We start from the raw sequence: 139,494 nt of genomic DNA, 5'->3' as shown, positions 1-139,494 counted from the left end.
TATGGGGTGCAGGGGTATTTAAGGGTTAAGGGGTACAGGGGTATTTTTAGGGTTCAGGGGTAGGTTTGCGTTTTGGGGTACAGGGGTATTTTTAGGGTTCAGGGGTAGGTTTCCGTTTTGGGGTACAGGGGTATTTTTAGGGTTCAGGGGTTGTTTTGTGTTTTGGGGTACAGGGGTATTTTTAGGGTTCAGGGGTAGGTTTGCGCTTTGGGGTACAGGGGTATTTTTACGGTTCAGGGGTTGTTTTGGGTTTTGGGGTACAGGGGTATTTTTAGGGTTCAGGGGTTGTTTTGGGTTTTGGGGTACAGGGGTATTTTTAGGGTTCAGGGGTTGTTTTGGGTTTTGGGGTACAGGGGTATTTTTAGGATTCAGGGGTTGTTTTGGGTTTTGGAGTACAGGGGTATTTTTAGGGTTCAGAGGTTGTTTGGGGTTTTGGGGTACAGGGGTATTTTTAGGGTTCAGGGGTTGTTTTGGGTTTTGAGGTACAGGGGTATTTTTAGGGTTCAGGGGATGTTTTTGGTTTTGGGGTACAGGGGTATTTTTAGAGTTCAGGGGTTGTTTTGGGTTTTGGGGTACAGGGGTATTTTTAGGGTTCAGAAGTTGTTTTGGGTTTTGGGGTACAGGGGTAGTTTTAGGGTTCAGGGGTTGTTTTGGGTTTTGGGGTACAGGGGTATTTTTAGGGTTCAGGGGTAGGTTTGGGGTTTGGGGTACAGGGGTATTTTTAGAGTTCAGGGGTTGTTTTGGGTTTTGGGGTACAGGGGTATTTTTAGGGTTCAGGGGTTGTTTTGGGTTTTGGGGTACATGGGTATTTTTAGGGTTCAGGGGTTTATTTGGGTTTTGGGGTACAGGGGTATTTTTAGGGTTCAGGGGTAGGTTTGGGTTTTGGGGTACAGGGGTATTTTTAGGGTTCAGGGATTGTTTTGGGTTTTGGGGTACAGGGGTATTTTTAGGGTTCAGGGATTGTTTTGGGTTTTGGGGTACAGGGGTATTTTTGGGGTTAAGGGGTTGTTTTGGGTTTTGGGGTACAGGGGTACTTTTAGGGTTTAGGGGTTGTTTTGTGTTTTGGGGTACCGGGGTATTTTTAGGGTTCAGGGGTATGTTTGGATTTTGGGGTACAGGGGTATTTTTAGGGTCAGGATGGGTTAGTGTTTAAGGGTGCTGGGGTATTTAAAGGGACCAGGGTGGAATTAGTTTTTAGGGTTTATATATATATATATATATATATATATATATATATATATATATATATATATATATATATATATATATATATATATTACCTACTGGCGGTCGCCAGTAGGTAGTTATAGTTAGGATAATTTTCAATGTTAAATCTCAACATTCTATTTTGAATAACTTTGGCGCCGGTTGACGAATCTGCCTGAAATTTTCAGGAAAATGGTCTCATGGCGGTCCGGTCCTTCCCTGAAAGTTTGGGGGGGATTCGTCAAGCGGGGGCCGAGATAAAAGGGGGGTCCCAAAACGCGTTTTCCCCATGTTAATTTCCATAGGGCGGTCGATTTCACTTTTAGCCCGAACGGCTGAATGGATTTCCACCAAACTTGGCAAAATTGTAGGGACTGGTAGCCCGATGTGCCTTTGCTATGTCTCAAGATATGTGCTCCAGTGGATTTTGAGTAATTTAGGTTCAAAAAAATATATATATCTATAGCCGCGCTCCCGTGCGCGCACGGGAGTGCGCTCCAGGCGCGACACGCGACTTGCGCGCAGGAAGCTGATTGGATCTCAGTTGTCTGTAAACATTCTAAACAGTGCGGAGCGGCCGCCATCTTGTGTCTCGGTAAAATCGAGACACAAGGAGTTTGAAAAAAAAAGGGGCAAATGACCATAAGGGGGAAGAGTAGACCCCCTCTGACCCCCTAGGTTTGATGTAGGGACTAAAATAGGGTCCTGCAGGGCATTAAAATTTTTTTTTCGTTTTGCGCGGGGATAGCCGCGCTCCCGTGCGCGCACGGGAGTGCGCTCCAGGCGCGACACGCGACTTGCGCGCAGGAAGCTGATTGGATCATAAGGGGGAAGAGTAGACCCCCTCTGACCCCCTAAATCCAGGACTATATTTATGAAGGCCTTGCGCTGTTAGTTTTGCGCTTCCTGTGCGTCAATTTTTGTGACGCACCAGCGGTGTAAAAAAATGCGCATTGTTATGCAATATTTAAAAAGTGACGCATCTATCTAGATGCGTCACTTTTTAAATATAGTGCAACGAGGTACATTTTATTACACTGCTGGTGTTATGCGTCACTTTTCTGTGCGCACTCCTTATGACGTTCCAGATGTGTCATATTTAATGTATGACGAATCATGTTGCAGATACAATATGGCGCAGAGTTTTAAAAAGTGACCCATGTACCTAGATGCGTCACTTTTTAAAAATAGCGTCAGGTATAATGTATGCAGAGGGGGTGTTCTCTCGCAAAAAGCTTTGTAATAGCGACGCAGTGAAATCTTTGAGATTTCACTGCGTCAGTTTTAGGATGCTGTTGCGTCAAAATCTTGTGTCTGCTTTACAGCAGGTGTTAGACTGAGGCAAGACCTTTCATATGCTGCTTTCCCCATTTGAAAGGACACATTACTGGAGTTGCGTCACTTTTGTGACGCACTCCAGCAATGCGTTACTTGGAATGTCATAAGGAGTGCGCACAGAAAAGTGACGCATTGCACCAGTAGTGTAAAAAAATGTGTTGCGTTGCGTTATATTTAAAAAGTGAGGTATCTAGGTAGATGGGTCACTTTTTAAAATCAAGCGCCACATTATATCTGCGTGAGGTATAATGCATGCAGAGGGGGTGTTCCCCCACAAAAAGCTTTGTAATAGCGACGCAGTGAAATGTTTGAGATTTCACTGCGTCACTTTTAGGATGCTGTTGCATCCTTTAAATATAGTGCAACGAGGCACATTTTATTACACTGCTGGTGTGATGCGTCACTTTTCTGTACACAGTCCTTATGACATTCCAGATGTGTCATATTTAATGTATGACGAATCATATTGCAAGGAGTTACAGATACGTCAGTATTTCTGACATATGAGTAAACATAAAAGTGATGCGAGGCCGGCGCAAAATTTTGACGCAATAGCATCCTAAAAGTGACGCAGGGAAATCTCATAGATTTCAGTACGTTGTTATTACCAAGCTTTTTGCGAGGGATTGCCCCCTCTGCATACATTATACCTGATGCAGATACAATATGGCGCAGAGTTTTAAAAAGTGACCCATGTACCTACATGCGTCACTTTTTAAAAAATAGTGTCAGGTATAATGCATGCAGAGGGGGTGTTCCTTGCAAAAAGCTTGGTAATAATGACGCAGTGCGTCACTTTTAGGATGCAGTTGCGCCAAAATCTTGCGCCTGCTTCACAGCAAACCTTTCACATGGTGCTTTTTCCATGTGAAAGGACACATTACTGGAGTTGCGTCACTTTTGTGACGCACTCCTGCAATGCGTTACTTTTGTGTTTAGAGATATGTCAGAAATACTGACATATCTGTAACTCTTTGCGAATTGATTAGTCATATATTAAATATGACATATGTGGAATGTCATAAGGAGTGCGTCCAGATAAGTGACGCATCGCTATTTTCACGTAGCGATGCGTCACTTTTCAGAAATGAGGCCTCCAGTTTATTCACTGTGTCATAAATTTCTTTTCTAACACTCACCTTCTTTCAGTCCTCCTACTTCACTTCCTTTCACCTCTCATACCTTTCTGTTCTTTCTTACTCATTCTCCTTTCAATTATCTATGCACTATATTTCACTTACTCTTCATTTTTTAAGATTATAGCTCTTTGATGAGAATTGGAGGTAGTTCTGAAAAGAACTTTTGGTTTTCTTCTTTTAACTGAAGAGGAACAAAAACAGGGAATAGAAACTGCTCAACAGGAGCAAAAAGAAAAGAAAAAAATTAGGGGTGGGAAGGGCAGTGATGGTTCTCTAATGCCCGAACCATGAGCAGGACACTTTGCTCCCCATAGGTGAGGAGTTGATTGCAGTATCTGCATCTGACGACCCCATGGTTGAATGCAGGTTGGATGTTTGCTACCTGCCCCTGAGATTGATCTCTTCCGGAAGAAGTTGCTCCTCCTGTAGATGTAGAGGCCCCATCTCTAGGAACCTCCTGTGCCAGAGCCCTGACACTTTCCCGGGCAAAATTCTGGGGGTGCCTGGTCTCCACATGTCGGATCATCGTAAAGTTCCCAAAAGAGTACTTTTTTTGGGGGTTACCCCGTGACAGGACCTTTTTGCAGATCCTGCACTCTACTTTTGGTGCATTCACCTTCTTCTGGTCTGCTGGGAATTTAAAGAATTTCCAAATGAAATGTCCCTTCACCTTTGGGGTAGGTGGCTCTTCATCAATGAAGTCATCTTCACTGCTGGATGATCTGGCAGCCATGATGAATCCAGGAATATGGAGCAGCAAAAAATGCAGGTCTTTCAGTCACAAAAGTGAAAGAAGAAGTGAAGGAAATGGGTGGGGATTTCATTCATTGTAACAAAAAACTGTTAGCAACCAATGAAAAGTGTTATTTTAGGGTCACATGACCTGACGCGCTTACGATGCGCGCTCGGGTGCACTTCCGGGTGCGTTTACGCAGCGCGATCGTAGGCGCTTCCGGGGCGCACACGTGGCGCGATCGTAGGCGCTTTTGCGTGCGTATAGGCGCCGCGCACGTATGCGCTTCCGAGGGCACGTACGTTGCGCGCCGAAGTGACGTCATCAATCTTTAATAGAAATGCATAATCATTTTCCATATTAAAAAAAACAAATTTTATTTGTATGGTACGAAATGTTTTGCATTATTATTAACTTTTCATTCATATTTTTTTTTCACGAACGACAGTTGCGCTCTGGGTGCGCTTTCAGATGAGCGCACGGAGAAGCTTACAGGAGAGCTTAGCTGAAAGCTTCCCCGTGCGCGCACCCAGAGCGCAAAAAAAAAAAATTATAAAAAAAATGAATACTTAAAAAAAACAGCAAATTGTAAAAAAAAAAAAGGTTAGAAACTCGATATACAAAGGAATTAGCATTTAAAAAACCTATGAAATACACTGAAAAAACCATAGGTTTCACACCAGTTATAGTTAGGAATTAGCATTTAAAAAACCTTTGAAATTCACTGAAAAAACCATAGGTTTCACACCAGTTATAGTTAGGAATTAGCATTTAAAAAACCTATTAAATTCACTGAAAAAACCATAGGTTTCACACCAGTTATAGTTAGCTGGAAATTTTACTGATATAAAACCATTGAAATTCCCACGTTATAGTTAGTCGGACTCACTATAACTTGCGCGTGCAATGCACTGCTGATGACGTCACATATTACATCACTCATGACATGGTCAGTGACATCACTCATGACATCACTGATGACACCATCCTTGTGACATAGTGACAGACCTCCTCTCAGTGTAAAGTAACCCTTGAGACACATATTCAAAAATAGAAACTGAAATTTTTAAAAAATGGACATACCTATATCAGTTACAACAAGCAATTCTGTACTTCCACTATCTATATACTCATCCACTCATTCACCAACAGTTCTATATAGTCACTCATACATATACTCACTCATCATATGAAGAGATACACCTATACATTCTGTTACACACCGACATTCATCCAAAAGTTACTCACACACATATTCACACGTGCAAATAAACTATTGAACAACCATTTATTTGAAAATAGAGTTATACACACACTTCCACCTTACTTCTATTGAAAATTACACATATTTATTCTCTTAAACAATCACTTATAGAAACACATACTTATTTAAACAGGAAATCTTACAATCTCTTACTCTCACATATACTCAGTTATATACATCAATATTCATATATACTAGATTAAAACATATGTAGTTACTGATAAAGACACTAGTGAGACAGTCATTCACTCACTAACAAACACATATAGACACTCATCCACCCATACAGTCCTGTACATATGCTGTCTTCAAAACACATACAAACAAAGAGTCAGTCACTCATGCATCTATGTGCTAAGTAATACCTCCACCAAACCATATAGACACTCATACTAATACTAATAAAAATATCAAATAACCCATATACATACGCATGTAGCTACTTATCAACACATGTAGCCACTTATACACAAAGTGAAACACTAATATATGTATTTAAATATTTAAACATAACTCACTAATATTTATTTTTCAGAAAGACACATATTCACTGGATGGTGTCATCAGTGATGTCATGAGTGATGTCACTGACCATGTCATGAGTGATGTAATATGTGACGTCATCAGCAGTGCATTGCACGCGCAAGTTATAGTGAGTCCGACTAACTATAACGTGGGAATTTCAATGGTTTTATATCAGTAAAATTTCCAGCTAACTATAACTGGTGTGAAACCTATGGTTTTTTCAGTGAATTTAATAGGTTTTTTAAATGCTAATTCCTAACTATAACTGGTGTGAAACCTATGGTTTTTTCAGTGAATTTCAAAGGTTTTTTAAATGCTAATTCCTAACTATAACTGGTGTGAAACCTATGGTTTTTTCAGTGTATATATATATGTGTGTGTGTATTATTAATATAGTTCTCTAAATATAATGTAATTTTAAAGACTTAATTATTAATTTTATTTAAAATATATATATATATGTGTCTATACATATATATATTCACAGAAAAAACCATAGGTTATAGACCATATATAGTTAGGAATTTGCATTTACAAAACCTTGAAAATTCACTGAAAAAACCATAGGTTATAGACCATATATAGTTAGGGATTAGCATTTAAAAAACCTTATTTTATTTGCACAAAACCATTGAAATTCCATATATAGTTAGTTGCACTAACTATATATCGCGGACCCGCAATCCACTGCTAATGATGTCACATATTACATCATTCATGACATGGTCAGTGACATCACTGATGACATCACTGATGACATCTCAAATGACATCACTGATGACATCACTGATGACATCTCAAATGACATCACTGATGACATCACTGACATCTCATTTGACATTACTGATTACATCACTGATGATATCATTTATGTGATAATACATCTTCAGACTCTAATATAACCTTTGATACACTCAGTGTAAACAGGCACTCACAGACTGTCACACATCCATGGAGTTACTCACACACCTATTCAGTCATGCAAAGAATCAATCACATCTCCATTTCCTTAACTATACAGTTATACACACCTTACTTATTCAAACATATACTAACACATATTTACTCTCTTATACAATCCTTGATACAAGTTCACAATGATTCATACAGCCACTCTCACATTCACTGACTCTTATGTTCAGTTATTTATACATGTCAACTCTCACATGGAGTGTGTTTTACATATGTACTTACTTTGACATGTAGAACTGAGATATCCATTCACTCACCAACATACTCATGCACACAGTCAACTGTCCATACAGCTGTTTCTACATGCACTTTTGAACCCATACACCTAGGGAATCAACCGCTCACACATCTATGCACAGAGTTATACACCTCCCAGCCAACCACACACACACTCAGTCTCCCATACAAATACTTGGGCAACCATTCAATAACCCATATAGTTACTGATATAGCTACTGATTTAAACATGCAGCAGTTTACAGAAGAACATAAATATTGATTGCCAAATTAAGACACTTTAATCACTAACCCATGCACTCAGTGAGACACATTTAATCATTCTCTCATACAGTCAGTCATGCACCTACTAAATCCTTCATCCAGACACTTATACATCCACTCATTCTTCAATATGTAAGACATATTTTAACTTTACAGAAACATACAGTCACTGGGTGTTGTCATCAGTGATGTCATCAGTGATGTCATTTGAGATGTCATCAGTGATGTCATCAGTGATGTCACTGACCATGTCATGAATGATGTAATATGTGACATCATTAGCAGTGGATTGCGGGTCCGCGATATATAGTTAGTGCAACTAACTATATATGGAATTTCAATGGTTTTGTGCAAATAAAATAAGGTTTTTTAAATGCTAATCCCTAACTATATATGGTCTATAACCTATGGTTTTTTCAGTGAATTTTCAAGGTTTTGTAAATGCAAATTCCTAACTATATATGGTCTATAACCTATGGTTTTTTCTGTGAATTTCATTGGTTTTTTAAAAGCTAATATCTATAGCTGTAAAATATATTCTTTATTAAGTGACGTATCACGTAGCCCGTGAGACGCCTCATGATGCATCGCATAACCGTGACGTATCGTCTCTGCAGCGCAAACCAAACCCAAAACGTAAGCGCGCCAGAACACGCTTAAAGATATATATATATTTTTTTAACCTTAATTAGACAAAATCCACACGTGCACATATCACAAACGTTCAAAAAACACAACATGTCGAACTCCCGTTACGCTGCCGGTTAGCTGCCCGGTTAACGTACCAGGAAGCACCTTTACCGCGAAAAATCGCACATTTTTTTTTTCACCCCCCAGGGAACTTTAATAGCCCCCTCATCAATCCTAGGGGTTCAGGAGGGGTCTGCCTTACCCCTTTCATTCATTTACACCTTTTTTTTTTCCACCTCTTGTCTCTCGATCCCACAGAGAGACAAGATGGCGGCCGCTCCAGACTGTTTACAATGATAACAGCCTATCAGCTTCTCCTCAGACTCCCGTTACACTGCCGATTAGCTTCCCGGTAGCTGCCCGGTTACCTGCCCAGTTCGCGTACCAAGACGCGTCTCTACGGCGAAAAAATCGGATTTTTTTTTTGGGCCCGGCGTGGCTCTATAATATCCCCCTCATCAATCCTAGGGGGTCAGAAGGGGTCTACCTTGCCCCCTTTCCTTCATTTCCCCCTTTGTTTTGGCCTCCTCTTGTCTCTCGATCCTACCGAGAGACAAGATGGCGGCCGCTCCGGACTGTTTAGAATGTTGACAGACACCGGAGAGCCAATCAGCTTCGCTTCGCAAAGTTCCGATACGCGAAAAGTTCGCGAACCGGAGCGCTGCCCGGAGCGCTGTTACAGATATATATCTTGTTTTAAACGTTAATTTCTCAAAATCCACTGAAGCACATATATTGAGACCTAGCAAAGGCACATCGGGCTAACAGTCCCTACAATTTTGCCAAGTTTCGTGCAAATCCATTCAGCCGTTCGAGCTAAAAGTGAGTCCAACCGCCCTATGGAAAACTCAATGCAAAAAACGCGTTTTGGGACCCCCCTTTTTTCTCAGCCCCCCCTTGACGAAACCCCACCAAATTTTCAGGGGCTACTCAGAAACAAAATGTGCCAATTTCAGCCGATTCCGTCCACAAACGCCAAAGTTATTAGGCATAGAATTTTCAAAAGTTCCATAGAGAAAAAATCCTAACTATATATACCTACTGGCTATCGCCAGTAGGTAATATATATATATATATATATATATTCACTGAAAAAACCATAGGTTTTACACACGTTATAGTTAGGAAGTAGCATTTGAAAAACCTATGAAATTCACTGAAAAAACCATAGGTTTGACACCAGTTATAGTTAGCTGGAAATTTTACTGACATAAAACCAATGAAATTCCACGTTATAGTTAGTTGGACTCACTATAACTTGCGCGTGTAATGCACTGCTGATGACATCACATATTACATTACTTATGACATGGTCAGTGACGTCACTAATGAGATCACTGATGATACCATCCTTGTGACAGAGAGACTAACCTACTTGCACTCTAAAGTAACCCTTAAAACACATTTTGAAAAAAAAAACTAACATATAAAAAAAAGTGGACATACCTATACCAGTTATAACAACCAATTCAGTAATTCCAACATTTATATACACATCCAATAATTCAATATCAGTTCTATATAGTCACTCGTATATATACTCACTAATTATATATAGTGATACAGCTATACATCCTGTTATATACCGACAGACATCCAAAAGTAAATCACACACATATTCACACTTGCAAATAAAGTAATAAACATCCATTTATTTACATAGACAGATATACACACAGTAGCACCTTACTTCTAAGTAAACTTACACTTACTTACTCTTTTAAACAATCACTTATAGCAACAGATACTTATTTAAAAAGGAACTCTTTCAATCTCTCACTGTCACATATACTCACTTATATATATCAATACTTACATAAACTAGATTAAAACATATATCGTTACTGATAAACACACTAGTGAGGCAGGCATTCACTCACTAACACACACATATACACACTCAGCCATCCATACAGTCCTCCACATCCATTAAGACAGTTATTTAAACATTTATTTTTACATCGACCTCTACATATACATATATAAAACATATTTATTTTTTAAAAAGACAGACATTCACTAGATGGTGTTATCAGTGATCTCATAAGTGATGTAATATGTGATGTCATCAGCAGTGCATTACAAGCGCAAGTTATAGTGAGTCCAACTAACTATAACGTGGAATTTCATTGGTTTTATGTCAGTAAAATTTCCAGCTAACTATAACTGGTGTCAAACCTATGGTTTTTTCAGTGAATTTCATAGGTTTTTCAAATGCTACTTCCTAACTATAACGTGTGTAAAACCTATGGTTTTTTCAGTGAATTTCATAGTTTTTTTGAATGCTAGTTCCTAAGTATGTAATCACGTTCGTAACTAGATAGTGTCACCGCCTACACGTCCTGAGAAGCGCATGTAAAGTCATGTGACTTGAAAAGAAGACTTCCAATTGGTTCTTAGTAGTTTCTGTTCTGCAATTTACACGAAGCACTCCACCCACTTTCCTCATAATCTTTTCTACTCTCAAGAGACAACAACGTCGAGCATCTTCCGGAAGACTTTGCTGAAATGGCTGCCCTTCCACATTCATCTTCCGAATCTGAAGGAAATGAGCAACCACCGTTAAGAAGAAAAAAGAAATCTTTCATTTGGCAATTTTTTACTTATCCTGAAGATCAAAAGAAAGTGAATGCGCCAAAAGTAACCTGCATGATATGCAATTCAGAGCTCTCAAGGGGAAATCCAAATAAACAATATTCCTTTTCTATACACACCATGCAGCGGCATGTTAAACAAAGCCATCCTGAGCATTATGCAAAAGCATCGACAAGAGCCCTGGCCACGCTATTACCATCAGAGGTGGCCAGCACATCTTCTGGTGGAGGACCTGTATCTCCATCGAGTGCTGAGATGGACTTGAGACCATATCTTGCGAAGGTACACATGAAATGCAACCAGTGTGGAGAAATTCTTTTGTATGGAGAGCAGAGCCTCGTTCTTATTAAACTCAAAATTGAAAGTCACAAATGCCCAAGAAAAGATACATTTCTTCACTTCATTTTCAAACTATTACATACTGAAAAATGTAGTAGCAACTTTAAGAAATCGAAAGCATCATAACATTTCTTTCCCCCCAAAAAAAAAAAAAAAAGTTCTTTTCAGAACTAACTCTTTCTAGCAAAACGTGCTCCAAGAGCATATTATGAGATATTTTTTTGCCGCTTTATTTTAGTGCGAGACCGGGTGCGCGCACCCTCCTATCGCGTACAGGACCTCACACTTGCATGTGAAGTCATGTGACTTCTAAACAACACTTCTAATTGGTTCTTGGTAGTTTCTATTCTGGAATTTACACGCAGCACTCCACCCACTTCCATCACTTTCTTTTCTACTCTCAAGAGAGAACAACGTCGAACATCTTCCCGAAGACTTCGGTACAATGGCTACCGTTCCGCATTCATCTTCCGAATCTGAAGGAAATGAGCGACCACCTATGACAAGAAGAACGGAGGCCACGCTATTACCATCAGAACTAATCAGCACATCCTCCCGTGGACGACCTGTATCTCCATCGAGTGCTGAGATGGACTTGAGACCATATCTGGCGAATGTACACATGAAATGCACGAACTGTGGAGAACTTCTTGTATACGGAGAGCAAAGCTTTACTCTAATTAAACAAATAATTGAGAGTCATAAATGCTCCAAGAAAAGTTAAATTTCTTCACTTTATTTGGATAGTATGACATACTGAAAAATGTCGTAGCAACTTTAAGAAATCAAAAGCATCAAAACACTTGTTTCCAAAAAAAAAAAAAAAAAAAGTTCTTTTCAGAACTAACTCTTTCCACCAAAACATGCTCCAAGAGCATATTATAAGATGTTTTTTCGCCGGTTTATTTTAGTGCGAGACCGGGTGCGCGCACCCTCCTATCGCGTACAGGACCTGACACTTCCATGTGAAGTCATGTGACTTCTAAACAACACTTCTAATTGGTTCTTGGTAGTTTCTATTCTGGAATTTACACGCAGCACTCCACCCACTTCCATCACTTTCTTTTCTACTCTCAAGAGACAACAACGTCGAACATCTTCCCGAAGACTTCGGTACAATGGCTACCGTTCCGCATTCATCTTCCGAATCTGATGAAAATGAGCGACCACCTTTGACAAGAAAAACGGAGGCCACGCTATTACCATCAGAAGTAATCAGCACATCTTCTGGTGGACGACCTGTATCTCCATCGAGTGCTGAAATGGACTTGAAACCATGTCTGGCGAAGGTGCACATAAAATGCAACAACTGTGAAGAACTTCTTGTATACGGAGAGCAAAGCTTTACTCTAATTAAACACAAAATTGAGAGGTATAAATGCTCAAAGAAAAGTTAAATTTCTTCACTTTATTTGGATAGTATAACATACTGAAAAATGTCGTACCAACTTTAAGAAATCAAAAGCATCATAACACTTGTTTCCAAAAAAAAAAAAGTTCTTTTCAGAACTAACTCTTTGTACCAAAACAAGCTTCAAGAGCATAATAGCTGATATTTTCTCGCCGCTTTCTTTTAGTGCGCGACCGGGTGCGCGCTCCCACCTATCGCGTACAGGCGTCGAGACAAGCATGTGCAGTCATGTGACTTTAAAACAACACTTCCAATTGGTTCTTACTAGTTTCTATTCTGCAATTTACACGGAACACTCCACCCACTTCCCTAGAAAACTAGTTTATCGGAAAACTTTTAAAGCCTCCTCTTATGAAATATTCGACATCAATCACATAGCAGAGTACTAAATAGCACTATATACACTCTGTCCCTTAATTATAAGAGACTTATTGCTATGTAAAAGCAACTTTTGTTATCACGCGATAATGTGAAATGCTGAGCCTGTTACACAATTTGCTTTCACATATATGTTACTATTCTCCTTCGAGCACTAACACCGTAGAAAATACCACCAATAGCGGTGATATTTTTTACACCGACAACGGGCGATTTATATCGCTTTGACCCTTACAATTATAAAGTTTTATTTCCTAAGTCTCTGATCTCCAAGTGTGCAACGTAGCTCCCCTGTGTGTCGTAATAAGGTCCATAAACAAAAACTACAGGGCCAGCATTATAAACATGCACAGAACCACAAAACGACAAGAGCCACCATGTTGATATATATCCTTAATATAATAAACCTCTGAGAATAAATACATATTTCCGTGGCACCCCATAACACAAATGTGGCGTCCTCTGACTCTGCTCCATTACCAAACACCGTAACTCCCCGCCCCCCTCACTTTTCACTAAACTCCGCACTCCACCCCACCCGGACCCCCTATTACAAACCCCCAACCTACCCTCCCTGCCCAAACCCACCATGAACCTCAAACCGCCCCTAGAAAAGTTATAAGACACAGGATTACTAAAACTCAAAGAATACGCAACAGGCAGATAATGTAAATAGTACATAAAGGCACATATTTTTTCCATAATACTATTTAAAAACATGTTCTATTTTTTATAAATCTATCATGCATCTGACCCTCTAGAACTGCTTTCAAAACGTGAACTATAAACCTCTACTTTTCATTTTCAAACCATACACTTTCATCTGACCCTCTACAACTGCTTTCAAAACGTGAACTATAAACCTCTACTTTTCATTTTCAAACCATACACTTTCATCTGACCCTCTACAACTGCTTTCAAAACGTGAACTATAAACCTCTACTTTTCATTTTCAAACCATACACTTTCAATTACATTATTTTTTTTCCACAATTCATGTAATGTTACACACCTTTTCTAAAATACACCAGTCCCTATCATTTATAAGGATTTATTTTCAGTCTTCATCAGTGACACTTTCTTAACATATAATAGAAATCACTATAACTTTTTAAACGACAATGCTAAAGCGGTAAAAATAACCCTTCATTTGCTTTCCTTTAAGAATGCAGACTATGTACCCCACGCATGCGTTTCTTCATCTTTATATTTGGCAGCGAATAACGACCTTGAATCGTAAGACATGAACAAGACCGCCATTGTCACATTTAAAACTGAACGTTGCATCTGCTCACACACATATCTTTCACTAAGCTAACATTCACAGAAAACAGCATTCATGAAAAAAAAAATTGACCTTGCTTTACAACTCCCTCAAATCACTCCCTTATTTTTTAACGCATCCTCCACTTCAACACAGGCTACTTTTTTGATAACTACTAAGCAATATATAAGTGACTAGACTCCTAGAAAATTTATCAAGTCATTCTGCTCCTCTACACTGCATAGCAGGCGACCTAATTCTGTGGAGTTGCTATACAACCAGCGGTGCTGCGCCGTTTCCTTTACCATCTTGGGAAATTCAAAATGGATGTCCCTCCTGCCTTCGCAAACGAGCCGGGCCACTTAGAACTATTTCGACAGAGAATGCTTCTGTACTACGGCACCTTACCACTCTCAACTTTGAATACTTCATATCGATTATCATTTCGATATTCGTATTTCACCTGTGTGCAGCCTGTATTTCATTGCCTGAGCTGTGATTTCACGTGGGCCCTGGATTTATGTCTCTGCAATTTGGTACCTCCTGAACCGAATTACAATCACCTCATGAATCCGTTACTTGATCATGAACAGCTTTGTTACAACTGAGGGTTTATGGCCTTTGCAGCGATACAAGGAGTTCTGGGTCATTGGAATATATTCGCAGCGGCGCAAGATTTCCTAACAGAGAGCTACATCAAAAACCCACCGAGCTGCCCTATGATGGTAAAAGACGCTCCAATAATGACAGATCATGAATGCTCCTTTCATCTTCTCAATTGGATGGCTGACATGTTTTCAGATGATAACAGTGATTTCATGTTAGAGGCACTTGCTGCATACTTTGCCTACACAATGGACGGTTAACTCTTTCCTAACAGCGAGCTACATCGAAAACCCACCGACCTGTCCTCTGATGGTAAAAGAGGCTCCGATTATAACAGATCATCAGTACTGCTTTACTCTTTTCCATTGGATAGCTGACATACTTTCAAATGATAAAACTGATTTCCTGTTACAAGCAGAATCTACCTATTTTGCCTGAACAATGCTTCAATAACTCTTATACACGCCATTGACGTCCTCATTTCCTTTTGGTTTTCTATACGTTCACGTTCTTTTCCATATTTTCTTTTGAAGAACAGACCTATTTGCTTTACTAACAATGGACATTATAATTTCGTGTTGTTTGACAGCTGGTTCATAAAGTAATTATGTATAACCACTTGCATTTTCATATATCGTTCCTAAACTGAAAGGCCAGAGACCTTCTTCCATTTATTAAAATATAATATACTTCCTTATAAGAGTGTACAATGTTTTTTTCCAACTATATTCATTTTTCTTCAACTATAGCGTTTGTATTCCATGTACTACTGACAATACCAATTACTGTGTTTTTTGCAATATCTGTACTCATATTACATAATGATTTGCCTTTAAAACAGTACATTTCTAAATAAACATTTCCAATATTCACGGTTTCTCTTTTAATCCATAATCTCAACTGAAATGATTTCATTTTGAAAAACTATTCATGGGTTCCACATAACCTTAACTGTAGACACTGAAGACCTTATTTATAAAGACCTTCCGCCGCCGGGCCTCATTTTTTAAAATGGGAAAAAGTAACGCACCGGTGGCGCAAGGCCTTCATAAATAAAATCCTGAATGTTTTCTTTTCTTGAGCTCACTTACTGATACTAGAACCTCCAAGCCAATTACGGCCCGTGAACTCTTTCTTAGTAGGTCGCGCACCGTAAAGACAGTTATACCACTGTTAACATTTTTTTTTTTACTGTTACTAAGCACCGACACAGTTCCGCTTTACTCAGAGTTAATCACTGCTCCCACGCTTCTACAGACCAGACGCTATGTCGTATTTCTCTCCTTATCACCCTTTCATCTCCACAATAACAAACAGTTCTCCGCCTGCCACCAGAGAACAGACTCAGATGCAGAGACACCAAAGAGTAAACCCATCACCAACTGCCATCTCCGGCTGTTTCCATGGTTACACCTCATTCTGCACCTTGCTGAAGGCACAGGTCAAAAGTTCATGTCTTAACGTTCTACAACAAACTAAGAACACTATTTTCCCTCCAGAAACTCCTGCCAATACACAGCTCTGTTACATGTCTTGTTTTTTCACACCCAATAGTACTTTTCGTTTAACATAAACATTAACATGGTACGTACTGTTCAATCTCCGCTTGTTACAATCAACTAATAATTTTTATTTTTTAAACCACACCCAGCCTCTTCCTTTTTCTTTATTTAGAATTTCAACTTCTAACTACCATTCCACTTCCAGAACCGATCGGAGGACGACTACAAATCCCTTGAAAATGAAGGTCTGGATAATAGGACACAGTTATATTCACTGGAGTGAAAAATATGCAGTAAGCAGACGAATTTGCAATCTCGGCTTACCAAATGTACACATAACATGGATTGCCAAAAGAGGATTAAAATGTCACCAATTGATTCCATTGGTGAAAACTTTTATGCATCTCCCAGAACCAGACCTTATAATTGTGCACTGTGGTGGGAATGATCTAGGCACAATCACTGGGGTAGGTCTGGAAATGCTTCTAAAAGACACCTTTCGACAATTGATGACACTTTTTCCTCGATCTGCCTTGGTATATTCCAATATATGCCAAAGACAGAAATGGAATTGGTCCAATCAACATTGTGCACAATTTGAGAAAGCAAGGAGACATGTAAATAAATCTGTTTCTGCGTTCCTCAGAGATTATAGCATGGGTTCTATTTACCACAACAACTTGCGATACCACATGCAAGACGTCTATAGGAGAGACGGTGTTCATTTCACAAATGAGGGAAACAGAATCTTCCTCTGCAACATCAGGCTCTGCATCGGTACTTACTTATAAATGCAGAAAACACTCAATTAACACAAGGGCTCTTTTCAGAGCCACCTTATATCTAAGCACTTAAACTTCTGATTTATCTCCATTTTCACACTCTTGTGAATAGGTGTGCGCGACCGGATGCGCGCACCCCGTTATTTTTTTCCCGAAAAAAAATATATCTTTTTGCGCTCAAGGGCCTTACTGCACACCCCGAGAAAACCTACGCAGCAAGACAATCTCTACCTTCTCCCCTTTCCATGTTTCAACGCTTTGAAATGAACAATATATTTACTCGCAGTGACAAAATGGCAGACAAAACTTCCTGATTTCCTTCGAATCGTACGTTAACAGACGTCACGCAGCAAAAAAAAATTCCGCTCACGCGCAGCCGCTTGGGTGCGCGCACGTGTGCGCGCCTATAGATATATAATTGACTTTAACTTTAATTTTCTCAACAACTACTGAACGGATTTACACCATTCCAAAAAAAGCGTAATCTGCGAACAAGACTCTACAGTTTTAGCAAATTTCTTATAAATCCATTCAGCTGTTCGACCTGTAGCCGAGTCTAAAGTTCCTATGGAAAATAACATGGAGAAAACACGTTTTGGGACCCCCCTTATATCTCAGCCCCCACTTGACCAATCCCCCAGGGAAGGAGCGCAGCGGACCGAGCCATCTTCTTTGAGAAATTCGCAAAGACTCATCCACCAGGGCCAAAATTATTCCAAATAGAATGTTGAGGATTTCCTATGGAAACTAGGTCCTAACTATAACTACCTACTGGCGACCGCCAGTAGGTAATATATATATATATATATATATATTCACTGAAAAAACCATAGGTTTGACACATGTTATAGTTAGCTGGAAATTTTACTGACATAAAACCAATGAAATTCCACGTTATAGTTAGTTGGAATCACTATAACTTGCGCGTGCAATGCACTGCTGATGACGTCACATATTACATCACTCATGACATGGTCAGTGACATCACTCAAAGTGGTAGGACATACCCAACAGTTTGGGGATAAATCTGAATTAAACCTGGAGAGTGATATTGGGGATAAAAATAAGAAAGAGTCTGAGTTATGCTCGAATTACATTAGTTGTGATATATGCGCGTCCAAATGGTGTTCCATGTTTGAACATAAAGCGTATGTTGTAGCTCAGATTCCTACAACAGCTCAATTTTACTTTTAGGGCAGTTACGTGTGGGAAAGTGTTAGTATTTATAAACATGAGAGGTTCTAATAAAAGGAGAAATGGTTATAGGTTCAATCAGAAGATCTTGAGGAGGAACTGGAAAGCTAGATAATATAGAAAGTTGATCCATTAGATTTGTTCGTAAAGATTCGTATTTCAATAAGGAAGAGCAGGGTAAGTCAAATGTTGACTGGACTTCTTGTAAAGAAGGACTGCGAGAATCCTGTATTAGTTGTTTAACCTGAAAGGTCCCTTTGGTGTCCCATGTTTTCCAAAAAATGGTGCGGCTCTAAATTTTAATATACTTATTATGCCAAAGAGGGGAATACAAAAATAGCTGTAAAGGACTATGAGATTTACACTTAATAGAATGGAAAGTGGAGATAAGTTTAGAAATAGTTGGGTCATTAAGAGAACGAGGGGGATGAGTAAAGCCGGCTAAAATGGAAAAAGGGAAAGGAGAAATCAACGATTCCTCCAGTCTATACCATACAGTAGTATAAGTCCCCCCAAAGTAGATAGATAAGGTAACATTTGGTGGAGTAGAAAGGAGGAGTGATACTGTCGAAAGTTGGGAAAATGAACACCACCTCTATCTTTGGGAGCAGAAAGAAGCGCAAGAGAAATGCGAGCTTTCTTACCATTCCAGAGGAATTTACTCATACTTCCATTGAGGGTTTTAAAAAATGTCAATGGAATTTTAACCGGTAACATGGATAAGTAAAAGTTGATAACAGGGAGCATCATCATCCTAATTGAATCCAATCTACCGCACCATGACAAAAAAGGGGGGACCTTTATCAGACATATTATTAGATAAAACCTCATCCAAATTGACCTGAATCGTTTTTGTAAGTGAAGAAGAAAATGTAATTCCTAAACAAGTAATAGTGGTGGTGTTACATTTAAAATCAATACCTTCAAACATGATTTTTAAGCAAATTTATTTTAAGGGAAGAACTTCAGAATTGGAAACATTTAATTTATAGCCAGATAGACTCGCAGACAAGAAGCTCGGTAAAGGGGGGCATCGAAAGAAGAAGATTCAGAAACAAGATAACATAATATCATCTGCATATGCAGTAAAATTATTTTCAACAGATTTATGTCTAAAGCTTCAGAAAGTTTTGGAATGCCGCAGAGAATAGAGAAAGGGTTCAAGAGAGAGTATAAACATTAATGGGGAAAGAGGACATCCTTGACAGGTGCCTCTTTGTAGAGGAAAATAAGAAGATTGGGAACCATTAACGAAAACTGAGGTGGAATGTGAGGAGTATAATAGTTTTATATGGGATAAAATAGAAGGACCAAAACCATGCCATTTAAGAGAGCACATCATAAAGAGTCAATGAACGCGGTCAAAAGCCTTTTAGGCATCCAATGCTATGGCCGCTGTAGGAGAAGAGGACTTAGAGGCAAGATGAATGATATTTAGGAAAGTTCTGGAGTTATCAGTAATATTCCTTCCCTTTACAAACCCTGTTTGTTCAGAACTAATTAAATCGGGAAGGACCTGATTTATACGAAGGGCCAATTCCTTAGCAAAGAGCTTGCAATCAAGATTAATCAAATATATAGGATGATAATTGGAACACCTAGAAGGGTCTTTATATTTTTTTGGAATAAGACAAATAATAGCCTCAAGAGAAGAGCCTCGGACCTCACCTTTAAGGAGAAAATATTGGAAAACAGATAAGAGATGAGGCAAAAGAACAGAAGAAAAGCAAGAATAGATCTTGGCAGTGTGACCATCAGAACCAGGGGCCTTGTCTTTAGGTAACAAAAACAAAGCAGTTTTAATCTCTAAGAGAGATATGTCTTTCTCTAACAAGTTAAACAAGCATTGGCATAGCCAATAGGTCTCGCTTTTGGGACCTTATGTGTTTATTTTGAAGTTTTGGCCATGTTGTTGAGTATTGTGGCTGATGTGTTTTATGTAGAAAAGTACTAATAAAACGTGTTATATGTGGTACTTAGTGGTATTATGTGGAGTGTGTTGATGTTGCATAGAGTATAGTGTAATTATGTGGTGTATAATTATGTGGTACTGAGTATTGTTATGTGTAGTTTATGTATATTGCAATTAGTGTAGTTATAAATGTGTGGTGTGTTATTTTGTGTCACTGAGTGATATTATGTGGCTTGTATTAATGTTGTATTGAGTTGAGTGTAAATATGTGGTATGTGATTATGTATTATTGAGTGGTATTATGAGGGGTGTATGTTGCTTTTAGTAGAGTGTAATTATGTGGTATGACACTATGTGGCAGTGAGTGGTATTATTTGGAGTGTATGTTGCATTGAGTGCAGTATAATTATGGAGCATATAATTATGTGGCACTAAGTTGTATTATGCGGAGTGATTTTGTGTTGTATTGAGGAGAGTGTAATTATGTGGAGTGTAATTACGTGGTACTGATTTGATTTACGTGTAGTGAATTTATGATGCTTTGAGTAGAGTGTAATTATGTTGCATGTAATTCTGTGTTAGTAAGTGGTATTATGTGGAGTGCATGTTGCATTTAGTAGAGTGTAATTATGTGGTTTTATTATATGGTTTTGAGTGTTGTTATGTGTAGTGTATTTATATTATTATGGTATTGAGTGGTATTATGTGGGGTGCATGTTGCATTTAGTAGCGTGTAATTATGTGGTTTTGAGTGTTGATGTGTGGAGTGCATTTATATTGTATTGAGTAGAGTGAAATTATGTGGCGTATTAATACGTGGCACTGAGTGATATTATGTGGTTTGTATTGACGTTGTATTGAGTATGGTCTAATTATGTATTATGTAATTATGAGGCACTGAGTGGTATTATGTGGGGTATGTGTTAGATTTAGTATAATGTAATTATGTGTTATGTAAATATGTGGCATGTAATTATGTAGTTTTGCGTGGTATTATGTGGGGTGTGCATTGCATTTAGTAGGGTGTAATGATGTTGTGTAGTTACGTGGTTAATTTGCAATATATAAGGAGATTTGGGGTGGAACATTGAAGGCTTGCACTGACCTTTACAGTCCCTTGTATCCTGATGACTGGTGATGGCGTGGTTGTTGTCCCTTTTTGGCTGCTTACACTTTCCACTCCCTCAACTTCATGGATCTTGTATTATCTCTGATGCAATTGGCTGTACATTCATTAGCCCTGCTCAAAGTTCACACCTGTCTGTTTGCATTATAACCCTTAACCTAGTGAGGTTTCCGTTTGCGGATCACACATGATATTTCCTGCCCTAGAAGGCTAATGCTGGTGTTCTTTTTTGGGCAGAGTACTACTCAGATGGCTGTGTGACAGTGGATACATCCTGCCTTGTACTTTTCCCATAGTTTCTATGATGGCAGGAAGTAATTTTCTCCTCCAGACGTCATCTTTTCAAGGTGAAATGCATGTCACTCCCCAAGCACTCCCAAAGTGGCCGGTCTACTAACACATAAGTATCAAATGTATTATAAAAGTACACATCACATGGAGCTAAATTGCAAATTTGGCGTTGCACGGACTGTCTTCGGGGTTATGGATTGGGGCATCTGTGGCTTGAATATATGCCAATTTCACTTTTATGTTTGAACTTGTATGCAAACACCCATTATCAATTGAAAATAAACTGCTCAGTTTTTATACATATCTTAATCCAGGTTTTATGCTGGTCTGTAAATGCTTGCAATTTCTGTCAGTTCAGCAAGCTAGCCTGCTTTGCATAGAATCACACAGATAGTTAACAAGTGAAAACAAGCGTTCCAAGGGACAGCGCTTTGTTTCCAGCTTTATTCTGCACAAACCAATTGTATCACTTTACATTTGCACCGTTTACACTAAACATGTTCATGTTAATTGTTTAGGCAAGGTAGATAATGTAGTTTGTCCAGAATCACAGGATGTTGAGCTAATTCTGCGACTATAACCAAGCTCCCTAGTTGGCATCTCTGGCTGTAACGCCACACCCCTCTCTCCTGGGAATATTACGGAGAAGAGATGTGCTGATGCATTGTGTGAGGAGAGGGGCGGGGGTTGGGGTGGGCTAGGGGAGCCGTAGGCCTTAGGAGAGATGGTGTCCTAGGTGGGTAGGTTAGTGCCTTTTGGCAGTGCATGGCGCTGGGGGGTGTTGGGCACGGATGGGAGCAGCGAGGGGGCATGCAGAAGGCCCATGTGTGGTTTGGAATCGGGCGTAGGGCCGCATGGTGGTTGTGCAGAGTGGGGGCAAGGCTCGGATCTGCCTATGTTGGATCAGGGGAGTAGAGTTTGGGTTTTGAAGTTGCTCAACAGCACGGAGGTGGCACACATGGGGGTGCATACAGGCTTGGGACGGCAGTCTGTCATTCTGTGCAGACCCGAGCACGGTGGCTCCTTGATGCCGGAGGTGCAGATGAATCACTTTCGGCTTGCAATGTACAGGTTACAAATAGGGTGCCACGGTAATTCAACTACAGGATGCCGCAGTAATACAACTGGGGCTGGGTATAATGCTGTGGTTTTGCTGTGTCTTTGACACCTGGATACCTGTGGCACTGCAGGGTAGGATGCAGCGCAAGGAGTGATGCGGGGGAGGCGGGAGGGGGTTTGCGCAGAGGGCTGGAGAGCGGACGGTCTCTGGGGGGGTGGAAGGGTGGCGCGATGCTACGGCTCTTACCTGAGGGGGGATAGGATTTATGGAGCCGCTGGTGTCCTTTGATGTTAGTTATATAGCTGTATGATGCTCCAATCTGATTTCTACAAATGTCATCAACTATTAAAAAAACAAAGCAATTACGCTTACCAATGTAGTCGCAGCTTCCCCGCATTCTAGACTGAACTTCAACTGTGTGAGGCACAGTGCTTCAACGAACCACGACTATTCCCATGACGTGCTGGCTTTAATTCTCAAAGGACGTACGCGACCCGGAAGTAGTGTGGTAATCCGTCCTTAAAGGCAGAATGTTCATAAACTTGCAAACGAAAACGTGAGAAAGTAAAACAAATGAAACAAGCATTGGCTGTGTGTGAAGGGGGAGGGGGAGAAGCCGGAGTTGTGTGCACGCTCGGCCAATGTTTACAAAAACAAGCTTGTGTGCAGGCACGCACGAGGGGGGTGCGGCCAAAGCGAGTAACGTTTCCCTTGCGGGAGCGTTCGACCAAATGACGCTGCACACTCCCGCAAGGAAATCGCCAAAACTTGCACACGCTGCATTGAAAGCAATGCAACACGTGCACGTTTTTGCCTGGAAAGCTGCGTCGATGTCAAGAGGTCTCTTTCCTATGCAGCGCGCATGTGTGCTGCGTGGGCTAGACCTAAAAATGAATCCAAATCAGCATCTGAAGGAGAAGACTCAGGAGTATAAAGAGTCTTGTATAAGTCTGTGAAGCACTGCAATATTTCTTCATCCTTAAGACCAGGAATATCGTAATCATCAATTATTTTTACTATTCTAGATTTTTGCGATTTAACATTTAAGTAATTTGCCAGTAATTTACCAGCACGATTGCAGCCACCATAACATTTAGACTTAACTTTTAACAAAGTCTCTGGGGCTTCTTCCGTAGATTTCTTATTGAAATAAGTTCATTAGATCCTGTAGCCTACTAGTTAAATCCAATTTCTCTTTCTTACTCCTATGTAGAGTATAAGCCAATGTTTCCCCCTTACCCCTGCCTTAAATGCGTCCCAAACCATACCTGTAGCTGCCGTACCTCTATTTACCTCCCAGAATTGTCTAATCCATGCCTTCATTCTGCTGACATAGTCAGGTTCTTTGAGTAACCTCCTTTCGAATGTCCAATTATATTCTTTGTGACTGGCGCTGCAATTCTGGGAGATAGACAACACCAGTGGGTTGTGGTCTGAGAAGATCCGAGGTAACGTTTCTATTTTCACTTCTGGTACTAAGGGACTAGAAACTAAGAAATAATCCAGCCTGGCTATACTTTTGTGGGGAGCAGAGTAGAAAGTACTACCTGTCCCCACAGGATTATATGCCAACCAAACATCTACCAGTGCATTATTATTCATTAAATTGGCAATAGCCCTTCTTGTTCTTTTCTTGTGATCTCCCTTCATCCCCCCTCCCGTCATACCCAACCCTGATAAACCATTGATATTAAGATCTCCACAAAAGATTACTGGTTCTGGCCATAATGCCAATTCGGTGTCTAAAAAATCAAATAAGTCAGGTTCGTCTTCATTAGAGCCATAAACAGAAACAATTGTATATCTGCCTCCAGTTGTTTCTCCTTCTACCATTACCCATCTACCTTCAGCGTCTTCCTTCTTTCTCTTTACTAGCATAAATCCTTTTTTTGCAAGTATAGCAACTCCTTTTGATTTAACATCTTGCTGTGTGTGTGCTAAAACTTCATACCCTAACTGGTCCATGAGATATTTATCTTTTCCTCTTACATGTGTCTCCTGAAGACATATAACATCCAGTTTTAATAATCTACAGATGGCCGCTACTTTCTGCCTTTTCCCGCCATCATTCAAACCACAAATGTTAATGGTAGCAAGTCTTATTGCCATCTGATTTTGAAATAAAGCCCGCAATCACTTTCCTCTAGATTTTTTATTGCCACCTGTTTGTGCCTACATATCTTCTTACTTTGTGCTGTACATACCCTTAATTCCTCACCACCACCTTCCCAACCCCCCCCTCCCTCCACCCCCCTTTCCCCCCTCCCCTTGCTAACCCCCCCCTGTTACAGGCAAATAGGTCAATCTTGACCTATGTGTGGCTGCTCTCTACTGTAGTGTCGCCTCCTTCTCCCACCCAAGTTACTCGCATTAACATACTCAATACTCTTAGTATCTTCGTATGCATCTTATGCTGGTTCTGATTCCCTACTCTTCCTGCCTTTCTGAGTCGCTGTAATCTCTGCGAGATATTCACCTGCCTTTATTTCCGAAAAAAAACATTCTGGTGCGTCCCCCTGTGATAACTTTTAGCTTAGATGGATACATCAAGTATGCTTCAGAACCCTGGCGTTGGAAAGGGGTGATAAGCTGCCTGAGTTTCCATCTCCTTTCCACAGTCGTATGACAAAAGTCAGGCCTAGTAAAAAAATGTAATTCCTTCAGCTGACTTTTTCCTATCTGGTCTCGCAGACTCCATAATTTCCTGCCTAGCCAAGAAATTCCCCAAAAAAACTAACATTGCCCTGGGTAGGCCGTTCTGATTATTGCCTCTTCCTCCTTTCTGCGTCAATGGGAATCTATGCGCTCTCTGTACTTCAAGTTCCTACGGCCACTGCGCCTCTGGGTATGCGTCTTTTAGTAATTTAATCATAAACCCCCTTGGGTCCTTCCCTTCCAGTCCTTCCTCTAGGCCCAAAAAGCGTAGGTTGTTCAGCCTTTGGCGATTTTCGAAATCTTCCAGCTTCCACTGTAAGTCCTCGATCACCTTTCCTTGCTCTGTTCTTACATTCTGCCAGTCTGTGACTTCATCCTCCAGTCTTCCAGTTCTCTCTTCGACTTGTTCCACCCTGCCTTCCACCTCCATATATTTCCTATTCATTTTCCTAATGCTCGCTTGTATTTTCTTAGTATCTTGTCTCGCTCTTCTGCTTTCTAAGCGAGCCTCTAGGTGCATTTGTTTCAACATGGAGAACATTCCATCCAAAGTCGCTTGGGGTGGAATATCAGTTGCGTCTTGAGAAGCATTTAGGGGGTAATTCTCAGGTGCGTCACCCAAGTCTTGTTCCTGATACATTTTGGCGGTGCTACCATAGTCCCAGAGCAGCTTCCTATTTGTGCTTGACGCTGCTCTGTCTATATCTCTTTCTCGCCTTATCATAGTTCTTCTTCTTTTCTTTTGTGTTTCCTTGCTTCTATGTTCACTAGCGAGGGATCCTTCTGACTCGGTTCCTGATGAAAGATTTGTGGTAGTGCCCTCCTCCTCTGACCCCAACAGAGAAGAGTTTGAGCCCTCAGTCACTGAGTAAAATTTTTCTACCTCCGGGGAACGTACTCTCCTTCCTTTAGCTCCCTTTGTTGTGCGGCTCTCTAAGCTTTTCATACTTCCCCAATTCGACTGTGCCATAACATTCTTATCAACAGGCGTGGGTGCCACATTTACTTCCATCAGCGCTTCAAGCATTAGAGCATTATTATTGTTCACCGGTGCAACCGACTCCTTCAGCTGCCCATCGCTAAGCTTACCGATACTGTTCGTTGTCTCTGTATCAGCATCTCCGTCTCTGTTCACGTCCTCGCCAGCCTTTGCAGCAATCTCTTCTCTCTGCGCGGCTCCCGCTTGAGGCGTACACGTCTGCAGCCCCGGTTGCCTAGCAACCGCCGTGCTTGCGTCCTCGCGGTCGGCGAGAACAGTTTCCGCGTTTGCCTTCGTGTTTGGCTCTGAGGTGCATCCAGTGACCACAATTGAAGGCTGGCTTCTCCCCGCAAATGCCTCCGTGACAGTGGACTGCCGCAGATCTCTGCTCGAGGCAGGTACAGTGTTCGTATGTTTTGGCGCTCCGCTATCCGACTGCGAGCGCTTCTGTTGTTGTGCCGCTTGTAATGCTGCTTTAGACTCGGCCTTAGAATCGGCCTTTTCCTTTTCTTTAGTAGATTTCTCTCCTTTCTTAGCTTGCATCTTTTGGGCAGTATTGCTTGGTATATTGGCTGCTGTGGCTCGCTTGCTCAGCGTGGATTTGGGGATTGCGCCAGTACGTTGCGACATCCTTAAAACTGTAGTGATACCATGAGCGAGCGCTTTTTTAAAATGTTCACCATAATAGAGTCTCAGGGTTGTAATCACCTTCTGCAATACCTTGATACCAGTAGCTCCTTTAGTGCCTTCTTTAATGCAGGAAACTCCTCGGAAACTCAGCATACTTTACTCATACATCCAGCCTCATAGTCCATGGGTCCAGGAGAAGGAGTAAGTGCGACTGCTCTCTACAGCAGCATAGCGGCCATCTTGCCTCAAGCCCCTCCGGGTTTATTCAGTCGGTCATGAACCAAGAACCTCTTGAGCAGATCTTATTAGAAATAGAGTTGAAAAAGGCAGAGACTGGTGAAAGATTGGCTAACAAAGCAGCGAGTAATTACTTAGCAAAAAAGGAAAAATGCTACGAATTTAATGAGAGGGTTGGACATATGTTAGCAGTCCATACTAGGCAAGACCTGGCAGCCGGGGAAATCAAAGAAATTAAGAATAAAGGGGGGAATATTGTAACTAAGGTGGAAGATGTGAGGGAGGTGTTTAGGGAGTTCTACTCAGAACTATATGATCAAGACTTGAGAATTGGGGACGAGGAGATAGAGGATTACTTGGCTGGCATCCCTCACAAAGAATTGATTTTGGAGGATAAAGAGGCTATGGAGCTACCACTAACACTGGGTGAAATACATAATGCGGTAATGAAACTTCCCTCAGGGAAGGCCGCAGGCCCCGACCAAATACCGGCGGCATTTCATAGGACTTTCTGGGACACTTTGGGGATTGATATGTTAGAAATTTTAAGGCATGCACAGATGGGGGAAAACATACCACAATCATGGGCTGGAGCAAGTATTATAGTTATTCTGAAAAAGAACAAATCGCATCTGGATCCTGGCTCATATAGGCCAATCACGCTCATGAACGCGGATGCAAAAATATACTCCAAGGCCCTTTCACATAGGCTTAGCAGGGTAATTGAGGGGCTGGTATACACAACACAGCACGGCTTTATTCCGGGTAAAGGGACTACGGAACATACAAGGAGGATGGTTACCATTCTGGACGCTGCGGGTGCTGCAGGAGATCCTGCCTCGGCTATCTTTTTGGATGCAGAGAAGGCCTTTGACAGGGTCTCCTGGAGCTATCTGTGGAAATTTTTGGAATGGTTTGGGATAGGTACAGGCTATATAAATGCCATAAAAGCGTTATATTTAGATCCAACAGCTAAAGTGAGGATAAACAGAGGATATACAGAGGGCATACGTATAAAGCGGGGCACAAGACAGGGTTGCCCGGCCTCACCATTGCTATTTGCCTTATATCTAGATCCCCTTTTGCGAAGATTAGAAGGAAACCTAAATATTCTCCCGATTGGATTATATGGACAAGAGTATAAGACTCTTGCATACGCAGATGACGTGGCAGTTGTTACACCAGATCCAGGGTCGGCTATTATAGAAATTGAACAAGAGGCCGCACACTTTGGCACATTTGCAGGTTATTCATTAAACAAAGGAAAAACACAAATAATACAAAACAATTGGGTAAACTATCATGATATAAGAACAGCACCCGAAGTTACATACTTAGGGGTGAAGATTACAGCTGATTTAGATAGACTAGTAGAAATTAATATGAGCCCGCTGTTAGAAAAAATTAAAACAAATACAGAAAGAATGAATAATCTACACCTGACCTTAATGGGCCGAATTAACGTTATCAAAATGATAACATTCCCTAAAGTTTTATATTTATTTAGATCCATACCCCTATTTTTTGATAACATATGGTTCAACAAGTTGGAAGCGATTCTGAATAAATGTATCTGGGTTAAAGGGAAAACAAGGAGACCCTATAGACACTTAACTGTAGATAGGGAAAAAGGGGGTTGGGGGGCACCGGATTTCAGGCTTTATTATTGGGCAGCTGTATTACAGTATAGTAGGGTATTAATAGGTGGGGGAGGTTCAGAACACACAGCGGGAACTGACGTAGGATTAGCCAATGTTTATATGACACTATTGGGTGAGGAGGCTGAGAATGGGTTTTTAAATACAACTGACTTCACGTATTATAAACACACGAGATTTAAGACCTTAGAAGCGGCATATAGGGTGTGGAAAGGAGTGGCTAAAAAATTTGGTTTAGGTAGATATAACAACTATACAAGACTATATACAAACTGTTCACTGCCGAGGGAGATCTTTAAGGATGCCACTATGTATGATTGGTATAATAAGGGCATAGTGAAGATAGGGAATCTACTGGATAGTCAGGGTAATATGATACAGTTTGGGTTGCTCAAAACGAAATTTGGATTAGAGCATAATAGTTTTTATAAATATCTTCAAACCAGGAGCTTTCTAACACAAAAACAAGGTGGCACGGCAGGGATGGGACAATGCAAAGTTATGGAATATATAGAAACAACTAGTAAATGTACGATAAGACAATTATATGGTGAACTGAAAGAAAACAAATCAGATGAAAGGGCGAAATACTCGCAGAAATGGATGGAAAAACTGGGGTCAGGCTCAGAAACTTTTCAGGAGTCATTGGATTTGGGTAGAACAGTGTTATGTTCAGCAACCCTCCAATCACAGCATTTCAAAACAGTGTTCTCACTTTATCATACCCCGGCTAGAATCGCCCAGTGGGGTGGGACGAAGGGAATTACATGCCCACGATGCAATGCGAACGGGGCAGATATTGTACACATGTTTTCGCAATGCCCACAATTGTTTACTTTGAAAATAGCCATTGAAGAATTTTTTGATAAAACACTTGGGATCAAGATTAAACTTGGAGATGAATTAATCATTTTAGGGGTGGTCGACACGGTAGAAGCTATGCCAGTAGAGTTTATTTTTGTTTCAATTGCAGTTTTTCGCATCTGCATAGCAAGGAATTGGCTGAACAAGGCTCCCCCACTATTCTCAGATTGGATTGCCAGCCTTCTCACTATATACAATCTAGAAAAAGCAATATACGAAAGGAAGGGCAGAAGGGCTAAGGCATTAGGCAATACAATATGGCAACCTATCACGAGGTGGAAAAACAGTAGGATAAACCTTGAATAGCACAAGAAAGTGTGATATATAATTATTGTAACTGTCTGTTTCCCTTCCTTTTTTAGCTATTCTGAATGCTGTTTTGGGCTGGGTAGCATGTATTTTACATCAGAGTGTTGGATGAACATTTTTTTTTTATGTTATAAAGTAATGAAATGTATACATAATCACCAGAGAAATTGGAATGTGCTGTAAACATACGTTGGAATGTTTGGAAAAATCCTTTGAAAATTTAATAAATGTTTACAAAAAAAAAAGATTTCTTATTGAAATCTAGCTTTGCTTGGATTAACGTCTTAAGGGTGTCTGCAGATTTAAAAGAAAAATACGCATCCACCGATTTTTAAATTGAAGAAAGCAAAGCAACAGTTTTCTTGCGATATTGTTTACGAGCTACATAATCTATAATGAAGCCTCTAGCTGTTGCTTTGAAAGAATCCCAGACAGTATGAAAGGGCATGTCTGGCTGATGTTAAGAGTAAAGAATTCAGAAATAAATTCTTTGAACTGCTCAAGAAAAGAAGGATCTTTAACGAGATAATTATTAAAATGCCAGCGAAAAGATTTAGAGGATTGAGAAGGAAGAGCTAAACTAATCACAACAGGGGCGTGATCATAAATAAGAATTGAGCCAACCTCTGCGTGTAGTAAATTGGGAAGAAGATGTTGGTTTAAGAATATATAATTGTTAGACCTTGCACCTTGGCGTGAGTTTCCCTTCCACTTTTTGCTGATGTGCCTCAGATGTTTTTGCTGGTGTCCGCCGCTCAGGGCACTGCACCACGGCCAACCCGTGCCGCAGTGCAAGTGCTCCCTATGAAAAGTATAACTGTGATTGGTATACCTGATTGGTTTATTGGATTTACTGTCAGTCCCCGGTAAAGTGCACCAGGAGTGCCAGGGCTTGTGAATGCCAATACTGCTAGTGTCCTGCAGCGTTGGTTGCGCCACCCACAGAAGCAGCCTTAAAATGTGTCTAGTATTTACAACAAGGGGTGGTGAGGGACAGAGTCTCTGAATTAAGCAGAAAGCTCTCACCCAGTAACGAGATCAGGGCTAGATCCAACACCGTTTTTTAGCTCACTGCACCATCCCAGTTTCAGAACCTGGCTGTATGCAAATTAGTCTGTTCCTGTCCCAGTGCATGATGGGAACAGGGCAAACCAAACTACAAAAGCCAATTCTTACACTGGGAAGGAAACAAGCTCCCGGGGACCGGTTTCTGGCATTACAGCCGTCTTCGGCCCGGTTTGCTTGAATCCTGATGGTGCAATGAGCAAGGGTCTCACATCTGAGAATACCCTTCCACGCTTAGGGTGGACAAAAATATTTACAACAAGGGGTGGTGAGGGACAGAGTCTCTGAATTAAGCAGAAAGCTCTCACCCAGTCAAGAGATCAGGGCTAGATCCAACACCGTTTTTTAGCTCACTGCACCATCCCAGTTTCAGAACCTGGCTGTATGCAAATTAGTCTGTTCCTGTCCCAGTGCATGATGGGAACAGGGCAAACCAAACTACAAAAGCCAATTCTTACACTGGGAAGGAAACAAGCTCCCGGGGACCGGTTTCTGGCATTACAGCCGTCTTCGGCCCGGTTTGCTTGAATCCTGATGGTGCAATGAGCAAGGGTCTCACATCTGAGAATACCCTTCCACGCTTAGGGTGGACAAAAATATTTACAACAAGGGGTGGTGAGGGACAGAGTCTCTGAATTAAGCAGAAAGCTCTCACCCAGTCAAGAGATCAGGGCTATATCCAACACCGTTTTTTAGCTCACTGCACCATCCCAGTTTCAGAACCTGGCTGTATGCAAATTAGTCTGTTCCTGTCCCAGTGCATGATGGGAACAGGGCAAACCAAACTACAAAAGCCAATTCTTACACTGGGAAGGAAACAAGTTCCCGGGGACCGGTTTCTGGCATTACAGCCGTCTTCGGCCCGGTTTGCTTGAATCCTGATGGTGCAATGAGCAAGGGTCTCACATCTGAGAATACCCTTCCACGCTTAGGGTGGACAAAAATATTTACAACAAGGGGTGGTGAGGGACAGAGTCTCTGAATTAAGCAGAAAGCTCTCACCCAGTCAAGAGATCAGGGCTAGATCCAACACCGTTTTTTAGCTCACTGCACCATCCCAGTTTCAGAACCTGGCTGTATGCAAATTAGTCTGTTCCTGTCCCAGTGCATGATGGGAACAGGGCAAACCAAACTACAAAAGCCAATTCTTACACTGGGAAGGAAACAAGCTCCCGGGGACCGGTTTCTGGCATTACAGCTGTCTTCGGCCCGGTTTGCTTGAATCCTGATGGTGCAATGAGCAAGGGTCTCACATCTGAGAATACCCTTCCACGCTTAGGGTGGACAAAAATATTTACAACAAGGGGTGGTAAGGGACAGGGTCTCTGAATTAAGCAGAAAGCTCTCACCCAGTCAAGAGATCAGGGCTAGATCCAACACCGTTTTTTAGCTCACTGCACCATCCCAGTTTCAGAACCTGGCTGTATGCAAATTAGTCTGTTCCTGTCCCAGTGCATGATGGGAACAGGGCAAACCAAACTACAAAAGCCAATTCTTACACTGGGAAGGAAACAAGCTCCCGGGGACCGGGTTCTGGCATTACAGCCGTCTTCGGCCCGGTTTGCTTGAATCCTGATGGTGCAATGAGCAAGGGTCTCACATCTGAGAATACCCTTCCACGCTTAGGGTGGACAAAAATATTTACAACAAGGGGTGGTGAGGGACAGAGTCTCTGAATTAAGCAGAAAGCTCTCACCCAGTCAAGAGATCAGGGCTAGATCCAACACCGTTTTTTAGCTCACTGCACCATCCCAGTTTCAGAACCTGGCTGTATGCAAATTAGTCTGTTCCTGTCCCAGTGCATGATGGGAACAGGGCAAACCAAACTACAAAAGCCAATTCTTACACTGGGAAGGAAACAAGCTCCCGGGGACCGGTTTCTGGCATTACAGCCGTCTTCGGCCCGGTTTGCTTGAATCCTGATGGTGCAATGAGCAAGGGTCTCACATCTGAGAATACCCTTCCACGCTTAGGGTGGACAAAAATATTTACAACAAGGGGTGGTGAGGGACAGAGTCTCTGAATTAAGCAGAAAGCTCTCACCCAGTCAAGAGATCAGGGCTAGATCCAACACCGTTTTTTAGCTCACTGCACCATCCCAGTTTCAGAACCTGGCTGTATGCAAATTAGTCTGTTCCTGTCCCAGTGCATGATGGGAACAGGGCAAACCAAACTACAAAAGCCAATTCTTACACTGGGAAGGAAACAAGCTCCCTGGGACCGGTTTCTGGCATTACAGCCGTCTTCGGCCCGGTTTGCTTGAATCCTGATGGTGCAATGAGCAAGGGTCTCACATCTGAGAATACCCTTCCACGCTTAGGGTGGACAAAAATATTTACAACAAGGGGTGGTGAGGGACAGAGTCTCTGAAATTAAGCAGAAAGCTCTCACCCAGTCAAGAGATCAGGGCTAAAATGTGTCTAGGGTCTGACATTGCAGAACCTGTGTGCAGTCTGGTACTGTCATGCTGGCTGGGCAAGTGCACCCACTTGCCAGTCCCTAAACCTTCCCTTAACTTCATATTAGTCACCCCTATGGTAGGCCCAAGGGCAGGGTGCATTGTAAGTGTAAGGTAGGACATGCTCTGATGTGATTGGCATGTCCTAATAGTGAATTACAGCCAAATTTGTTTTTCACTATTGTAAGGCTACCTACTCCCTTTAGGCCAGAATGGGCTGCTGGGATTATTACACTCTATAATCCCAGCAGGCTCAGGGAACATGGTAGAAAATAATGTTTAGTATGCTTGAACTCAGAATAATAAAATACATCTTTTAGTAAAGTTTATTTTAATATCCTGTGTTTGCAAATGCTACTTTTAGAAAGTTAGCATTTGCTTGCCTAACCATTTCAGCCCGCCTCTGCTAGTATGTGTATCTGACTGTCTGGGATGTGTGAGTGACAGGGCTGGGGGATGACAGGTGGTGAATGCAAGGATTACACCTTAGTGGGAGGTAGGAGTGGCCCTGGACTTTTAATCAGGCTGTGCTCTGCCACCACAATGCTGGCTCCACCCCCCTGGGGGGCGACTGATGACTCAGCCGGCACCTGGCCCAGGAAGGGCGAAGCACCATCAACAAGGTACTCCTGGCTGCCCCTGGCCACACAATGCTGGCTCCACCTCCTGCGGAGCGTCCGATGTGCCTGCCCCTCACACTGAAAGAAGACACCAGAGTACACCCAACAAGTGCTAAGAGACTGAATGAAGTTATGCAAAGGCCCCCCTGGCCTGGGAGAACAAAGAAAACTCTGTATAAAAGTAGGAGCCCTGCTCCTTGTAAATTAGATCCTGTTTGCGCAAAGAAGAAGCTCTGCCTGAAGAGAAGGACCCTGGAAGCTGCATGGAGAAGCACTAACTCTGACCCCAAGAGACTGGCCTGTGGTGGGTGCCTCGCTGCTGAAGGAGAGCAGGAGAAGAAAGACTGAAATACTTTGCTTTTATTCAACTTGTGCCAAACTCCTACAAAGATCTCCAAGGGCTTGCTGTGGAACTTGCCCCCTGAACAGCGCCCCAGGAACATTGGGCGCTACCCCCCTGAAAGAGGAACTGCTGTGAGTGCTGCCTTCCCCTGCACTTTGATTTGGGAACAGCGGAGCGCGTCGTGATCATCGACCGTGCCCCCTGAGAGGCCCAGGGCACTACCGTCCCTCCAGGCACTGTGACTGCCGCCTGCCAGGGCCCCAGAAGCACCGCAAAGACCAGCCTCGCTGGCCCAAACACCGTGACTGTCACCCCAACGAGCCGTAGCTCGCATCGTGAGGAGAGGCCTCGCCCTTTGCCTGCTTGCCCTTTTTGACCTGTGCCCGGGAAAGCGCCTGCCGTTGTCTGTGAGCGGCTACGGCGCGCTGTGCAGAAGAAGCCCGTCTTGATCCCCTTGACGTGCCCTGCAGGTTCGCCGCCCCCAGCGTGTGCCCCCTCTTTCAGGACTCGAGGCGCTTTATCTCTGGCCCGGCCCGCGCCGCAACGCCAACCTTCAAGCCCGAGCCGAGCCGCCGCTCTGACTGGCCCAGGAAGGAAGACACCGCGACGCGGGACACCGAGCTGACCCCCGACATTGCCGCCTCTTTAAAGGTACTGTGTTTGCCCCCTCGCGGTGCGAGCATCCTGCCCCTTTGCAGCTCGCACCGCCCTCTGTGACCTTCCATGCCCCGGGAGCCCCGCAGCTGCAGTCTGCACCCCGGCACAAGCCTCCCCTCTCCAGAAAGGCTCGCACCGCTCCTGGCCCCCCCCCCTCCCGAGTCTCCCCTAACACTCTCTGTGGCCGGCGCCCCCCTCCTCATCAAGTCGCACACAGTGTGACTCAATCTTAGAGCAGACCCGGTCGTGCCCTTCGCCGCTCACGCGAGAAGCGTGAGCTTTGGCAGGCCGGGTCTGATTTCCTCACCAAAAGTGCACAGAGGTGTGGGGAAGCGCACAGAAGCGCTAAGGGGCACTATACTTGGCAGGAACTGGGCAAAAGGCCCCAAAGAACACCTTTGAAAGACTAGAAGAAGCAGAATAAGAACTGTGGCAGAGATAAAGAGTAACTTAACCCTATGTACTCCAGAGTTTAGCCTAGACAGATTGCGCCACACTACCTAGAGGGTGAGCAGGGGTTATTTATTGGAGTAATCCTTTGCCCTGACGTAGAGGAGAGGGTCCCTGCTTGTCGCGTGTACATACCTGCGCCAACCAGACACCCCCAATTCTAACAATAATCAATTCTGGACGTAGAATTGTGAGTGGGGGAATAAAAAGTGTATTCTAAACTATCAGGTTTACATATTCTCCATGCATCAGTTAAGCCCCTTGTATTAATGGTCCTAACAAATGTTTTTTGCATTTTATTTGGAATATATCTAGAGGAAGATTTCCTATCTGTAAAAGGGTCCATAATTTGGTTACAGTCACCACCCGCTATGAGATTAGAACTACAACATGCATGAAGGGTGTGCCACATGGATTGCCAAAATTGTGAATCTATGCCTGTGGGGCCATAAATATGAAGCAGGTAAACCTAAGAACCATTAATAGTGGTGTGGAGAAGCCAACAACCATCATTTTCTCTTTCTTCTTTATCAATTGTAAAGGATAAGGATTTATGAAATAGTATAACTACTCTGTTTTTTCTATCTTTCAATGATGAACTGTAAACATGCCCCACCCGTTGTTTTTAAGGGAATTAGCATCATTTTCATTAAGATGCGTTTCTTGAAGATTTGCTATTTTACACTGGAGCTTAGAAAGTGAGAACACGTTGCCTTTTAACTGGGTTACACAATCCCTTGACATTCCAAGAGAGAATTCGAACACAATCATCATACAATTCCACAAGAATATAGAATCTCTATAAAGGTGTCCAAAAATACTAGATTTAATACAAGTAAAAAGAAAAAGGTACAAAATGGTAATTTAAAAAGTAAATACAGAATAAAAAACAGCAAAGATATCATCAGATAATCGAAAGTAGAAAACAAGAACAAAGAAAAATAAGTAGCACAAGAGGAGAGACATGGGAGAGTAAAAGAAAGAAAAAAAAGAAAAGAAAAGCAGAGAGAAAGAAAGAAAAATGAAATGGGAGATAAGGGGAATAGAAGATAAAAAGAGAACAGTTGACCAGAAGCCGAGAGACTTCACTCAAGAAGAACACAATAAATAACCAGAATAAGGTAAATGACATCGGGCGAGGGGAGCTGCGGGAGAGGACAGACAGCAAAATCACCCCGGAGACCGAGATCAGATAAGTCTACTACATAAAAGAAAAGAGGAAATAGATAATAACAAATCAGGCGAGACCAACTACATGTGTATGAATAAAACACGCAAACAATCATGGTAAAAAATATCAAACAAAAGGTTACCACTTACCAGACTAAGAAGAAACAATGAGGCCTTGGGGAAGGGGTGAATGGGCAGGATGGAGGATTACATCTAGTGAATGGGTCGGCACAAGGTGAAAGACAACTACAAGGAGAAACAAAGAACAATCACAATACCGAATGATTGTAAAAAAAGGGTAAACAGACTCTAGTAATAAAAAACAACACTCAAACTACATAAGCGACAACATCCCGAAAGATAGTTAACCTCAACAAACTCGAAAAGGAACATTAAACTGAAACCTTGAAGAAGCAGGAGTGAACCAAACCATATTTAGCATTCATTGATCGAAGAGCCGGGCAAAGTGAAAGGAATTCCTTGCGACGAGCTGCAGTGGTACAGGCTACATCTTGAGGGAAGAAGACTTTTTGGCCAGACCCAAACATCTGTTTTCTTGACTTTGCCACTGAAAGAACCATTAACAACTCACTGTATTCCAAGAAAAACAACAATGATTCCTCTAGGACGACCGGCTAGTGATGATGAAGAAAGACCACCAGTTTTAGGGCTAATACGATGTGCACGTTGTAAATTGAGAGATGTACCATCTTTCAGACCAAAAATCTTGGTAATTACTGTTTTCAAAAAGACCAGCATATTGGATCCTGCCTCTCCTTCCTGAATTCCATAAATACGGAGATTGTTGCGTCTGTTGCAATTTTCCAAATCCTCTGTTTGCTCCTTGAGGAGCTCTATTACCTTGGACATAGCCATAACTTGAGGTGTAACATCCTGAGTATCACTGACACGCTGTTCCACAGCAGACACTTCAGAATCCAGGTTAGACCACTTCTCGTCTAATCTCTGAAGAGTGGCGAAAGTGTCCATACCAATGGGTTTGACAACTCTTATCTCCTCCATGAGATTGAGGTTCCGTGACGATTTGAACCCGTGTTTTCAACATTGTCGTAAATATATAATTTTGGTATCAATGAACCGCAAATGATCCATTTAGCATATCCTGGTGTTTTCACTATGCTACGAGCAAGAGCACTCCTGTTATGAACACATTTCTGATCTACCCATGGCATCCATCTTAGATTACGGCAGCCATTTTGTATTTCTTGCCCTCACATAGTCAATGGACACGCAGTGACCTCTGATCACTTCATTTCAATTAAGGACACGTAGGCTTTGGCCGGCGGTTCACCTCTCTAGTAACACGTGCACCTTAAGACAGAAAACGCCATGGCTGCATGACTCGACGGAAACTGCCTCCTCTGCCTGAGGCCAGTCCTGCCATACTGGTTCTCGTGTTTGTTGGCCTGATCATGATTAGGCGGCCGAAACTGGTAGCCTTGCCCATTTACGACCCACAAACATCTCTTATCCTGCTTTTCTATCTTCTGCACCTGGCTCTGCTCCTTTTCTTCTGGGCCTTTATTAGGGGGAGGTAACGAAATTTACGATGAGGCGGTCCGGCTCTTGAATGAAAAGTTGACATTTGATTATGATGGAACAGTGGGAACCCCTCGTTCGTAATGTTTTGACATCAGATATTGTTGACGATTCCTGTGTAACGCCAAATATTTATTGTTTAGGACACAAGGGTTTAGAAATGTACTAGCGTGTAAAGAATTTGCCCCGAGCTGAAAATTTAGTATTTAAGGAGCAACCCACTTTGTACAAATCGAACAGGCTCCTAGATACTGCCCGTGTGTAGTTTCTGTGACTTCTGTGTCCCTGCAGTAATAAACCTTTGGTCTTTGACGCCACCATCGAGAAGCCCGTGTTTCTGTTTATTTGTGCACCGAGACAGGTAGAACTCCGGGGTCTTCGGGTGTTATCCCTGACACCTCTGGACGGAACCAAAAAGTCCAGAACTCCAATTGGCGCCCAACGTGGGGCGACGTCATTCGGTACCGGTCCAAAAGCCTGAAGAGTTCGAGAAGCTTCGTGTGAAGATTCCTGAGGGAGGCGCCCCACTTCATCGATCCCGGCATATCGCAAAAGTGGCCGACGTTCTCTTCCACGAGGGTTCCCGTTCGGACGGCTGTAGTGGTCCGTTGCCTTGACCGTCGCCCTGTCTTGGACCCGAGGTGCAGACCTTAGTACGGCGAGACGTGACGGGTTTCTCCTTGGTGACGTCTTCAGTGCCTCAGTTAAGTATTAAGTGGTTGCTAGTTGGTTACTTCGTAAGGGTTGTTCCTGTTTGGATAATCCTTTTAGTTCTTGGTTTGGTTTGGTTTCGTAAGATTATCACTGGTTATTCTGGTTCCGATAATCATTTGGTTTAGTTTGGGTATCGATACATTTGTTCACTTTGTTAGGCCTAAGTTCTTGGTTCGAGCGCGCACACCTTTGTTTGTGTTTTGTCTGTTCTGTGTTCCGGATTATAAAATGGTAAGTCGGAAAAATTGTATGTTGTCGTGTTTTGGTTGCAACAGTGACTCCCGGTTGGAGGACTCATGTCTGGTTCCTCCGATTGGGACTCCTCTTTATGATCTGTATTGTAAGTTTGGAGTGGGTCCTATATCTTATAATGAGGTATGGATCCGATATACAGAGAAAGACGGTGTCCTTAGTTGGCCACTGCATGGTAGTTTTGAACCCGAAGTCCTTGATAATTTAGAAATAAAATTTTTAAGAAGAAAGCCCGGCCGGCAATGTTTGATTCTTTCCGTTATTGGCGAAAAGAATCTAAACAGAGAGAAATTAAGAAGTTGAAGAAAGAACAGAAAGAACAAGAGTTGACATTAGAACAGTCTGCTAAGCAGCTGCAACTCAATGAGTCTGAGAAAGCGATGGAGGTGGCCAATAGAGAGCGTAATTTAGCGATAGACAAGTGCTATCCTGCCTTGCCATCGAGTACAGCTAAGATAATAGAGGACCCCGAAAAGGATCCCCTGTTGTCTTACTTGTTGAGGTCACCCCCACCGTATGCACAGAGTGCTACGGCTCCACCTTTACCGAATGTTCAATTACCGGTTGCTGGACAGCCTGGTATTCCTGCTCTTGCTCCCCTGAATCAAGCTCCTGTACTCCCTGTGGTCAATGTTAATGTTCCTCCGGCACCCCCTCTTCCTGCTACTTTGCCTACACCTGCTCCACTTACGCCTGTTGTTTCACAAGCTACTTTGCCTGCTACTCCTACTGTTCCTGTTCTATCTGTTCCGACTGCTACTCTATTTTCGGCTTCTGCTAGTATTATGACTCCGCTTTCTGTTCGTCGGAGAATCACTGACTCTGTCTCTAATATTCTATCTCCCTTCTATAAAACTTTAATTAAGACTCCTGCTTCTGACTCCGTTCAGAGACGTAGTCATCTTCCTAGTACTGAAGAACGGGGAATATTAGATTCCACAGCTCTTAGATGGATTTCGAAAAGTGGAAGATATAGTACTAGAGATGTATTAGATACATTTATGCAATGGAATGAACCGACACAGCGATATGTGTTTGATGAAATGTGCTCCCTTTTGCATGAGGAATTGGAAGAAGATGACTCTGAATCAAATCTAGACGAATTAATTCATGTCCAAAAAGAATTTGCTGCAGGTATGATAGTTGGTCAGAATATAAAGGAAGCGATGGAACTGATTTTAAGTTATAGGAAAGATCCATCCCTTCGTTCACCTAGGGAGTTGGAGAAAAGTAGTACGAAACAAGGTCGCCAATATCCTATGAGGGAGGTTCCTCCAATTTGGCGCGAAGCTGTGCAAGCAGATGCAGTACGTGGTATTGCAGCCGCTCCGGCCCAATTCCAGAGAGTGTGGATACACATTCCGTGGAAGCGAGCCGAAGTGTTAGCAGTGAAACAGGCCTTGCCAGATCCGCGTAAAAATCCTGCCGGATACTATAAAGAGTTAGCGCAGACAGTTGAAGCTTGCGTGATGAATTTAGCGGACATCGACATGTTATTTGGGAATGTAGTTCCGCAACCAATTTGGGCTAAAATACGTAAAGAGAATCATCCAGTTGCCCTAGGTGGTGATTGGGCAGCTATTATAGCGGCAGATGGTCAACAAATAGGTGGTTCTAAACCCGAACCTCTAATTACTGATTTGCCCGGTAGAATAATTGATTTAATGAAAACTCTGATGCCAGCATTGCGCGTTAACTGGGACAAGTTGTCCGCATGCAGGCAGAAAAAGGACAAAAGTGTCTCCGACTTTTTCACAAGGTTTGAAGAGACTTTCGTGGATCACAGTGGTCAGGATATGAGCACGGAAGGAGGACAGAGACTATTTGTTGATAAATTTGTACACAATCTGTTACCAGAGCTCAGTAATAAATTGAAAGATTCTGAAAGTGCGTGGGCTGTCTCTACAACTGCGCAAATACTTGCAACTGCCCAGTATTATGAAAATAGAGATAAAGAGGAGAAGGAAAAGTCAGATAAGAAAACGAAAGATTTGAAAACTAAAGTTCTTTTGCAGCAAGCATATCCGCCTCACACGAATCAGACTAATACACAACAAGGGTCATATCAGAGGACAGATTATAATTCTCAGAGACCGCAATATCAATGGAATCAGTGTGCTTATTGCAAGAAAGAAGGTCATTATAAGAATGACTGTCCAGTATTAGCACAAAATAATGCTGCAGCAGCTCAGAGAGGTCGTGGTGGTTCTATGCAAAATTCTAGAGGTCGAGGACGAGGTACTATGCCTCCACAAACGAATGATCGTCCTTCTAATCATTTTGATCAGCGAAATGGACAGTCTGCCCAACAAAATAGATCTCAACAGTATCACGTTGAAGACTACTGTGAAGTTAGTGAGGAATTTCAGCAAAATGAGTACTAGGATAGCCATGGACAAAGAGAGGGAGTAGTATCAGTTCCAGTAGATCAGAGTGGGCCTTATGTCGCAGTAGCAACATCAGGTGTAGTCGAACCGTTTCTGTTGGATACTGGTGCCGCAAAAAGTTCTATCATTCATGCGAAACTCCCTGGCGCACCTTTGTCTGGCTTAACAAATGTTTCTGTAGGTTTTTCAGGCGCCCCTGTTTACAACCCCGTATCTGGTCCTTTGTCTTTTTCAGTTGGACCCCGTCAATTGAAAGCACCCTTGATTTTGACGACCGGTTGTAATGAAAATCTGCTTGGTTTAGACTTGTTAAAAAGCCTGTACGCGACATTGTACTGTTCTCCTTCAGGAGTACAGCTTACATTAGGCAAGAGAATCACCTCTCCGATGTACTTGTCAATGGATGCACTCCCACCAGAGCTGCGTTCACTCCCTGATACTCTTTGGGCGACTGGTCCGAACGATGTAGGTCTCTTAGAAATTCCACCTTATGTAGTCACTTTGAAAGCGAATGTCAAATTTCCACGAATCCCACAATATAAAATCTCTAGTGAAGGTGAACGTGCACTTTTATTGATTGTGCAAGATTTGATCAAGAAAGACGTAGTAGAAGAAACTAGAGGAAATGTCTGTAACAGTCCTGTATTGCCAATTTTGAAACGCACTGATCCTTCAAAGCCTCCAGTCTATAGATTTGTAATCGATCTTAGAGAGGTTAACAAAATTGTGATTCCGCAGTTTCCTGTGGTTCCAGACATTACTGCATTGTTAACGTTGATTCCTGCTACAGCCACATGGTTTTCAGTTATCGACTTGAAGAATGCCTTTTTCAGCATTCCGATAGCCGAGGAGAGCAGAGATATTTTCGGCTTCTCTTTAGGAGGTCGAAGCTTCAGGTTTAAACGTGCTCCACAAGGCTATTGTGAGAGCCCATCCATTTACAGTCAGGCATTAAAAAGTCAGCTAGATTCCTTTGTACTTCCTCCTGGTTCTGCTTTGGTGCAATATGTCGATGATCTTCTAGTGGCTGCCGATGACAAGGAAACTTGCAAAGCAGCTACAATTTCCTTATTGCATCATTTGTCTAGTTTGAATCACAAGGTGTCACCATCGAAAATGCAATACTGTTGCCAAGAAGTGACCTACCTAGGTCATCTCTTGTCAAAGGAGGGAAGAAAGTTGACCCCAGAGAGAATAAAAGCAATTACGCAGATGAGTGTTCCTAGCACACAAAGAGAAGTACGTGCCTTTTTAGGTATTACCTCATACTGTAGGCAGTGGATCCCAAATTTTTCTCTTTTGGCAAAACCATTGGTGGCCTTGACTGAGAAAGGTGTTCTGAGTCCGGTGCCATGGTCCGCCGAATGTCAGGAGAGTTTTTCTGAGTTACGAAATGCACTGTGTTCAGCTCCTGTGTTGGGTATACCCGATTACAGTAAGCCATTTACGCTCTATGTTCACGAGAGAGAAGGTTGCGCGTTGAGTGTTCTGACGCAACGATTTGGTGATAAAAAACACCCTTGTGCGTATTTTTCATCAACATTAGATCCGGTAGCTAGAGCGTTGCCTAGTTGTTTGAGAGCTACAGCAGCAGCTGCAGCGTCCATTCGACAATCTGCTGGTTTGGTTATGGACAACATGCTAGTGGTTATGGTTCCTCATGCTGTGGATACACTCATGAACCGAACCAAGGCACAACACCTTACCAGTGCTAGATTATCAGGCTACGAGCTGACACTGCTAGCGAGTCATATTCAGATCAAAAGATGCAATGTATTGAATCCAGCAACATTGTTGCCGACTAATCAGGAGTTGAGTGATTCAGAACCACATGACTGTTGCTTCAGAACCGAGGAAGAGACAAAAGGATGAATTGATCTTAAAGACACTCCGTTACCAGATCCAGATGGCACGTTGTATGTTGATGGGTCGTGTTTTAAATTGGAGAATGGTGATGTGACTGCTGCTTAAGCAGTAACGACTTTAAGTATGATTGTGGAGACTGCGAGAGTGAGTCAGAATTCTGCCCAAGCTGCAGAATTGATCGCACTAACGAGAGCGTGTGTTTTAGCTAAGGGAAAGAGAGTGAATGTGTTCACAGATAGTCAGTACGCGTTCGGCGTGGCCCATAGTTTTGGCCGTTTGTGGAAAGAGAGAGGTTTCATTACGTCCCATGGGACTAAGATTCAACATGGTCAGCTAGTTAACGACTTGTTGGAATCTCTAACCTTGCCGACTGAAGTTGCGATTGTGAAGTGTAGTGCTCATAAAGCAATCACGGATGATGTTGGTCGTGGGAATGCTTTTGCTGATGAGACCGCTAAACAGACAGCTAGGAATATGATGAGTAGAATGTATGTTGCAACGTCTGCAAGATGGATTTCTGAGTCTGGAATGTGTGAGGATACAGTGGAAAGTGTGAAAGAAATTCAGAAAGAGGCGACAGAGGAGGAAAAGCTTGCATGGAAAGAGAATACGGGTAAATTGGACTTGAGTGGGTGTTGGATTGATTTGTCAGAACAGCAGCGTTGGATGTTGCCTGATGCGTATGTGCTTGCAGTAGTAACGATGGCGCATGGAGCAGCGCACATCAGTTCTAAAGGGATCTGTAAGATGTTGGCTCCAGTTTGGAAGAATGATGGGATTAGTAAATGTGCAGAGAGAGTGGTGAGAAATTGCATGATATGCCTGATGCATAATCCTGGCAAGGGAATCCCCACACCCGCTGGTCACTTCGCTCCTCCTTCTTGCCCCTTTGAAGTGATTCAATTAGACTTCATTCACATGGATCGTTGCAATAATCTAAAGTACGTCCTAGTGGTAGTCTGTGCTTTTTCCAGATGGATCGAAGCATATCCACTGAAGGACAACACTGCCTTTTCCACTGCCAAAATCCTTCTCAAAGAATACTTCCCCAGGTTTGGAATGCCACGGATTGTATGGTCAGATAATGGAAGTGAATTTGTAGGGAAAGTTATGCAGAGTGTGTGTGCCGGTTTAGGGATAAAACAGAAGTTCCACAGTGCGAATCATCCCCAGTCTGCTGGTTTGGTTGAGGGTTACAATGGCACCCTCAAATTGAAACTTGCTAAAATACAGGCCTCTACGGGTTTGTCCTGGCCAGATGCACTATCTTTGGCCCTGTTATCCACAAGAGCGACTGTGCATTCTAGAGTAGGGCTTAGTCCATATGAAATTGTATTTGGTCGCCCTGCAAATGTTTGGGGGGTACCTAGACCGAAGGAGTTTAAGCAGCTGGAATACCCAATGTTAATTGATTACCTTTTCGACTTGACTGCTAAATTGAGTCTTATTCACCAACAGGTTTTCGATGCATTGCCAAAGCCACCGGAGAGTCCAGGTCATCAGCTGAAACCAGGTGACCAAGTGGTTATAAGAAATTTTGGACGGACGAGAAATCTCCAACTCAGATTCGTCGGACCATTCCAAGTCCTGTTGGCGACGAGGACTGCTATACGTGTGGCTGGCCGAAAGAACTGGATCCATGCAACGCACGCCAAGCGTGCGCCCCTGCCGCTTCCTTATGACAACTGGGTGAAGAAAGGAATCGGCGCCTCTGAAACTGAACAAGTCCCCAGGTTTATCCCTTTCAGCGATGCAGAACTGATCACTGATTCATCGAACTCTGACTCCCCTTCTGAAACTGCTCTGAGGTTCCGTGACGATTTGAACCTACAATGGAAAGTGTGAAAGAGATTCAGAAAGAGGCAACTGAGGAAGAGAAACGTGTATGGAGAGAGAGTACAGGCAAATTGGATTCGAATGGGTGTTGGATTGATTTGACAGAACAGCAGCGTTGGATGTTGCCTGATGCGTATGTGCTTGCAGTGGTGACGATGGCGCATGGAGTAGCGCATATAAGTTCTAAAGGAATCTGTAAGATGTTGGCTCCGGTCTGGAAGAATGATGGGATCCATTTTACGGTTTCGTAAATTATATCTTTGCTTCGCAGGTACTGTTTGATCGGCAAATAGCGTATCACTGGTTTTTGTTGCAGTGTTCAAGTTCGCAGATGACAGAGTTTTTTCTGATGCAGGAGACAAATGTTCAGAGTTCAAAGGAGTCTTTTCAGGAGGAGAGTCAGATTTCGAAGTGTCAGTAATCAATTCGGCATCGCTGAAAGGGATGAACTTTGGCGTGCGTTCAGACTCGGAGGCACCAATTCCCTTCTTCACCCAGTCGTCGTAAGGAAGTGGCAAAGGTACACGCTTAACATGGGATGCGTGCACCCAATGCTTGCGTCCAGCTACACGAACTGCTGTCCTCGTTGCAAGCAGGACTTGGAAGGGGCCGATGTATCTCGGCTGAAGGTTCTTCGTCCTCGCGAAATTCCTGATAACCACTTGATCTCCTGGTTTCAGCTGATGCCCTGGACTCTCCGGAGGCTTTGGTAAAGCATCGAAAACCTGTTGGTGAATGAGACTCAATTTAGCAGTCAAGTCGTAAAGGTAGTCTATTAACATAGGATATTCTAGAGAACAAAACTCCTTAGGCCTCGGCACACCCCAAATATTTGCCGGGCGGCCAAACACTATCTCATAAGGGCTAAGCCCCACTCTAGAATGTACAGTTGCTCTCGTGGATAACAAAGCCAAAGGAAGTGCGTCTGGCCAGGCTAAACCTGTGGTTGCTTGTATCTTAGCTAACTTCAGTTTGAGGGTGCCATTGTAACCCTCCACTAAACCAGCAGACTGGGGATGGTTCGCACTGTGGAATTTTTGTTTCAGACCTAGGCCGGCACACACACTCTGCATAACTTTCCCTATAAACTCACTTCCGTTATCTGACCATACAATCCGTGGCATACCGAATCTAGGGAAATATTCTTTGAGAAGAATTTTGGCAGTTGATAGGGCAGTGTTGTCTTTTAGTGGGTATGCTTCGATCCACCTGGAAAAAGCACAGACTACCACCAGGACATATTTCAAATTATTACAGCGATCCATGTGAATGAAGTCTAACTGAATCACTTCAAAGGGGCAGGAAGGAGGAGCGAAGTGACCAGCAGGAGTTGGAGTTCCCTTGCCAGGATTATGCATCAGGCATACCATACAATTTTTCACCACTCTCTCTGCACACTTACTGATCCCATCATTCTTCCAGACCGGAGCCAACATCTTACAGATTCCTTTAGAACTTATATGCGCTACTCCATGCGCCATCGTCACCACTGCAAGCACATACGCATCAGGCAACATCCAACGCTGCTGTTCTGTCAAATCAATCCAACACCCATTCGAATCCAATTTGCCTGTACTCTCTCTCCATAGACGTTTCTCTTCCTCAGTTGCCTCTTTCTGAATCTCTTTCACACTTTCCATTGTATTCTCACACATTCCAGATTCAGCAATCCATCTTGCAGACGTAGCAACATACATTCTGCTCATCATGTCTCTAGCTGTCTGTTTAGCGGTCTCATCAGCAAAAGCATTTCCACGACCAACATCATCCGTGATTGCTTTATGAGCACTGCACTTCACAATCGCAACTTCAGTCGGCAAGGTTAGAGATTCCAACAAGTCGTTAACTAGCTGACCATGTTGAATCTTAGTCCCATGGGACGTAATGAAACCTCTTTCTCTCCACAAACGGCCAAAACTATGGGCCACGCCAAATGCGTACTGACTATCTGTAAAGACATTCACTCTCTTATCCTTAGCAATTTGACAGCTGAGCTTCAGGCGGATAGACTCATGACGTTGCAGAACCGAATGGTTCTAGACATTATACTTGCAGATCGAGGTGGGGTATGTAGAATGATCCAATCGAGCTGCTGTGTCTTTATTCCCAATAATGCTCCAACAGTCTATGAGGCGATCTCTAAGCTACACAAGATTTCCGACTCTATACACGTAGACAAGGGAAACTGGTCCTTCATGGAGTGGTTTTGGACTCTGATCTCAGCGTGGGGATGGAAGGTTCTAATGGTCATTGGTGTCATCTTAGTATTCCTCTTCTCATGCTGCCTGATTATCCAGTGTGGTCCAGCTCTGTGTAGCCTTTGTGCTGCAACCTGTTTTAGGAAACCACCTGCGTTTGGAGAAAAGGCACGAGAAAGGATGATGATACAACAACATGTCACTGACCTGATGAGCATAGAACTAGATTCTGACATAGACTGAGTAATTGCCTATGTAAGGGCAAAAGGAGGGTCTGAGGTTCCGTGACGATTTGAACCCGTGTTTTCAATGTTGTCGGAAATACATAATATTGGTATCAGCGAACCGCAAATGATCCATTTAGCATATCCTGGTGTTTTCGCTACGATACGAGCAAGAGTACTCCTGTTATGAACACATTTCTGATCTACCCACGGCATCCATCTTAGATCATGGCAGCCATTTTGTGTTTCTTGCCCTCACATATGCAATAACCTCTGATCACTTCATTTCGATTAAGGACACGTAGCCTTAGCCGGAGATTCACCTCTTTCATGACACGTGCACCTTAAACCAGATCACGCTGTAGCTACATGACTCGACAAAGGCTGCCTCCTCTGCCCGAGGCCAGCCCAACTGAACTGGTTCTCGTGTCCATTGTCCCGATCATGATTAGGCGGCCGAAGCCGGTAGCCTTGCCCATTTACAACCCACAAACATCTCTTATCCCGCTTTTCTATCTTCCACACCTGGCTCCGTTCCTTTCTTTCTGAATCTTTATTAGGGGGAGGTAACGAAATTTACGATGAGGCGGTCCGGCTCTTGAATACAATATTGACAAGGGATTGTGATGAACTAGTGGGAACCCCTCTTCGTAGATGTTTTGTATCAGATTTTATCAACGGTTCCTGTGTACGCCAAATATTTATTGTTTATGACACAAAGGTTTTTGGGAATGTACCAACATGTGAAGAATTCGCCTGAAGGCCAAAATTTAGTATATAAGGAGCAACCCTCTTTGTACAATTTGAACAGGCTCCTAGATACTGCCCATGCGTAGTTTCTGTGACTTCTGTGTCCCTGCAGTAATAAACCTTTGGTCTTTGACGCCACCATCGAGAAGCCCGTGTTTCTGTTCATTTGCGCACCAAGGCAGGTGGAACTCCGGGGTCTTTGGGTGTTGTTCCCTGACACCTCTGGACGGAACCAAAAAGTCCAGAACTCCAGCTCCTTTGAACTCTGAACATTTGTCCTCTGCATCAAAAGAACATTTGCCACCTGTGAACCTGAACATTGCAACCCCTGCTGAAAATACACTGTTTCCGGATCAAACAGCTCCTGCAAAACTGAGATACAACTTACGGTCTCACAATAAGGACAAATAAAGCAGGAAACTGCCTATTTTACACATTTGAATTTTGATACATTGCCTCCAGCCAGGAAGTTTGCTAACACTTTGTATAGTTATGTTGTTTTAAATTGCCTTGCCGTCTGGGTAGCCGTAGGGTCGTGGCTGTGTGCCTAGTTGAATCTGCGGGGGTCAGACACAAGGTCGATCTTTCTGTTAGTTCTGGGAACTCCCAGGGCTGATAGAGGCATTTTCATCTACGTACACATCATCAGTGGTCGCGAGCGTTCGTAGAAGATGGAGCTTCCTGAGCTGCACCGAGAGAATGTAATTTATGTTCGCAGAAATAGACTTTACAAAATTCTTCATAGCAAATGCTTTCAGATGCAATGTGCAATTACGTTTTTGATTGTTTTAATAACGTTGGTGGGTGGAATCGTCTTTGGTGTGCATTTAATTTTTACACCGGTAATAACTACAGTACCTCCCCTTGATCCTGTTTCTTCTACTGTTGCTTCTGATCACTCTTTTCACTCGTTTCTTGAACACGAACAAGCTCGACGCTCAGAATTCATTAATAACACATTTGTACAGCTCTTGCATCAACACCAACTGGTAGTTAACACAACAGACTGCTGGGTGTGTGGTTTGATACCCCACATTATGGACAAAGGCATCCCTTATCTGGTCTTGCCTTTTAGCTATAATTGATCATTTCAGGCCTTTTAGACCATTTTTGTCTATGCTCTTGAGACCTATCCCCCGCGTCCACCACGTTCCACTAAATATAACTCTGCCAATAAAGCTTTAGTCAAGGGAATCATTGACATGATTAAAGACGTCAATAACACCCCCTCTTACCCTAGAGATGAATTACGGGTATATTTGAGTTGGAATTCTACAGAGTATCGCATTAGTTTGGGAGAAAGCAAGCGTAAGAGCTCCGCTCCAGTCTGGGTCGTACCTCACCGAGGTCAAGTCTGTTTGCAAGGCAATGGGAGAAATCCGAGAGCTCAGCTAGGGAAGAGTGAGTGCGTTGAGACTTATGTGTATCCGTCTAACTCTTCCCCTGCCTTTCTTACTGCTAGGGGTACCTACTTCATTTGTCAAGATAGAGCATATACATGGCTGCCTGCTGACTTTTCAGGTTCATGTTATATTGCTCGACTGTTACCTCCAACGTACAGTGCTTCTTCAGACTATCACAAGACCAGAGTAGCAAGAGGTGTTTTCAGCAAGGAAGATACCGCTGGTCAGGAAGCTGGAGACTTCTTCAAAGGTTTCCTTCCGTTCTGGGGGCCTATGGCCAATAGTAGAAATATACGTCAGCTAACACGGGTAGTTGAATCTACTATTACAGAAACTTCTGGTGCCCTTAGTAATTTAACAGCTGAGCTTCAGGCGGATCGTCTCATGACGTTGCAGAACCGTATGGTTCTAGACGTAATACTTGCAGATCGAGGTGGGGTATGCAGAATGATCCAATCGAGCTGCTGTGTTTTTATTCCCAATAATGCTCCGACTGTCTACGAAGCGATCTCTAAGCTGCACAAGATTTCCGACTCTATTCACGTAAACAAGGGAAACTGGTCCTTAATGGAATGGCTTTGGACTCTGCTATCAGTGTGGGGATGGAAGCTTCTGATGGTCATTGGTATCATCCTAGTATTCCTGTTCTCGTGCTGCCTTATTATCCAATGTGGTACCGCTTTGTGTAGTCTCTGTGCTGCAACCTGTTTCAGAAAACCACCTGCGTTTGGAGACAAGGTACGAGAAAGGATGATGATGCAACAACATGTCACTGACCTGATGAGCATAGAGATAGATTCCGACATAGACTGAGTAATTGCCTATGTAAGGGCAAAAGGAGGGTCTGAGGTTCCGTGACGATTTGAACCCGTGTTTTCAACATTGTCGTAAATATATAATTTTGGTATCAATGAACCGCAAATGATCCATTTAGCATATCCTGGTGTTTTCGCTATGCTACGAGCAAGAGCACTCCTGTTATGAGCACATTTCTGATCTACCCATGGCATCCATCTTAGATTACGGCAGCCATTTTGTATTTCTTGCCCTCACATAGTCAATGGACACGCAGTGACCTCTGATCACTTCATTTCAATTAAGGACACGTAGGCTTTGGCCGGCGGTTCACCTCTCTAGTAACACGTGCGCCTTAAGACAGAAAACGCCATGGCTGCATGACTCGACGGAAACTGCCTCCTCTGCCTGAGGCCAGTCCTGCCATACTGGTTCTCGTGTTCGTTGGCCTGATCTTGATTAGGCGGACGAAACTGGTAGCCTTGCCCATTTACGACCCACAAACATCTCTTATCCTGCTTTTCTATCTTCTGCACCTGGCTCTGCTCCTTTTCTTCTGGGCCTTTATTAGGGGGAGGTAACGAAATTTACGATGAGGCGGTCCGGCTCTTGAATGAAAAGTTGACATTTGATTATGATGGAACAGTGGGAACCCCTCGTTCGTAATGTTTTGACATCAGATATTGTTGACGATTCCTGTGTAACGCCAAATATTTATTGTTTAGGACACAAGGGTTTAGAAATGTACTAGCATGTAAAGAATTTGCCCCGAGCTGAAAATTTAGTATTTAAGGAGCAACCCACTTTGTACAAATCGAACAGGCTCCTAGATACTGCCCGTGTGTAGTTTCTGTGACTTCTGTGTCCCTGCAGTAATAAACATTTGGTCTTTGACGCCACCATCGAGAAGCCCGTGTTTCTGTTTATTTGTGCACCGAGACAGGTAGAACTCCGGGGTCTTCGGGTGTTATCCCTGACACCTCTGGACGGAACCAAAAAGTCCAGAACTCCAAGATCCTCCATTGACATAGGTAATAGTGGCTTGGTAGGTGAGCTAGACTCCTTCCGGTTACTTATTGAAGGAGTGATTGGACTGGTGTCCATGCAGGAGGAAGCCATACTTACTGAGGGATTCATTTGATCCAATGAAGAAAAAGGCACCATGTAAGTTGAAGTAATATTAGAGTAAGAGGAGGCCACAAAAACAGGTCTCTTAGTGAGGAAAATGTAAAAAATAACCGTTGAACCTGCTGGCTGTGTGAGAGAACAGGAATACTAATATTGCCACACTGCACTAGATGATATCTGCCAGTCAGCCAAAAAAAACAGTTAGAACATGAGGAGTTTGACTCAGTCATTGAGAAAAAGTTGCATGTAAACAAACCAAGGTGGTGCAAACTGAATGGTTGTATTTTCTCAGTTGAACAGACATGTGAGGATTGTAAGGTGACAAATACATGAGGTCGTATCAAAGCTTTTTGTTAAAAGATGAGCACCCCATCATAAAGATAAAGTTCAAGAGGAGGAACTTGTGAAAAGGAGTATATTCAGCATGGTAAATGAGTCCAAGCATATGAAAGTCTTCACACATTGATGTGATGTAGAATTTGGAATTACAGGAAACTGGGCACAAAAGAGATTATTCCATGTGGAGAAATATTATGCAAAAGTACATGTGGAGTAGAAAATGTCAGTGAATAGTACTGCCAAGTATTGCTCAGGTAGAAAAACCACCTAAAAAAAACATCACCTAGGGTCAAATAATGCAGAAAAGGAAAGTGAAAGTCTCATGTATAAAGTAATCACTTCACAGGCAAAGTTGAGAGCCAAGGGAGAAAATACATGAGGTAATAAGTGACCCCAGACCTCCTCACAAAAGTTACAGGCATTGCAGGCAAAAACGAAATATTCTGAGGAAGCTGGTTGTCGCGCTGAAGACAGTAAAGCAGGAAACACAAAATGGCAGTCGCATTGGAAAAATGATGCACTTCACCGAGAAAAGCTGAATTTAATACAGTGAGGCATAAATGCTGAGGAAACTAGCTGGCTCCTTTCCTCCTTAAAGAAACCACAGTCATTGCAGGCAAGGAGGCATAGTTAATGGTGCAGGTATCGGCGCAAAAAGAAAACTGCAAAAAGGCACAAGATGGCGGCCGCGATCCACACAGGGAGCGCGCTGCATAACAAAGGCAGATTTCAGGAGTAAGCGGGCTCGCCTTGGAAATAAAATAATGTCCCTTAAAGGAGTAGGCATTCTGATGACGAAAGATGAGTCCAGTAGTCACGTTAGAGGTCACCATAAGCCGCTACTCGCATCTGGTCTTGATCTCGGTTGGAAGCAAGATCACCCACTGCCATCCCGAACAGCGCCCAAGCCACACCCCAATATATGTATCTTGAAAGACGAGTTTACTGACAAAAATAACTATTACATTGCACAGGTGGACATGAGATCTTCTTTAATGGCACAGCTGTGCCATTAGTCTGACTTTTTTAGAGACAACAAGGTAAAGGGCCTAAAGCCCCATTTTTGCTCTTCCCCTGCATGTGGGTTCTAGAACTAGATTACCCTGGCCCTGTGATTTCTATGAAATACAGCAATATATTGGTTAGTCAATGGTATATCAGAAGGTGTTGTTATTTTCTGTGTACACCCATCTTCCCTTGACTTATGAAGCAATTCCTTTGACTTTATTAATAGATGTAATTGTATGGTGATATATGTCTTTTCACATCTGCCCACGTTGTGCTCATGCACGTGTCCGCATTGTAGACATGCGGTAAAATACACCTTCATTTATTAATCGTGGCAATTAGGGTTGCCTTATAATATAAAAAATTTTAATGTCTAGTTTAGAAAATCATCCTCATTTTGTAGCCCTGACGAAGTTGATAATCTCGTCGAAATACGTGTTGGCTACTGGGAAGAATCAGCTTTGTGAACAAGCAAAAGAAATGACTTGTGGAGTCCAAGAACTGAAATAATAATTGATGTGGGGAGTTAAAAATGTTAAATAATGTATTAACTGAAGAGTTTATTGTGATTACAAAATGAACATTTAAACAATCAATGTGTGCCAATTGGATTTATACGAATATGCACAGGATCTTGCTTAGGGTTTTTATTTGTGGTTGAACGGTGAACATTCCTCCTTTGTGTGGATCACTTCTATTTTTTTGCATTAAATAAAATGTGTTAATTATCAGGTGAGCACTGATGGAACCCCCGTCTTTCATCCTTTCTTAGCTGTAACTTATGCACATGTAGCTCCTATATGGGTCAGTAACGCATGCTTAGATATCTCCTATGTGGGATAGAAGCCTCCTGCCCCTGTAGCTCCTACATGGGCAGTAACAGGTAATAACAGCATGCTCACATATCTCCTGTGTGGGATAGGAACCTTGTGCACATGTAGCTCCTATATGGGTCAGTTACGCATGCTTAGATATCTCCTATGTGGGATAGAAGCCTTCGGCTCCTGTAGCTCCTACATGGGCAGTAACAGGTACTAACAGCATGCTCACGCATCTCCTATGAGGGATAGGAACCTTGTGCACATGTAGCTCCTATATGGGTCAGTAACGCATGCTTAGATATCTCCTATGTGGGATAGAAGCCTCCTGCTCCTGTAGCTCCTACATGGGCAGTAACAGGTAATAACAGCATGCTCACATATCTCCTGTTTGGGATAGGAACCTTGTGCACATGTAGCTCCTATATGGGTCAGTAACGCATGCTTAGATATCTCCTATGTGGGATAGAAGCCTCCTGCTCCTGTAGCTCCTACATGGGCAGTAACAGGTAATAACAGCATGCTCACATATCTCCTGTGTGGGATAGGAACCTTGTGCACATGTAGCTCCTATATGGGTCAGTAACGCATGCTTAGATATCTCCTATGTGGGATAGAAGCCTCCTGCCCCTGTAGCTCCTACATGGGCAGTAACAGGTAATATCAGCATGCTCACATATCTCCTGTGTGGAATAGGAACCTTGTGCACATGTAGCTCCTATATGGGTCAGTAACGCATGCTTAGATATCTCTTATGTGTGATAGAAGCCTCCTGCTCCTGTAGCTCCTACATGGGCAGTAACAGGTAATAACAGCATGCTCACATATCTCCTGTGTGGGATAGGTACCTTGTGCACATGTAGCTCCTGCGTGGGACAGTTACAGTAAGTACAACTGTGGCTTGGGTGAAAAATATATGTTGAATATCCCAAATTACCCCCCAGCAGTAGCTCTGCTGATCACAAGTTAATGACAAGCCTGTGAAAGTTGTGCTCATTCAGCAACAGGAGATATGGTTTTGTGGATTTTGTGAGAGCAGATGAACAGACTTGCACTGACAAAGGAGTCACTGGTACGAAAACACTTGTCTCAATTCATGTCTGTGAGAAATTGGGGGATTGGTTATTGGCTGAAGGGAAGAAACCCTACTCAAATGCCTAAAGCTGTTGTCTGCATTTGATGTGTTGCGCTGTGTCAGTGATTGAAGAGCCATCAAACTGAAGGTGCAATGTGCTGTCCTGCATCAGGATGCGTCAAACTGTACCAGCTAAAAGGAGCCTGTTGTGTCCCTGTATCTCAGAACCAGAGGTGAGTCAACAAGCCCTTGGAGTCACCTTGGTGGTCTAAGGTTTAAGGTCAGGATCAGTACTTCCTCATCAGGCAGACGGACAGTAGAGCAGCTCTTATCACAGGCAGAGCAGGATGATAGGAGAGCAGCTGGGCTCACCTTCTGGCTGCACAGACCCAGAGGTGATCTGAAGCATCGGGTCTGAGTGTCCAATAGTTATGCGTGGCACCCACTTTGAAGTGAGAGAAGCTTCTCAAGTTAACTCCCACAGATGTGTTTGTAATTTCCCTTCTCTTTTCCCTGTCTCTGGATTGTCTGGGTTCACAATAGATTAGGGTGCTATTCTTTCTGAGTGTGCTGGATCAATTCCTTTGATGTGGAAGTATAGTAGGTTACAGCTCCCCCGTCATCCTGACAGAGATGTCTCATCCTGCCAACACCAATTTTCTTTTGTGTCAATATCTGGAAGGTAGACACAAAAGCCAACTACCAACGACTTGAAGGGCCTTGTTACGAGTTTAGGGATCCCTTGGACGGCGGTATCGGTGGTGATGGTTTGAGGTTAGAGATATCGTTGGTCCAACCACCATATTACGAGATGGCTGGATAGGCTCCCTGAAGACCACTGCTAGACCCCTGAAGCCACCAGCAGACTGCCAACCACCGGGTTTGCAAATGGGGACGGGCAGACAAACTCATAATAAGGCCCCTAGTCATGTGACCCAGAATACAGGCCGCAGGTACCAATTGATTAGGACAAGAAAATGGCAACTTTATAAAAGTAGCATTTTCAGATGTTTGACATAGACTCTGGCTTTACAGTTAAAGAGGGCTTAACATTACAAGTCCTTAGAGACGAGTCTCAACATTCCTACTTTCTTAGTAAATGTAATAGGGTAACTCAATGTTATCCTATGGGAGAGAGTTTCTCAATACCAGTATGTGTAAAACTTAAACGTACATGTCCCACTTTTTAAGTACAGTGCACCCTGCTCAATGGGCTATTTAGGGAGTACCGTAGGGGTAACCTATATTTTTTTTAACAAACAGTTAGGACTGGCAAGAGGTTTATTTTGGCAGGTTGAAATGGCAGGCATAAGACTGTTTCAAAATGCTTGTTAAGTGGTGTTAGACCTTGCACCTTGGAGTGGGTCTCCTTTCTATTTTTGCCGTAGCCTCATGTGTTTTTGCTGGTGTTAAATGTTTTGGGCACTGTGCCACTTCTGTCCAGTGCATTACATGCAAGGGGGGTTGAACCCAAGCAGTCACGGGGACCTGGGCGTTATATGGTATGTGTAAAGAGGGTCCCCGTAAGGAATAGTGTTATGTGCACCATACACTCTAAACAAAAGTAAGTGTTATTTTACAGACAATAATCAAAACTTCTGAGAAAAAGTATTGAAGTTTATTCGTCAATACCCATCGTAAAACACTTATCAGTACATACATAAAACATTGTTAGAGGCCCCAAAGGGGGGGGGGAAAGGGGAGAGGTGAATTGTGAGGGGAGAAAGGTGCTCAAGGCAAGATAAGGTCAAAAGAATTAAAGATAAATCACAATGAACGCAATCAAAATTGATGAATACATGAATCAAAATCAATTTGATACCATTGCCTAAGAAACTTATGGCTTTCAATCTAAATGAGATACACAAGAGACCTTCAACGGTCACACAGTCTATTAGAAATATTGAAGGGACAAGTGCCGGAGGTCTATGTTGGAAGGAGAAGCCGTCGACGTTTCGACCCCTGGCCGTAGGCTAAGTTAGGTCCTTAAACGGGGTCTTCATCAGGACAAGGAAGGGTAGGGTTGAAGGGGCAGTCTTATCTGTCAAATTAAAAGTGAAATCGATCAATTTATTATTCTGAAACTATCGACCCTTTGGACAGAGTAATTAGCAGCAATTAATTTACCATGGGCTTAGGGCTCATTGGGCCTCTAAGTATTGGGGAATTTTTAAGTTAGACCAGCCATAGGTCTGGTTCAAAAACAAGTGCTATAAATACACAACTACACAGAGGAGGCGCTAACGAATTAAATCTAAAAGGAACGAGAGTTAAAACACTCACTTCATTTGTCTGCCAATCAGCCAATTGGTGAATTTATACTACGCCCACACGGGGCATTTCGAAGAGCAGGCAGTGTTCTTAAGCTGCAATCAAAAGGATGGTAAGGGGTAAATACATATTACATATGAAATGCCTAATGGATGCCTATTCCGACATACGCACTTACTTAAAAATAGACTGAAGTCAGCCTTGGTGTCACCGTAGGTCTGTACCTAGGGGGCTTGCTTCTTAGTCAAGTATGGAAAGCGCAAGTTGTAGCTGGGGAGGGAGAATTAATCCAGAATGTTAAAAGCTACATCATCGAAATGAAAGTTTTAGAGGGTTGCGCAAAAAGAACGCCTATTTTACATACCAATAAGGTAATCTGTCGCTCGCACGACATCAAAAGTCCATCCTGGGTCCGAATAGATCAATCTGCACAATTGGAGCCTGTACGCAAAAATGCAATACTGTCCATTAGAAACCCGCTGTTAATGGTAAGGCATTTATCATTGCAATTAAAAATAAAACAAACCCAAACTTACACGCGATGGTGCTCGTCTGTTTGAGATCGTCTCTAGTCGCTAAAATTACTGCCGTGATAGGCTTCAAATGTTTTTCAAATTATTTCGCGGGAAAAATCAATCCTGAGAAAAAACAAATAATCGGGTTTCAGGATTATGTCCGTATTTTTACAAACTTAGTTAAAGTATAGTCAAGCGACTACTAAATGTTGGAAGGACGTTTGTTACCTGGACCGGCGATTATTGCCGCAGTCTACGTGCATCAAGGTGCGAAGTTAGAGGCGGAGTCAACAGGTAAAGAGGCTCGGTAAACATAGAGAAGTTACTCAGAGCCTTGCGCAATCGTGAATTGTAGTTTTTGATAACTTCGAGAGGTGTGGTTTATTAAAGGAAAGACTTCTACGCGGAGTGGAAGCGAAAGTCTACAATTGCAGACATAAAATTCCTAACTGATTTTAAGACACTCCCGAGCGTTGTTTATAAACATTTATGAAGATCTTTTTCATCTGAAACCCCAGCATGAGGAAATCAAAGTTACTCGCGCACCTCTTCAACACAAGGGTGTAGGCGAGTGAAACCACGCACAAATGGTTGTGAGACATTCTGATATTTACACAGAAAAAAACATTTCTTATGGCAGATAAGCTCATATGGGTCATAAGTTTTAACAGAGGTAAAACATTGTATTATTCATTGAGGGCACAACATGAGTTAGAAAAAACTGAAAGCAGCACGCGCACCTCTCCAACATGAGGGTGTAGGCGTGCAGACTTTCATACACATGCAGACATTAAAGCTCTATTAAATGACGAATTGCAAGTTAATATATCAGGTAACGTGCAACATTTTCATGATGACTTAAAGCACTATGTCGTGTAATACTGCCACACTGATTACACGGGCGACTGTATGTGTCTCCTAATAGTTTACCCAAGTGCTGCTAATTGTGCCAGGCTACTATCCTGTTCGTTCAGACCATTTTTGATAGAATCCAGGAGGGACATCCATTTAGATTCCCTTGTGTTAAGGGCTACCTGAAGGTTACCTCCTCTGGTGCCCAAAGATACTTTTTCGACCACCCACCATTTAAGGTCGGGTACCAAATGTCCCTCCTTCTGCCAATGGTCTACTAAAGGGGCACCCAATACCTTGCATCGCAACCTACTGCAGTGGGATGAGATGCGGGCTTTTATCTTTTGCTGGGTTTGCCCTACATATATGTGTTCACATGGGCATTTTATGATGTAGATCACGCTACATGAATTACAGTTCGTATGATGTCTCAATGTGTAAGTCCGTCCACCATGAGTGAATGACTTGGTCTGAACAGTAGTGTCGCATGCAGTACAATTTCCGCATCGAAAGTGACCTATCAGCGGGGGTATGTTCCATTGTACCAGGCTCCCTGTTACAGTATGGGAGCCACCACCCGAGAGGTCTCAAAGACAACCTACCGGTGGGACAATTCCTAAGGATCAGGAGAAATTGCTCCACTAGAGTGAACTACATAAAGGAATCAGAAATCCTCAACAACCGTCTCATTGCAAGGGGATACCCTACCAGAATGGTCAGACGTGCCAGAAAAAGAGCCTGGTACAATCCACGAGAAAGTCTATTAAATCCCGCACCCTCCACCCAAACGGAGAGTGAACGTCTGATTTGTGTCACCACTTTTTCTACTAGGAGCAATGAGGTCAAACAAGTCATCAATAAGAATTGGCATCTGGTGGCAGATGATATAAGTCAAAAAAATCTTCCTCTCCATTCTTTCAAGAGGGCAAAAAGCATTCGTGACATGGTGGTCCATTCCTATCTAGAACCAGAGAGTCATCCTACGATTACAACACTATGGAACATACCCCCGCTGATAGGTCACTTTCGATGCGGAAATTGTACTGCATGCGACACTACTGTTCAGACCAAGTCATTCACTCATGGTGGACGGACTTACACATTGAGACATCATACGAACTGTAATTCATGTAGCGTGATCTACATCATAAAATGCCCATGTGAACACATATATGTAGGGCAAACCCAGCAAAAGATAAAAGCCCGCATCTCATCCCACTGCAGTAGGTTGCGATGCAAGGTATTGGGTGCCCCTTTAGTAGACCATTGGCAGAAGGAGGGACATTTGGTACCCGACCTTAAATGGTGGGTGGTCGAAAAAGTATCTTTGGGCACCAGAGGAGGTAACCTTCAGGTAGCCCTTAACACAAGGGAATCTAAATGGATGTCCCTCCTGGATTCTATCAAAAATGGTCTGAACGAACAGGATAGTAGCCTGGCACAATTAGCAGCACTTGGGTAAACTATTAGGAGACACATACAGTCGCCCGTGTAATCAGTGTGGCAGTATTACACGACATAGTGCTTTAAGTCATCATGAAAATGTTGCACGTTACCTGATATATTAACTTGCAATTCGTCATTTAATAGAGCTTTAATGTCTGCATGTGTATGAAAGTCTGCACGCCTACACCCTCATGTTGGAGAGGTGCGCGTGCTGCTTTCAGTTTTTTCTAACTCATGTTGTGCCCTCAATGAATAATACAATGTTTTACCTCTGTTAAAACTTATGACCCATATGAGCTTATCTGCCATAAGAAATGTTTTTTTCTGTGTAAATATCAGAATGTCTCACAACCATTTGTGCGTGGTTTCACTCGCCTACACCCTTGTGTTGAAGAGGTGCGCGAGTAACTTTGATTTCCTCATGCTGGGGTTTCAGATGAAAAAGATCTTCATAAATGTTTATAAACAACGCTCGGGAGTGTCTTAAAATCAGTTAGGAATTTTATGTCTGCAATTGTAGACTTTCGCTTCCACTCCGCGTAGAAGTCTTTCCTTTAATAAACCACACCTCTCGAAGTTATCAAAAACTACAATTCACGATTGCGCAAGGCTCTGAGTAACTTCTCTATGTTTACCGAGCCTCTTTACCTGTTGACTCCGCCTCTAACTTCGCACCTTGATGCACGTAGACTGCGGCAATAATCGCCGGTCCAGGTAACAAACGTCCTTCCAACATTTAGTAGTCGCTTGACTATACTTTAACTAAGTTTGTAAAAATACGGACATAATCCTGAAACCCGATTATTTGGTTTTTCTCAGGATTGATTTTTCCCGCGAAATAATTTGAAAAACATTTGAAGCCTATCACGGCAGTAATTTTAGCGACTAGAGACGATCTCAAACAGACGAGCACCATCGCGTGTAAGTTTGGGTTTGTTTTATTTTTAATTGCAATGATAAATGCCTTACCATTAACAGCGGGTTTCTAATGGACAGTATTGCATTTTTGCGTACAGGCTCCAATTGTGCAGATTGATCTATTCGGACCCAGGATGGACTTTTGATGTCGTGCGAGCGACAGATTACCTTATTGGTATGTAAAATAGGCGTTCTTTTTGCGCAACCCTCTAAAACTTTCATTTCGATGATGTAGCTTTTAACATTCTGGATTAATTCTCCCTCCCCAGCTACAACTTGCGCTTTCCATACTTGACTAAGAAGCAAGCCCCCTAGGTACAGACCTACGGTGACACCAAGGCTGACTTCAGTCTATTTTTAAGTAAGTGCGTATGTCGGAATAGGCATCCATTAGGCATTTCATATGTAATATGTATTTACCCCTTACCATCCTTTTGATTGCAGCTTAAGAACACTGCCTGCTCTTCGAAATGCCCCGTGTGGGCGTAGTATAAATTCACCAATCGGCTGATTGGCAGACAAATGAAGTGAGTGTTTTAACTCTCGTTCCTTTTAGATTTAATTCGTTAGCGCCTCCTCTGTGTAGTTGTGTATTTATAGCACTTGTTTTTGAACCAGACCTATGGCTGGTCTAACTTAAAAATTCCCCAATACTTAGAGGCCCAATGAGTCCTAAGCCCATGGTAAATTAATTGCTGCTAATTACTCTGTCCAAAGGGTCGATAGTTTCAGAATAATAAATTGATCGATTTCACTTTTAATTTGACAGATAAGACTGCCCCTTCAACCCTACCCTTCCTTGTCCTGATGAAGACCCCGTTTAAGGACCTAACTTAGCCTATGGCCAGGGGTCGAAACGTCGACGGCTTCTCCTTCCAACATAGACCTCCGGCACTTGTCCCTTCAATATTTCTAATAGACTGTGTGACCGTTGAAGGTCTCTTGTGTATCTCATTTAGATTGAAAGCCATAAGTTTCTTAGGCAATGGTATCAAATTGATTTTGATTCATGTATTCATCAATTTTGATTGCGTTCATTGTGATTTATCTTTAATTCTTTTGACCTTATCTTGCCTTGAGCACCTTTCTCCCCTCACAATTCACCTCTCCCCTTTCCCCCCCCCCTTTGGGGCCTCTAACAATGTTTTATGTATGTACTGATAAGTGTTTTACGATGGGTATTGACGAATAAACTTCAATACTTTTTCTCAGAAGTTTTGATTATTGTCTGTAAAATAACACTTACTTTTGTTTAGAGTGTATGGTGCACATAACACTATTCCTTACGGGGACCCTCTTTACACTTCTGTCCAGTGCCACAGTGAAAGTGCCCCTATTGTAAAATTGATGTATGGATTAGTGATTTCAGGATTGGATTTTTTCATTTACCTGTCAGAACAGCGTGCAGTGCACCAGGAGTACCAAGGGCTGGTAATCCAAATGCTGCTGGTGGGCTTGCAGCACTGGTTGTGCCATCCACAGAAGCAGTCTGTAAAAGTGTGTCTAAGGCCTGCCACTGCAGAGACTGCATGCAGTCTGGTACTGCCATGCTGACTGGGCAAGTGCACCCACCTGCCAGTCCCTCAACCTTCCCTTATCATAATATTAGACACCCTACGGTAGGCCCAAGGGCAGAGTGCATTGTAAGTATAAGGTTGGAACAGCCCTGATGTATGTGGCATGTCCTAATAGTGAATTACAGCCATTTTCGTATTTCACTATTGCAAGGCTACCTATTTCCCATAGGCCAGAATGGGCAGTTAGATTATTAAACCTTATAATCCTAACTGACTCAGGACCCTAGGTAGAAATTCGAGTTTAGTATGCCTGAACTCAGAATGGTAAAATACATATTTTAGTGAAGTTGGTTTTAACATTCTATGTTTGAAAATACCACTTTTAGAAAGTAGCTATTTTCTTGTCTAACTATCCAAGCCTGCCTCTGCTAGGTTGTGTATTCCTTGTCTGGAGTTTGAGTGACAGGGGCTGGGGGATTCCAGGAGACAGGGTGAGTCAGCCGGTGGTGAATAGAGAGATCTGAATCTAAATGGGAGGGAGGAGTTGCACCTGGGACCTGATTCGGGCTGTGCCTTCCCTCCACAATGCTGGCTCCACCTCCTTTGGTGCGTCTGATGTCTCTGCCCTGCGCTGTGAAAGGAAAGAAGGAGTCATGTAAACAGAGTGCTCCAGGAATGACCAGCAGTGGCTTGGACTAGGAAAAGGACTCTCTGCCTTTTGGAGGGTTGCTGTAAATTACACACAGTGGGAACATTGCCCAGCTCCATTGGGAGGCAGCTCAAATACATTTCTGAAAAAATACACTTATTTTTGATATGAACCACTTGGCAGTGCTTTCCTCCATGAGGCATGGTCTTTACCATACACGTACAGATGTCTAAAAGATGGAAAGGAAGTGAATCTGAATGGTGAAGAATGCACACAGTAGCCTGACCGTTCACTGATATGCAGACACATCCAGTTGCATGGTTCTTGTAATCAGGACGGGCCTACTTTAGCCTGTGTTTTAAAAGGCACGCCAGTTCCAGCAATAGTTCCCACATTTACATTATTGACAGACGGTAGTTATTTACTTTTGAATAACGAGGAGTGTTGTGGGTTAATGGTCGGTATCGCTTATGTGGTTGCTGTATGGGAACGTGTGGTGTGTTGCAAAAACGTGCTATATCCTCCCACACATGGGAATTCAGATATTTCCATCTGGCCGCGCATCCCAACCTTGAAAGCGGAGTTCAATGGTATGAGCAGAATAAGGGCTCTTTTGTCTCAAAAGGAAGTGGCCCTGAGCTCGGCCCGTGAAACATATGTCCTTCACATAGCTAACACACGCACAGAGGTGCTGGCACTTTTAAATTCTGACTTGCCGTTTCATTTCTGTGAATTAGTTCATAAAATCTTTAATGCCTCCTCGACGTCTGGCTTAGCTCATTTTTTTAAATTGGTTAGCAGTGGTCTTGTGACTACATTTGAAAGGATTTTTGTTGTCATCCCGCTTTCTTCGATTCTATATTTTCAAGTCTGTTAGGCGGATTCCCTGTTTTGCTGACTTTAGCTGCAGGCGTTTTGATATTATTCTGCTTTCTGAGGGGACCCAAACCCCAGAATTTTAGATCACTTTGGGAAACAAGAAGAAACTTTCGCTGAAGAGCGGAACCAGAGAGACTGAGGAGAGACTATCCCTAAGCTAAAGTGCTGCTTGGGGGATTGACCTCAAGTGGTTGCCTGACTGCCAAAGAAAGGAGAAAATAACTTTGTGTGTGCTTTATTCACTTTGTGAAGGATCTCCAAGGGCTTGAGAGAAGAGCTTGCCTCCTGCTGAAATCTCAGGGACAACAGACTTAAACAACCAGCTCCCCAAGAGCTCTTTGGAAGTGCCTGCAGTTGTTGTGGACCTTCTTAGGGACTGTGTGTCGCAAAGAGCTGGAAGCGTGACTCACGAAGAAGTGTGTCACCGTTGCAGCTGCTGCGTCACTGAACAAGGGTGTCGCCGCTGTAGCTTTCGCATTGCACCGCATCACAAGTAACGTCTCGCAACATCGAAGAAGCATGTCGCCGCCGCAGCCACTGCCGTTGCATCCCTGAACAAGGGTGTCGCCGCTGTAGCTGTCTCATTGCAGAAGCACCTCACATCCACAGAGAAGTGTGCCACCGCCGCTGTCGTTGCATCACTGAACAAAGGTGTCGCCACTGCAGTTGTCACATCAAGCTGAAGCATCTCGCATTGTCGTAGAAGAGTGTTGCTGCCAAAGTTGCTGTTGTCACATCACTGGATAAGGGTGTCACCGCTGCAGCTGTCGCATTGAGTCGAGACATCTCATAACATCGGAATAGCGTGTTGCATCAAGAAGAAGATGCCATCTTTGTTTCTTTGCACTGGATCTTGAACACTTCACAGTCTTTGCTTGTAAGGAACTACCGCATCACCATCCCTGCAACACTTTCGTTCTTGAAGAGTTACGCATCCTAAGGTACATTGACTCAAAGTGTTGCATTTTAAGGTCTAAACTAAGCTAATTCTACCATTTAAGTACAGTATTGTGGATTTTTGTTGTTTGTGGTCTTGTGTTAAATCTATTTAACCCCTTCCAGGCTCACGACGAGCTGGGCTCGTCATGAAGCAGGGCGCTCACACGCTCATGCCGAGCACAGCTCGTCATGATAAGGGGGATTTTCGATTTCTCAGCACAGCAGGGGGAAATGCCGAGCAGCCAAGGAGTTAAAAGATACTTATTTTTATTTTTAGTATACAACTTGTGTGGTGTCCATCTGTATTGTTGTCACTCGGTTACTAAATGTGTTTACAAATGCTTTACACACTGCCCCGAGATAAGCCTGTTTGCTTGTGCTAAGCTACCAAAGGGGAGAGCAGGGGTTATGTTAGGAGTGTAGCCCCTTAACCTTACTAGAGGCAAGTGTCCCTATTTGTCACAGGTAACTACCTGTGCCAACTAGTGACTCCCAAATCTAACAAGTTGGTTTACAGGCCCAATAGTAGCATTTAGTTTACAGGCCCTGGGTACATGTAGTGGCACTTTACTAGGGACTTACAGGTACATTTAATATTCTAAATGGGTGTAAGCTAACAGCACCAACTTTAAGGGAGAGAGAACAAACACTTTAGCACTAATTAGCAGTGGTAAAAATGTGCAGAAGTATAAGGCAAACAAAAATGGAATCAGCTAAAAATAGGAGGAGTGAGGTAAAAAGTTTAGGTGAAGAATACCTTAAAGCTGACAGGTCTTCAATGCGCTTCATCATATCGACAGATGACCGTCGTACTACATCCCCCTATGCTATACGCAGTTTTGTGAGATTATGATAGAATAAATAAGAACAAAATCTTTCCTGTATTCCTATCATATACCAGGGACTTGTAGGTAGTTTGTCAGAGCCAAGTGTGACTAGTCCTAATTTCCATATCTTAGTAAACAGAGCATGCACCCTGGGACGAGTTAGCAGGGCTATGAGGACACAATTAGACTCAGCAAACACCAGAATCAGTCAAAAGAGGGGCCAAAAGTGAGGGGATATCTTTAAAATGCCCGGTTTTCTTCAATCGACCTGGGGTAGGTATTACTTTTATTACATGTGATCACTGTGATAAACTGCATCTGAGCGTCAAACACGTATGTCCTTCCCACACATCCAGTTTATTAAAAGATCTTCTCCCAATGATTCTATACGCATGCTAACTAATACCTACTTTTCTCTTTTAACAGCTGAACAAGTTTCTTATGAAGTCACACTTTAAGATACCAATTGGTGACAACATTCTTTTGGATGAAACGAGTGTCATGTCAGCAAAGTATGACATTTTAAACTGGGTTAAGTTTCCCAATGGATCAATAACTGCCATCAAGGTTGGACATTTTGACCTCTCGGCCCCACCAGGACACCAACTTTCAATCAACCAAAGCTCCATATTATGGCACTCTGAGGGACCCAACATGGAAATGGTGAGTGTGAGACTCCCACCTGGGTATATCTTCACATAATATTCCATCTAGGTGCCTGTATCATGCCTGCACTAGGCTTAAATAACTTCATGCTCTGTAACTGCTAGGACAAAGCTTTGCAAAGATGCTGTTTACATGTCTAAATAGATAAGTAAGTAAATATACCCACATGTCATGTACAGACTAAAATTTAGACAACATTCATAAGGTGCATGTGTGAATGAACAAGTGGGTGAAATAATGAGTCAGGAATTGTGTGAGTGAAGAATAAGATTGACGGTTGATTGGAATGTTGATGTTGGTAGTGTCAATGCCCAGATATTATTAACCCGTTAGCCGCAAATGTTTTTTTGCAGCAGTGCGGCGGTTTGAACGAGTGGGCGAGGCCGCATCGGCCGTTCGCAGCACCAGCCAGGTAGTGCTCACGATGGCCAGCGGCCGACGGCAACAGGGAAGGGGTTAATAGGGTTGTTTTAATTATAATAGGAGGGTGTGTGAAGTTATGCCTGTGTAACATTTACCACACCTACATGGGTGATGCAAAATGTGCCAGGCCAACAATATCTCTGTACCTAACATAGATACATGAACAACAAACATAATTTCCTTGATATGAGTTCTGAACTCCCCGGAAGTCATTTAAAGCTTCAATCCCATTTAGGGGTTCTAGGAAGCTGGATTGTTTCTCTTGAATTTCCCACTCTGTCATGGAGAGGGTAAAGAGTAGTGTTCTGGTGGTCCCTGCGTGAGGACCCTCTTACTTGGGGCCTTTGTTCCGGTCAAGAGTATCATAAGGTGTGCTTGGAGCAGGATCCTGCAGTCTAGGAGAGGGCTCCCCTTCTTGGATGTGTGAATAGTCTTTGACCAGACCCCGGGACAGTTCTCTGGTTAGCAGGGGGTAAATACCCCATCTGGGCTATACGAGCCATTCTACTGGGTATGAAAGCACTTGAGACAGAGACTGGGAGGGCTCCGCTGCTTGGCCAGGTTATGAAGCTCTGACCTGACCCTGGGTCACAGCTCTGGAATGCTTAGAAGTGGATCTCTCTGCCCTGAGCTCAATGATTGGACCAGCTGTGCTTTAGAAAGCTGAGGATGGGATCCAGCAGGCCCAGGGTGGATTCCAATCTTGGCTGGGTTGAGAATCTCTGACAAGTTCCCAGGTCAGAGCTCTGACTGGGTGAGGGATGAAAGCTTCCAGCCCTGGGCTCTGTCCTACAGCCGGCTGTGTATCAAAGTGGCCGAGATGAGTCCAGTAGGCCCAGGAGGATAGCCCCCTGCCTTTCTCAATTAAGAATCTGTGACCAGGCCTCGAGTCAGCGCCCTAACTGAATCTGTGGTGGAAGCATCTGGCCTTGGTCATCCTCTTTGGACCCGCTGTGTTTCATCTGTGGAGGGTGGAAGCCCCCGGCCATGCCCCGCCATACTCTGCTCAGCCTTGCCTCAACGTGCCCTGGGTAGGTTCATGCAGGCCCAGAGAGGGTTCTCCTGCCTTTGTTGGTTAAGAAACTCTGACCTGGTCTCAAAAAGCCTGGACTGGGGTTCATCAGGCCCCGGGAGGTCTCCCCTGCTTGGCGATGATAAGAAGCTCTAACCGTGTACTAGTACTAGTTCAGTTCAGTTTAAATTGCTTTATTCGATTTTTGTTTTTAAATCATAAAAGCGTACAGTTAAAAAATACAATCATGATTAAAAAGAAACATACATATGAAGTCACAAATTATCTGCGAGTTAAAAAAATTAAAAAACATTTGCTCACCCTGTAGATATGATTATCTTAGTAATAACATACTTTACAGGATTTGTGATAACAGTTCTTACAATCCATCAAAAAGAGAGTTAATAGGGGTTGCAGTGTGGTAAATAAAATTACCGGACTATTTTTCTATACATTAAATGACAATAAGGATAGCTCAATCAAATGAGAGGCAGAGTCCGTGGTATCTGAGTCATACGGGCTTTAATTAAGTGGCTCGAGTCACTGGACATCGGGTTCCATCACCACTAAGGTTCAGGAAGGGATATTCAACATTTTATTAACATCACACATTATATATAGTAAAACCATATGATTGAAATGAATACAGTAGGCGTAACAATTGAAAAGAGAGAGATAAGAACACATGTGCGTAACAGAAGGCGTCTAAAAAGGCGTACACGTAGGCGTGCACTTGACGAGTCAGAGAAACGTCACAAGTGGGTGGATGCTTAGAGAAAGTTTGCAGAATCATCAGAAACCTTTGGCACGTATGCGCGCGCAACTTAGCATGACGTGTAACTGGGTAGAACTGGGGGCTTTGACGTTAGCACTAGTAGAGGAGACTAATGTCTGGGATGTCAGAACGACCTGTACCTATAGCATATCTGGTATCTTGTGTTTAGAGGATGTAGTGTCTGAAGTAAAAGGTCTCTCTGGCAGAGGCCGTTCATCACTGAATACTAGTGCGTGCATAAGAATCTTCATGTTAAGTACGGGGGCCATGGGCCTACCGTGGTAACGGGTGCAGTAAATTACTTGCATGGAGACAGGAAGGCAGGGCCCTTTGCTCTGCAGCCGGGAATATGTTTACCTATTTCACTAGACTGGAATGTGTTTTCGCAGAGGCTGAGCAGATAACTGTAGGCAAAATACTGTTTTGGCAGGCAGGCCAGGCCGAGCCGGGCACCGCTCGTCTGGGCAGGATGTAAGGTAGAGGTCAGGGATGCATACCTAAACTGCAGTTATGAAGAGACTTGGAGTCTCAATTAAGGGCCTGACTCGGCTGAGCCAGAAAAACATGGAGAGAACGTGTGCTGTATTCAAAAGTGCACCATGTAAAGACGTTGGCACCATAGGCCTAGAAGCCTAATTAACGGGGTTTTCTTGGAGAACTGGATAACTGACATGTTAACGTTGGACGCAAATGCATATGCGTCTTCCTGGCAGGCACGGAAAAGGAATTACAAGACATACATGGGGCACGTGTACATGGATGGGGTGCGAGTGGGGGACACATTGGCTACCTAAAAATTATTTCTATTTCCTCATTCCCTCCTTGGCCCCTACTTCACCCTTTAGGATATATCTATTCTCATGAGACCATCTATCTGTTCATATAACATCATTTGCTCATCTTTCTTCATTCGGGAACGGGAACGTGAACTGGGACGGGGAATACAAGTTGTGGCGCACAAGCCGCAAATCGCTGGCCCACATTGCAGACAGAGACAACAACTGAATAGAATAAGCAGTATTATTCCTAGGTGTTGGACAGGCCACATGACGGGCCGCTCTCCCCCGGCTCGACCAGGCCCGAGCCCAGTCACGCAAGCACCACACACCACCATTGCACGCCCTGCGTCCCCTCAGGGACCCCTGCCCTCGAACATGATAACTTCGTGGGTCCGATCCACTGCCGGCCCATGCACCCAGCCCGGGCCGCCATCTTGGACACCTCGCCACGAGGCCGCCTGGCCCCCGATCGACCTCAACCCTGGGCCTAGCCCAGCCTCAGACAATCCGGCACCACCCTCCACCCAGGAGGTGAGCGGGCTACTTGGCAAGTCAATGGGAGAAAGAGGCGCCGATGGCTCTCCCCCCGCCCAGTGCCGCTCGCCCATCGCCTCCCCGGGCGCTGGCTCCACCCCCCTGCTGGGTGTCTGGACTCCCTCATCCCGGACCTCCCGACCTCCAAGTGCGAGGGTCCGGACATCAAAGCACGCCAGCCCTATAACTGGGGCAGCTCCAGAGCAGGAAGTCAGTTGTATCTTGGAGTCGAGAGACGTAAGAGGAACTCATCCTGGACGGACTACTGGCGCTGCCGTAGCTCTGTCCTGTGCACCATCGTCCTGCCTGTTGGCGCTGCCACAGCCGTCGTAACCTTCATTCTTCACCGTCGTCCGGATCTGCTGGCGAGGCCGCGGACCGTTGTAACCATCATCTTCATCGGGACCTGCTTGGCTTCTCCACGGCCCGTCGACCATCCTTCATCCATCTCGGGACCTGCTTGGCTCCTCCACGGCCCGATCAGCAACCACGCCGAGCTCGAGGATTGAGAGCTATTTAACTCATTGGTAACTAAGACTGTCCCGCTACCCTTTCTCCTCAACCAGAGATCAGAACCGAGGGGACCCCTGAGTCCAGACCTCCTTGTATCATAACGACGTAACCTAAGAATTGCATATAAAGTCTTGTTAACCTTCAATCTTGTGTGGTGTCCGTCTGTGGGGGGGAAGTTACTTACCTGTACAGTCGTTGGAGACGGCTCTCCCTGGAGACCTCTCCCCGTAATCTCGGCCGACCCTCCCGGTCCGTCTAACATTGGTGGCCAGCGGCGCGATCCGAATCACCGCATAACGTACAGAGAGTAGCTCACCCCACAACGAACCACAATGACAACTAAAGAGAGCGGATCAACTGAGAAGTTCCAAATGGAAAAACTAGAGGAATACAGCCATCGTGAACTAAAGCAGTTCTGCATCGAACTAGGTATCGCTACCACCGGACTAAGTACCAAGGACGATTTTAAGCATGCCCTAGAATCTTGGGCAGAGACCGGGGATGTCGAAGCCCCTGAGCAAAGCACCGCGAAAAATACCAACACGGCCCCTGAGGGGCAAAGAACCAGTCTCTCGCAAGACGAGATCCAAGAAAGAGAAAAAGCCCGACTACACGAACTCGAAATGGCCCGACTCAAGATGGACATAGAACTCAAATTGGCCGAGCAAAAAATAAACTTAGAGCACCTTCGCCTCCGAGAAGAAAGAGAGGAGAAACAGAGGCAAAGGGAGCTCGAGGAAAAAAGACTAACGTACGAGCACGAACGGAACCTAGCCGAGATCAACCTGCGCAAACAAAATAAAGAGTTAGGGGTGCCCGACAGACCGTCCACCCCAGGGACCGCGGAGAAAAAAGTGCACATCCCCAAGGATGTGGTCCGAGAATATTTTCGAGAAGACGACATCCAGCAATGGTTTAAGGCCTATGAAATCGCGATGACTGCGCACCGGATCGATAGAGCCGACTGGGGAGCCGGCCTATGGGGCAAATTCCTCAATGAGGGCCGCGATACTCTGTTACAGCTCCCAGACCACCAGATGACCTCCTACGACCATATGAAAGCGGCCCTCCTCACCCGCTATGGCCTCACGCCCGAGATGTACCGTCAGAGGTTCCGAGACTGCACACGCATTCCAGGTACAACTTGGGTGGACTATGTAACGTACTTTAGCCGAGCCTTCGAAGGCTGGATCAGAGGGAACAACGTCACGACCTACGAGCAGCTGTTCAATCTGATGGTATGGGAGCATCTGTCCAACAATTGCTTCATTGAACTACGCCAACACCTCCTCGACAGCAAGTTAACCGATCCCCGGCAGCTCGCAGCCGAAGCTGACCGGTGGGAGATCACCAGAGTGGGCCGGAATGGGTCCTACGAGCAGAACAGGAACAACAATGGTCACTACCGACCCAGAGGAGGAGGAGGGGGCCAAGGACGAGGAAGAGACAATACTCCGGCCGCCCCCGCTACCAGCACCACCCCCCCGGCCAACCGGGGCAGCACCCCGGCGCGACCGGGATACAGAGCCAATGTTACATGTCACCGATGCCAACGAGTCGGCCACTATGCAAACGACCCGAGCTGCCCGCAGTATCAGAGTCCAAGACCCCGCCAGGTGGCCGCCGCGGCACTAGGGGAAGAACAGATCTCCGAGGAACAAGAAACAGGCGAGCAAGAGTATCAAGAGTGGGAGCCAGCCGCCATGACTCTCGCGTGCTTAGGGGGAAGAGACATGGTCCCGCGGGTCCCCCTACCCGCTAACACCCAGAAGTACAGCCAATGGGTGAGCATCAATGGACAACGGGCCGAAGCCCTTCGAGACACCGGGGCCAGTGTGACAGCCGTCCGCTGTCATCTGGTGACCCCAGAACAATATCTACCGAACGTTCTCTGCCCTGTGCGATCAGCCGACAACTCGGAAAGTCTGTGTCGGATGGCCTGCGTCCCCTTTGAGTGGGGAGGGGTCTCCGGCATGTTGAAGGTAACGGTCCGAGACGACGCCCCCGTGGAATGCCTCCTCGGAAATGACCTGGAAAGCTCCCCGTGGGCAGCCGTGGAGCGAAAAGAACACTTGGGGATGTTGGGCGTCCCAGACTGGGCGTGCGTCACCACCCGGTCCATGGCCGCCCGTGCCAACCATCACCCGGAAGAACCCGAATGGCCGGCGCCACCGCCTCCGGTCGCCCCCGCCGAGACCCCCGACCATGGCATCCCCCTCGAACTTGCTCAACCTTCCGACCTCGCTAATCTTGATCAGTGGGCTCAAGAAGGGGGACCCACACAAGAACAATTTCGTCAGGAACAGAAGACCTGTCCCTCCCTTGAGGGACTCCGACAACAAGCGCTCGCCCAAAGCGCCGGGGATACCTCCGGAACTCATTGGGTCTACTGGGACAATGATCTATTGTACAGCGAGCAACGAATCGCCGAGCTGGGGGCCAACCGAGTACTAGTGGTGCCCCTCCGCTTTAGAGACTTCCTGCTAAACCTGGCCCACGATGCCCCCCTGGCAGGGCACCTGGGACAGGATAAAACCTACAGCCGCCTAGTGACCCACTTCTTCTGGCCCAAAATGAGAAACGATGTGCACCAGCATTGCCGATCTTGCCCCACGTGCCAAGCCAGTGGGAAGAGCGGCCGCAAATTAAAGGCTCCCCTGCAACCCTTTCCAGTAGTCACAACCCCATTTGAGAGGGTCGGGATAGACATTGTGGGACCCCTGGACCCGCGTACAAAACAAGGCCATCGCTTCATCCTGGTACTAGTGGACCACGCCACCCGCTACCCTGAGGCTATTCCTCTCCGGACCGTGACAGCCCCAGTGGTCGGCCGGGCCCTGATGGGGATCTTCTCCCGTGTGGGGTTCCCCCGGGAAGTCGTCAGTGACAGAGGCACGAACTTTATTTCTAAATATATGAAGTCCCTCTGGCAACAGTGTGGGGTCACCTACCGCTTCACGACCCCCTATCACCCCCAAGGAAACGGACTTGTTGAGCGGTTCAATCGCACGCTAAAAGGGATGATCGGGGGATTGGAAGAGCCCCTCCGTCGCCAGTGGGACGTGCTGCTGCCGTGCCTCCTCTTCGCCTACCGGGAGGTCCCACAGAAGTCCCTAGGCTTCAGCCCCTTCGAGCTGCTCTATGGGCACCCAGTACGGGGGCCACTCAGCCTGATCAAAGAAGGCTGGGAGATGCCTCCGGCCAAGAGTCCTCCAGATGTCTTCCGGTACCTCCTCACCCTCCGCAACCAGTCCCGGCGGTTCAGAGACCTAGCAAAAGCCAACCTAGAGGCCAGTCAAGAGGACATGAAGAAATGGTATGACCAGAACGCCTCATCCATTGAATTCGAGCCGGGGCAACAGGTCTGGGTAATGTCCCCCACAGAACCGTGCGCTCTCCAAGACAAATGGACGGGACCCTTCAAGGTAATCGAGCGCAAGGGTCCTGCCACCTATCTGATCGATATGGAGTCCGCCCGGAATCCGCTCCGAGTCCTCCACACCAACAGACTGAAACCCCACTTTGCACGAACAGAACTCAGCCTCTTGATGGCCACAGACAATGGGGTTGAAGACGACTCCGAGCCTCTCCCTGACCTCTTGCGGACCCAGGAGCAAGACGGCTCCGTGGATGGGGTCCGACTCTCGGAGACCCTCACCAGAGAACAACGGCAAGAGTGCCAAGCCCTCCTATCACGGTTCGCCAGTCTGTTCTCCCTCACCCCGGGTGTCACTTCCTGGTGTGTGCACGATGTGGACACCGGAGACAGCCCTCCTATCCGCCACCGGGCCTACCGCGTACCTGATCGGGTACGGGCCTGCATCCAGGCGGAAGTAGCTAAGATGCTCACGCTCGGGGTCATCGAGCCCTCAGACAGTCCATGGGCCAGCCCGGTCGTACTGGTCCCCAAAGCAGCCGCCCCCGGGACCACACCAGAACTCCGGTTCTGTGTCGACTACCGGGGCCTGAATGAAGTCACCAGAACGGACGCACACCCCATCCCCCGGGCAGATGAACTGGTCGACCGAATGGGCGCTGCCCGCTACCTCAGCATCTTCGACCTGACGGCAGGTTATTGGCAGATCGGCCTCACACCCCGAGCACAAGAACGCTCTGCCTTCTCCACCCCCGATGGCCACTATCACTTTACGGTCATGCCCTTCGGCATGAAGAATGCCCCAGCGACGTTCCAACGGCTCGTCAATCAGGTCCTGGCGGGGCTCGAAGAGTTCAGCGCCGCCTACCTGGACGACATCGCTGTGTACAGCCACCATTGGACCGAGCACCTCCACCACCTCCAAGCAGTACTGCAAGCCCTTCAGCGAGCTGGCCTCACGATCAAGGCCAGCAAATGCCAAATTGGACAAGGGTCGGTGACCTACCTCGGACACCAGGTGGGAAGCGGCCTAGTGGCCCCCCTACAGCTGAAAATTGCCGCCATCCAGAACTGGCAACCCCCTATCACTCAAACTGAGGTGCGAGCCTTCCTGGGCCTCACGGGCTACTACCGAAGGTTCGTGAAAGACTATGGTACCATCGTGGGGCCTCTCACCGAACTCACGTCAAAAAATCAGCCCAAGAAGGTGAACTGGACCCCAGAGTGTCAAGCGGCGTTCGAACAGTTAAAGGCCGCCATGTGTTCCGCTCCTGTGCTCCAGGCCCCAGACTACAGCCGGGAGTTCGTCGTCCAGACGGACGCCTCCGACCAGGGCATTGGGGCGGTCCTGTCCCAAGTGAACACCGAAGGCCTCGATCAACCGGTGGCCTTCATCAGCCGGAGACTCCTACCCCGGGAACAACGCTGGAGCACCATAGAGAGGGAAGCCTTCGCTGTGGTATGGGCCCTCAAGAAGCTCCGGCCCTACCTTTTTGGCACCCACTTTCGGGTGCAGACTGACCACCGACCCCTGCAGTGGTTGATGCATATGCGGGGGGAAAACCCAAAATTGCTACGCTGGTCCATCTCCTTACAAGGTATGGACTTCACAGTCGAACACCGGCCTGGGTCCGACCACGCCAACGCCGATGGCCTGTCCCGGTTTTTCCGCCTCGACGAAGAGAGTCCCCAAGAGGATGGGTAACTCTCCCCGCCTTCAGCTGGGGGGGACGCATGTTGGACAGGCCACATGACGGGCCGCTCTCCCCCGGCTCGACCAGGCCCGAGCCCAGTCACGCAAGCACCACACACCACCATTGCACGCCCTGCGTCCCCTCAGGGACCCCTGCCCTCGAACATGATAACTTCGTGGGTCCGATCCACTGCCGGCCCATGCACCCAGCCCGGGCCGCCATCTTGGACACCTCGCCACGAGGCCGCCTGGCCCCCGATCGACCTCAACCCTGGGCCTAGCCCAGCCTCAGACAATCCGGCACCACCCTCCACCCAGGAGGTGAGCGGGCTACTTGGCAAGTCAATGGGAGAAAGAGGCGCCGATGGCTCTCCCCCCGCCCAGTGCCGCTCGCCCATCGCCTCCCCGGGCGCTGGCTCCACCCCCCTGCTGGGTGTCTGGACTCCCTCATCCCGGACCTCCCGACCTCCAAGTGCGAGGGTCCGGACATCAAAGCACGCCAGCCCTATAACTGGGGCAGCTCCAGAGCAGGAAGTCAGTTGTATCTTGGAGTCGAGAGACGTAAGAGGAACTCATCCTGGACGGACTACTGGCGCTGCCGTAGCTCTGTCCTGTGCACCATCGTCCTGCCTGTTGGCGCTGCCACAGCCGTCGTAACCTTCATTCTTCACCGTCGTCCGGATCTGCTGGCGAGGCCGCGGACCGTTGTAACCATCATCTTCATCGGGACCTGCTTGGCTTCTCCACGGCCCGTCGACCATCCTTCATCCATCTCGGGACCTGCTTGGCTCCTCCACGGCCCGATCAGCAACCACGCCGAGCTCGAGGATTGAGAGCTATTTAACTCATTGGTAACTAAGACTGTCCCGCTACCCTTTCTCCTCAACCAGAGATCAGAACCGAGGGGACCCCTGAGTCCAGACCTCCTTGTATCATAACGACGTAACCTAAGAATTGCATATAAAGTCTTGTTAACCTTCAATCTTGTGTGGTGTCCGTCTGTGGGGGGGAAGTTACTTACCTGTACAGTCGTTGGAGACGGCTCTCCCTGGAGACCTCTCCCCGTAATCTCGGCCGACCCTCCCGGTCCGTCTAACACTAGGAATGACAACACTTTCCATCCCCAGGCGGATATCACACTCCAGAGCCAACCGGACCAAGTCCAGGTGCCTGGATCCTGGTGTATCATGTGAGCAATCTCATGAAGCCTGGTTATGGCCTTATATACAGATGGCGCGTTATTAGGAATAAACACGCAACAACTGGATCCGATCACTCTACAAGCCCCGCCCCTATCGGCCAGGATGACGTCAAGGACAAGGCGATTTTGAAGAACAACAAGTCTCATAGCAGTCTGCTCTTCGGTCAAGTTACCTAAAGCAGAAGTAGTCTCATTCACTACGGCTTCCAAGGTTCTGGTTAGTTTGCGTATCAGTTTACTGTTTTGGACAGGACCTACAAAGAAAAAGAATGCTTTATTGAAATATGTATATTGTTCCCACGTTGTCTCAGTCTGATCGACAATTGGGGACTTGATCTCCCTTCTATGTCTTACATGTACAAGGCGTGAATTTCGATGATAATCAGCTGGGGCTAGAAAAACAGGTGGTAATAGGAACGCAATATAACACGTCCCATCCCAATCAAGGGGCAGATGTACATAAGCTGTCTGACCACAAATGAAATAGGAATGGGCGAGAGGCTTTGAAAGTAGACTTTCCTTTATCGCTGAATTCGACCACAGTATCACAATCACTGTGTCCTAGATGTACTGAACCATTCTTTCTAACCCATAATTCGCCTTTCACTGGTAAAACCGTTATAAACGGCAAGTCCGAATCAGTCTCGGACTGGACGTTCAGGATCATGAGATTGAGGGAAAAGTTACCTAATTCATACACTTCATTTTCTAGATCTGTCCCTATCCTTTGGGGAAGACCGTCTGCGTCTGGGAAACATGCTTTATTCATGACTGTATTCAGGTTCCCCCATATCCAATTGCCTTGGGAAACTTTGGACTTACTGTCTAAGGAGGACATTAAAGCAAACCATGCTCCACACGAACCATTATGTGTAAACGGGTAGGGAAAGAGGGGCAGAGCTCCCTTGTATTTCTGATAAGGTGGGAGTCGGCCACAAACCCAGCAATTCGTGGCATTGCTGGTCTGGTGAGTATGGTGTAACATACGAATGAAAGTATTGTTGCGCATTGCTAGTCGATAGGATAGCTCGTGAGGGGGCAGGTCGCTGAAAGTGTGCTCTACGGTGTCATTAGAGAAAGTATGTACATGTGAACCAAGAGGAGGAAAGAAAACATGTAGCATCAAGCTTATGCATATAATCGAGATACTCAGAATAAACATAAAAATTAACGTAATGACACATCTGCTATGCAGGTTTTTGCAATATTTTTCTCTCTTTTCGATTCGCCTATCTCTCTGACTACTTGGGTCTATCTTATACATGTCAGAAACCTGTCTAACCGCTTCACCCGAGGGGGACTTAAACAATTAAATGCTGTCTGACTTACTAGACCTTAGCTTAGCTCGATACTCCTGTTGCGGAGTTTTTTCTAACAGGGGGAGTTTAGAGTCAGTGTCTGAAACGGGGCAGTCCTTGAAAACAGTTTCTGGACACAGTCCATGAAATCTCTTTATGTGGCTGGAGTGGAGCCACCCTTTTCTGCCTTCCACTTTCACCGCGGTCCTCGTGGTCAATTGCGGACGTAAACCAGGTCACCTGGAACGATTTCATGCGGTTTTACTTGGGTGTTGTCCGGAAAGGCAGCCGCGACCTGTGAACGACAAGATAGTAGTGCAGACATCAAGGAAGCCAGGTAATCTGTCAACATGTTACTATCGACATCGGTAATTTTTCGGGGCATCGGCGTACCCCACATATTTGGAGGTCTGCCGAAGACTACCTCATAGGGAGATAGTCCAGTTCTGGAATGAGCTACCATACGCATGTAAAAGAGGGCAACTGGCATGGCTACTATCCAATCTACACCTTTTTCCGCACAGACCTTCGCTAACCGTCTTTTCAGAGTCTGGTTGTGTCGCTCGACAAGGCCAGCTGCTTCGGGGTGTCGTACACAGTGAAATTTCCACTGGTAACCTAACAGGAGTGATACCTGTTTCATGAGTTCGGACGAGAATGGCTGTCCATTATCTGAGTACACGACACGGGGCAAGCCGTATCGCGGGAAAAATTCACGGACCAACTGTTTAGCAGTGGTCACGGCAGTTTAATCTGGGACTGGGTACGCTTCTGTCCATCTGGAAAGGGCACATACAACTACGAGGACATACTTAAATCCTCTGCATCGGTCCATCTGGATATAATCCATTTGGAGGACTTCAAAAGGATGATCAGGAGGATGGATTGAACTGACAACAGATCATGCAGGTACGCACTTTCTGTTTTGCTGCTGCACGTAAATGCTTGTTGGACCAGAGATTCTGAATACTGTCTAACATGGCTTTTTCTCCTAAGTGTGCTGGACTATGTGCTGTATTTATGATAACTTGAACCATAGAGTCGGGGAGAAACCATGTGGCTCTTCCCTTCGTCATCCATCCCTGATCTGTCTGGATCCCTCCTTGTTCAGTCCATTTCTTGATTTCGTCTGGTGTGGCATGTGTCTGTATGTCGAGCACATCTAGAGTGGGATCCTTCACTGTCATACAATGTGTCTGTGATGATACTTCAGTCTTTGTCGCGTCTGCTGGAATGTCTGTTTGAGTCTGAGCTGTAAGTTTAGCTGTTCGATCTGCCAGGTCGTTACCCTGGGAAATGGTGTCAGTAACTTTTGTATGTGCTTTGCACTTCATGATAGCAATGGATGCCTGTAAGTGTATTGCCTCTAACAGAGCTTGAATAAGGGGACCATGCTGTATCTTGGCGCCGTGAGAAGTAAAAAAACCTCTTTCTTGCCAGAGAATACCGAAGTCGTGAACGACTCCAAATGCGTACTGTGAATCTGTGTATATGTTTACTTTCAGGTTCTTGGCTCGTATACAGGCTTGGGTCCGAGCAATGAGCTCTGCTGCTTGGGCTGACAATGTGTCAATACGATGTGTTTCTATGATTCAGTTTCAGTGGTCACTGCATATGCGGCCACTAAACTCTCCTGTGCTTGTTCTCATACATGAACCATCCACGTAAAGTGTCAGGTCTGGGTCGGGCAATGCAATGTCTGTCAAGTCTTGTCTGGGTTTTGTTACAGTATTAATGACTTCCACACAGTCATGTGGTGTAGGGTCAATTGTGCTCGAGGGTAACAATGTGGCAGGGTTTAAAGTGTTGCAACGTCTGATCTCTATGTGTGGCTAAACAATGTCAATTCATATCCTGTCAGTCTTGCTATGGTCAGGTGTTGTGTCTGGGTTCGGTTCAGAAGAACTTCCACTGAGTGTGGCACTTGTACTGTCAAGGGATGTCCTAACACTACTGAATCGCTTTGTCTGATTGCTAAAGCTGTTGCTGCAACTGATTTCAGGCACACAGGCAGAGCCTGGGCCACTGGATCCAATGTACTAGAAAAGTAAGCACAAGGCTTGTGTTTTCCTGCTTGATGATGTGTGAGGACAGATAATGCTGTGCCATCGCGTTCAGTGACAAAAAGTGTAAAAGGTTTGCTGTAACATGGTGTCGCTAAAACAGGTGCTTGGCATAGGGCTTTCTTCAATTCATCAAAAGCTTGTGTGTGTTCCTGAGTCCAAGGGAGGACAGTCGAAGTCGCTGCCTCCTGTGTTGTCAACTGTATGAGTGGTTTGGCTAGATATGCATACTGAGGAATCCATTGTCTGCAGTACGAGGTAAGGCCAATGAAGGCCCGTACCTCCTTTTGTGTCTTGGGTTGTGGCAGATGTGCAATTAACTGTATACGGTCTGGTGTCAACTGTCTCCCCCACTTGGACAGCAAGTGCCCAAGGTATACCACTTGCTGGGCACAGAATTGTAGCTTCGAAGGGGACACCTTATGCCCCTTCTCGGCCAAGAAATACAAGACAGTCAGTGACGCGCGCTCGCAGTCACGTTCGGTCCGTGCTGTTATTAACAGATCATCAACATATTGGAGTAGGGCAGTGTCAGTAGGCATGTGAATACTGTCTAGTTGTCGTTTCAGAGCTTGACTGTAAATACTAGGACTTTCCGTGAACCCTTGAGGTGCACGTGCAAACTTGAAGCTTCGGCCATTTAAACAGAATCCGAAAAGATACTGGCTTTCCGGATGAATGGGGACACTAAAGAAGGCGTTCTTGAGATCGATAACAGTGAAGAACGCTGCTTCTGAATCAATAGCTGTCAATAAGGAAGAAATGTCTGGCACCACTGGGTACTGGGGTATGATGCATTTATTTTATTCTCGAAGGTCGATCACCAATCTGTAGACTGGTGGTGCATTTGGGTCAGTTCGTTTAAGAATCGGAATGATCGGAGAATTACATACATTGGAGTCTGTTTCTACAACTACTCCTTGGGCAATCAGTTCGTCAATAATTTTCAGTAAGGCTGCTACAGCCTCAGGTGGCAATTTGTATTGTCGGATTCGGGGTAGTACAACTCCTTGTTTTAGAGTAACACGATATGGTGTAATGTGCATACAACCTACATCAGTTGGACCTTGTGCCCATAAATGCTGTGGTACATTCTGTAATCTTGGATCAAAATCTCTCAACACATAATGTCCTTTAAAATCACGTAAAAACAATCTCACTCCTTCCGGAGAACAACATATTACTGATCCTAGTGCTTTCAACGTTTTAATACCAAGCAGATTTTCTGGACATGCTTTCGTAAGTAACAAGTCTGTAGTACGGGACAATGGACCAACTTCTAGGGAAACTGGCTTTGACACTTCGTTAACAATAGGCTTTCCTGAAAAACCCAGGGAAACATTCTGTGAGCCTGAGAGGGGTGCCCCTGGAACCTCGTCATGACTGATGGTAGTTCTGCTCGCCCCTGTGTCAATCAAAATTTTTCTGTCCTTCCCTAATACCTGACTATGTACATAGGGACCCTCTTGATCTACAGGAACCTCGATAAGAGGCAAGCCAACTTCCCTCTCTAGGCTGTTTCATGAGTACTGCTGATAATCGAGGTTATCGGACTGTGCATACTGGTACATTTGTTGCGTGACATGTTGCGTGGCAGCAATGGGTTGGGGTACTGCTACTGTCTGTTGTGGATTCTGTGGAGGTTGCGTGTTCTGTGGTATATGCTGTGGAACATGTTCTTGTCTAGGAGGACGCAGTCTTTCTTTCGTCCTGCCTGTAGCAATATTGTATTTCAGAACGGCACATTTGTTTATATAATGACCTGGCTGCTTACAATAATTGCAATTCCCTTTAACGGGAGCTGCAGAATGACCTGGTGGTGCCGTACCCTTCTTCTGTCCGTCAGCTGGAACAGACTGAGCAACTAGTACTTTCATTTTCGTGTCTTTAATGCGTCTCTGTTCATGATCGTGTTCCTCTCTAATTCGGTTCTGATGGTACTGTAACATTTGTAACATTTGAGAAGGGGTATTAGCTTGCCATGTACTCTCGACTTTCAGTACTCTATTTTTGACTTGTGGTAAGGAATTCTCCACTAATTTGGTAACAAAAAGATGTGGATATGATTCACTACTTGTTTTCAGGCCGCTATTAATAATGAAACATTTCTCGAATCTGGAATAAAAATCACTAGTGTCTTCGTCTTGTTTCTGTTTGCAGGCTGAGATTGCATCCCAGTCTTCCTTTTTCATAGTTAGTAATCTTGGCAAAACCTGTATTAATAACTCGGGTAATGCTTTGGCTTTCTCCCCGAGACCAGTACCTGGAACTCGTGTATTTTCTTCGTTTTCTAATACTGTCCAATCAATCTTTTTCTCTCCCACCTCCCATTCTTTTTCTTTAAGTTTTTCGTAAATACCAGCAGGCAACAATACTTTCAACATTTTAAGGATATCGGGATATGTATACTCCCCCATGAGGAGCATGTCTTTTAATTCACGGTGAAACCCTGCTGGATCTTTATCATGACAGGGCACTAATTTCTTCATTTCCAATAATTCCATTTTGGTCAGGGGTGTGTAAACAAATACTCGTTCAAGTTCACCGTCTGTTTTCCGGACGGGATGAACTTCTCGTAAGGGATTCTGTCTGTCTATGTAAAAGGTTTTCCTTACTGGGGGTGGAACAGGAACGAAATGTGGAGTCAGGAAAGTTATGTATTTGTGTCGTTGTTCTAGGATGACATTAATTAAATCGGTACCTAGGCCTCTCCATCTACCTAGGAGTAACTCGTCCAATATATTATATAGGGGACCTGGATCAGAATGCTGACTCTCATATAGTGTAATGAGATGCTGGATCATGTACATACCAGCCAATCGCTGTTAGTCTGGGGAAAGACTCAAAAATGTTTGCGCTACCGAATCATCTTTATATACGCTGTTATTTCCAGCCCATTGAACTGCTGACCGTGCTAGTTCCTGTTCATGCATAGTACTAAGTTCTCTGTAACCTATTTGTTGTTTCAGTACTTTATCAGTGGCTTGAAATAAATGCTCAAGAGAACATTGTTCTGGTATGGGAGAAAGAAAACGTTTCTTGCTTTCTGGGCGTATGGGTCTGTCAAAAGGTCTTGCTCTACCTACGTACGCTATTCTATCTGGGTCTTCTGTATCATCTATATCGTCCTCCTCTGAGATTTCTTCCTCCGCTTTCTCGGCTTCCCTAGCCGCTTTTTCCTTTGCGTGTAAGTCTAGGATTTCTTTACGAATCTTTCTGTACATGGATTCTATACAACTTTGTTTACTATGTTTACCATCAGCTATGTTGTCACTCCATTTCATCAGAACTTGCATCTCTTCTTTACTTTTACCTGGCCGATCTCGTTCCCTTATTAAACAATTTATCAAAAACTGTAAGATCATATTTTGTGTCTCCACCTTATTGTGTACCATGGCCTCGTGAATACATTCTGGTCTCTCCCCTGTTCTAATAAAGTGATATATGTTATCTAAATGTTCTTTCTTATTTGGTAAGATAGCCAAATAGTTTGTAACCCGTCGTAAACGTGATGAGTATAGTATCATCTGGTCTTCGCCTGGTACTGGATCATATCTACAATCAGTAACGTACTGTCTAAGGGCTGCGTATGTAGTTACTTTTGGTGTGCGTTGTAATGCTGCTTCTCTAAGTGTTATGCGTTTTACTTGAGGCGGGGTGACAGGAAGACCTCCTACTGCACCTCCTGAAGCTGAAGCGTGACCGTCAACTGGCTGTGTTGTCGCTACTGATGTCATAGCTGGTAAAGTAGGTGTAGGTAATGTAGGCAGACTCTGGGTTGCAGGTGTAGAAAAAGGATTGCCAGGACCAGTGGCAGGAGAGACGGTGGGGGTAGTGACAATAGGGGGAATCGTGTCTTGAACAAGGGGTTGAACATTATTATTAGCAGGTGGCACGCGTACATTGGTATACTCTGGAGCAACTTCATCTAAATAGGAAGAAAGGAAAATGTCTGCTGCGGTCTGTTTGTGTTAGACCTGGCACCTTGGCCACGTTGGCGTGAGTTTCCCTTCCACTTTTTGCTGATGTGCTTTCGATGTTTTGCTGGTTTTCCGATACTCAGGGCACTGCGCCATGGCCGACCCGTGCCGCAGTGCAAGTGCTCCCTACTGTAAATTGTACATGTGATTGGTATCCATGATTGGTTCATTGGATTTACTGTTAGTCCCTAGTAAAGTGCACTAGGAGTGCCAGGGCTTGTAGATGCCAATACTGCTAGTGGGCCTGCAGCGCTGGTTGCGCCACCCACCGAAGCAGCCGTAAGATGTGTCTGGGGTCCGCCACCGCAGACCCCGCGTGCAGTCTCATACTGTCACGCTGGCTGGGCAAGTGCACCCACTTGCCAGCCCCTGAACCTTCCCTTGACTGCATATTAGTCACCCCTATGGTAGGCCTACGGGCAGGGTGCATTGTAGGTGTAAGGTAGGACAAGCCCTGATGTGTGTGGCATGTCCTAGTAGTGAATTACAACTAACTTCGTAGTTCACTATTGAAGGCTACCTGCTTCCGCTAGGCCAGAATGGGCTGCTGGAATTATTACACCCTATAATCCCAACAGGCCCAGGGAGCATGGTAGAGAGTCATGTTTAGTATGCCTGAACTCAGGATGATAAAGTATTTCTTTTAGTGAAGTTTATTTTAATATCCTGGGTTTGCAAATGCTACCTTTAGAAAGTTAGCATTTGCTTGCATAACCATTTCAGCCCGCCTCTGCTGGTATGTGTATCTGACTGTCTGGGATGTGTGAGTGACAGGGCTGGGGGATGACAGGTGGTGAATGCGCAGATTACACCTTAGTGGGAGGTAGGAGTGGCTCTTGACTCTGAATCTTGCTGTGCTCTGCCACCACAATGCTGGCTCCACCCTCCTGGGGAGCGACTGATGACTCAGCCGACACCTAGCCCAGGACGGGCGAAGCCCCATCAACAAGGTACTCTAGCTGCCCCTGTCCGCACAATGCTGGCTCCACCTCCTGTGGGGCGTCTGATGCGCCTGCCCCTCACACTGAAAGCAGAGGCCGGATTACGCCCCCAGAGTACTCACGGACTGAAAGTGGCTATGCAAAGGCCCCCCTGGCCTGCGAGAACAAAAGAAATGCCGTATAAAAGTAGGAGCCCTGCTCCTTGTAAATTAGATCCTGTTTGTGCTACAGAAGGAACTCTGCCCGATGAGAAGGACCGGGAAGGACAAGGAAGAGTGCCGGCTCTTGCCTGTGTCTGGTGCCTTGCTGCCGAAGGAGAGGAAAAAGCAAAGACTACAAGAAGACTTTTGCTTTGAGAAACTTTGTGCCAAACTCTGCTGAAAGATCTCCAAGGGCTTGCTGTGAACTTGCCCCCTGACCAGCGCCCCAGGACCAGTGGGCGCTACATCCTGAAGAAAGCGACTGTGTGTGCTGCTTATCGCTGCAGTACTGACGGAGGAGTCTCCTCCAAGGCAACGACATCCCCCCGAGCACCGTGACCGGGGCCCAAAGCAACAGCGAGAGCAACGTGAGGTCCAGCCGCCGCTGGCCCAAACACCGTGACCGCAACTGCACCGGGAGCCCGAGAGCAAAGTGAAGGAGGACCTGTCCGGTCCAAGCTCCCAAATTGACTGCGCTTCGAGCCGTCAATCCACTTGCAAAGACAGACAGCCGCCCTGTGAGAACCCCCTCTGGTCGGTATCCTGCCCGACAGCTCAGCTGTGAGCGCACAGCTGCAAACCGGCACTTGGCTGGGTACGTCCTGCACTTGAGGACCGTACTGCCACTTGCCGCCACCACACAGCCGCCGCCTCCAGGGTCGGAGCGAACGACGAGGAAAGGACCCTACCGCCACAGAGCACCGCCGCCCCGTATGACCCGTGACCTGCCCGGCTGAGAGCCGCAACGAACAACGACCCCGGAAAAGCAACCCGACGTGGGACAGCTCCCCTGGAAGCCGCCCGCTCCACAAGAATTTGAAAGGTACTGTGTTGTATCCTCCCGGTGCGAGCGACCTGCAACTCGAGCTCGCACCGCGCCCTCTCCTCCCAACGCGAGCCGCCTCTGAAACCGAGGCTCGCACTGCTCCTGGCCCTCGAGGCCCACGCAGAGAGCGCATTGAGGCACTACAAGACACTGAACCTTATTGAACCCGGGCAGAAGGCCCAAAAGATTGCTTATTAAAGAACTGTGGCAACCTGAACTCAAGTAACCTGGAACCGCTATTGAAAGTTTGACAACTGTATTTACAAGCCTGCTTGAAATTTATATAAAGACATATATTTTTACAAATACAGTTTGGTGTCATTGTGTGGTGGGTTGGTTGTGACGGTGTAATATTGCAAGTGTTTAACCCTATGTGCCCCAGAGATTAGCCTAAGACTGCTTAAGCCACACTACCTAGAGGGTAAGCAGAGGTTGTCTTGAAGGTAGCCCTCAGCCCTGACGAGGAAGAGAGAGTCCCTGCTTGTCGCTAGTGTTGCACTGCGCCAACTAGAGACTCCCCCTTCTTACATTGGTGGCAGCGGTGGGATTTTTCGAATTTACATTTGCAGTGTTTATACCTTAACTTCTGACCATTGCACAGTGATTTCAGTCCAGTTACTTGGCCACAGATTTCGTTGCAATTTTGCCGAGAAAGATCCCTACCGAAAGAACCATGCCGGGCACGAAGAGCCTGGATGGAGTGGAGTCCACGACCTCTGAGATGTTGGAGGTGGAGTGGGACGCCGCAAAGCTGGACAAATACTCAAAGAATGAGCTGAAGTTTTTTTGCAAGAAATTCAAGGTTCCGCACGCTGGTTGCAAGAACAAGCCAGAACTCTACAAGGCCCTGAAAGCCTGGATAGAGTCCAGAAAGGCCCCGGAGGATCAAGATGCCCTCGCGGAGCAAGATGCAACTGAGGAGCAGAATGCACCTGGGGATCTGGTGGATCTCGAGAGGCAAGACAGCGTGCACAGCTTTGGTAAAGGCCTGTCGCCAGAGTAGCTGGCGGACAGGAAGGAAACAAGGGATCATGAAAGGAAGCTGGCAGAATTAAAAATCCAACTGGAGCTTGAAACCAAAAGAATGGCGCTGGAAGAGCGAAAGCACCAAATGGATTACGAATTGAAAATGAGGGAGATGAGTCTGAAGGAGAGAAACTTGGATCATCCTCCCTCTGGTGGCAGCACAACGCCGGTGCAGGTAGAGTCAAGAGTGCACATCCCTAAAGACGTAGTTAAAGAGTTCTTCAAGGGGGATGACATAGGACAGTGGTTTAGGGCATACGAGGTAGCCATGTCCTCCCACCGGGTCCCTGACAAGGATTGGGGAGCGGGGTTGTGGGGAAGGTTCCTTAGCGAAGGGCGAGATACCCTGCTAGATTTGCCCGTTGAAAACCAGAGGTCCTATTCCCACATGAAAGAAGCTTTAATGAACAGGTACGGGCTTACCCCTGAAATGTATAGACAGAAGTGTAGGGGATGTACTAAGCGGCCTGGAAATACGTATGTGGAGTATGTGACTTACTTTTGCAGAGCACTGGATGGTTGGGTGAAGGGTAGCAAAGTGAATGATTTTCAAGGTCTCTTTGATTTAATTGCATGGGAGCACTTGTCTGATCACTGTTTTCCTGAGTTACGCCAACACCTGATCGATAGCAAGCTGTCCAACCCGAGGAAGCTTGCTGAGGAGGCGGACCGCTGGCTCAGCACCAGGGTCCACAAGGGTCCAGTGGGAGACTCCGCCAAGACTGGGCAGGGTCCCCAGCAGAAGAGTGGGGGGGACAAGGGAAAACAGAAAGGGTTCCAAAAAGGCCCCCAAAGTAATCCCCAAGGGGACCAGCAGAAAGGTTCTCAGCCTCCCCCACCCCCAAAGCAGAATGGGGCCCCGACAGGTAAACCTGTTCCGAAGGGGCCCTTCAATTGTTTCAAATGTGGCGAGCCTGGGCACATATCCAGTGACCCCAGGTGTCGCCTGTTTGGAAAACCCGCACCCACTGGTGCTCCGCCCCGTCAAGTGACTAGTGTTCACTTAGGAGAAGAAGTGATGGTCCCGGGGGTGGAGATCCCGTTCACATGACCCTAGTCTCACTAGGAGACAGTGAGATGATCCCTACAAACTACCTGCCCTCTAACACTAAGAAATATGGGCAGGTGGTGATCATCAATGGTAAGGAAGCTGAGGCTCTTAGAGATACAGGAGCCAGTGTGACTGCAGTTAGGCAGCACCTGGTGTCTCAAGAGCAGGTTGTACCCCATGCCTACTGTAGGGTTATCAACGCTGATAATTCAGAGAGTCAGTGTCCGATGGCTCAAGTTCCCTTTGAGTGGGGGGGGGTTTCTGGTACTCTGCAGGTCTGTGTAAGGAAAACCATGCCTGTTGACTGTTTGCTAGGGAATGACTTGGAGCACTCCCCTTGGGAAAAGGTGGAGAAGACGACTCACCTGCGGATGGTGGGTCTGCCTGACTGGGCGTGCCTGACCACCCTGTCAATGGCAGCCAGTAGGGGTGATCAAGAGGTCCTGGGGCCTGAAGGAGAGGCCCAGGAACCGGCCTTAGGGAGAAGGCGCAGGGGGCGCGGGAAACCGGCCCCTGAAGTTCCCAGTGTCCAGGAGGAAGCAGACCTTGAGGGGCAATCTGTTCCCCTGGAGCCTACAGGGGAACAGATTGCCGAGCTGGGGGACCTGCCTGAGCTGACCCATTGGCAGCAAGAAGGAGGACCCTCCAGGGAGGAATTCTGCAAGAAGCAGAAAGAATGCCCTTCTCTCGTGGGTATGCGGCAGCAGGCTGCAGACCAGGCCAATGGTGTTCAGGCCAAAACACATTATGTGTACTGGGAGAACGACCTCCTGTATTCAGAGCCTAAGGCTGCTGAACCTGGGTCAGCCCGTGTGCTGGTGGTACCCCAGAAGTTCAGAGCCTTCCTACTGGGTCTGGCTCACGATGTGCCTTTAGCAGGACATTTGGGGATGGACAAGACCTATGACAGGCTTGTCACCCACTTTTACTGGCCCCAAATGCACAAGAGCTCAGATGCTCATTGTAGAACCTGTCCGACTTGCCAGGCAAGTGGGAAGAGCGGAGGGAAGAACAAGGCTCCCCTCCAACCCTTCCCTGTGGTCGGTACGCCATTCCAGCGAGTGGGTATTGACATTGTTGGGCCTCTGGACCCCAAGACAGCCATGGGCAACAGGTTCATCCTGGTCTTGGTGGACCACGCCACCCGGTACCCTGAAGCCATCCCTCTGAGGACAGTGACGGCCCCGTGGTGGGATGTGCACTGATGGGAATTTTCTCACGAGTAGGATTCCCTCTAGAGGTGGTGAGTGACAGGGGGACCAACTTCATATCCAAGTATATGAAGTCCCTTTGGCAAGAGTGTGGTGTAACGTACAAGTTCACCACGCCTTACCATCCCCAAGGTAACGGGTTGGTTGAGAGATTCAACCGAACCCTGAAAGGCATGATCATGGGCCTAGAAGGTCCAGTGAGGCGTAAGTGGGACGTCCTCTTACCATGCCTGCTCTTTGCATATCGCGAGGTACCACAGAAGTCCCTAGGGTTCAGCCCCTTTGAACTGCTGTACGGTCACCCCGTGAGAGGACCACTGAGTTTGGTAAAGGAAGGCTGGGAGCAATCTCCCAGGAAACCTCCCCAGAATGTATATAGCTACATGCTGGCCTTCAGAAACCAAACCAGGCGCTTCAGACAACTTGCCGAGGAAAATCTGGAAGCAAGCCAGGAGGAGATGAAGCGGTGGTACGACCAGAATGCCACTCTGGTCGAGCTTCAGCCTGGACAAGAGGTGTATGTCCTGGCCCCAGTGGAGCCCTGTGCCCTTCAGGATAAGTGGACAGGACCATTCGAGGTTGTGGAGCGCAAGAGCCCAGTGACATACCTGGTGGACATGAAGACGCCCAGGAACCCTTTGAGGGTCCTACATGTCAACCGCCTCAAGCCCCACTTAAGAAGGTCCGAAGTGGGCATGTTGTTGGCAACTGATGGTGGAATGGAGGAGGAGTCGGAGCCTCTTCCTGACCTCTTAGTGGCCTGTGAGAAGGACGGGTCAGTGGATGGAGTTAACCTCTCACCCACCCTGACCCCCGAACAACAGGAAGACTGCCGCCAGTTGCTGGGGCAGTTTCCAGATCTGTTCTCCCTGGTTCCGAGTGTCACAGATTGGTGCGTCCATGATGTGGACACAGGAGACAGCTTACCTGTGAAGCATAAGGCTTACAGAGTGACTGACAGGGTCCGGGCCTGCATCAAGGAGGAGGTCTCCAAGATGCTTGCCCTTGGGGTGGTTGAGTCTTCCAGCAGTCCTTGGTCCAGCCCCGTGGTCTTGGTCCCGAAGGCTGCTGCGCCGGGAGCCACACCCGAACTCCGGTTCTGTGTGGACTACAGAGGACTCAATTCAGTCACGAAGACTGACGCGCACCCCATCCCCAGAGCTGACAAGCTCATTGATCGGCTAGGGGCTGCCCGGTTCCTCAGCACGTTTGATTTAACGTCTGGGTACTGGCAGATCGCCTTGACCGATGGGGCAAAGGAGAGGTCGGCATTCTCGACACCAGATGGGCATTTCCAGTTCCGGGTTATGCCATTTGGGATGAAGAATGCCCCTGCCACCTTTCAGAGATTGGTCAACCAGGTGTTGGCTGGGCTGGATGAGTTCAGTGCCGCCTACCTGGATGACATCGCAGTGTTCAGTGGCACCTGGCCAGAGCACCTGCGACACCTCTGGGAAGTGTTGATGGCCCTGCGTAGAGCAGGCCTCACAATCAAGGCAAGCAAGTGCCAGATTGGGCAGGGTTCAGTGGTGTACTTGGGACACCAAGTGGGGAGTGGCAAGGTAGCACCCTTGCAACCCAAAATCGAGACCATCCTGCGGTGAGAGCCTTCCTGGGGCTCACTGGGTATTACAGGAGGTTTGTCAAGGGCTATGGCACGATTGTGACCCCCTTGACAGAGCTGACTTCGAAGAAGCAGCCCAGGAATGTGATTTGGACTGACACCTGTCAGAAGGCTTTTGACACCCTGAAGACTGCCATGTGCACGGCGCCCGTGCTCCTGGCTCCTGATTTCTCCAAGGAATTCATAGTGCAAACAGATGCTTCAGAGCATGGTGTAGGGGCTGTTCTTTCACAGATGACTGAGGAGGGCTTTGACCAACCCGTCGCCTTCATAAGTAGGAGGTTACTTCCACGGGAAAGTAGGTGGAGTGCAATAGAGCGTGAAGCATTTGCTGTGGTCTGGGCGCTGAAGAAGCTAAGACCCTACTTGTTTGGGTCTCACTTCCGAGTTCAGACGGACCACAGGCCCCTCAGATGGTTGATGCAAATGAGGGGTGAGAACCCGAAACTGTTGAGGTGGTCAATTTCTCTACAGAGTATGGACTTTACGGTGGAACACCGCCCTGGCACCGATCACGCCAACGCTGACAGTCTGTCCAGATTTTTCCGCCTTAGTGATGTGGAACTCCCTGGGGAAGGGTAGTTCCCCCCACATTTCAGCTGGAGGGGACACATGTTAGACCTGGCACCTTGGCGTGAGTTTCCCTTCCACTTTTTGCTGATGTGCCTCCGATGTTTTGCTGGTTTTCCGATACTCAGGGCACTGCGCCACGGCCGACCCGTGCCGCAGTGCAAGTGCTCCCTACTGTAAATTGTACATGTGATTGGTATCCATGATTGGTTCATTGGATTTACTGTTAGTCCCTAGTAAAGTGCACTAGGAGTGCCAGGGCTTGTAGATGCCAATACTGCTAGTGGGCCTGCAGCGCTGGTTGCGCCACCCACCGAAGCAGCCGTAAGATGTGTCTGGGGTCCGCCACCGCAGACCCCGCATGCAGTCTCGTACTGTCACGCTGGCTGGGCAAGTGCACACACTTGCCGGCCCCTGAACCTTCCCTTGACTGCATATTAGTCACCCCTATGGTAGGCCTACGGGCAGGGTGCATTGTAGGTGTAAGGTAGGACAAGCCCTGATGTGTGTGGCATGTCCTAGTAGTGAATTACAACTAACTTCGTAGTTCACTATTGAAGGCTACCTGCTTCCGCTAGGCCAGAATGGGCTGCTGGAATTATTACACCCTATAATCCCAACAGGCCCAGGGAGCATGGTAGAGAGTCATGTTTAGTATGCCTGAACTCAGGATGATAAAGTATTTCTTTTAGTGAAGTTTATTTTAATATCCTGGGTTTGCAAATGCTACCTTTAGAAAGTTAGCATTTGCTTGCATAACCATTTCAGCCCGCCTCTGCTGGTATGTGTATCTGACTGTCTGGGATGTGTGAGTGACAGGGCTGGGGGATGACAGGTGGTGAATGCGCAGATTACACCTTAGTGGGAGGTAGGAGTGGCTCTTGACTCTGAATCTTGCTGTGCTCTGCCACCACAATGCTGGCTCCACCCTCCTGGGGAGCGACTGATGACTCAGCCGACACCTAGCCCAGGACGGGCGAAGCCCCATCAACAAGGTACTCTGGCTGCCCCTGTCCGCACAATGCTGGCTCCACCTCCTGTGGGGCGTCTGATGCGCCTGCCCCTCACACTAAAAGCAGAGGCCGGATTACGCCCCCAGAGTACTCACGGACTGAATGTGGCTATGCAAAGGCCCCCCTGAGCTGCGAGAACAAAAGAAATGCCGTATAAAAGTAGGAGCCCTGCTCCTTGTAAATTAGATCCTGTTTGTGCTACAGAAGGAACTCTGCCCGACGAGAAGGACCGGGAAGGACAAGGAAGAGTGCCGGCTCTTGCCTGTGTCTGGTGCCTTGCTGCCGAAGGAGAGGAAAAAGGAAAGACTACAAGAAGACTTTTGCTTTGAGAAACTTTGTGCCAAACTCTGCTGAAAGATCTCCAAGGGCTTGCTGTGAACTTGCCCCCTGACCAGCGCCCCAGGACCAGTGGGCGCTACATCCTGAAGAAAGCGACTGTGTGTGCTGCTTATCGCTGCAGTACTGACGGAGGAGTCTCCTCCAAGGCAACGACATCCCCCCGAGCACCGTGACCGGGGCCCAAAGCAACAGCGAGAGCAACGTGAGGTCCAGCCGCCGCTGGCCCGAACACCGTGACCGCAACTGCACCGGGAGCCCGAGAGCAAAGTGAAGGAGGACCTGTCCGGTCCAAGCTCCCGAATTGACTGCGCTTCGAGCCGTCAATCCACTTGCAAAGACGGACAGCCGCCCTGTGAGAACCCCCTCTGGTCGGTATCCTGCCCGACAGCTCAGCTGTGAGCGCACAGCTGCAAACCGGCACTTGGCTGGGTACGTCCTGCACTTGAGGACCGTACTGCCACTTGCCGCCACCACACAGCCGCCGCCTCCAGGGTCGGAGCGAACGACGAGGAAAGGACCCTGCCGCCACAGAGCACCGCCGCCCCGGATGACCCGTGACCTGCCCGGCTGAGAGCCGCAACGAACAACGACCCCGGAAAAGCAACGCGATGTGGGACAGCTCCCCTGGAAGCCGCCCGCTCCACAAGAATTTGAAAAGTACTGTGTTGTATCCTCCCGGTGCGAGCGACCTGCAACTCGAGCTCGCACCGCGCCCTCTGCTCCCAACGCGAGCCGCCTCTGAAACCGAGGCTCGCACTGCTCCTGGCCCTCGAGGCCCACACAGAGAGCGCATTGAGGCGCTACAAGACACTGAACCTTATTGAACCCGGGCAGAAGGCCCAAAAGATTGCTTATTAAAGAACTGTGGCAACCTGAACTCAAGTAACCTGGAACCGCTATTGAAAGTTTGACAACTGTATTTACAAGCCTGCTTGAAATTTATATAAAGACATATATTTTTACAAATACAGTTTGGTGTCATTGTGTGGTGGGTTGGTTGTGACGGTGTAATATTGCAAGTGTTTAACCCTATGTGCCCCAGAGATTAGCCTAAGACTGCTTAAGCCACACTACCTAGAGGGTAAGCAGAGGTTGTCTTGAAGGTAGCCCTCAGCCCTGACGAGGAAGAGAGAGTCCCTGCTTGTCGCTAGTGTTGCACTGCGCCAACTAGAGACTCCCCCTTCTTACAGTTTGTGACGGAGTTTAGTCGGGACCAATGGTGGTGGCAAGTTACGGGGTACTTCCGGGGTCGCCTTGGGCAGGCCCTCGGCAAGAACAGGATACAGACCTGTAATAAGAGCATTTCTTTGTCTGTCTAATTGTTCTATTCTGACTCGTTCACCTTCTTCTAGTAACTCTCTTTCTTTAGCTTTTTCGGATTCTTCTCTACTTCTCTCTGCTTTCCTGATTTCTTTCTCTGTTCGTCTATGCGCCTCTTTACGCCATAATTCTATGGCATCTTTCCGGCATTGTCTGGATTTCTTTTTCCATAATGCTTCTTCTACTCTCATGATGCATTCAGCATCCCATGTCCCTGAGACAGGCCATCTAAACTTCTCTTCCAGGTCCTTAGTATAGTCAACCCATAAGTCTAAATACAGGATGGCATCTAAGCCATGTTTCTGGTACATAAAATGTCCGGGAGAGTCCCTAGGCGGGACGGGAACTGCTTCTTCGAGTATCCCTTTCCTGGTTCCTATCTGACGTAATTTCGAGAACAGTGGCATATTTAAACTGACTTGAACGTGAACACAATAAACACAGTAATGAATTGCAAACAGTCATTCATACCACGACATGAAACACATTAAAACATTTTCGAACAGATGCTACCTAGTACATGAAAACACAATTCTGAAAATCTCGAGATTCTAAAATACTGAATTACTAGATGCACTGCTAGAACAGTACAGACATACTGGTCACATAAAGAGACACGTCATACCGTATTAACCTAAGTGAACACGTCTGGACCAGGTCTGTGTACGCAGACCCGTCTTGACCGGGCACAAATTAATGAACCCGTCTGGATGCGCTCCCAACAACGGTACTCACCGGGAAGCAGAAACTGAAGGCCTCGGAAACTGGACTGGAGTGTACTGCTACTGCGTCGGTCTGCTACTACTTCTACTACGCATGCGCTTTGGAACAGGTGGGCCTCTGGATACCTCGGACCTTGCTCTCTCGGCCTGGGGCTCTGGTCGGGATCCTCCGCATTCCTCACCGCCTCGTCTGGATGCCGGGTCGCAGTCTCCGTCTCCTCCGTGGGCCTGAGGGAGATAGCAGGAAAACCCGCAGGTATGCACTGGATCCGTCACGGCTGTAGAAGGGGTCAGGGGCCTGCGTTACATCGCCAGCGAGTGGGGAAGGGGAGGGGTCCCTATTCGTGCGCCAGATTTATGTGGTAAATAAAATTTACCGGACTATTTTTCTATACATTAAATGACAATAAGGATAGCTCAATCAAATGAGAGGCAGAGTCCGTGGTATCTGAGTCATACAGGCTTTAATTAAGTGGCTTGAGTCACTGGAGATCGGGTTCCATCACCACTAAGGTTCAGGAAGGGATATTCAACATTTTATTAACATCACACATTATATATAGTAAAACCATATGATTGAAATGAATACAGTAGGCGTAACAATTGAAAAGAGAGAGATAAGAACACATGTGCGTAACAGAAGGCGTGTAAAAAGGCGTACACGTAGGTGTGCACTTGACGAGTCAGAGAAACGTCACAAGTGGGTGGATGCTTAGAGAAAGTTTGCAAAATCAGCAGAAACCTTTGGCATGTATGCGCGCGCAACTGAGCATGACGTGTAACTGGGGAGAGCTGGGGGCTTTGACGTTAGCACTAGTAGAGGAGACTAATGTCTGGGATGTCAGAACGACCTGTACCTATAGCATATCTGGTATCTTGTGTTTAGAGGATGTAGTGTCTGAAGTAAAAGGTCTCTCTGGCAGAGGCCGTTCATCACTGAATACTAGTGCGTGCATATGAATCTTCATGTTAAGTACGGGGGCCATGGGCCTACTGTGGTAACGGGTGCAGTAAATTACTTGCATGGAGACAGGAAGGCAGGGCCCTTTGCTCTGCAGCCGGGAATATGTTTACCTATTTCACTAGACTGGAATGCGTTTTCGCAGAGGCTGAGCAGATAACTGTAGGCAAAATACCGTTTTGGCAGGCAGGCCAGGCCGAGCCGGGCACCGCTCGTCTGGGCAGGATGTAAGGTAGAGGTCAGGGATGCATACCTAAACTGCAGTTATTCAGAGACAGAAGAGACTTGGAGTCTCAATTAAGGGCCTGACTCGGCTGAGCCAGAAAAACATGGAGAGAACGTGTGCTTTATTCAAAAGTGCACCATGTAAAGACGTTGGCACCATAGGCCTAGAAGCCTAATTAACGGGCTTTTCTTGGAGAACTGGATAACTGACATGTTAACGTTGGACGCAAATGCATATGCGTCTTCCTGGCAGGCACGGAAAAGGAATTACATGACATACATGGGGCACGTGTATATGGATGGGGTGCGAGTGGGGGACACATTGGCTACCTAAAAATTTCTATTTCCTCAGCAGTACTTAAGATTGTTATACAGTAGATCAAAACTGTTAAGCGCGGGGATACTATGGTACTGGGGTACCCAAACACCTCTGCCCATCCTGATATTATCCTCAGCCGTTGGTCCGGGGGCTGGGATATATGAAGTGCTTCGGTAGAAATTGTGAAGGTCCCAGATAGATATGGGACCATCACCTTCTCTGGGTGTCCAAGTTTGGAGGTTTGGAACAATATGTCTACTCCTAAATCTAATTAGTATCAAGTCACCAGTGATGTCTTTTGGGAGGGACCCTAACCAGCCCACTCTTCTCGCACTCAAGATCCTTCCATCAAGATCATGGGGCAGGGGTCTATTTTTTGTTATCCAAAACTTGACCTTATTTAACAGGTCATTTTGTGTCTCTGTATTTCCCTGTTCGAGTTGTGGGACTCCCGAGAGGACGCACACAAAAAGAGCGGCCTCTGGAGGTAGATGAATTCGAGAAACCCTATTACGGTCTACTCTGGTAACAATATTGTGCACTATTGTGCGTTTAAGAGGGGTTTTAGGAACATTTGGGGACAAAGAGGAGGAAACTATTACTTGGGTTTGGGCAGCTTTATTATGTATAGTTGGTTTAGGTACGTTCGCGGGGGCAATTGACAAGGGATGATTAGATATTGCAACTTTGGTAGAAGGTAACAAGTTAAGTTTAATTGTTTCCTCAATCCCTGTCAGTCTATCCCCCAAGGTGTTAATTTTGTCAATCAGGGGGTATATGATAGATTTGATCAATTGTTCGATCATAGACAATAAAGCCATCTGGGAAATGGGTGCTAGGTAGTCTGATTTATTCCACCTCTGGTTTTGGGGGGGGAATTGGTAGGAGACAAGGTAGGACTAGAGGGCCCATTTTGTAATTTTAGTATTTTAAATTGACTCTCATTATATTTTTCCCCGTCATGCTTCCTTTTGGCAGAGGTAGCCCGAACGGGTACTATACTTTGAGTATTGACTTTTGTGAAAATAGAGAAGGGTTCCAGCACACTCTCATTAGGGGTTGACGGGTTAATGTTGTTTGGCGGGGAGGTAATCCTGCTGGGGCATACCTAGTCTTACATAGACTGTTTAGTTCCTCCGACAATGAGAGGCTACACCCTGTACTTGTTATCTCTGAGGAGGATTGATTACTGGTTAGGCTGTCTATAGGCTGGTTGAAATTTTTTTCAACATCTCTGCGCGTAGGTAACAGTGTACTAATTGTATTCATGTCTATCGCCCTAGGGCAAGGATCCGACCAGAAAGCTGTTTTAGTGGTAACCCCCTTGCGGATCATAGTATGGAATGGAGGTAATAAGGTTAATAAAGTTTACGAGGCAGGTGCTACTGCCCAGTACAAAAAAGTCAATTGGTAGCTTTACCTCCTCATGAAAAGCCAAGGGGGGTGGCCCGTCCCGACCTCCTCAGGCCTCTAAGGGCCACAGAGGGCCCGCCCTTTGCCCGGGCTTAGCCCAGCGTGTCCTGCGCGCGTCCTCGCGGGACGAAGGAGCAGGCGAGTCGTTATGTGCCTCCTGGCACGTGGGAAATGTGCAATCTGCCCCTGTGGCTCCTGGGGCTTGCAGTCAGGCAAAGTGATCCGGGGCACTGGACCGGCGAAGCGAAGCCCGGCCGGTCGGTGAGGGAGGGGGGCGGAGCTAAGCCCGGCCGCTAGGGAAGGAAACAGCACAGCAACGAACACCAAGGGACTCTGCGGCAGGCAAGTCTTTATGCGCCTCCTGGTGCATGTGAAATGCGCGATCTGCCCCTGTGGCTCCTGGGGCTTGCAGTCAGGCAAAGTGATCCGGGGTGCTGGACCGGCGGAGCGAAGCCCGGCCGGTCGGTGAGGGAGGGGGGCGGAGCTAAGCTAGGGATGGAAACAGCACAGCAACGAACACCTAGGTCACAGCTTTGGAATGCTTAGAAGTGGAACTCTCTGCCCTGAGCTCAATGATTTGACCAGCTGTGTGTTGAAAAGCTGGGGATGGGATCCAGCAGGCCCAGGGTGGATTCCAATCTTGGCTGGGTTGAGAATCTCTGACAAGTTCCCAGGTCTGAGTTCTGACTGGGTGAGGGATGAAAGCTTGCAGCCCTGGGCTCTGTCCTCCAGCCAGCTGTGTATCAAAGTGGCCGGGATGAGTCCAGTAGGCCCAGGAGGATAGCCCCCTGCCTTTCTCTGTTAAGAACCTGTGACCAGGCCTCGAGTCAGCGTCCAAACTGAATCTGTGGTGGAAGCCCTGGCCTTGGTCATCCTCTTTGGACCCGCTGTGTTTCATCTGTGGAGGGTAAAAGCCCCCGGTCATGCCCCGCCATACTCTGCTCAGCCTTGCCTCAACGTGCCCTGGGTAGGATCCTGCAGGCCCAGAGAGGGTTCTCCTGCCTTTGTTGGTTAAGAAACTCTGACCTGGTCTCAAAAAGCCTGGACTGGGGTTCATCAGGCCCCGGGAGGTCTCCCCTGCTTGGCCATGATGAGAATCTCTAACCGTGCACTGGTACTAAGCTTCTTGAGGCCCCCGATAGCCTGTCTGGTGCCCAGCTTAGAGTCCAAGAGCACAGTCCACAGAGTCCCTCACACTTCAGTACATCTCAGGGGCTCTAAGAGACTGGAAGCAAAGTGCCTCATACCATAACACCATTGTCAGAGGAACATCTGGCATAAATATAATGCCCTAAATAATGTGTATGATACTCTGACATACAAGCTGAAGTATGCAAGCTGCCATTTAAAAGTTCCTAGATGTAGGGGTGCCTCTTCCTCCAAACACACATGTTTACACTGCATCCCACATGTTACATTCTCTGCTCTTACATAGTCCCTTTCCTGGATCCTTTGCCTCTTGGTCTTAATTGGAAGACAAGTTTTTTCAAATGAATCATTTCATGCGAATTGTTGATCTTTTACTTAAGTGTGAATACTCATCTGAACATTGATGCAACAAAATACATATTTTCAGCTACACAGTATAACATAAGTTGGTTATTCTTAATATATAGAAATAAAAGGCTATTATTTATGATATGCTGGGGGAAGCGTGACATGGGACACATACACACTAGTAGTTTACCATCAATAACTGTAAACAATTTCTACATTATGACCACAAACTAAAACATGGAGACAAATGAGTTATGTTTAGTCAAATTTCAATGGTGCACATAAAGAGGTCACTAACTGTTCAAAGACTCATTCCAGTAATGCTACTCACACACGTCTCCTTTGAGGTTTTACATGAACCCTTCCTGCTTTTTCCGAGGTCTCTGTCTCACCTCTCCTAGACACTCCCCCTCCCACTCGCCTTAAGTCATACTCGGTCTAGATATTTAACTACAGAGGGATGTGACAGTAGCAGAGGGCAACAGTGCCCACAGCCCGTGCCTGTATGGCTACAATGGGGGACAGTGGACCTCAGTAGATTGAAATTGTTGCTTGTCACGGAGACAGATGAGTCTATTCCTGAGATCTACTGACTCTTTCAGTAGCATCTCTTGTACCTAGCAGGCTTTCCCCACCATCCTCAGTGACAGAGTGTGAAGTAGGGTTTAAAGCCTACATCCCTGTCTCCCAGGCGGGCTAACTGTGGGTGTCCCACCTTGTTCTTAGGGAACTATTTATTCTCTTGTTAGTCCTCATGTTCAGCGGGTGGATTGGATTTTGGAATAAACACTGGCATCATAAAATCAATACTTTTTTATGCACTGGATAAGATTTAGCTGCTGGTCAAAGATGTATGTGTGTGTTGAGGGAACGTGGTATCTGGGCATAGCTCCACAGTAGGTACCAGGGCACAGAGATCACATCTTTAGTATTCACAATATAGCACTGAGGATGTGTCCTCCACAAAATTAGATGCTCACTTGTCAATCCAACCTGTAATAGCCCGCAGATCACGTTCAAGAATTCTCTGAATCATACTGATAAATGCGTGTTCAGTTTAACTTTGGACCAAATAGAAACTTCTAAACAGGCGTGTAGTATCTTCCTCATTCCATTTTTGGTACAAGGTAATATTTCTTCTAAAAGCTTGGTGCCTTCAGGTAATAACTTAGAAAGGAACACAATAAACCCTGTTCATACTGTGAGATTTGCAGTGTCCCCTCTGTGTAGACTGAAGTGTTTCACATCCTGCCTTCGTGAGTGTTGGATACTCTTGTCCCTCAGCTCAGTCTAATCTGAGTCCTCTTTTCCCTCTTTCTTCACAGATTCCTCGCTCTGTCTGCAGTGAGAGCCTCCTCCCTGGGCCCTCATCTCAGACTTTTCATCAAATCTTCATCTCTTATTTTATTCCCTCTTTCTTCACAGATTCTTTCCTCGGGCTGTACTCAGAGCTGCCTCCCTGGGTACCGAAAGGCTCCAATAGAAGGGAGGCCCATCTGCTGCTTTGACTGTGTGCCGTGTGCCGAAGGGGAGTTTTCAGACAGGACAGGTAAGTGAACACCTTATAGTTCTTACAGACCAGAGGCCAGTTGTGTAAAGTACTCACATGAGCAGGAACACAGGCATGTATGAAAGTAGTCTCAGCAAATGGACTGAGTAGGGTGTTATTTTGCTAGCTCTTGTGTCAATATTGTTTAGTAGGAGTTTAATTGGTGTGTTGTCACAGAGATTTTCATGCCAGATAATATCATCTAGCATAAATATTGTGGCATAAATATTATTTACAAACATATCCCTCTTGTGGGTGTAGATTATGTTTGATTAACTGCAATGGAGCAATGCTGTGTAGGAGATATCTTGAATACAAAAAAAAATTCTAAACAGTATGAGGGTGACAATCTTCTGGTGCTAAACCAGCACAGTAGTTTACTTATTTTAAGATTTGATTTAAAATATATTTTTCTTCTCTCTCGATCCGGAGAAGGGACTGGAGAGTACTGACCAAGCATTGCAGTAGTTAAAATGGATGAATTAGCTATGTGACTGCTGGCATTTGCGCTATCTGTCTTTGTTGCAGCAGAGAAATGAAGAATGTGTCCTCACTGAGAACAGTCATTGTTCAAATACTACATCAGTGTAGACTCTGAAGATTATGTAGCAAATGCATTAAACTGATAATTATGTGGAAAACGCCGCTGCTGCATAAACTCATAATTCCATTGGCCCGGCTTTAAGTGACTCAATCAATTAATGGCTGGTTTCTTTTTTAACTTTCTGCACTACCACCACACGCTTCGATTTCAGGCAGAGGCATCTCAAAGTCAGTATTTACCATTCAGGTGCATTGTGAAAGGTGAGTCCATGGGGTGGCAGGTAGAAGGCCAGCAGGGTTGCATTCAGATGCAGAGCCCTTATCCCGATCCTTGGGCCTCACAGAAATGGTTTAGGAGACAAAGGAAAGGAGCGAGATTCATCGATATTGTCAAAGAGAAGACCCAGAATAGGGAGCACTGTGAACAGACTCATTGTTTCGTTTACAAATGGCCAGAGACCACTTCTTCAGAGAGATACCTCAAAGAAGGGGACAATATAAGTGTTTTTGGTTTTTTAAAAGGGACATTCATTAGTGACACTGGTACTGCTGCCAAGTGAAAGTGGTCACTGCCGGTTATCATAAAGGAGCAGATGCATCAGGACTGGGGCCCAGGAATTTGGGGGGCCCACTGTGTCACAATTATGACTGTCTACCTTTAAAAAAAAGGGGCATCAGAGCTAGAGCTTATGAACGGCACCAAATATGAGACTTATAAAACAGCAAATGCATCAAACAAAAACAGATATCCTAAACAAACTGCTCCCCATACCTGGGGTGTTGTGAGCCCCTCACACTCTTTGACCCCAATGCAACTGTACCTGCTGCACTAATGATAAGTGCAGTCCTGAGTAGCAGGCTATCTCCTCTGCCTCTTTTACCTCTTCCCCATCATGATGGATCATCACCTCTGTCCTAAGGCCATGCCAATGACAATGGAACACTTCCATGACCAATCATCAAAATCTGCCACTTAATGCTATTTGCTGGCAAACGCGAACACTTAGGGCCTTTTTTATGAGTTTGGCAGTCCCGTGTACCACCGTGTTGGAGAAGACAGTCCGAACATGGAGAACTCGTCTGCCGACCACAGTATCGAAAGTTGGGTAGATCGCCATGTCGAAGACCACAGCTGGACCAACAAGATGGCCAGCAGACTGCTGTTTTCGCGATCAGGGAAAGGCAGCCGCCATAGATCGGTACTGGGGAGCTGCACAGCTGTACATTTTGCAAGTTGCCTGTTCCATGAGCGGACCGTGGCAGTCCCACTGCCTGCTACAATGTGGTGGTGACAAAGGATTTGTGCTGTCTACTCAACCCTTTCTTGTTCTTCTAGGCAGAGTCCAAACTGGATTACTTTCTCCATCCCACCCCCACACAGCATGATCTTCACCCCAAGGAATATGACCATGTTTTAAACGAACTAGATTCCCTTCTCCAGCCCACCCCCACAGAGCAGGATCTTCACCCTAAGGAATACGACTGTGTTTTTGATGATCTACAGGTGAGTCATTTATGGGCTGATCCCCGGGAATGGCTATATGGTAGTTTTCCTCATGTATCATGCATATGTGTGCATCTGACACATATGCAGTCGAAATGCACACACAGGCACACAGGCATAAGTATATTTGGAAAAGTACTCACCACTGCTGCAAGACCCATGCCTCCACATCACTGAGCCAGTGGTCAACTCCTAATACAGAGGTCTTTGGACCACCAGCAGCTTGAGCAGCTGGCAAGGGTGGACACGGTGGTATGGCAATCGGACCGTTAACCCCGTAATATGGCCCTTAATGATGCATTGGAAACTTCTGAGCAGTCCTAAAATTGAGCTAATTATTCTTTATAGTACACATAGCTTAAGCAGGATTTTCTGCCTTTGAGTGCAGCCCTACTACTTACACTATATTCCTAGAAAAAAATATAGAACATGCAGTAAAACAGAACAAGGACTCCCTCCACTTGCATTGAAATATCTAAAACTGTCCCAAATTGCCTGAGAATCAATAGCAAAATCACAAACTATGTACACACTAATCAATAAACCTTAGCAAACGTGAGCACCAATATAAGTAAAATATTTTAAACTAAATATTTAACAAATTATTTTTTGACATCTATCAAAACAACATATAAGTAAAATAGAAAATAGAAAATAAAGACTGATAAATTAAAATGATGTAATTATCAACCACTAACCACAAAATTAAAAATAAAATAAAATCAGTAAATGCAACACATAGAAATATAAAAAAGACACTGTTATTACAGCAAATGTACATACATATTAAAACATAATATTTCCCCTCTAAAGATAATTATCTAATTAAAACGTACTATGCTTTGGGTGTACATTTTCCTCCACATTATAATCAACAAAATACAGAAAAAAAATCCAAAAAAGCTAAAAAATGCTCAAATGAATTAGGTCTAAATAAAATCTACCAAAGCAATCCACGGTCATAAGGAAACATTACAAAAAAGGTTCAAAAAGAGGACCCTCAAGAAAACCTGAAAAATCATATAAAATTTTTAAAAATATTGGTTTGCTAGAAACCAAATACATTTCCTTTGGAAAAAAAACACAAAATCCACACATCCATAGGATAACTTCAAATCTGTAAACCTGGAAACAAATACAATACTCACTCAAACAAAATATTATTTTTAAATATTATATAAACATTACATTAAATATATACAAAACATTCAACATACCATTATATAAAATAACTGCACACTACAACTAATCTTTAACTAGTCTTAACTTATCCAATGAACAGCAAACAGCTTACCGTGACATAGTCCCACAAAAAGTGTTGAAAAATGACAGGAATATACTATCAAAGCCCTTTGAACAGTAAAAAAAAACGAAAAAAATACTGCTAAATGAAATGAAAAAGATTATATTCCTATACATAATGATAGGACTAAAATTGTGTACAAATGTTTTAAACTCATTTAAAAAACCTAATATTTAATGGAAAAATATAATACAGTCATGTAAAGTAAATAATACTATGAAATTAGTATTATTTATAACATATATAAAATACTTTTAAACCTGTTGGAAAAACAAAATATGTTGTACAAATGTATATATTTTGAAAATATAAATATACCATATTAAGTAAAGAAAATTGAAAATGTGTAAACAATGTTGTGAAAGAATATATAACTTGAATTGTATCTGACAAATATATTAAAATAGTATTAATAATAAAAATATATTTTTTATATATTAAGTATATAATTTAATAAATGTAAATATATACAGTGGACAACATTTTTTTTAAACTTATTTTTATTAGCATTTTGTCATTGAACAGTACAGATCATATCTTCAGGCTTGTAGACAATAACATGTACAATCAATCATTCACAGAGGGCCAGAGAAGAATATTGATGGCGCGTGAAGCGGGTCTGTATAATTCAAGTACCAGTAGCAACGAGAAAGGTGTGGGGTGTAAACCAGGGAAAGGAGCATGTAGGCGTCGAGTGCAGGCAATGGGAGGGCGGTACAGGTTGGGTGATATGGGATGCAGTGGATTGTGTAGTTGTATAGTAGTGCTGTTAGAGAGGGGGGCCTGCGTAGGGTCATCGGTGGGGTCAAAGTGGCTAGGAGGACAGGGTGTAGGATGAAACTGTGGGCAGCTCAGCCGAGCTGTCTGCAGGAGTGCAAGGCCCGTAGTCATGCCGGCGTTAGGGGGTGAGGGGTGGCGGGATTGGACGGGTGAGCGTTTGAGTCTTCTTCGTGTGTCACTTGTTTAAAATGGTGCAACAGCATGGCCCACTCCATGGAGATGGGATATTTACGGATCCCTTTAACCTCCTCCTCACGTAGTGCATCTTCTTCCGCCGCTGCGCATTTACATACTGCTCCCACTCACGCTGCCGGGGGGGCCCGCGGGGGACCGCCAGTGCATGGCTATACTCTTTTTTGCCAATAATAACGCTAGGGAGATGAACCGCCTATGCACTTTAAGATGTTTCTGTATTTTGAATATGCCTAGTGCGCTAGCTTTCCATGTGGCTAGGGTCTGGAGTCCCGTGAGAACTCTCAGAGTATCATGAACAGCCCGCCATAGAGAGTGGAGGGTAGGGCAGCTCCAGAACATGTGATGAAAGTCTGCGTCTGGGGAGTGACATCTGGGACAAAGGAACTGAGTATCGGGATAGAATTTGTGCAGGCGTGCCGGCATCAGATACGCCCTATGGAGTATGGTAAATTGTATGTTCTTAAAACGGGCATTTCTAGATGTCTTCTTGGAGGCTTCGAGGGCTTTGACCCATTCCGAGTTGTGTAGTGAGCGTCCGATTTTGTCCTCCCATGTGGTACGTAAGGCTGTCAAGGATGTGTCCACGAGTTCACGAAGTGCCTTGTACAACCAGGTGACCAGGTGCCGGCCCAACCTCATAGGCAGGATAGCGTGTATGACTGGGTGTGTGGTTGGTTCCCCAGTATGAAGGTTGTGATGGGGGCGAAAGCCTTCAAGGAGTTTGTGATACCGCAGGAACTGACCCGGTGGGAGCTCGTACTCGTTCAACAGGCGTTGGAAGGGTTTAAGTTGTCCTTCCTCGAAGAGGTGTATAAATAGGGGGGTTTACCCAAACATAGTCACTAGACCTGGGTTCTATAACTACTGAGAGGAAGGGGTCCCAGCGTGAGTGTGATATAATGTGAACAATTCAAAAAATGATTTACACAGACAATAAATGCATCCACATTGTTTTATTCACAATGGGACTAGGTATACTGAATATACTAGACAACTGATCAATAATTTTAAACGGTTGTACAGTGCCCCAGAGAGGGAGGGGGTTGTGATCGGGTGAGGATATTGTGATGGAAGGGAATTAGTGACAGTAAAATCAGCCAGTTAACAAAACTGTATTGGCGAGTTATATACAACACAAAGGACCATTGGTTCGAAGCTTAAATCAAAAGATATCATACTTCACATAATACAATAAATGTAAAGATAGTGGCGTGAAGTTGACGACCAAACAGGTTATTGTCGACGTTTCGACCCTCAAAGTTCGCAGGGATTAGTCGTGCCCTTGCTGTGGGGTTTTCATCAGGACAAGAGGAGTTGTCGGCAGCTATCACTTGGTGTCCAGAGAGCAGGTGGTTCCCCACGCGTTCTACCCCGTGATAGCTGCCGACAACTCCCAGAAAGAGTATGAGGTGGGTCAATTTTCCTTTGAATCTGGGGAGTTTCAGGTACTCTTCAGGTTGCTGTGAGGCCCGCCATGCCTGTTGATTGTCTCCTGGGCAATGATTTGGAAGACTCACATTGGGCTAAGGTGGAGCGAACATCACATTTGAAAATGTTGGGTGTGCCAGAGTGGGTGTGTGCGACCACTCGATCGATGACAGCGAGTAAGGGTGTTGATGGGGTCCCGGAGCCTAAAACTACGGCCCAGGATCCAGCTGGGAAGAGAAGAGTCAGGAGGCGCGGGAAACCGGCCCCCACCATTCCCGTGGTCCAGGAGGAGGTAGACCCCGAGGGGGATGCCCTGGAGCCCACAGGGGAACAAGTTGCTGAACTGGGAGACCTGCCTGAGCTGACCCACTGGCAGCAGGATGGTGGTCCCTCCAGGGAAGAATTTTGTGCAGAACAGAAAGTGTGCCCTTCTCTTGTGGGTATGAGGCAGCAGGCCTCAGCCCAAACTGCAGGCGATCAGTCAGGATCGCATTTTGTCTACTGGGAGAACGACCTCCTGTATAGCGAGCCTAAGGCTGCTGAGCCTGGGTCAGCCCGTGTGCTGGTGGTACCCCAGCGCTTCAGAGCCTTCCTACTGGGTTTGGCTCATGACGTTCCGTTAGCTGGACATCTGGGGCCGGACAAGACCTATGACAGGCTTGTCACCCATTTTTATTGGCCCCAGATGAGAAGGGATGTAGACATCCATTGTAAAACCTGTCACAGGTGCCAGGCAAGTGGGAAAAGCGGAAGGAAGCAGAAGGCTCCCCTCCAACCTTTTCCGGTTGTCAGTACCCCCTTTGACCGGGTGGGGATTGACATTGTTGGGCCCCTGGCCCCCAAGACAGCCCTGGGCAACAGGTTCATCCTGGTCTTGGTGGACCATGCCACACGGTACCCGGAAGTATCCCTCTCCGAACAGTGACAGCCCCCGTGGTGGGACGGGCACTGATGGGTGTTTTCTCCCGCATGGGGTTCCCCACAGAGGTGGTGTCAGACCGGGGAACCAACTTCATTTCCAACTATATGAAGTCTCTGTGGAAGGAGTGTGGGGTAACCTACAAGTTCACCACTCCGTACCCCCCTCAAGGTAATGGGCTGGTTGAGAGATTCAACCGGACCCTTAAAGGCATGATCATGGGTCTTGAATAAGCAATGAGGCATAAATGGGACGTCCTCTTGCCATGCCTGCTGTTTGCTTACCGTGAGGTGCCACAGAAGTCTCTAGGGTTCAGCCCCTTTGAGCTTTTTTATGGTCACCCGGTAAGAGGACCTTTGAGTCTGGTCAAAGAAGGTTAGGAGCAATCTCCCAGGAAACCTCCCCAGGATGTATACAGTTACATGCTGGCCTTTAGGAACCAGACTCAGCACTTCAGAGATCTTGCTCAGGCAAATCTGGAGGCCAGCCAGAAAGAGATGAAGCTGTGGTACGACCGGAATGCCACTCTGGTCGAACTTCAGCCTGGTCAAGAAGTTTGGGTCATGTCCCCTGTGGAACCTTGTGTGCTCAAGGACAGGTAGACTGGACCGTTTAAGGTTGTGGAGAAGAAGAGCGATGTCACCTACTTGGTGGACTTGAAATCTCCCAGGAACCCCTTGAGGGTCCTGCATGTCCTACTTACAAAGGTCCGAACTGGGCATGCTCCTCGCTACAGATGCCGGAATGGAAGAGGAGAGCGAGCCTCTTCCTGACCTCCTGTACGCAAAATAGCAAGACGGGTCAGTGGATGGTGTGGTCCTCTCTGACACACTGACCCTTGAACAGCAGCAAGATTGTCGCCAAGTGTTGGGACAAGTCCCTGATCTGTTCTCCTTGATTCCTGGTGTCACTCATTGGTGTGTCCATGACGTCGACACCGGGACAGCCCTCCTGTGAAGCACAAGGCTTACAGGGTGACTGACAAGGTCAGAGCTTACATTAAGGAGGTCTCCAAAATGTTTGCCTTGGGGGTGGTTGAGTCCTCTAGCAGTCCTTGGGCCAGCCCAGTGGTCTTGGTCCCAAAGGCTGCGGCGCCTGGTGCTTCACCCGAACTCCAGTTCTGCGTGGTTTACAGAGGACTCAATTCAGTCACGAAGACTGACGTGCACCCCATCCCCAGAGCTGATGAGCTCATAGATCGGTTGGGGGCTGCCCGGTACCTTAGTACGTTTGATCTGACGTCTGGGTACTGGCAGATCGCCTTGACCGATGGGGCAAAGGAGAGGTCCGCATTCTCCACACCAGATGGGCTCTACCAGTTCCGGGTTATGCCCTTTGGGATGAAGAATGCCCCTGCCACCTTCCAGAGGTTGGTCAACCAGGTCTTGGCTGGACTGGAGGATTTCAGTGCCGCCTACCTGGATGACATCGCAGTGTTCAGCGCCAGTTGGGAGGAACACGTGCGCCACCTCCAGGAAGTGTTGTTGGTCCTGCTCAGAGCAGGCCTCACAATCAAAGCCAGTAAGTGCCAGATTGGGCAGGGTTCCGTGGTGTACTTGGGGCACCAAGTAGGGAGCGGGAAGGTGGCCCCCCTGCAACCCAAGATCGATACCATCCTGGCTTGGGCACCACCCAAAACCCAAACGCAGGTGAGAGCCTTTTTAGGACTCACGGGTTACTACAGGAGGTTCGTCAAGAATTACGGTAACATTGTGCACCCCTTGATGTCGCTGACCTCCAGGAAGCAGCCGCGGAATGTGATTTAGACTGACGCCTGTCAAACGGCATTTTACGCCCTGAAAACTGCAATGTGTACGGCACCCATACTCCAGGCACCCGACTTTTTAAAAGAATTTGTTGTCCAGATGGACGCTTCAGAGCATGGCGTGGGAGCTGTTCTAGCTCAGGTAAATGAAGAGGGCCGAGACTTACCCGTAGCCTTCATCAGTAGGAGGTTACTTCCCAGGGAACAGAGGTGGAGTGCAATAGAGCGTGAAGCATTTGCTGTGGTCTGGGCGCTGAAAAAGCTAAGACCCTACCTGTTTGGGACTCATTTCCGGGTTCAGACAGACCACAGGCCCCTCAGATGGTTGATGCAGATGATGGGTGAGAATCCAAAACTATTGAGATGGTCTATTTCCCTACAGGGGATGGATTTTACGGTGGAACACCGCCCTGGTACAGATCACGCCATTGCTGATGGTCTGTCCAGATTTTTCCGCCTTAGTGATGAGGACTACCTAGGTTAAGGGTAGTTCTCCCCACATTTCAGCTGGAACGGACACGTGTTAGACCCGACATCATTGGCTTGAGTCTCTCCTCCATTTTTTTCTGTTTGCCTCCTCTGTTTACGATGTTTTTGCTGGTATATCGCTCTGGGCACTGTGCCACTGCTAATCAGTGCCGCAGTGCAAGTGCTCCCTATGTTAAATTACTGTATTGATTGAATTCCATGTTTGGCTTTTTTGGTTTACTGTCAGTCCCTAGTCTAGTGCACGCGGAGTGCCGGGCTTGTAAATACAAATGCCGCTAGTGGGCTTGCAGCACGTGTTGTGCCACCCACACGAGCGGCCTAGTAAACGTATGTCTACAGGTCTGTCATTGCGAGACCTACGTGCAGTTTCGTACTGTCATGCGGGCTGCGCAAGTACGCCTACTTGCCAGTCCTCCAAACCTTCCCTTAACTTCGTATTAGTCACCCCTATGGTAAGCCCGAGGGCAGGGTGCATTGTAAGTATAAGGTAGGACAAGCCTGAAGAAGTTGGCATGTCCTAATAGTGAACTACCGCCATCTTTGTACTTCACTATCGTAAGGTCGCCTGCTCTCCATTAGTTAGAATGAGCTGCCAGGATTATCAATGGTATATTCCTAGCTGGCTCGGGGAGCATGGTGCAATGTCGAGTTTGGTATCCCTGAACTCGGGGTTTGATAACGCATCCGTTTGGGTGGATGGTTTTTGGACTCTGGGTTTGAAAAAAGCACTTTTAGAAAGTGACTATTTTCTTGTCTAACTATCTCTGGTTTCTGCTGGTTTAGTGTGTGTGTGACAGGGGCTGGGTGGCTCCAGAGTTCTGAATGAGTCAGTGTGGGGTGAGTGGTGCATTTGCCTTGAGAGTAGGGGAAGAGTAGCTCTTTGTAGCTGGCCCTGCCCGATTCATTGCTGGCTCCACCTCCTGCCGAGCGATGGATAGCTCTGCTCCTGCCAGTGACAATACTGGCTCCACCTCCTGCTGGGCGTCTGAGGACCCGGCCCTGCAACCGCGAATCCTGAATACTGAGGCCTGTTCGACACCAAAGACGCGATGCCGGATTGCTCGAGGCCGCTGATCATCGTGTGCTTCATTTTCCTAAGGTACTGTGTTGTTGGGGGTTCGTGTGACTCTGGGCTCGACGTAGCGCTCCTCGCGGTCGACGACGAACCTTTGGATTAACTTTGCCTCGACGTCGTGTGACTCCCGTGTGGGTTACATTGTTGCCAAGAACTGTGATCTAAAGAAGAATAGTTGCTTTTGTTACTAAAGACATTTGTGCTAAGAAGAAACTACGCTTGAACTATTATTTTTCCTTCCAAGAGTATTTATTAAGATTGTGGTATATTTTTGTTGTTATTTGGTCTTGTGCTAAGCCTTATATAAACATCCTTATTTTTATAATACTACTGTGTCGTGTCCATTTGTAGTGTATTCACTTTATTACTGTATGTGGTCATAAATGCTTAACGCACTGCCTCTGAGATAAGCCTGTCTGCTTTGCCAAGCTACCATGGGGGTGAGCAGGGGTTATCTAAGTGTGTGATCCCCTTACCCTGACTAGAGGAGGTGAGTCCCTATTTGTCAGAAGTGTATACCTCTGCCAACTAGAGACCGCCGAGTCTAACAGTATGGTAGTCGAATTTATAATGTTTACGGTACTGTCAGAAGTGTAAAAGAAGAAGACAAAGCAGAACAGACAGTGAGCTTGGAGTTGTCTCTTCTCTGTCCCACTCCCCTTTACCCCCTTGGTACTTACCTGCTAAGGATCATTCAAACCTATCATGGACATTTTAAGAGGGGCATTGGAAATCAGCATCCTTCTCCTCCTGTGCAGTTAAGACCTGACAGACAGGGAAGGAAAGTAAATCTCAATCATGAAAAGCACAAGCATTAAAACAAGAACTAGGAAAGGCTGGTAGGAATTCCAAAACTACAGATACAGATAAACAGGAATGGGAAAAAGTATGCCAGCAGAGGAAGGAATTAAAAAAACTACCCTGGAAGGGAAAAGAAATAAGAAATTAAAACGAGGTGAAATGGACCAAACTATTGTTCAGTGCTAAACAAATGTAAATGTAAATGTAAATGTATAGGCATTTATATAGCGCACTACTTACCCGTAGGGTCCCAAGGCGCTTCGACCGCTGCGAAACCCTTCCTGGCTTCCCTGAGAGATGGTCCCTTAATGGGTATCTCCAGGGTGAGACCAGGCATCCCCGGCGGTCTGGTGGGGCCGTTAGTGAAGATGAGGCAAGCTAATGCCCAGAGTTGCCGAGTGTGATCGCTGATCAGAGTGGGCACCGAGGCGAGAGAATTATCGAGTCCGCTGACCCTGGTCCAGAAACCTGCCGCGCCGGGAATCGAACCCTGGTCCCGGGCCGTCCTCTGCTCTCGGGTCTGCCGCCTCTAACCAGTAAGCCACACTACTTCACCCTTCAAACAAAAGATCTTGCTTAGATCTAGTTAACAATCTGAGCAGGACAATGAAAGCTCAAAACAATTTCAACGTTCAGGTGAAAGCCTGGGTAGATTTCCTGGCCTGAAGATTAGAGGGAGAAATCCTGTCCGAATTTGGGCCAACCTTACAAATGGATCAACCTTCCAACTATGCCAGTGAAGCAGGAACAACAACAAATGCAACTATGAACATAGTAAGAAAAAGTAGCCATCACGTAGGTAACACTCCCGACCATACCTTCCAAACTGAAGATACCATAATTACAATAAGGAGAGGAAGAAGAGACAAAGCACCCCCATCAAATGTAATTCCTCAAGCCATTTTAAAAGGCAACACAAAATTCTCGGACACTCTTCTTTCTAAGTAATTCGCGGAAGTGGAACAACTTGGCTGCACTCCACTGAGCTGCATATGGTTCTATAATAAACCCAATTTACAAGGGGGTAGATCCTTTGAACCCAGAAAACTATAGACTTACAACACTACTCGATGCTGGAGCAAAAGATTATGTATCAATGATCCTGGCAGACTCGATTGAGTGGTCAGATAAGCTAAACCTTTTCCCAATCAATAAGACCAGATTTAGGAAACAGACCACAAGAACAATAAATATACTAGCACTTTTGCTGATTCCCGACAAATGTAAAAGGAAAAATCACAAACTATGCCTTTGGTTTGTAGACCTAAATGCAGCCTTTGATTGGGTAGATCGAGGTAGAAATGTGAAGGTTGGAAAAATCTGGACAAAATACTTCTAGGAATAATGCAAATCTGCACCCACATCTGGATAAGATTTAAACTGGGGGATGGCACTAGGGTTTCCAGAAAGATTTTTAGCAAATAGGGGACTGAAGCAAGGATGTGAGCTGGCTCCCCAACCATTTAACTTGGTTATGTCTGATCTTGTACAAAGTCTTGACCGGGTCAACTCTCACCCGCCTGACTGGGAAAATTAAGCCTGTCACATCTTTCAAACGCCAATGATTTGGTATTAATGAGCCTAACACAAGTAAGCCTCCAGAAGAAGCCAACAGAATTGAAGGATAATGCCACAACCAATAAACTGGAGATCAATACAACTAACACCAAAACCAACTGATCCACAATTGACCTGGCCGTAAACATACAATCAGATAAGTTGGTAAGACACTAGAAGAAAATGCAAGCTATAAATATTTAGAAGTCTAATTAGATGACAGATTTAGTCAACAGGAACAAAAAACAACATTTTTGAAAGGGCTAGTGCACTAATATTTGTCTTCAAACCAGTGCTATTTGTGATAGCAGCAAGCTTCCTGCCAACAACATCCTAATCAAGCATCGTCCTTAATGTAATAGACTGAATGGAAAAGAATAAACACTGCTAAACAATCTTATAAACAGATTTTAAAATTACCCAAAAATTAATCACCAGCTTATTTAGGCTACTTAATGAATCATTTGGAAGAATGTATTTCAATATAAAAAGCTGGTACAAAATAAAGCTAAACTCAGAACACTCACCAATTGATAAAGTACTATGTACAGCAGTGGAAAAAGATAACACTTCCTTGTAAAATAAGTTCTACTACAAAGCTCTCCAAATCACCAAGACAGGAGAATTGTGGAACAAAAACTTGCTCTTTACATCTTTGAGACGAATTACTAACAAATATCAAAACTTCAATCCCTAATGGAAGATAAAAACACACTCAGCTGGCAAGCACTGGAATGGATGGTGATCGAGAAGTACCACTTTTTCAATCAATCAATCAATCAATCATATAATTTGTAAAGTGCACTACTCACCCATGACAGTCTCAAGGCGCTGGGGTAGGGAATGCTGCTTATGCTCGAAAAGCCAGGTCTTGAGGAGTTTTCTGAAGGTCAGCAAGTCTTGGGTCTGCCGTAGGTGGATGGGGTGGGAGTTCCAGGTCTTGGCGGCGAGGTGACAGAACGATCTGCCACTGAAGGTCGCTCTTTGGATGTGGGGGACTGTGGTGAGGGAGAGGTCGGCGGAGCGAAGCTGGTGGTTGGGAGTGTAGAAGCTGAGTCGTCTGTTGAGGGACCTTGGTCAGGTGTTGTGGAGGGCCTTGTGTGCGTGGGTGAGGAGCTTGAAGGTTATCCTCTTGTTGACCGGGAACCAGCGCAGGTCTCTCAGGTGGGGTGTGGTGTGCCTGCGGCAAGGGATGTCAAGGATCAGGTGTGCAGAGGCGTTCTGGATGCGTTGGAGCCATCTCAGGAGTTTGGCCGAGGCTACTGCATAGAGGGTGTTTCCATAATCCAACTAGCTGCTGAAGAGGGCGTGGGTGACTGTTCAGTGGGGATCCACTTGTAGATCCTCGGAGCAGGCGGAAGGTGTTGAAGCAGGAGGAGACGGCGCTGACCTGTTTAGTCATGGAGAGGGGAGTCTAGGATGACAGCTAGGTTGCGTGCGTGGTCAGTGGGTGTTGGGGCGGGTCCCAGTGCAGTCGGCCACCAGGAGTCATCCCAGGCCAAAGGGGTCGATCTGAGGATGAGGACCTCCGTTGTGTCCGAGTTCAGCTTCAGTCGGCTGTTCCTCATCCATTCAGCGACGGCCTTTGTTCCATAGTGAAGATTGGTTTTGGTGGTGTGGGGGTCCTTGGTGAGGGAGAGGATCAGCTGGGTGTCAACGGCATAGGAGATGATGTTGAGGTCATGCCGATGGGCGACGTGGGTAAGCGGTGCCATGTAGATGTTAAACAGAGTTGGGCTGAGGGATGAGCCCTGGGGTACACCGCAGATGATCTGATCTCGGTGGCTTCGGAGCGGAAGGGGGGAAGGTGGACGCTCTGTGTTCTGCCGGAGAGGAAGGAGTTGGTCCATACCAGGGCCTTCTCTTGGATCCCGGTGTTGTGGAGGCATGTTTGTAGTGTGTGGTGGCACACCACCTCGAAGGAGGCTGACAGGACCAGCAGGCCACCGTTTCTCCATTGTCCAGCAGGGACAAAATGTTTCATGTGATTAATGTCGTGGTATGAGTGACTGTTTGATGTACATTACTGTGTTTTTGTATAACTAGCTGTGTTCAGAGTAAGTAACAAGTATCGAGTATCCAGTATCAAGTAACAAGATGCCGTTTTTCAATAAATTAAGACAGATAGGAACTAGGAAAGGGATATTAGAGGAAGAAATTCCTGTCCCACCTAGGGACACTCCTGGAAATTTTATGTACCACAAGCATGGCTTAGATGCCATACTGTATCTAGATTTATGGGCCGATTATACCAAGCACCTAGAAGAGAGACACAGGTGGCCTGTTACAGGGACATGGGATGCTGAGTGCATCATGAGAGTAGAGGAAGCGCTATGGAAAAAGAAAGCCAGACAATCCCAGAAGGATGCCATAGAATTGTGGCGTAAAGAATCGCATAAACGTACCGAAAAAGCATTCCGAAAAGCAGAAAAACATAGAGAAGAGTCAGATGAGGTCCGAGAAAACGAATTAGTTGCTGAAGGTATCCGAGTAAAAGCAGAACAAGTAGACCGTATACGAAACACTCTTGCAAATGGCATGTATATAGTGGCCGAGGGTTTGCCTAAGGCCACTCCAGAAATACCGAAAGATCTGCCGCCACAATTGGTTCCAACTGAAGTAAGTCACAGGACCACCAAAGACATATTCCTTTCTTCCTATCTAGACGATGTAGCTCCCGCTTATACAAATCTACGTACCCACGTACCGCCTACTGACGGTGACGGTGGTGGCAACCTACCCCGAGACAATGCCCAGTCCGTACCGCAACAAAGTTCACCCGTTCGACATCCTGTACCACCTATTCCCCCACCACTTCCCGCTCCTACCACGAATCCACTAAACCCTTTCGGGTCCGATCCTGGAAAAAGACAAGTTCCATCGCGCATACAGACTCCACAGACAAGCCATGCTCAAGCCTCCGCCTCAGGAGGTGCGACAGGAGATTTCCAGACCCCGCCACAAACACACAGATTAAACCTTAGGGACGTATTAAAGCAACGTACACCTCGAACACCAAGTTACGACATGCTTAAAGAACCCCTTTCAATTTGCAGATACGATCCAGTACCCGGTAAAGACGATAGAATGTTGTTAGCATCACTACGCTTACGAAAAGTCACAGATTACTTAGTGTTATTTCCAGGAATGACTGAACACCTAGATAGAATATATCATTTTGTCCAGACTGGGGAAGATCCTGACAGTATTAAAGAGGCCCTGGCTCACCAGAAAGCTGACACTCAAGGTTGTATATTACGCTTCTTCATCAATTGTTTAATCAGAGAACGAGACAGGCCTGGAGTAGACAAGGACAAGATGGACGCACTAAACAAGTGGGGTCAGAATATAGCCGATGGAAACCATGATAAACAGAGTAGTATAGCAAATATGTACAAAAGAATCAGAAAAGCAGTAATAGAAATGCATGAAAGAAAGGAACAAGAAAAGGAAGGAGATAGCGACAGGAATGACTCCTCCGAGGAGGACGGACCAGAGGAACATGACGCGGCTAAAGAAATGATAGCGTATGTAGGTAAGGGAAATTACCTTAAGAAAGCCATTCGTCCAGAAAGCAAGAGAGTTTTCCTCTCTGGCATCTCAAAAACGAGTTCTCCTGAATATCTGTTTCAAGTTACCGATAAAATCCTTCAAGAACGAATGGGGTACCATGTACTCAATTCTATGGATGAACAAGAACTAGCCCGGTCAGCAGTACAATGGGCTGACAATACTAGCATATATAATGATGATACAGTAGCACAGACATTTTTGAATCTCTCCCCAGACGAGCAGAAGTTAGCTGGTGTGTACATGATTCAGCATCTCATCACGTTATACAGGAATCAGCATTCTGATCCAGGTCCCCTACCTGATACATTAGAAGCACTACTTATGAATAGATGGAGAGGCCTAAGTACCAAGTTAATTCAAATAATTCTAGAACAACGGCACAGATATAACGCTTTCTTAGGCCCACAATATGTTTCAGCTCCGCCCCCAGAAAGAAAAATGTTTCATTTTGACAGGCAGAATCCTTTACGAGAAGTACACCCAGTTATGAATAGCGATAATACCCTAAGACGTGTGTTTGTGTACACACCCTTAACAAAGTTGGAATTGTTAGAAATGAAGAAACTAGTACCCTGTCACGATAAAGACCCTGCAGGTTTTCACCGAGAAATTAAGGACATGTTACTCATGGGAGATTACACGTATACAGATATTATGAAATTGTTAAAAGTACTGTTGCCCACAGGCATTTACGAGAAACTCAAGGAAAAAGAATGGGAGGTGGGAGATAAAAAGATTAATTGGACTGAAATAGAGGACGAGGAAAAAATTCGCACTCCAGGGCTAGGCCTTGGGGACAAAGCTAAAGCATTACCAGGTTTAATAGTACAGGTTTTGCCAAGATTATTGACAACTAAAAAGGAAGACTGGGACGCAATCTCAGCCTGTAAACAGAAACACGATGAAGATACTAGTGACTTCTATTCAAGATTCGAGAAATGTTTCATTATTAACAGTGGCCTGAAACCAGGTAGCGAGTCATACCCGCACCTTTTTGTAACAAAATTGGTCGAGAATTCCCTGACACAAGTTAAGAACCGTGTATATAAAGTTGAAAGTACATGGCAAGCAAATACGCCATCCCAGATGTTACAAATGTTACAATATCACCAGAACAGAATTAGAGAAGAACAAGATCACGAACAGAGACGTATGAAAGACACGAAAATGAAAATGCTAGTGGCCCAGTCGGTCCCAGCCGACGGTCAGAAAAAGGGTGTGACCCAGACAAGTAATTCAGCAGCTCCTGTTAAAGGGACATGCAACTATTGCAAACAACCAGGTCACTACGTAAACGAATGTTCAGTCCTGAAACACAATATATCAACAGGTAAAACTAAAGAAAGACCACGTCAGCCTAGACAAGACCAGGTCCAGCAACAGACTTCACAGAATATACAGCCTACGCATGCTCCACCACATACAGTACAGACCGTAGCGGTATCACAGCCACAGCCCATTGCCGCGACGCAGCAAGTTTCACAACAGATGTACCAGTATGCCCAATCTGATTATCCCGATTATCAGCGATACACATGAAACAGCCTAGAGAGGGAGGTTGGCTTGCCTCTTATTGAGATTCCTGTAGATCAACAGGGTCCTTATGTACATAGTCAAGTATTAGGAAAAGACAGAAAGTTTCTAATTGACACAGGGGCAAGTCGCACCACGATCAGTCACGACGAAGTTCCAGGGGCACCCCTCTCAGGCTCACAGAATGTTTCCCTTGGTTTTTCAGGACAGCCTATTGTAAATGAAGTATCGAAACCTGTTCCCCTAGCAGTAGGTCCATTATCACGTGTTACAGACCTGTTACTCACGAAGTCATGTCCAGAAAACTTGTTAGGTATCAAGACACTGAAGGCTCTAGGAGCTGTGATATGTTGTTCTCCGGAGGGAGTTAGACTCTTTCTACGTGACTTTAAGGGTCACTATGTACTACGAGAGTTTGATGTCAGATTGAAAAATATACCGAAACACCTGTGGGCACAAGGCCCAACCGATGTAGGTTGTATGCACATTACACCATACCGTGTTACACTCAAACCAGGAGTTGTATTACCCCGAATCAGACAATACAAGTTACCACCCGATGCTGTAGTGGCTTTACTGGAAATCATTGAAGAGCTCATTGCCCAAGGAGTGGTCGTAGAAACCGACTCCAATATCTGTAATTCCCCTATCATTCCGATTCTTAAACGTACTGATCCCAAGGCACCGCCTGTATATCGGCTGGTGATTGATTTACGAGAACTGAATAAATGTATTGTACCACAGTATCCTGTGGTTCCCGACATCTCATCCTTATTGACTGCTATTGATTCAGAAGCGACGTTCTTTACTGTAATTGACCTCAAGAACGCCTTCTTCAGTGTACCCATTGATCCAGAGAGCCAATATCTCTTCGGATTCAGTTTAAATGGCCGAAGCTTCAAATTTTCACGCGCACCTCAAGGATTCACAGAAAGCCCCAGCATCTATAGCCAAGCACTGAAAAGACAACTGGATTGTATCCAAATGCCAGTAAACACTGCCTTACTCCAGTACGTCGATGATCTGCTGATCACCGCACGAAGTGAACCCGAATGTGAACAAGCATCACTGACAGTTTTACATTTTCTGGCTGACAAGGGACACAAGGTGTCTCCTTCGAAGCTACAATTCTGTGTTCAGCAAGTGGTGTACCTTGGGCACTTGCTGTCCAAGTGGGGAAGACAGCTCACACCTGATCGAGTTCAGTTAATTGCACAGTTACCACAACCCAAGACACAAAAGGAAGTGCGGGCCTTTATAGGCCTCACCTCGTACTGCAGACAATGGATTCCTCAGTATGCATTTCTAGCTAAACCACTGATACAGCTGACAACACAGGAGGCAGCGACTTCGACTGCCCTCCCTTGGACTCAGGAACATACACAGGCTTTTGAAGAATTAAAGAAAGCTTTCTGTAAAGCACCGGTTTTAGCGACACCATGTTACAGCAAACCTTTTACACTTTTTGTTACAGAACGTGAGGGTACAGCGTTGTCTGTCCTCACACAAGATCAAGCAGGTTCACATAAGCCTTGCGCTTATTTTTCAAGTACATTAGATCCAGTGGCCCAGGCTCTGCCTGCGTGCTTAAAATCAGTTGCAGCGACAGCCCTAGCAATCAGACAAAGCGATTCAATAGTATTAGGACATCCATTGACAGTAAAAGTTCCACATTCTGTAGAAGTCCTGCTAAATAGAACACAGACTCAACCCCTGACTATTGCACGACTGACAGGTTATGAATTGACGCTATTCCAGCCACACATAGAAATCAGACGCTGTAACATTCTAAATCCTGCAACATTGTTACCCTCGGTTATGACAGATTCAGCCCCGCATGATTGTATAGAGATCATTAATGCAGTAACAAAGCCCCGACGAGACTTAACAGATGTTGCACTGACAAATCCAGACCTGACACTTTACGTGGATGGTTCATGTATGAGAACAAGCACAGGAGAATTAGTGGCCGCGTATGCAGTGACCACTGAAACTGAAGTCAAAGAAACACACCGTATCGACACACTGTCTGCTCAAGCAGCAGAGCTTATCGCTCTGACCCGAGCCTGTATACTAGCCAAAAACAGGAATGTCAACATATACACAGATTCACGTTATGCCTTCGGAGTTGTGCACGACTTCGGAGTGTTATGGCAAGAACGAGGTTTCTTGACCTCTCACGGTGCCAAGATCCAACACGGTCCCCTCATTCAAGCACTGCTAGAAGCAATACATTTGCCTTCAGGCATATCCATCATGAAGTGTAAAGCACATACTAAAGTTACAGACTCTATTTCCCAGGGTAACGACCTGGCAGACCAAACAGCAAAACATACAGCATTGACTCACACGCAGACAACTGATGTGACAAAGACAATAGTACCGACACATTGTATGACAGTTAGGGATCCCACACTAGATGTAATCGATATTCAGACACATGCTACTCCAGACGAAATCAAGAAATGGATTGAACTAGGAGGGATCCAGACAGATCAGGGATGGATGACGAAGGGAAAATCTACATGGTTTCTCCCCGACTCTATGGTTCAAGTCATAATAAATACAGCACATAGTCCAGCACACCTGGGAGAAAAAGCTATGTTAGACAGTTTACAGAATCTCTGGTTCAACAAACATTTACGAGCAGCAGCAAAACAGAAAGTGCGTACTTGCATGATCTGTTGTCAGTTCAATCCAGGTAAAAGCGTCCCCGTAGAGCAAGGTGGATTTCATCCTCCCGATCACCCTTTTGAAGTCCTCCAGATGGATTATATCCAGATGGAACGTTGTTGAGGATTCAAGTACGTCCTCGTAGTTGTTTGTGCACTTTCCCGTTGGACCGAAGCATATCCAGTCCCAGATTACACTGCCCCGACCACTGCCAAGCAGCTGGTTCGAGAATTCTTCCCACGGTACGGCTTGCCTCGTATCGTATACTCAGATAACGGACAGCCATTCTCATCCGAGCTTATGAAGCAGGTTTCACTCCTGCTAGGATACCAGTGGAAATTCCATTGCGTCCGACATCCTGAGGCAGCTGGCCTTGTAGAAAGGCACAATCAGACACTGAAAACCCGTCTTGCTAAAATATGTAAAGAGTAAGGGGTCGACTGGATAGTCGCCCTGCCAGTTGCACTATTCTATATGAGAATGGTCCCACATTCGAGATCAGGACTATCCCCGTATGAGGTGGTCTTTGGCCGGCCACCAAATATGTGGGGGACGCCCATGCCTAAGAAAATAACCGATGTTGACTGTAATATGCTGACAGATTACCTTGCCTCCTTGATGTCTGCACTCCAATCATGTCGTTCACAGGTTGCCGCAGCCTTTCCCGACAACACTGATGTGAAGCCACACGATGTCCGTCCAGGAGATATTGTCCTGATACGCAATTTCGATAGGAGGAGTCCGCTGGAGCCCCGTTGGCAGGAGCCGAAGCTCGTCCTTCTGACCACGAGGACTGCAATCAAGGTTGAGGGCCGTAAGGGGTGGATCCATACGAGTCATATTAAAAAATGTAATGAACTGTTGCCAGAGACTGACTCGTCCACCCCCTCAAAGGACTGCCCAGATTCTAGTGACTCTAAAGTTCCCATGGTAGAGAAAACTCCGCAAGAGGAGTATAAATTAAAGTTGCGGTCTAGCAAGTCAGACAGTTTGATTGTTTAAGTCCTCCCCTAGGTGAATCGGTTAAAAAGTTTCTGACATGTATCCCCTAGACCCCAATAGAGAGAGAGATAGAGAGAAACAGATCAAGAAGCAACGATATTGCAAATCTCTCAAAAGTTACTGTATTGTTACCTTATGGATTATGTTTTCTTTAAGTCTCACGATTATTGTCACAAGTGTAATTTTGCATATCTATTTTCCTATTGCTACACGTGCACATTCTTCTTCTAATAACACTGCCGAGCATTCTTTTAGTGAGTTACCCCCTCACAAATTGTCATACAGACTTGCGCTGCGCAACAATACATTCATCAGTATGTTACACCATTCCCAACAGACCAGCAATGCTACCAATTGTTGGATATGTGGCCGACTCCCTCCCTATCAGAATTACAAGGGAGTTCTGCCCCTCTTCCCGTACCCGTTCACACACAATGGTTCATGTGGAGCCTGGTTTAGTCTAATTAATTCCTTAGATTCTGATTCTGTAGTTTACCAAGGTAACTGGGTATGGGGAAACCTGAATACAGTTTTGCATAGAATATGTTATCCTGATAAAGAGGGACTTCCCAAAAGGACAGGGACTGATCTAGAAAATGAAGTATATGGATTAGGAAATTTTACACTTAACCTCATGATTCTGAATGTTGAATCCGAAACCAAGCCAGACTTGCCCACTATGTCAGTACTACCAGTCAAAGGTGAATTATGTGTCAGAAAGAATGGTTCCGTACACCTGGGTCATAGTAAATGTACTACTGTGGTCGAATTTAGTGATAAGGGCAAGTCCACATTCAAAGCTACACGTCATTCCTATTTCATCTGTGGTCAGACAGCATACATACGTTTGCCACTAGATTGGGATGGCACCTGTTACATTGGATTCTTACTGCCACCTGTTTTCCTAGCTCTACCTGACTATCATAGAAATTCCCGTCTAGTTCACAGACCAAAAAGAGATCTCCCAATTGTCGACTATACTGAGACAGCATGGGAACAGTACACAGATTTCAATAAAGGTTTCTTTCCCTATTTAGGAGCTATCTTCAATAGTAAGTCTATCCGTCACTTGACCAGAACTCTCGAAGCAGTAGTGAAAGAGACTACTTCCACCCTAGGTAACTTGACTGAGGAACAGTCTGCTATGAGACTTGTCGTTCTTCAAAATCGTCTTGTTATTGACGTCATACTAGCCGATCGCGGAGGAGCCTGTAAGGTCCTCGGGTCAGCTTGTTGCGTTTTCATCCCAGATAATGCTCCGTCCGTATATAAGGCTATTACCCGTCTCCATAAGATAGCTAGTCAGATACATCAGAACCCAGGCACTTGGACTTGGTCCGGTTGGCTCTGGACTACTATTTCAGCTTGGGGATGGAAAATACTGTCACTCCTTGGAACAATACTACTTATAGTATTCAGTTGCTGTCTATGTTTACAATGTGGGCCAGCAATTTGCGGCTTGTGCGCCACATCCTGCACTCCCCATTCAAGTCAACGTCCTAAATCCCGTTTGAAAAAGGATGAGCAGATGATGCTCACTACACAGATAAATGGATTAATGAAGATTGATGTATCATGAAGGGTCCGTAGGGAACAAGGAGGGAATGAGGAAATATAAATTTTATGGTCAAGAAATGTTCCCTAACGTGTACCCCACCGTCTCCATGTACGAGCTTAAAGTGCATGTAACTTCCCTCCTGTGTCAGCTATGAAAACGCAAATACATTTGCGTCCAACGTTAATATGTCCTCTTTCAGATCCACCCTGAATGGGTCGGATATTCCGTTCCTAAGTATGCCTTGCCACCGTCTTTGTATGGTGCACTTTCTGTATTCCTGGCTCTGTGCGAGCTAGGCCCTGTTTTCTGTCATCGAGCCTCTTTTCAAAGTCATCTCTGCCTCCTGAAACTGCAACGTGGGATGCCCCCCCCGTGAACTCTGTCCTACTCCCTGCGAGGCGAGCGGGGCCTGGCTCAGCCTGCTTGCCTGCCAAAGACAGTATTTTACCTTCACGCTATCAGCATAGTGAAGCTCAGCTTCCCGAAAACACATTCCAGTCCAGCAGAATAGATAAACAACCCCTCAGCTGCAGAGTAAAGGGCCCGGCCTTTCTGTCTCCATGCAAGTAATTCATAGCTCCCGTTACCATGGTAGGCCCATGGCCCCCTCGCTTTACCCACAGACACGTAGGCACATATGCACGCATTCATAGTCAAATATAGGATAGCCTCTGCCCAAGAGACCTTTCCTTCTAGATAATATGGTTCCCAAACATCAGATACCAGATATGATATAGGAACGAGTTGATCTGACATGCCAGACTTCTGTCTCTTTCCTCTAGTGTAAATGTCAAGTCCCCTGCACCCTCCAGCTTCACGTCAATCACACGTCATGCAGCTGCGCGCGCATCCAGACCTTAGATTTCTGCTGACACTGCAAGATTCTGCTATGTACCCACCCACTTGTGACACTTTCATGTGACGTTTCTAGCACACCTCTGTGTTCACGCCTAGTTCACGCCTAGTTCACGCCTTCTGATTACGTATTGCTAACACGTGTGTGTTTTTATCTCATTCCTCTCAGCTGTTACGCCTTCTGCATTGGTTATCATTATGTACTTTAAGTATAAAAGTCATGTATTGTCAATAAAATATGCTCTATCCCTTCCTGAACCCCAGTGGTGTCAGGAACCCGATATCCGGTTCAAGAACCATTCCTTTTTAAGGAATAAAACCCCTAAGAACTCTAAAACCACGGACTCTGCGTCTTTCTTTCCGATTGAGTTATTTTATAAGTACTTACCTGCATAGAAATTATGACGGTAATTAAATATTTACCACAGGTGGCTGTCTCAAAGGAAGTGTTTATGACTTTCCGGAGATGGGGTGTCATGGCTGTGCAGGCTTTGTTGAAGATGTGGTGTGGGCATGGGTCTAACGGAGATCCGGAGTGGATGGTGTTCATGATCTTGATGGTGTCGTTGTCATTGATGTTGGTCCAGAAGAGCAGGCGGTTGGTGCAGATGGTGGTCATGGGGGAGGAGGTCTCAGTGGTTGTCGGACGGTCATGGCTTTGAAGCTGTCATGGATGTCTGCGATCTTGCAGTGAAAGAAGGTGGCCAGTGAGTCGCACAGGTCTTGCGAGGGTGGGACCTCGTTGGTGTTGGTGCTGGGGTTGGAGAGTTCCTTCACGATGTTGAAGAGCTCTTTGCTGTTTTGCGCATTGTTGTCTAGGTGGTATTTGAAGGAGGCCCTTTTGGCGGATCTGATGAGGCGATGGTGTCTGCGGGTGGTGTTATTGTGGGCTGTTTGGATGCCCGGTGTTCTTTCACAGAGCCAGATCTTCTCCAGTTTTCGGCAGGTTTGCTTGGAGGTCCGGATGTCTTCAGTGAACCAGCTGGCTTTCTTGCTGGTCTGACTGTTGGAGGGTTTCTTGATCAGGGCGAGCTTACTTGAGCCTTACATTTTCGGTACTTTTAAAGAAATATTTGATGGTACTTTTTTGGGTGAACTTCCAACAGTACAAAACAACCAAGGGGGAAATACAACAGTCCCACAGCATGCAGATTGTCTGGACAAAAAAAGAGGACTTTATTTTTTTGATTTACACTTGTCCATATTTTTATTATGCATGTGTCACTTTATAGATGTCTGATTATAAATCAAGAAGGATCAGGACATGCAGGGTGGCCAATATTCTGAGTTTCAACCCTGAAGATCCCCAACTGAAATGTAAGTTGTTAATGTTTTTAAAGTTCCACAAACTTTCCCTTTCAAAAATGAAAAATAATACAGCCTAGCCATTACCCAACACAACCAACATTAAAAGAGGTTTTAAACTTCAATAGGAAGATGGAATGATTCTACTATACTGAATAATCATTTTTGTAAATCTTTTTCTTAAATGACATTCCATGCAGGTTTATTGCACTCTATGGCTTTACATTGAAGTTGATATCATTCTGAAGACTTTTACGTAACATAGTTGTAATTTTAATCAACCCAACAATAAAAAGCTTACTAACTTACTCCTCTAGGTAAAGTAGTTTAGGATTTCTGGAGGGAAGCGTATCAATCTATCGGCCGATGTTTCATTGCAGAAACAGAGGCTTGTGTGAAGTCTTTTTTCTGTGAGAAAGCCAACACCTAAACATGGTGGGTATATCCTCGCGGTGGCCGCCGGTTTACATTCAAAAAGTCGACAGCAGGACCATTACCACCAACATTGAAATCCGGCCCTTAGGCAGCAAGTGTAGCGATCCCAATGCCAAAAATGCGGAAAGTAATGCTGGTGCAGATATAGAGCCAAACGGTATATTATAAAACGGTCAGTTTTGAATTTCCTAAGCCTGTTATCTCAGAAGGAACAGTGAATAGTTTCATGTCTGCAGTCACGCATAAAGGGACAGGCAAATCTTCAAAGAATAAATACAGCAATGGAAGGCTTCGAAACTAATCGATGACTACAGCTCTGTAATTTTGTCTATGCAAAATGCAAATATGGAAATCAGGGGCAGATTTAGGAGCCCCTTGTGACACTTTTTTTCTGCTGTTGCGTCACTTTTGTGATGCTTAGGCGTCGTAAACAATTCACCACATTGTAACAAATTTACAATTTGATGCATCTAGAAAGATGCATCAAATTGTGAAGCCCTGCATCACATTATACCTGGGTCAGGTGTAATGTCTGCAGGGTGGGCGTTCTGACACCAGAAAGCCTCATAAAAGTGACCTACAAGATCTACAAGATTCCACTGCGTCACTTTTACGACGCCACTGCTTTCAAAACTCTTACACTTGCTTGAAGCTCTCGTAAGGAGTGATGTAGCACAATAGGAATAGGCATTCCTGAGCAATGCTAGAGTTGCGTCTTGCTTGCAACATGACTCCAGCAATGCGTTACCTTTACGCCATCAGATGCGTGACGCATCTGTCAATCCTTGCACCACGGTTCACTACATTGTATATACGATGCATCCATGGTGGCGCAAGGGTTTTATTGCGTGACGCAATTAAACTGATGGCTCTGTGCTAAAAAGCGTAGATGCATCAGTTCTCGTAAATCTGCCCCTCAAGTTGTAGCAGACAATTCCATTGTTTTTCCTAGATATGTTACATCATACATTACAAAGTCTGAAAAGACTGAAATGAAAAACTTGGAAAGCGATCTCTGCAGAGAAATCTTGAACAAATAACTTCTATAGTTTCAGTTGAAGATGCTTTCCCACAAGTAAATGTGATCTTTTGAAGCCTGTGGACACTTAAGATTGTCTAGTCTAGTGGCAAAACCAAATTCATATTTTGAATTAGTTCACCCCAGGTTCTAAACAAAGGAGTGTTGAAGTCATTTCCTAAAATTGATAATTTTGCACACCCTGATCCTTTATTGCACTGACATATTTAAAACCAATGATGAACCTTATTGCTTTCATTTTTAAAAATGTTAAATTATCACTTGTAGATAAGGACAACTGTCAAAAATATCTTGAAAACAAAAAATATTTAAAAGTCTATGAGATGAAAAAGTATACACTGATGAAGCAGAAGAACACCTGGCTCTGAAATAATTTGACACAGTTACTTTTTGATTGCTAATTAATGTTGTTTTTTTATTTAGTTATATGTAATGTTTATAAAGAAGTGTAAATTATATTATGCTACCGCTTTTGCAAAATAGAGGCACTGACAGACGCACACACACTCAGATCTACCCAGACAAAAACAGAGAGACACAAATACACACGTTAGGAAACACAAACAAACCACATTCATACTGTCTATATCAAAGGATACCCATTCTACTTCCAGACATATAAACATTCACAAACTACCTATATGTATGCCTGTACTCACATACATAGACTTTGACAGAAATACTTAGTCTGCAACACACGTTAATGCACACTGACACCCAGTATAACACCTGTGCATTCACATGCATTCTAAGACACACCAAAAAAGACAAATACTCACAGACACATATACACAACGAGACACCATATACTCAGCCATATATCTCTTGTACACACAGACACCAGCACACATACCCTTTAGGATACACAGAATCGATATCAAAGGAACTTCAGATGGATCACGTTTTCCTCACCGGAAGAACCGAGAAAATCTGTCTACCTCCGTTTACCTCAGAGCCCAAGGAAATCATCTGCGGTGTCCCGATGGGTTAATTCCTGAGTCCCACCTTCTTCAACACCTACATGACATCCTTGGCCAACATTGTCAGATCCCACAGGGTCAACATCAACTCAAATGCAGACGATACTCAGCTTATCCTCTACCTCTCCTGGAACCCCAACACCACGAGAGCCAGATTCCATAGGGGCATGATGAGCTGGTTGAGAGACATCTGCCTGAAAATCAACATGAACAAAACAAAAGTACTGACCTTTTGCAAAATCTCCACCAACTAGAAGACTTTGTGGTGGCCGGTCGAATTAGGACCAGCACCCTTTCAGTCCGTTCACGCCAGGAACCTCTGCATCATACTTGATTGCAAGCTGTCTATTAAATTCCCAGGTCGACGTAGTCTCATCAACCAGCTTCTTCATTCCACACATGCTACGGAAGATCTTCAAGTGGCTCTCTGCTAACACCAAATGCACTGTCAGACAAGCCCTCATCACGAGCAGGCTGAACTGTGGCGTCTAGTACAGGGTCCCTAAATGCTTCTCCATAGGCCATCCAAAACACTGCAGCCAGACTCATGCTCAACCCCTCCAACCTTGATGGCAAAACATCCCCCTCCACCTCAAACAACTCCATTGATTCCCAGTACAGAAGAGTTGCCAATGCAAGCAAATAACCCATGCCAACAAGGTCCTTTACAACCTTGGACCAGGCAACAACAATCACTGCCTGAACTTCAACCAATCAGCCAGACAACATTGATCTGCTGGGAAAATATTTTCATAAAATATTTGAAATAAAAAAGATGCTGTGCACAGCCACATTTTGTGTTGTCAAGAGTAGGCAGCTCTGTTTTCATGACAATTATAAAATATCTGAACTTTCCTCATGGTTGTTAACTCCCTGTTGGCGATATATCTGAGTGGAATTGGATTAGAATTAGAATGCTTAAGGTTTGTTTATCATCTATGAATACATTGCTGTTTAAATATTAGGAAACAGAGAGTACCAATGGATTTATGTCCCTCAGTATCTGAATTTAGGGCCCAAATGCCATGAGGCATCAGAAAAGCATAATATTATGTAAATAAATCACAACAAGCACTGCCCCCTTGAATATAATTATTCTGTAAATATCAAAATGTAATTAACAATGTTGTACACATACTGCTACATGTAGCATTGATGGAGGATTTATGGCTTCTATTTTTACTTATAAAATATCTGCTTCATTTTAGATGTGGAAAACTGCCTGAAGTGCCCTGAGGACAAGTGGCCCAATGACAGGAGGGACGGCTGCATCACCAAAACCATTGTTTTCCTCTCATACAGTGATATCATTGGTGAGGTTTTGGTCTTCACAGCTGTATCCTTCTCTATAGCCACAGCTGCAGTGCTGGGAATGTTTATTAGACACCGAGACACACCGATAGTGAGGGCCAATAACCGAGAGCTCAGCTACGCACTCCTCTCCGCCCTAATGCTGGCCTTTCTCTGCTCCCTCCTATTTATTGGACGCCCTACGGCATGGACCTGTCTCATCCAGCAAGCTGCATTTGGGATTATTTTTACTGTTGCTGTGTCTTGCGTTTTAGCAAAAACCATCACTGTTGTCATTGCCTTTAATGCCACCAGGCCTGGGAGCAGATTAAGCAGATGGCTGGGATCCCGGGTGTCCGGCTGTATTGTCCTCTTGTCCACACTAGGAGAAGTGACAATCTGTCTGTCTTGGCTGCTCACCTCTCCACCTCATCCTGGCACTGACACACAGTCTGAGACTGGGAAGATAATCTTGCAGTGTGACCAGGGCTCTGTCACTGCCTTCTACTGTGTGATTGGATACATGGCCCTCTTGGCCTTTGCCAGCTTCATGGTGGCTTTTCTTGCCAGGGACCTCCCTGACCGATTCAACGAGGCCAAGCTCATCACATTCAGCATGCTGGTGTTCTGCAGTGTCTGGGTCTCCTTCATTCCTGCCTACCTCAGCACTAAAGGCCGCAACATGGTGGCCGTGGAGATCTTTGCCATCTTGGCTTCTAGCGCTGGACTGTTAGGCTGTATATTCTTTCCCAAATGTTTTACTATTTTTAGGATGGATAGAAATAGGATGGAACATTTAGATATTAAATGTAATTTGTAGTCACTGAAGAAACATTGTGGAGTGGTGCTGCTAGCCACTAGTGCATGGAATTTGGGGGACGGGGTACTCTGTCACAAACATATCTGATATCCGGTCCGCTATATCATGATCCCCACAGGCTATAATGGATCGTAATTCGGAGGGCAGGATATCTATCATGTTTGTGTCGGAGTAACCCCCATGCCAAACCCTAAATCAGGACAAAAGATTAAAGTAATGAAAGACTCTTCATATCCTCCCGGATTATTATGTGCAAATGTCAACTCCAAATTGTTAGGTATGAATATAACCAACTTGTAAGGGAAGTGGAAAAGCCATATACTATTTTAACTCCAATTCATCAGGAATTTTTGTCAATTACTTAGGTATCAAAAGAGTTCAAAATCAAAACCATGCCACACAAGACATGATGGTAAATTACTACTAACTGTCAAGTAGATTGCAAATACATTTTTATCATTTTAGTCCAACCTTCATGAGAGACCAATAGTACAAGAGGATGTTGTTAACACATTTTATCATAGTGTAAATTGACTCAAATTACTACAGAAGATAGACTTAAGTTAGGAAACCCTATTAGCCTGCAGGAAATCTCTCTAGCCATTAAATCCATAAACTCAATAAAAATACCTGGTCTAGATGGTATTTCTGCTGATTTCCATAAAAATGTTTAAAACAATTATCTTCCATTCTTTCTTTATTTCAGCTAGTACTACTATTAATGGTTCGTTCAAAGAAGTGATTATTGCTGTTATTCCCAAACAAGATAACAATCATACTGTAGTGGCTAATTATCAACCAATATGGCTCATCAAATCAAGACTGTAAAATGTATGATAAAATATTAGCTAACAGGTTAGTCTCAATATTCGCCTCCATATTTCAATCTGACCAAACAAGTTTAATGGAAAGGAAGCTTTCTGCACATAACACACAACTTATGTCCTGTTCTGTCCTTTATTGCCAACATTTTAATTCCTGACGTCCTATTAGCTTCCAATGCTGAACTAGCCTTCAACAAGGTGAAATGGCAATTTGAATTTGCTATGTTGGATGTTTTTTCTTATGGGTCCTAATTGTGTTTAACATGGCCCTATATAATAGCTGATCAGCAAAAATCTATATTATTGGGCTTTTTTCTTCATTTATTACTTTACATAAACTTACTAGTCAACAATGTCTTCTCTCTCCCTTTTATTTCTTATTACCATATAACATTTATTATTTTACATCAGAAATAGTATAGACGATACATGTTTTTAATAAAGGATATTGTTCTAGAAGTCAGTGGATTATATTTTTTTTATGTTAGGGAGTCTTCTACCTTGATTCCAATTATCTTATATTATCAAACAAAATGCTTCGCCTTTGGATGCACAGTGGCTAGCTCAAAAAATGAATGTATCCCTTGAATGTTTCTTGAACTCCTGACATGCTAGAAGGGAGGACAATGATATGGAACCCGCTTCAACTCAGATATCTTGATATTGCTTGTTGCTCCTCTATTGATCAAGCAGTTCCTACTTCATTGAATTGGTGAAGTAACATTGAAGTGGTCAAAATGGTTAGAAATGGGGTTGTTGGTTGACTGCGGTGTGAGCCCTGCACAAGCAACAGCTGCAATCCCTTGCAGGGTGAACCACAAAAGGTTTCTAAATTACCTCTGCTAAACCGTGGGTACTGTGGCATCAAATTTCAGGCTTAACTTAGAGGCACTGTGTTATATCCTGCTCTTCCTCTATCTTTGTCCCTCCTTAGTGTTAGTGTCTGGTTGTCTATGTCATGTCTCTGTGATGTCATCCATGATTCTACCTGTTGCTATTCAAGGGATTTATCAGTTACCTGGAGGCTGAGCAGGAAGTTATCTGCTCCCGGTGGAGTTTCTTACCATATTACATTCCTACCTGAATGCTGTACCTGACCATCTAATCCCAAGAATAAATATACTACATGAACATTACAACAAGGACCCATCATCTTTATTTTATTGAATTTAACACTGGCGACGAGGTAAAAAAGGACCCATTTAAAAGAAAAGGGACTTCATTGAATTTAAAAAGGACATCATTGCAACCAAAGACAAGAAGAGAAACGTTTAAAGTTACTTTCCTGCTTCTGGGTACCCCACTGGTGTCTGATTCCAACGGACAGTCTCAACCCAGAGCATTGGAATAACCTTTGCTGAAGTAATACTACTACTAAATCATCTGGCACTAGAGCAAACTTAAAGGTCTCCCTGTTTTCATCTAGTGAGTCAGCGTTTTACGTGAGTAACGTTGCTGCTGCTGTCTGTCCTATGTGTGATTGTGCTATTTCAGGAATCTGCTGTTTAAAAGATTGTCAGCTCACTTTGTGACTTCAGTTTATTGCCTGGGCAACTTGTGCCAACCTGCTGTTTAAAGGTCTCCTGTTTACAAAAGCGCTACTTACTGGGACCGTTACATCCTGCAATTAAAATTAAAGTCTGCCTGCATCAATCTGTGTGAACTCCGTGTTTCGGTACTTTGGAGGTTGTGCACTAGCAGTTTGAGTGAAGAGACGGCTATTCTACTTTGTTATTTGGCTTGCCGTGTGGCCTACGCTGAGACCTGATGCCTATTTCTGCCAACCACGTCCTGAGCATACTCTGCAAACTGTGCTGGAATTCACATGCCAGCGCTTGGCTCTACACAATTTGGGAGTCTGTCTACATTCCTGACTTCGAGAATTGGAACTTGATCTGCACACCATTAACTTCTGACATTACACTACGTTTTTGGATCTACAACCCGGGTGAGAAATCGCTCACCGGTGTTTGCTGCTTCATGATTTATTTATTTATTTATTTATTTTCCTGGGGAAAAAAAGGGTGTTTTCCAACAAGGTACTGTTTGATTTTCTTTACATTTTCCCATGGAGATTTCTACAGAGCTGTTTGTGTCTCCCTTCATTCAAATGACAACGGTGACTACTTTTATTATTTTGATTTGTTATGTTTAAGATGTTGTAAACAATTTAGCATATTTCCTAAGTTATGCAATGTGTTGTTTGCGCTGTAATTTATCCTTGAGTGCATTATTCAAGTACTTTGCGTGAAGGATTTGCCTGCTTTATTAATATTGTTTTAATTTACAGTGCGTGTGTCAGTCATGATGTTTCTTTTAAGTACTGTGTTGTGCTAAATATCGATTATATGCTCTATGCTTATAATTCTGGTTCTAGGTTACATATGATGTCCTCCATCCTTTAGCTGCTAGCGTCATGAGACCTTGCGGTGAACTGCGCGCTATATAAGAATGTATGACTATGACTATATGTATGCTGTTACATGTTCTTTTCTGTGTGGATTTGATACATTTTGAAATAATTTATTCAATTATTGCCTACTTTACTGGAGTCACATTTGTGCTTAACCTTTGTTGAGGTGCTCATTTGCTTTCATTTTGGTGATGATTTGTAGGCGTTATGCTTATTGGGGTCATTTATGTGCTCAACTATGTTGAGGTGCTCCAGTTTGTTTTCATTCTTAGTGATGATGAGCTAGAGTGATGCTCAATTTTGATGTTTATTTCTGTTATGAACCACTTTATAGTGCTCTATTGTTAGAGGTGTTCATGTGCTTGCTATTAGAAGCCATAGGGGCTCAATTTTATTGTCATTTCAGATGAACCACTTATAGTGCTCTATGGTTAGAGAAGTTCATCTATTTACTGTCAGGAGCCGCAGGGCTCAGTTTTATTGCTGATTTTCTGTTACTTACTGTGAGGAGCTGCATGGGCTCAGTTTTGTTCTATTGATAGAGAAGTTGTGCATTTTCTGTGAAGAGCCGTTTTGTCATGAACCACTTTTACTGTGCTCTATGTTTAGAGGAGTTCATGTATTTACTTTGAGAAGTTGGGCTCATTTTTATTGTGCTTTATTTTAGAGGAATCGAAAATATTCGAATTTGAGGAGTTGATATTTCATTTTCTATCCACGGTACTGAGCCATACTGTACCTTTGCTCATTTGTATTGAGATGTTCAGTTTTCATTTCATTTAAGCTTACATTGTTTTGTTAGCTTACGGTGCTTGTACAACCTTTGTACTTTTGCCCCTTTGATATTACCTCTTCTTTCCATCATGTTGAAGAGGGTGTTTATTTCTGGTGCATTTATGTTCTTTCTTTCTTCTGCCTTTCTGCTTCTGCCATCTTCTGTTTCATCCTGACGTAAATAAATAATTTACTCTCTTAATTTCTATGCAGGTAAGTACTTAATCAATAATAACTCAGTTCGGATGAAAAAAACAGAGTCCGTGGCGTTAGAGTTCTAAGGGGTTTTATTCCTTAAAAAGGAATGGTCTGAATCAGAATATCATGTTCTGACCACCACACAGGGTGTCAGAAGGGATAGAGCGCCACATTTTATTTACAGTACATAGCTTATATACTTATTGTACAGCATTAGAAACAGTATAGGAGGCGTAACAGCTGAGAGAAGACAAGATAACAGTATGCACGTGATACAATTACGTAGGCAGAAGGCGTGAACTAGGCGTAACTGGAGGTGTGTTCTAGAAACGTCACAAGTAGGTGACACATGTGGGTGGCATTAAACTAGAGATGTTGCAATGTCAGCAGAAATCTGAGGCTTGGATGCGCGCGCAGCTGCATGACGTGTGATGCACGTGGGACTGGAGGGTGCACGGGGACTTGACATTTACCCTGACGGAAAGAGACAGAAGTCTGGCATGTCAGATCAACTTGTACTTCTATCATATCTGATATCTGATGTTTAGGAACTAAGCTATCTGGGCGGAAAGGTCTCTAGAACAGAAGCTATTCTATACTAACTGTGAGTGCGTGTATAAGCGCCTGGGTGTCTGCATGAGGAGCGTGGGGGCCTGAGCCTTCCATGGAAGCATGGCAACGGAGGCTATGAATTACTTGAATTAGTTGCATAGAGACAGGTCGGCCCTTTGGCCCTGCAGCTGAGGAAGGATGTTTACTGAAGCTAGCAGGCAGGAATGTATTTTCAGGGAACGGAGCAGATAACTCGAAGGTTATAGTCAATCTTGGCAGGCAGCAGGCTGAGCTGAGCACGGAGGGCCGCGCTAGAAGTAAGTCAGAGTTCACGGGTACGGGGGGCAGCCTGGGCTGCTTGCTCTCGGAGTCAGAGAACAGAGAGGTCTGGATGGCAGAAATTCAGGCCTACTTGGTCAGAACTGAAAAACGTGTAGGATACACCTCAAAAAGACGTTGGCAAGGCGTACTTAGGAACGGACCATTGAACCCATTCATGGTGGGTCTGAAAGAAGACATGTTAACGGTGGACGCAAATGTATCTGCGTCTTCATAGCTGGCACAGGAGGGAAGTTACATGCACTTTAATCTCGTACATGGAGTCGGTGGGGTACGCGCTAGGGAACATAACTTGACCATAAAATTTAGATTACCTCATTCCCTCCTTGTTCCCTATGGACCCTTCATGATATATCGATCCTCATGAATCGATCGGTCTGTTCCTGTAACATTATATGTTCATCTTTCTTTCTTTGACTGTTCAAGAGACAACTGGAATGTTCAATACATGACGTGGCACACAGTCCACATATCGCTGGCCCACACTGTAGGCACAGGCAGCAACTGAATACTATGACTAGGCCAATGCCTAGGAAGGATAGGATCTTCCATCCCCAAGCGGATAACGTTGTCCAGAACCAACCGGACCAAGTCCAGGTGCCTGGATCCTGATGTATCAGACTAGCAATTTTATGAAGACGAGTAATAGCTTTGTATACAGATGGTGCGTTTTGTGGAATGAAAACACAGCAACTTGACCCGATGACCTTACAGGCTCCACCTCTATCTGCCAAGATGACGTCAATCACAAGACGATTTTGAAGGACAACAGTCCGTATAGCAGACTGTTCCTCTGTTAAGTTACCTAGAGCGGAGGCAGTTTCATTCACTACTGCTTCAAGAGTTCTGGTTAATCTACGTATCAGTTTACTATTAGTAACAGTACCTAAGTAAGGGAAGAAACCTTTATTGAAATCTGTGTATTGCTCCCATGCCGTTTCAGTATAGTCGACAATCGGGAGATCTCTTCGGAGTCTGCTCTTTACTAGATTGGTATTTCTGTGATAATCTGGAGGAGCTAAGAAAACAGGTGGCAGTAGGAATGCAATGTAACAGGTACCATCCCAGTCTGGAGGCAAACGTATGTATGCGGTGTGACCACAAACAAAATAAGAATGACGGATAGCTTTAAAAGACGATTTACCATGGTCACTGAATTCGACCACAGTAGGGCATTTACTATGACCTAAGTGTACTGAACCTTTCTTGCTAACACATAATTCACCGGTGACTGGTAATACTGACATGGCGGGCAGTACTGGTTCGGCTTCGGATTCTACAGTAAGAATCATAAGACTAATTGTGTAATTACCTAATCCATATACTTCATTTTCTAGATCAGTTCCTATTCTAATGGGGAGTCCCTCCTGGTCAGGATGACAGACGTTGAGCAGAACTAAGTTCAGGTTTCCCCAAACCCAGCTCCCATCGAAAACAGCAATATCAGGATCTAAGGAATTAATTATTTTAAACCATGCACCACATGAGCCATTGTGGGTGAACGGGTACGGAAAGAGGGGCAGAGCTCCCTTGTAATTCTGGTAGGGAGGGAGTCGGCCACATATCCAGCAGTTTGTAGCGTTATTAGTCTGATGGGAATGATGCAGCATACTAATGAATGTGTTATTGCGCAGCGCCAATCTGTAAGAGAGTTCATGATGCGGTAACTCACTAAAAGAATGTTCAGCAGAGACATTGTAAACAGATTGTTCATGCTTGAAGATAGGACAGTATATAGGAAGCAGTAAACTGGCAATAATAACTAGAACACTTAGAAAAAACATTATTAGCAATGTCACTATACAGTGACTACGCAGTGATTTACAGTATGTACGTTTCTTTGCTTCTCTCTCTCTATCTCGATCTAGGGGATACATGTCAGAAACTATTTAACCGATTCACCTAGGGGAGGACTTAAACAATTAAACTGTCTGACTTGCTAGATCGGAGTTTCATGCGATATATTTCTTGGGGAGTTTTCTCCCGTTCGGAAACTGTAAAGTCTTTCGCTTTAACACAGTCTTTGATGGGGGTGGGCGAGTCAGAGTCCTGTTTCAATTCGGTCTTGAGTTCATTACAAAGTTTTATATGACTCGAGTGGACCCACCCCTTTCTTCCTTCCAATTTAACGGCGGTCCTGGTGGTAAGGAGGACGATCTTCGGCTCCTTCCAACGGGGCTCCAACGGACTTTTCCTGTCGAAATTTCGGACAAGCACTACATCTCCAGGGCGGACATCATGAGGCTTTACATCAGTGTTGTCAGGGAAGGCTGCGGCAACCTGTGAACGACATGATTGGAGTGCAGACATCAAGGAGGCAAGGTAATCTGTCAACATATTACTATCAACATCAGTTATTTTTCTCGGACTGGGCGTCCCCCACATATTCGGTGGTCTACCAAAAACCACCTCGTACGGAGATAGCCCTGATCTCGAATGGGCGACCATTCTCATGTAGAATAGTGCCACGGGCAGGGCGACTATCCAGTCGACCCCTTTATCCTGACATATTTTAGCAAGGCGTATCTTTAATGTCTGGTTATGCCTCTCTACAAGGCCAGCTGCTTCGGGATGTCGGACACAATGGAATCTCCACTGATATCCCAGCAGTAGGGAAACTTCTTTCATTAGTGCAGATGAGAATGGCTGACCGTTATCTGAGTACACGACACGGGGCAGACCGTACCGTGGGAAGAATTCACGAACCAGCTGCTTGGCAGTGGTCGGAGCAGTGTAATCTGATACTGGGTAAGCTTCTGTCCAGCGGGACAGGGCACAGACAACTACGAGAACATATTTAAAACCTCGACAGCGGTCCATCTGGATATAATCCATCTGGAGGACTTCAAAAGGGTGATCGGGAGGATGAAATCCACCTTGCTCTACAGGGACGCTTTTACCTGGATTGAACTGACAACAGATCATGCAAGTACGCACTTTCTGTTTTGCTGCTGCTCGTAAGTGTTTGTTACTCCAGAGATTCTGTAAACTGTCTAACATGGCTTTCTCTCCGAGATGTGCAGGACTATGTGCTGCATTTATCATGCTTTGAACCATTGAGTCAGGAAGAAACCATTTAGATTTTTCCTTCGTCATCCAACCTTGATCTGTCTGGATCCCTCCTAGTTCAGTCCATTTCTTTATTTCATCTGCAGTAGCGTGTGTCTGGATATCGATTACGTCTAGGGTGGGATCTCTAACTGCCATGCACTGTGTCGGTACTATTGCCTTTGTCACATCGGTAGTCTGGGTATGAGTCAATGCTGTATGTTTTGCTGTCTGGTCTGCCAGGTCGTTACCCTGGGAAACAGAATCTGTAACTTTAGTATGTGCTTTACACTTCATGACTGATATGCCCGAGGGCAAATGTATTGCTTCTAACAGTGCTTGAATGAGGGGACCATGCTGAATCTTGGCACCATGGGAGGTCAAGAAACCTCGCTCTTGCCAGAGGACTCCGAAGTCGTGTACAACTCCGAATGCATAACGGGAATCTGTGTATATGTTAACATTTCTGTTCTTGGCTAGAATACAAGCTCGGGTCAGAGCGATGAGCTCTGCTGCTTGAGCAGACAGTGTGTCAATACGATGTGTTTCTTTAACTTCAGTTTCAGTGGTCACGGCATATGCGGCCACTAATTCTCCTGTACTTGTTCTCATACATGAACCGTCCACATAAAGTGTCAGGTCTGGATTTGTCAGTGGGACATCTGTTAAGTCTCGTCGGGGTTTAGTTACTGCATTAATGATCTCTATACAGTCA

The 139,494-nt window shown here is 45.2% G+C and overlaps 1 protein-coding gene across 1 annotated transcript; it reads left to right on the top strand.

The window, feature by feature from the left end:
• The first annotated feature begins 66,530 nt into the window (after positions 1-66,530).
• LOC147725216 (vomeronasal type-2 receptor 26-like) lies at positions 66,531-130,631 on the top strand. The gene is made up of 3 exons (XM_086918205.1): positions 66,531-66,752; positions 101,086-101,209; positions 129,730-130,631. The coding sequence occupies exons 1-3, from the start codon at positions 66,531-66,533 to the stop codon at positions 130,629-130,631; spliced, it is 1,248 nt and encodes a 415-aa protein (XP_086774331.1).
• The last annotated feature ends 8,863 nt before the right edge of the window (positions 130,632-139,494 follow it).

The sequence above is a fragment of the Lissotriton vulgaris genome, chromosome 4_1, assembly GCF_964263255.1.
Source record: "Lissotriton vulgaris chromosome 4_1, aLisVul1.2, whole genome shotgun sequence".
In the NCBI taxonomy this organism is placed as follows: domain Eukaryota; kingdom Metazoa; phylum Chordata; class Amphibia; order Caudata; family Salamandridae; genus Lissotriton; species Lissotriton vulgaris.
This window is presented reverse-complemented; position numbering and strand designations above follow the sequence as displayed.

Excerpts from the sequence above, each read along its gene's own strand:
- LOC147725216 (XM_086918205.1), top strand. The coding sequence starts at position 66,531 with ATGAAGTCACACTTTAAGATACCAATTGGTGACAACATTCTTTTGGAT. Across the intron at positions 66,753-101,085 it reads AGGGACCCAACATGGAAATG|ATTCTTTCCTCGGGCTGTAC; the intron begins GTGAGTGTGAGA and ends CTTTCTTCACAG. Across the intron at positions 101,210-129,729 it reads GGAGTTTTCAGACAGGACAG|ATGTGGAAAACTGCCTGAAG; the intron begins GTAAGTGAACAC and ends GCTTCATTTTAG.